This window comes from Choloepus didactylus, chromosome 2 (genome assembly GCF_015220235.1).
Source record: "Choloepus didactylus isolate mChoDid1 chromosome 2, mChoDid1.pri, whole genome shotgun sequence".
Classification (NCBI taxonomy): Eukaryota; Metazoa; Chordata; class Mammalia; order Pilosa; family Megalonychidae; genus Choloepus; species Choloepus didactylus.
In genome coordinates this window covers 214,893,245-215,037,423 of record NC_051308.1, presented here as the reverse complement: position 1 = coordinate 215,037,423, position 144,179 = coordinate 214,893,245, and the positions used below count along the sequence as shown (strand labels likewise).

General features: G+C 44.3%; 2 protein-coding genes and 1 pseudogene across 8 annotated transcripts; 1 reads left to right on the top strand and 2 right to left on the bottom strand.

Moving 5' to 3' along the window:
• Positions 1 to 37,766: 37,766 nt before the first annotated feature.
• Positions 37,767 to 41,881, bottom strand: SMIM12 (small integral membrane protein 12). 3 transcript variants are annotated; one of them, XM_037827783.1, is made up of 2 exons: positions 41,246 to 41,881; positions 37,767 to 38,355 (listed from the first exon to the last, which is right to left on the bottom strand). In XM_037827783.1, the coding sequence occupies exon 2, from the start codon at positions 38,348 to 38,350 to the stop codon at positions 38,072 to 38,074; it is 279 nt and encodes a 92-aa protein (XP_037683711.1). In that variant the 5' UTR covers positions 38,351 to 38,355; positions 41,246 to 41,881; the 3' UTR covers positions 37,767 to 38,071. The 3 variants fall into 3 exon arrangements, with proteins under 3 accessions (XP_037683711.1, XP_037683712.1, XP_037683713.1); XM_037827784.1 differs by lacking the exon at positions 41,246 to 41,881 and adding an exon at positions 41,027 to 41,236; XM_037827785.1 differs by lacking the exon at positions 41,246 to 41,881 and adding an exon at positions 38,787 to 39,150.
• A 3,707-nt stretch (positions 41,882 to 45,588) lies between these two features.
• DLGAP3 (DLG associated protein 3) lies at positions 45,589 to 103,160 on the bottom strand. Of its 5 annotated transcripts, XM_037827779.1 has the most exons (13): positions 98,775 to 98,792; positions 98,434 to 98,540; positions 81,925 to 82,007; positions 79,295 to 80,461; positions 74,827 to 75,032; positions 74,398 to 74,470; positions 63,757 to 63,970; positions 63,153 to 63,466; positions 62,661 to 62,746; positions 48,549 to 49,033; positions 47,596 to 47,687; positions 47,159 to 47,302; positions 46,233 to 46,451 (listed from the first exon to the last, which is right to left on the bottom strand). In XM_037827779.1, exons 4-13 carry the CDS (start codon positions 80,408 to 80,410, stop codon positions 46,233 to 46,235), a joined length of 2,949 nt encoding a protein of 982 aa, XP_037683707.1. In that variant the 5' UTR covers positions 80,411 to 80,461; positions 81,925 to 82,007; positions 98,434 to 98,540; positions 98,775 to 98,792. The 5 variants fall into 5 exon arrangements, with proteins under 5 accessions (XP_037683710.1, XP_037683707.1, XP_037683709.1 ...); XM_037827781.1 differs by lacking the exons at positions 98,434 to 98,540; positions 98,775 to 98,792 and adding an exon at positions 103,101 to 103,160; XM_037827780.1 differs by lacking the exons at positions 98,434 to 98,540; positions 98,775 to 98,792 and adding an exon at positions 102,488 to 102,626.
• A 32,526-nt stretch (positions 103,161 to 135,686) lies between these two features.
• LOC119520007 lies at positions 135,687 to 136,515 on the top strand (annotated as a pseudogene).
• Positions 136,516 to 144,179: the final 7,664 nt, after the last annotated feature.

Here is a 144,179-nt window from a genome sequence, read left to right as displayed (position 1 = left end):
CACCACTCGATGGGCGGGGGGACTTTGGAGCAGGTTTACAGCGCATGCGCTATGCCCGTCCCGGGAGACGGCTCTCCACACAATAGCAACCAAAACAGCAGAGGACAACTGCTTCCAAGTGTAGAGAGAATAGAACCTTCATGTGGAAATTTACAGCTAGCTAAATTGTCACTCAAGAATGAGAGTATTGGAAAACAATCTGGCAGTTACTCAAAAGGTTAAGCATAGAGTTACCATATGACCTAGCAATTCCACTCCTAGATATATACCCAAGAGAAATGAAAATGTGTCCACAAGTACTTGAATTATTCATAATAGCCAAAAAGCAAGAACTCAAATGTCCAACTAATGAATGAATAAATTATATGTGGTATATCAATGAAAATGAATAGTATTTGACAACAAAAAGGAATGAAGTACTGATACATGCTTCAACATGGATGAACCTTGAAAACATTACTGCTAAGTGAAAGAAGCCAGTTGCAAAAGACTACAAATTGCATGGTTCCATTTACATGAAATGTCCAGAATATGAAAATCTATAGCAATAGAAAGTAGTTTTCCTAAAGATGGGTGGGGAGGGGGAGAGGGAATGATTACTAATGGGTACAGGGGTTTTTTTTTGGGGGGGGGGGGCGTGATGAAAGTATTCTAAAATTGGTTGTGATGATGGTTGCACAACTCTATGAATAAACTAAGAAACCATTGACTTGTACACTTAAAACGGGTGAATTGTATGTTATGTGAATTATGACTCAATAAAGCTGTTAAAATAAAAGAATGAGGGCAAACTGCAAATGTTTTTGAGATAACTAAAAGTCAGTTACCACTAACTATCCCTCACTAAAAAAACTTCTAAAGGATATACCTCAGAAAAAAGGAAATTGACACCAGAAGTAAAGACTGGGATGCAAGATGTTATGAAGAGCAAAATAATTGATAACCATATGGGTAAATCTACATAAGTATTGACATAAAAGAAATTTTTATAATGAGGGGAAAAGGCAAGGTTGATTTAAAATGCTGGATAATAATAACATCTAAAACTGGAGAGGGGGCTAGAGTTAAAGAATTCTAATGTACCTATCTTGTTCAGGTGGGTAAATTTTGGCTAACTTTAGACTTTTTAAAATAAAGTACATATATTTAAAACTTTAAGGTGAGCTGCTAAAAGAATAGAAATAATAATAAGTAACATTAATGTAGCATTTACTATGTGCCAGGCAGTGTTCTAAGCATTTACATATATTAATTCATTTAATCTTCACAACAACCTAATGAGTTAGGTACTAATTTTATCCAGGTTTACAGATGAGGAAACTGAGGCACAGCGAGGTTAAATATCTTTCCTTAGATCATACAGCTAGTATACTAATTCGTGGAAACCAATAGACCAGCATCAGCGAACTATGACCCATTGGGCAAACACAGCTCACAGCCTGTTTTTGTACAGCAAATGAGCTAAGAATAGTTTTTACATTTTTAAAGAATTGAAAACAAACAAACAAAGAATATGCAACAGTGATTATATGTGACCTGCAAAGCCTAAAATATTTACCATCTGGCCCTTCACAAAAAAGTTTGATGTCCGTTGCAATAGATGCATGCACACACACACATACACACAAGCAAGCAAGACACTTTTAAGATTTTTCTAAAAACAAAAATAGCACATACAAGAGCTTGGTGGATTAAAGGAATTAATAGAGTGCCAGTGTGGCTGCAACCTATTGAGTGAGGGGAATAGTAGCCTGAAATGAGATTAGAGGAGCAGGCAAGAGGTAGATATACCAAGGTCTTCCAGGTCCTGGTAAGGGGTTTGATTTTGTCTTAAGCCTAATGGAAAACCATTGAAAGACTGCAAATAGGAGAATGCCTTGATAGAACTTATGTTTTAAGAAGATGTTTCTGGCTATTGTGTGAAAAATATACTAGAGGGAGACAATAATAGTAGACAGGAGACCATTAGGAGATGGTTGAATAGTTCAAGAGAAAGAAGATAATGTCCTAAACTCAAATGGTATAGTGAGGATGGTAAAAAGAGGGCAAAAATAAGGCAAACTATTGCTTTCCTTTCACATTACGTAGCATTACCTCATGACACATTTTGATAAGCCTCCCTAGGGGAGAGTGCCCCTCCACATACCCCTTTTTGCCTCTCAGCAAACATCACTGCTCCAAGTTGACATCAGCACCAATCTCATCTGAAAGTCTGCCCATGTCTCACCAGCTTGTGTGCAAAGGCTTCCTGAAAGACTGCCTGATTTCCTGCTAGAACATGATTACTCCACAAACAAAATGTCTGGCAGAACTCATTACCAGTGAACTGAACTGGCCCCTGATGATCACCTCCTCCCTTTCTAAGTCCTCACAAACCATCTTTTGATAATTTGGTCTAGACTCTAGCCCCAGGTTGACATCAAGCCCATCAAGAAATAGTTTATAGCAAACTACCCTCTTACTCTTTTAAAAAAGCAGGTCTGTATATGCTCAACTTCAGTCTCTGTGATACCTCAGATGTCACTAGCAGATATTCAGCTATCTCATCAGCAAAGGGGAAATTCTTCTGGATCTGGACACTTGACTGCATTTGGAATATTCAGGTACTCCAGTTGCCTCACCCACTTTAGCTTTTTGATTGCCCTCATGGCCATGCATTGGTTATTCTTCCCAGTCAAGCAGGGTGGTGGAGAGTATGAGCTCTGTGGGGTTGACTGTTCAAGTTCAAATCCTGGCTCTGCCACTTTTCTATCTGTGTAAACCTTGGGTATGTAAGCACCTCTGTAAGTACTGGTTTCCTCATCTGTAAAGTGAGGAGTCATTTCCATTAGTACCTACTTCACAGGGCTGCTGGGAGGATTAAATGAGATTAAATGAGATAACCTCTCTAGAGTACGTAACACAGTTATCTTGTATGTAGGAAAAGTTCAGTAATCATTAGCTGTATTTTTAACATCATTGTTATCATTTTGGTAGAGATAGCAAGGCTCACCTATATCATGTTGTTCTCTTTTTCCTGGAAATACTGTGGTACCACATTTGCCAGCCTCTTTACATCTAGGTAGGACCATACAACTAGTTCTCACCAAGAGAATGTGGGTGGAAACAATGTGTGTTACCTCTGAACAAAAACACATTGCCTTCCCCACACTCTCTTGGTTTGCTGGAGGATGCAGTGGATCCAGTGGAGGACTCTGAGACCCTAGAAGATGGAACCACACGTACAAAGAGCCTGGGTCTCTGAATAACTGTATGGGGCAGGGCTTTCTCCACTGTGACACACAAAAAATTAACCTTTAATGTGTTAAGCCATTGTTGTGGTTTGCTAATGCTGCCATTATGCAAAACACCAGAAATGGATGAGCTTTTATAAAGGGGGTTTATTTGGTTACAAAGTTATGGTCTTAAGACCATAAAGTGTCCAAGGAAAGGCATCAACAACAGGTACCTTCACTGGAGAATGGCCACTGGCATCCAGAAAACCTCTGTTAGCTTGGAAGGCACATGGCTGGCGTCTGCTTACTCCCAGGTTGCTTTTCAAAATGGCATTCTCCAAATGTTGCTCTTGGGGTATTTTGTCCTCTCTTAGCTGCAGCTCTTCCAAAATGTCACTCTCAGTTGCTCTGGGTCTGGGCCTGTGTGGCTCTTTTTAAAGTACTCCAGTGATCCAATAAAGAAACCCCTGAATGGGTGGGGCAACACCTCCATGGAAATAATCCAATGAAAAGTCTCGCCCACAGTTGACTGAGTCACATTTCCATGGAAATCCTGAACCAATAGATTTCAACCTAATCAGCACTAACACATCTGCCTCCACAAGGTTGCATTCAAAGATAATGGCGTTTTGGGGCCATAATACATCCAAACCGGCACAGCCATGGAAGGTTAGTTTTTGTCATTGTTGTTGTTCACGTTATAGGATTAGCCTACCTGATTAATCCAATACACACTCACAGACATATATATGTGTATCCGTATACAATACTGCTCTGTACCCATATATAATTTCTTACTCCGAACACAATTCCACAAAAGGGGCTCAGTTTCCCTCTCATTGATTTCCATCTCTGACTCTATACTCAAATCTCCATCTTTATGTCCTGTTACAAACCTGAGTCAAAAGTCACCAGTAGATCAAATCCCCACTGCCTGCACAATCCAAGGTTTTAAGTAGCACATCATTATCTCTAGGCAGTGAGGCACAAGAGAACGAACATAGCTTGGAGTTTCAAAGAACTGGATTCAAATCCCTTCTCTATAAATTACCAGCCATATGATCTTGGCCATGTGACTCAATCTCTCTGAGCCTCAGTGTCCCAATCTTACAGATAGTATTTGTGATGATAATAATGTCTTCTTCACTGAATTGTTGTGAAGATTAGACTAGGTTATGTATAAGGGCTCAGCATCATCTCTGACACAAACAAGCCCTTCAGTAGATCCAACAGTCTACTTTCCTCATTCCCAAGGGCTACTAAAGCCCTGGATGTGCTGACCAGGCTCCCAGGAGTCAGCCTACAATGAAGAGGGCTGTGAAAGGAGGGGGCAAGGGAGAGGCACTCCTGGCCCCAGTGGAGATGGCATCTGCTCAGTCTCTCTTCCTGTACCCGTGGAGACAAAACTACAGACGTCTTATAGGAAATATTGAGGCAACCTCTAAATCACACACTCCAATGACAATAATCATATTCTAACAGTAGTTACAATCTATTATGATTATTGTCATATACTTCCCAGGAGAAAATCAGAATGCTAGAAGTACATTTAATTTTCACAACTCTATGAATATGAGATACACATTCAATAGATGAGAAAAATAAGGTTCAGGGAGGTTAAATAACCTATTGAAAGTAACACAGCCACCAGGTAGCAGAGCTAGAAATTGAACTCATTCACATGTTCAATCTTTATTGATTTAGTCAACACATCATTTCTGCCACCTGATCTGTGCCAGCACTGTGCTAGGTCTCAAGACACAAAGATACAGAGAGACAAAGTCCATAAGAGCCCATGGGGCAAACAGACCCATGACCCAGTAGCTACAGTTCCAGGCAGAATGGGGCCTGTGCAATTCCAGTCCCTCTCCTGTCACTCCCCAAGCTCTGCTACCCTGCAGAGCTGCGGAACCCCAGCAACAGCTCAGGGCTGCTTCCTGAAGCTGCTGTTTTCCTTGGCCCCGTGGTGGGAGACAGTGTGCCCAACAAGGTGGAAAACAAGATGGGGGGTGGCACGAAGAGGGAGCATGCCAACCCTGGCTACCTGTCCCTGTCACTGGTGGGAGCAGAGAGCAGAGGGGCTGCCCTTCTACCTACCCACTCTCCTGTCCAGACCATTGTTCCCTTGTTGTGACAGGGGGTTCGGCTGGGGCCCCGTGGATCCAGGGCTTCCTCCCCAGCCCACCGTGCTTAGACAGCTGGAGGAAACAGGCGGCTGACGAGCCAGCTCTCTGCTCCAACAACAACAGGCTGCCCGCCTGCTGGCGGCCTCACAAGGGGCCGGCCCGGGAGCTGGAGAGGCCACCCCACTCGACTCAACCATCAGCAAAACATGTTTTCTTGTTTTTTGAGGGGGAGGAGGAGGTCCGTACCCATCCTGAGCAAACACAGGAGCTGATAAGCACAGACAGGTCTGGCTGCCAAGCTGCCAGCAAGGGCTGCAGAGGCAGCAGCGGGGCCAGGCCAACCCTAGAGGCCAGTCAGGCCAGCCTGCCAGGCGTAGGAGTCAGAGGACAGCAAGTTCCTTATCACTCTGGAAATAAAGCATCTACCCCCAAGTCTGCCTTCAGTGGAAAGACAAGACCCCAGGGTCTCCTAGGCCAGAGAGACGATCTCTGACCTCAGAAACACAGCAACTACCCCTTGAGAGCAGGTGCGCTCCCACCTATTGGGTGCCTGCTCCACCGCCAGTCTCTGGGCCAGTCCCTCACAAGCATCACCACTCTAAGCACTCAGTGGGACCCTGAGAAGTAAGGATTGCTGCCTGTCGCTTTTTTAAGATGTGGAAACTGAGGCTCGGAGAAGCTAAGTGATTTCCTTAGAGTCACACAGCAGTGGGTGGCACAGTTGGGATATGAATCTATATCTGCCTAACTGCAAAGTCCATGTTCTTTACATCATGCCCTGGTCACCCCCACAGCCCTTATTCTTTGGGGTCTTTAGTTTACAAAGCACTTATGATACTACTTTAATAGTTTCCTAGGGCTGCTGTAACAAGTTACCACAAACTTGGTGGCTTACAAGAACATACATTTATTTTCTCGCAGTTTAGGAGGCCAGAAAACTGAAATCAAGGTGTTGGCAGGGCTGTACTACCTTCCGGGGCTCTGGAGGAGAATCTGTTCCTTGCCTCCTCTAGCTTCTGACGGCTGTCAGCTTTCCTTGGTGTACGTTGGTCTGTGGCTGCATCACCCCGATCCCTGCCTCCATTTTCACACCATCTTCTCTCTGTGTCTCCTCTTTTTTCTGTCTATCTCTTATAAGGGCACTTGTGATTAGATTTAGGGTCCACCTGGATAATCCTGGACCATCTCCCCAGCTCAAGATTCCTAACTTAATCGTAGCTGCAAAGACCCCTGTGCCAGTTTGAATGTATTATGTCCTCCAAAATGCCAATATCTTTGATACAATCTTGTGTGGGAAGACTTGTTACTGTTGACTAGATTGTAATTCTTTGAGTGTTTCCATGGAGCTGTGACCCACCCAACTGTAGGTGATAACTCTGATTAGATAACTTCCATGGAGGCGTGGCCCCGCCCATTCAGCGTGGACCTGTATTAGTTCACTGAAGCCCTATAAAAGCCCAGACAGAAGGAGCAGGCTTGCTACAGCCAAGAGGGACACTTTGAAGAATGCACAGGAGCTGGAAGAAGGACGTCCTGGGAGAAAGCCATAAAGAAACCAGAACTCCAGAGCAGATGCTAGCCACGTGCCTTCCCAGCTAACAGGTTTTCCGGACACCATTGGCCACCCTCCAGTGAAGGTACCCGATTGTCGATGCATTACCTTGGACACTTTATGGCCTTAAGACTGTAACTGTGTAACCAAATAAACCCCCTTTTATAAAAGCCTATCAATCTCTGGTCTTTTGCATTCTGGCAGCATTAGCAAACCAGAGCAACCCCTTTTCCAAACAAGTAGAATTTGCAGATATTGGGGATTGGGACACGGACATATCTTCAGGAGCCATTATCAGCCTACCTTAGCTACCATGTTATTTTTTATCAGGAAGCTCACAACAGACCAGTAAGATTAATGTCTTAGCTTGTGTTCCTCCAAACGCAGACACTAAGGTAAGGACTTGTGTGCAAATTTTATCTGGGAGTTGATCCCAAGAGGGTCTCCCATCAGGAGACAGAGAGAAAAAGAAGGGCAGAAACCAGTACAGAGTGCATTAGCGAGCAGGGGGTGCATTAGTGAGCAGGGACTGCTTTAGGTAACTGTGTTCATTCCTGCTGGAGAGCTCTGGGAAGCAGCACGGATCAGAGTTGTCCCACCAGCAATGCAAGGAAGCTGAATATTTATTTACCCACCATTCTTGCCCATCAATGTTAGAGGGCTGCTCCTGGCAACCTCAACTCTCCCAGCTCTCAGACTATCCTGAGTGGGCTGAGCATCCTCCTGCAGTAAGAGAATCAGGCAGAGAACTGCAGGTTGACAGCATGTGCACAAATGGTCAGTGGCAAGGGGATATGAGTGGGGCACTGACAGCACCTGCTAAAATTAGTGAAACATGGAGTAGCATCCCCATTTTGTAGATTTGGCCTCATTCTCCCAGGCCAAACCATCCTCTGTGCACACTGGACTCTGGCCCCACAGGCCCCTCTTCAGCTCTAAGTAAAAGGATGACCTCTCTCCAAGGGTCACAGTCCCTGCAGCCAACCCCACAGGATCTGAACTCCACTAAGAGATTATAGGTCTTGCCATCCTCACTGATTCTGACCCTGTCTGGAGAGTCCTTGTCCTTTGATTCTTCCCCACTTCTATCTCTGTTTTCCACTCCCATCTATGACCTCCCCTTCTTAATATTACTGTCCATGAGCAATATTATCAATCCTCAAATACCCCTCACCATTTCTCCCATAGGCCCAGGGGCTTTTGTGCAAACAAGATCCCTGGTTGCTTGTCCACTCAATCCCAGAGTTCCCAATGCAGGTATAGAAACGAGCCCACACCAGGCACTTCACTGAGCAGGTGAAGAAAAACTCAAGAAGTCAAGTGATTTCTCTGGCTTTAACAGAGGAAACTATCTTATTCCAACTCTTTGGAAACGAGGGGGTGTGCATCCTGACACTGGAGGTTTATTACAGATGTTAGAAAGGGGTGCTTTGCACTCAGAGACCTGAAGTGGGAACCACCCATCCTCTCCAGGCTCCCCCCAGTACAACTGGACTAGAACACCAAGATGCACACCAAAGGATCATGAGGACACCTGTACAGGTGGCAAGCAGAGACCTCCAGGATCCACACAATGGACCTCACCTGAATACTGTTCAGGCCTCCACCATGTCTTAACTTCTACCACCAAGCCACAGTCTAGGCCAGCCCCTCAGAATTGTCTTTGCCAGATTGGACAATAGATGGTGGAGCTCCAGGTTTAGAATCTCCTCCAGCTCCCAACCTCCTGAGAAGCCTACACTTCCTGGTCAGAGTCCTCATTAATAGAGGAGTCTGAGGGACTCTGTCCCCATACCCCACTTAGTATCCTCTACAAGGGACTTCTGGTATCCTCCTCTAAGAATAGTGACTGGGAGTGAGACTCCACATGGCAGGAAAGACTCAGCCTCCCATCCCACAATAATGTGAATAGGAAGCTATGAAATTAATTTGTATTGATGTGCAGTTGATTGAATTTAGGAGACTTTGGCTAAAGGACCACCCAGGGGGTTTGCAACTTTTAAGCAGCCACTGTTGTGGAAAGAGAGATTTTATTTCCTGAAAGTATTTCAGTGGCAACTATTATGAGAAATTTTCTCTTGGCCCTTGGTTATCAATGTCATTGTAATGATGTGTTTTTAGGATTTCATTCAATGTTAAGTTTAACCATTTTTTATATGTTGTACAGGTGTTTTGACTTCTAAATATAAGCATTCATTTTAAAAATTATAAAAAAAAAAGAAAGGGGTGCTCTGGTCTGTTTTCTCCCACATTTGCTTACGTGAAGGTATGTACCAATTGGTGGGTGAAAATGGTCCACCCCAGATGTGAACAATAAGGGGGTACATTATCTGCAACAAATTTTAAAAAAGAATAATAAAACTGACTAAAATGCAGCCTATTCTTTCTTATCACCATGCACTGGCAAATCTAGAGAATGTTATCCTGATCAAATACCTCTCCCACCAAGGAGGACTGCTCTCTCCACACCCAGCCTTGGCACACTACTGAGTGTGGGCTACTCCTCTCCCATTCGGCAACCATGGCAGACATTATGAATCAATCAGTTCTCTCTGTCTCTCTCACTGAAGTGGGATGCTGCCTCAAATTCCTTCTTGCAATACAGTATACTATGCAACCACTACAAACATTTTTGAACTGGCACTTTGAGCTATCCCTGCTCCAAATTTTCCTGGAACCTAAGGGTCTTAGCCCAACCCATGGTCAAATGAAAGTGCTCCACAGGCTGTTCTCTAGCCTGAGGTTCTGGCCTGGCCCCCATTCTCTCAAACTTAACCCAATCCCCCACCCCCACCTCTGATTTCACAGTCCTCACTAAGTTTCCTCTACTGTCCTCAGCTATATTTCTGCTTTGTCCTTATCCAACTACACACCTGCTTCCTGCCCCCAGGACACCTGGGGCCCATGCCTGAGAATTCAATCCAAAAAGGCTTGGCCTCCTGCCGGCCAACCTCTAGGCCATGAACTCCCATATGAACAAGCAGCACATATCGAACCCCAGGGAGCTCGGGAGGGTGACTTCTCACCAGTGCATTGTGTCATCAGTCCAACCTTGAACTCTTTGGGAAATCCCCATAAGGGAGACCAGGCCTTTAGCCCTCACCTGCAGTTATCATGGGTTTGCTTTCTAGAGTGTGTCTCCCTCCACTGGAAAGAAAGTTTTGTGAGGAAGAAACGTGGTCCATCTTGTTCCCCACGTGTCCCCCATGACCTATAGCAGTGCTGAAACATGGTAAGCACTCAGTAACTATCAGCTGAATGAATAAGTAAATGGGATTTTCCTAAGCTAATGTTTTGGCCCCTCAGGCCCAGACCTAACTTGGGTAGCCTTAACACCCAAAATGGCTCTGCCTCCAGGATCTCAGACTCTGAGCCCCCTCTGAGCACACCTGTCCTTCACCCCTTCTGTCACCCCATCTTCTGTCCATCAGCCCCTGCTGTGCACTACTGCCTGGGTCCTGTGCTCTCACCATCCCTCTGGTTCCCTGGGATCTGTGTCTTTTCCCAGTACCCACCAAGCCAATCAGTGGCCCGGGGGATGGAAAAACAGGAGGTGGAAGGGCAGAGAATTTGAGAGCTAGGACTCTGAAATCAGACAGGCACAACCAACCATGTGACTCTGGGCTGGTCACCTGAACTCTGTAAGGTTCTGTTTCTTTTCATCAACAAAATGGCAAAGTAATAATACCCATGGCATAGGATTCTTTTAGGGATTAAGCAGGGAGCTAAAATATGCCAAATATGTTGTGAGCACTTAGGAAGTGTTTATCATTATTAATACTAAGTGAAGAGAGGCTTTTACAATAGTCCAGAGGAGAGATTCCAATCCATTCAGCCTCCTCCAAGCCCTACAGGGATCCTTGAGGAAGCTCGTCACAACTTAAGTTTCCACAGAACCCAATTTGAAAAATAGTGGTCTAAACACCCATTGTGCATTGTATTAATGATCCCCATTCTTCACCCCACCCTGTACCTGCAGCCTTTGTCATATAGCTTAGCAGTTTTCCTCACTGGAGAGGTTAAGAGTCTATTTCCCCACCTTTGAATCTGGGCTGGACTTGTGGCTGCTGTGAATAATGTGGCAGAAGTGACACGTGAGTTCTGAGCATAGGTCTCCAGAGGCCTTACACGTTTCCCTCTGCTCTCTTGCACCTCCACCACAGCTAAGAAAACATGCCTGGGCTAGCCTGCTGGAGGATGAGACATGTGGAACAGACCCAAGCCACCCCAGTTGCCCCAGCCAAGGCTGTCTACATCAGCTGACAACCAACTAACTCCCAGACATGTGAATGAGCCCAGTCAAGATTAGCAGAGCCATCCAGCCAACCCCCAGCTAACTCCAGACATATGATCAGTGCATGCTTATTGTTGAATACCACTGAAGTTTTATGGTTATTACACAGCAAAAATTGACTAGTACACTACCCAGCCAAGTATAGGACCCCTTTGTGCTTTAGCCTCTCTACCAGTGGCTGACCATCCTCTGCTCACACACCTTTAACAACAGGGATCTGATTACCTGTAGAGGCAGCCTATTCCAAAATATTTGAAGATGATAATTTTATGCTTTATTCAGTTCCTGCTATGCACCAAGCACTTTATTTCACATGATATCTCAAATCCTTGCAACAACTCTACTGAGTTTTATAGTTTCCATTATTTCAGATGTGGAAACTGAGTCTCAGAAAATTCAAGTTCTTTGCCCAAGCCATAGCTCCTAAGCGACAATATCTGGCAGTTGGACTCCAAACCTAGGCTCTTCGTGCGGCACTAAATTGCCCTTAAGGTTGTCATCTTGTCCATTCCCTGCTCAAAACTTCAATGGCTCCTCAAAGCCAAAAGAATAAAATCCAAACATTTAGCATGAACTACCAGACACACCTATCGTTGTACTCATATCAGGCTACCTCCCTTTGCTTGTGCTGCTTCCCTCCTGAGTTGCCAAAACCTACCTGAGAAGTTTTTTTCAGGGTCTCTAAGGAAAAAGAGGAACGTTTATTTCATATCTGACTTCCAACATAACAATAACTTCACATTTGAAGAATGCTTTGCACTTTACCAAATAGTTTTATTTTGAAGTATCTCAACCTATCATTTTCTTCAGCTGAAGAAAGTGAGGCTCAGAGAATTAAACCACCACCACCCCCAAGGTCACAGAGCATGTGCCGAAGGCTACAATGTCCTCCCTCATTCTGACCTATCCATTCCTCAAGATCCAACTCAGGTGCACCTTCTCCAGAAAGTCTTTTCTTCAGCTAGAAGTTCCCATAGCACTCTGTCAGTCCCTCTGGGTTGGAAAAGGTCAGTTTCTACACCAGACCTAGGAGACAAAGACTGAATCTGACCCTTCTCTAATTCTTCCGCTGCTTCCTTGGAGGGTCTGCACTTTATAGCTGCAAAACCAGACAAAATGAATCAGATTGGCTTGCTGTCAAAGTAGGAAAGTAGGCTCATCCATGAGACAGAAATTGGCTATGCAGATTCAATCAACCAGTATTGCTGAGCACCTATTATGTGCTCAGTCAGGCTTCTTGGTTGTAACCAACTCTGCTAACATAAGTGAGACAAAAAATATTGGAGGATGTGGTGGTTTGGAACTGTACATACCCCAGAAATACATGGTCTTAAACTTAATCCATTCCTGTGGGTATGAACCCATTGTAAGTAGGACCATCTGATAAGGTTAGTTCAGTTAAGGTGCAGCCCACCTCATTCAGGATGGGTCTTAATCCTACTACTGGAGTCCTTTATAAGCAGAATGAAATTCAGACAGAGAGAGAGAAAACCACAGATGGAGCAGCCAGAAACTGAACATCAATGGAATCCAGATGAGGAGAGAGACCAGGAGTCACCACCATGTGCCTTGCCATATGACAAACTAAGGACCAAGGATTTCAGGCAACCAGCCCCAGAATGCCCGTTTATGGGTAGAAAGCATTGCCTTGATGATGCCTTGATGTAGACCTTCTTTTAGCCTCAAAACTGTGAGGTAATAAACTCTCATTGTTTGAGTTGACCCATTTCATGGTATTTGCTTAATGAGCCCAGGAAACTAAAACAGAGGGATATAGAGTAGCAATGCAAAAACTCAGTGAACAACCAGAAACCAAGGGAGGCTCTGCAGGATGTGCTCCAGCTGAGGTACCAGTGCGGGCAGAGAATTTGTAAAGAATGCTGCTATAGGTGCCATGGGCACTGCCTCTCTGAATGAATACTCTGGAGCCCCTTTATCTCTGGATCACTCTCTCTGGATTCAAAGTTCTGAGTCTAAATCACATTTCCCCACCCAAGCTGCCAGAGATGGGGAAGAAAAAGTATCTTTCTCCCTTTGAACTCTGTAGTGAGAGATAAGAGTTCTGCTTCCCTCCAATACTCATATGTGATCCCCTCAAAACAAGGAGGGGGCTTAGGATGCTGGGCAGCCAGAAGTATATGACAAATATCAACAATAGTCCCTACCTCAAGGAACTTAAACCTTTTGGACTTAGAGGAGAGAGGGACCTTAGAGATCATCTATTCCAACATTTCCCAGTCTTATCAAGAAGCACCATGAAGACAGAAGTATTGAAAAGGTTCTGTGCTCAAATAGGGAGTTTGAGGAACAGTGACTAACTTGGATTTCTCTATTTCAGGACTTCTCACAGCCTTTAAAATGCCTATGTGCACTGTGAAAGTCTGGGGGTGAAGGGAAGATCATGAAGCTTTTCCCTAGCTTACCTGACCATGCAATCCTTTTCTTGGAGAGTATTCTTTAGGAATAATGTTCAGCAGACCACACTTAGGGAAAGCCTGATCTAATTCTCGCTTTCAGACACAGAAACTGAGGGACTTTTCCTGACTGTTAGCCCAGGGCTCAGAGAAAAGGCCAGCTCCCAGGAAGAGAAGGCAAAGATGGAGGTAGGGACCTGTGCTGAGTGAACTGCTCACACCCTCCCCTGCCCAGTGCTGTCTTCCCCACTGTCTGCCGACATGAGCTCACCCGCCAGGTGCAGCTGAACAATACACACTCCCAAGGCCTTCAGAACCCACTTCCACCCTCAGGAAACCCCTTCCAGGGAAGAGAGGACAACAGTCATGGGTAGCACTAGGCAACCCAGGCCCAGCAACTCAGCTGCCTCGGCAACTGGGAGCAAGGAGCAGAATGCCCAGCAATTAGTCACAGCTCCGGGCCTGGCTCTGAAGCAGGGATGCTGGAGTCCAGTCCAGGTTCTGGCACATGCTGTGTGACCTGGGGAAAGGTGGTTATTCAAGTCTCTGAGCCTCACTTTCTTCAGCTGAAGAAAATGATCAGTTGAGATCCTTCAAATAAACGTATTTGGTAAAGTGTGATGCATTCTTAAGATGTGAAGTTATTGTTATGTTATATTGGAGGTCAGTTATGAAACAAACTTTCCTCTTTTTCCTAATGAGGGACTCTGAAAAACGCTTCTTAAGTCGGTCTTGGCAACTATGAGGGGACTCCTAAAATGAGGTGTCTCTTATTTGGTTGGGCGGGGCCACAACCCGCCTAGAAAGAGAGATAGGACAATGTAACACTGAAGTATTCATTTCCAAAAAAAATTGCTTGAATGTCATTAATGTGCCGGTAACTGTGCTTATAGTCAAATATACATACACACACCATGCTGGCTTCCACCTTCATCCCTATGTCATTCCACCATCCATGCCCTGGAACACCCTTCTCCATCTTCACCTGGTGAATTTCTATTCATCCTTCAAAACTTGAATGAGATGTCACCACCTCAGGTAAGCCTTCCCAGCCTCTCCTCCCTCTAGGCTAAGTTGGGAACCTCCCACGGGCTCTAACTATGCAGAGGGTCTTGTCACTGACCCTCATGTCATAGAGTGATTCTTACCTATTTGTATACCTGTCTCCTCCAGTAGCCTGTGGATGAGCTGAGGGCAGGAACTATGAGCCTAGCCTTGCACATATAAGTTGAGGGAATAATGTGTAACCCTGCTATCCACTCTCCCTGCCTTGGGACGCCTCAAGTTTTGCCCTAAAGCAAGAATCCAGATGTCTTCACATGTCCCCAAAAGAAAATGCATTCCACAAGCATCTGTGCAATATAAGATTCAGGGACCACTGAAGATTTTGTAAGGAAGATAGAAAAGATACACACCCCACAGCAACATCCCCAAAATACTCATCAGACATGTTTATTCCCCAGTCTCCTTCCCACCATCAGTAGTCTTCCTTCTGGCCCTCATCCCATATTATGCCCAGACTGTCCTGTCTCAAGCAATTCCGCTCTGGTCCAAAACTTGCTCACCTTACTTAGCCAAACAAAAGCCCCACAGTTGACCAAACCTACCCTCTTTGATATCTCTTGGCAAGAGGGCTCACTCCTAGCAACTAACTGAAGTGCTCCTTTCCGACACATACAATATTCTTCCTGCAGGAAGTACATGTAAATCCAATTTTCTCCATCTTATTGTGAGTGAAATATAATTTAGCTAACATTTAGGAGAACTTACCATGGGCCAGGCACCATTCTGAGTACTTTACAAGTGTTAGCTTATTTAATCCTCCTAACAAGTCACTAAAGTAGACACTAGTATCCCCATTTTACAGTTGCAGGAACTAAGATACAAAGAGTTGAGTAACTTGCCCAAGGTCACACAGCTGAGATATTAATTCCAGCAGTCTGACTCCAGAATCTGGACCCTTAACTACTACAACATAATACAGTCTCAGAGTACATGAATAAATGAATGAATGAGGGATACATGGCTGCATGTGTGGTATGCCGAGGAACAAAGTCTTTAAGTCAGGTCCCTGCCCTTTATAGCTGCAAAACCAGACAAAATGAATCAGATTGGCTTGCTGTCAAAGTAGGAAAGTAGGCTCATCCATGAGACAGAAATTGGCTATGCAGATTCAATCAACCAGTATTGCTGAGCACCTATTATGTGCTCAGTCAGGCTTCTTGGTTGTAACCAACTCTGCTAACATAAGTGAGACAAAAAATATTGGAGGATGTGGTGGTTTGGAACTGTACATACCCCAGAAATACATGGTCTTAAACTTAATCCATTCCTGTGGGTATGAACCCATTGTAAGTAGGACCATCTGATAAGGTTAGTTCAATTAAGGTGCAGCCCACCTCATTCAGGATGGGTCTTAATCCTACTACTGGAGTCCTTTATAAGCAGAATGAAATTCAGACAGAGAGAGAGAAAACCACAGATGGAGCAGCCAAAAACTGAACATCAATGGAATCCAGATGAGGAGAGAGACCAGGAGTCACCACCATGTGCCTTGCCATATGACAAACTAAGGACCAAGGATTTCAGGCAACCAGCCCCAGAATGCCCGTTTATGGGTAGAAAGCATTGCCTTGATGATGCCTTGATGTAGACCTTCTTTTAGCCTCAAAACTGTGAGGTAATAAACTCTCATTGTTTGAGTTGACCCATTTCATGGTATTTGCTTAATGAGCCCAGGAAACTAAAACAGAGGGATATAGAGTAGCAATGCAAAAACTCAGTGAACAACCAGAAACCAAGGGAGGCTCTGCAGGATGTGCTCCAGCTGAGGTACCAGTGCGGGCAGAGAATTTGTAAAGAATGCTGCTATAGGTGCCATGGGCACTGCCTCTCTGAATGAATACTCTGGAGCCCCTTTATCTCTGGATCACTCTCTCTGGATTCAAAGTTCTGAGTCTAAATCACATTTCCCCACCCAAGCTGCCAGAGATGGGGAAGAAAAAGTATCTTTCTCCCTTTGAACTCTGTAGTGAGAGATAAGAGTTCTGCTTCCCTCCAATACTCATATGTGATCCCCTCAAAACAAGGAGGGGGCTTAGGATGCTGGGCAGCCAGAAGTATATGACAAATATCAACAATAGTCCCTACCTCAAGGAACTTAAACCTTTTGGACTTAGAGGAGAGAGGGACCTTAGAGATCATCTATTCCAACATTTCCCAGTCTTATCAAGAAGCACCATGAAGACAGAAGTATTGAAAAGGTTCTGTGCTCAAATAGGGAGTTTGAGGAACAGTGACTAACTTGGATTTCTCTATTTCAGGACTTCTCACAGCCTTTAAAATGCCTATGTGCACTGTGAAAGTCTGGGGGTGAAGGGAAGATCATGAAGCTTTTCCCTAGCTTACCTGACCATGCAATCCTTTTCTTGGAGAGTATTCTTTAGGAATAATGTTCAGCAGACCACACTTAGGGAAAGCCTGATCTAATTCTCGCTTTCAGACACAGAAACTGAGGGACTTTTCCTGACTGTTAGCCCAGGGCTCAGAGAAAAGGCCAGCTCCCAGGAAGAGAAGGCAAAGATGGAGGTAGGGACCTGTGCTGAGTGAACTGCTCACACCCTCCCCTGCCCAGTGCTGTCTTCCCCACTGTCTGCCGACATGAGCTCACCCGCCAGGTGCAGCTGAACAATACACACTCCCAAGGCCTTCAGAACCCACTTCCACCCTCAGGAAACCCCTTCCAGGGAAGAGAGGACAACAGTCATGGGTAGCACTAGGCAACCCAGGCCCAGCAACTCAGCTGCCTCGGCAACTGGGAGCAAGGAGCAGAATGCCCAGCAATTAGTCACAGCTCCGGGCCTGGCTCTGAAGCAGGGATGCTGGAGTCCAGTCCAGGTTCTGGCACATGCTGTGTGACCTGGGGAAAGGTGGTTATTCAAGTCTCTGAGCCTCACTTTCTTCAGCTGAAGAAAATGATCAGTTGAGATCCTTCAAATAAACGTATTTGGTAAAGTGTGATGCATTCTTAAGATGTGAAGTTATTGTTATGTTATATTGGAGGTCAGTTATGAAACAAACTTTCCTCTTTTTCCTAATGAGGGACTCTGAAAAACGCTTCTTAAGTCGGTCTTGGCAACTATGAGGGGACTCCTAAAATGAGGTGTCTCTTATTTGGTTGGGCGGGGCCACAACCCGCCTAGAAAGAGAGATAGGACAATGTAACACTGAAGTATTCATTTCCAAAAAAAAATTGCTTGAATGTCATTAATGTGCCGGTAACTGTGCTTATAGTCAAATATACATACACACACCATGCTGGCTTCCACCTTCATCCCTATGTCATTCCACCATCCATGCCCTGGAACACCCTTCTCCATCTTCACCTGGTGAATTTCTATTCATCCTTCAAAACTTGAATGAGATGTCACCACCTCAGGTAAGCCTTCCCAGCCTCTCCTCCCTCTAGGCTAAGTTGGGAACCTCCCACGGGCTCTAACTATGCAGAGGGTCTTGTCACTGACCCTCATGTCATAGAGTGATTCTTACCTATTTGTATACCTGTCTCCTCCAGTAGCCTGTGGATGAGCTGAGGGCAGGAACTATGAGCCTAGCCTTGCACATATAAGTTGAGGGAATAATGTGTAACCCTGCTATCCACTCTCCCTGCCTTGGGACGCCTCAAGTTTTGCCCTAAAGCAAGAATCCAGATGTCTTCACATGTCCCCAAAAGAAAATGCATTCCACAAGCATCTGTGCAATATAAGATTCAGGGACCACTGAAGATTTTGTAAGGAAGATAGAAAAGATACACACCCCACAGCAACATCCCCAAAATACTCATCAGACATGTTTATTCCCCAGTCTCCTTCCCACCATCAGTAGTCTTCCTTCTGGCCCTCATCCCATATTATGCCCAGACTGTCCTGTCTCAAGCAATTCCGCTCTGGTCCAAAACTTGCTCACCTTACTTAGCCAAACAAAAGCCCCACAGTTGACCAAACCTACCCTCTTTGATATCTCTTGGCAAGAGGGCTCACTCCTAGCAACTAACTGAAGTGCTCCTTTCCGACACATACAATATTCTTCCTGCAGGAAGTACATGTAAATCCAATTTTCTCCATCTTATTGTGAGTGAAATATAATTTAGCTAACATTTAGGAGAACTTACCATGGGCCAGGCACCATTCTGAGTACTTTACAAGTGTTAGCTTATTTAATCCTCCTAACAAGTCACTAAAGTAGACACTAGTATCCCCATTTTACAGTTGCAGGAACTAAGATACAAAGAGTTGAGTAACTTGCCCAAGGTCACACAGCTGAGATATTAATTCCAGCAGTCTGACTCCAGAATCTGGACCCTTAACTACTACAACATAATACAGTCTCAGAGTACATGAATAAATGAATGAATGAGGGATACATGGCTGCATGTGTGGTATGCCGAGGAACAAAGTCTTTAAGTCAGGTCCCTGCCCTCAAGTTTCTCAGAGTCCGGCTGAGGAGGCAGAGACATAACTTATCCACCTCAGTCCCATGCTCTGAGAGCATACTGAACACAAAGGGTAGGGAATTCAAATTGTGCCAGGGGGTGTAGGGGGTGGGACAGGGAAAGCTCTGGCATCTAGAAGAGGTGGCACTGAGCTTAGTGAAAACATTATGCTGAGTGAAATAAGCAAGGCCCATAAGGACATATATTATATGATGTACTTATACAAGATAACTAGAAAGAGCAAATCCACAGAGACAGAAAGTAAGATTAGAGGTTACCAGGGGGGCGTGGAAGGTAGGAAGGAAGAGTTTTTGCTTGATGGGTATACAGCATTTATAAATAAAAATTTAAAAAACAAACAACAACAATAAAAAATGACCCTGAGGCCTGAAAGAGAAATATGGAGACAGGGCAGAGACACCAAGTGACAGAGAAACATCAACTGCAAACTGCAGCAGTAGAGAAAAAGCCACAGAAAACAGGCAGAAACAGCCGACTGTGTTGTGCTCGGTTGCTCCCAGCCCAACCTCCCTCCAGTCCTGGGACAGAAAATAGCCTGACTGACCCATAGTGTGCAAAGTATTTCCTGTGTAGCTCTGGGGACCCCTGAGCTGTACTTTCTCAGGGGTGGGGCTGGTTGCAGGGAGGGGAGGTGTAAGGGTGGAAGAGGGGGTGGGGGCAAGCTGTCCTGAGCCTGGATGAATTCTCTGAAGCAAGAGTGGCTGACAATGGGAAGGAAGTGGTGTGTGCACATCAGGCTCCATATATGTATGGGTATGTGTGAGCTTGAGGGTGCTCAGTGTGCCCCTATTTGTGCTCATGTAGATGATGTGCCTCCATGTGTGCACATGGCTAATCCTGAGTTTCTGTGGGTCTGTGCATGGATAATGAAAGCTGGATGGACACAGAGCAAGTCACGGTGGCCACCTCCCTATCTTAGATCTCAGGGCAAAGGGTAGCTGTGAGCAGCCTTCTTGAGTACACAAGAGGTCTCCTCTGGGAAGCTGCCAGCTTCAATGTTCCTGGAGTCGCTTCCAGTTGACTCTTCATTCTGCCTGGTCCCCAAGGACACCACCTTGCTTGCTCCATTCACAGGTCACCGACCTGGTCTCAACTTTCCCTGGGAACTGAGTGATCCAGCCAGAACATTTTCTGAGGGCCTTTGCCCAGGGGTGGTGGTGAGGGGCAGTTAGGGTCTGGATCCTAGAACCAGCACATCTAATTGGGCTGGGGGGACATTGTCCTCTCAGGGAGCTCCCAAACATCTCCCTCGTGATTTGTGGGGGCTTCCTCCATACATTTAGCCTAGCCCCTTCCTCCACCTTTTCCCCTTCTTGAGACCCTGTCCCCACCATCATCAAGGTTGCTTTTTAGATTAACTACCTTTAAACTAGCTCTCCTCATCCTGTCCTTATGCAGTTTTGTTTTTTTGTTGTTTATTTTAATTATCTACCCCATTAGATTTTCATCATTCCAGCATATGGAGATGTCTTTGGAGCAAGTGCATAAGTTTTTCTCATTTGAAGGAGCCCCTTTCAGAAGCATTCCTGCAGAGGCTGAGTGGTCATCTGTTGGGAGGCGGCAGAAGAGACTGCTGCAGAGGGGATTCCTGCCTGGAGTGGGGGAGGTTGGGCTTTCATTTTCAGCTGGGTAGACTCACACACTGCAGGGAGTAGAGGTCAAACACACGTTTTCAGGACATTCCTTCTCTCCCCTCCAAAGTCTGAGGTCTCCTGCCCACATCTCAGGCAAAATGACCTCTCCATGACCTTTTGGCTCAAACTGTGACACATCTAACCACCAGCCAGGATCTTTGATTCTACCAGATTAAGATTCAAGGAGCTCACCCTGGAAGACCACTGAATAGCTGCTGGGTAGGAGAAACACCAGCTTCATCTGGCTGAGCCATGCCTGACTTTCCTGGCCTTTGGGGCTGCTCCCTAGGTACCCTAAGAAGCTACACAAATCAGAGGTGGTTATGGTCCCCAACTTCCCAAAAGGAGGAGACTGATGAACTTCTGGATTAAGGAACGACAACTATTATTTGTTGAGCCCCTACCATGGATCTCTTTTAATCGACACAACAACCCTTCCAAAAGGGAATTGCTATTCTGGTGAAGCAGGGTTTTCTGGATGAGCCTAAATTGGGATTCAGAGTCTGGTTGTTTTTGGTACACTGAAACGAAACTGCCTCCCTCCCCACCCCCCACCCCCATCCACTCACAAGGGGAGGTTCTGGTGTGGAAGGAGTATGCAGGAGGGCGGGTTCCTGGGGGAAAAAGAGGCCAGAGCAAGATGACCTTTCCCAAGTCCAGCTCCCTGGATTGGATCAGAACCCTGGGAAGAGAGAGGAGCTGTTTGTAGAGGCAAAGGAGCCTTCTTTCCTGGGGGATTTCATGAGACAAGGCCCTCAAGTCGTACTGCTTTGGGGCCCAGTGACACAATATGACCTGGATTTGGGGAGAGGGACCTTCTTCCCACTTCCTCATGGAATTTCAAGTGGCTCCAGTGCAATGAATGAGGACTGAGAGAAACCTAGAGCTATCTGTCACCCAGACAGTCTGCGAGGTTGAGGGCACAAGGAGTACTGGGCATGGGATGAGGGCTTTTTCAGGGGCCCTGTATACCTTCTGTGGCTCACAGGCCAGGGCCAATCATGAAAGGACAGGCTATGAACACAAGTGAGATACCCTGGGGACTGTCCAAGTAGGTAAAGTCCAAGGTCCTATCAATGGGGACTATGAGGCAGAAAAGGTGGGGCATTAGGTCAATGTGATTTTATTGGTGTCCACAGATTGGTTAAGTCAGGGAAATTCACGTGTGCACTTGTAGAGATGAGATATCGGGCTCAGAGAGAATAAGTTATTTATGGAGGTGGTGGAGCTACTGCAAAGCCTGGGTGTCTCTGGCTCCATAGCCATGCTCTTTCCAATACATGAGTCTACCTGGACCACCTTTAAGGACCATTTCAACATCAAGATCCTAGGAATCCTCTTAGCCACCCTCACTCCAGTTCCATTTCTAAGCCCAGTGCACTTCTGCTGAGAAATCATCACAGCAGAGAGGACTGAGCACCACTGCAAGGCCCCATCCTCCCCAGGAGGCATGGTCACACCTGTTCCCTCTTGTAATGCCATCGAGGAGACTGCCTCTCTGGGAACTATGGTCCCATCCCCAAGGCTACTGCTGAAGCTGTCATGTTCTTACCAGGCACTACCCCTTCCCTAGCCACTACCAGTTACTCAAGGGATGGGAACCAGGGCCCATGTGTCCCTTCTCTGGGATCTTTGGATTTTGAAACCAGGGATCAAACTCAGACCCTCTTCTGTAACAGAACCTGTAATGTAAGACTTGGGTAATATCAGTAGCCCTGTTTCCCACCACATGGAAGAAAAAGGTCTGCAGCAAGAAGATCAAGCTGCCTTAGAAAGAGGTGCAGAGGGAAGAGGGAAAGAGAGAAATAGTGACTTTCATGACAAGTCAGGTCCTCTTTTTGCATGAACAAGTACAAGTTGGATTTTGGTCACTTGCTTAAGGCCCTGTCCAGCCTCCACATGCCCTTTTCCATCCTCCCGAAGATAGGAAAAACAAAAAGCAGCAGCAACAGGGAAAAGAAAATCCTGGCGGGGGGGGGTGGGAGGGGACGGGGGTGGCGGGTAATCAGTTGGGCCGTCCCTTGGGTTCCTTCCAACAATGGCATGGGCAGCAACATTGTTTACTTCTGGGAATGAGACTCCTCCCCGGATACCCCCACCCCTCAGCTGGCAGAGGCAGGAATGGGTGGTAGTGGCAATTGCTAGTGTCTTTGGAACCTTCTGATGCTCTGGGGACCATCTCTTTGACCACAACTGACCACTTTCCCTGACCATGAGGGCAGGGAGAGAAAGATGAAGAGGTCAGATGGAGGACAGGAGTACAGCTTGAGTGGAGAAAGAAGCTGGGTGACCTCTGACCAATAGCAGCAAGATGGATGCTTGATCCCAATTCAGATCTGCAGTATGGCCCTGAGTCAGCCATTTGTCTTTTCTTAACCTCAGAGCCCCCAACTATGAAATAAGCAATGGGAACAGAACATACTTTGGTCTAGAGAACCCTGATCTCTCCCAAGTTTGGGACAACTTGGCCACATGTGTGATCCCAAACCAGCTCCAACCTTAGCACCTGCCAAGCTCCTCTTAACTCTGACTGCTATGGCTGTCTGAATACCTGCAGATATGTCAATGCCAATGGCTTCAGTTGCCAGGCATGCTGGCACTTCTCTGTGCAAAGTGATGGGAAAGGAAAGGAAGCTGAGACTTGGGCAGGGGGATGAGTTACACCAAAGGCACAATCCAGCTCAACACTTATGTCTTTAGGCCAGCTTGATGTTCGAAAGACAGATTTCAGAACAAGAGTTTCAGGGGATGGATGTGTTCAGAGCAGGACCCCAGTCCACAGCTCAGGAACACAGAAACTCCTACTCAGGAAGAGGAATACCAGACAAGCTAGTCAAGGTGCCAGACAGGAAAGCAGGGCTTATAAACCATATGAACTTGGGGAGTGCAGTCAAAGTTAGAGAGCTGAGGCTCAGAGGTGCCCAGGACTCACCACACCAGGCTGTTGGCAACAAAACTCATTCCAGAACCCAGTGGTCTGCCATAGTAAAGATAGGCTCAGGGACCAGACCAGGATAAGTGAGCTCACTGGGAGTTGGCACCTGTAGCTGAGCATGGTAAGTAAGGAAAGACTGAGAGCCATATGCAAGAACTACAATCTACACTTTAGAGATGAATTGTGCCATCAAGGTCAGGGCAAGGCCATGTGAGAGGCTATGGTTTCTACTCCAAGGATGGAGACAAAGGGGGAGGATGGGCTGGAATGGCAGCTTTTGGGATAAAGTCAAAATTCACACCTACATGGGGAACATGGAACATAAGGCAAACTGTGTTAGTCTGTAAGGCCTGGAGTTGACCAAGCCCTGGAGCATGGGCTCTACTTGGGTGGTTTTTCTCAGCCCTGGCAATTGAGTATTGGGCCAAGTGTGCTCTGGACTAACTCCACTGATGGAGGAAAAGTAGCAGCATGAAGAATCCAAACCCTACACCTACTCCAAATAGTAGACGGGCATATTTGACTCAGCTCTCAGCTATCCACAACCCTTTCTCCCTTAATTTTTTTTTCTTTTATTTCTCCCTTAATTTATTTCCTTCTGCTTTTGGGCTCTATGGTATATGATATCCTCTAGAACTTTCTGTGAAGATGGAAATGTTCTGTCTCCACTGTCTAATACAATATCACTAGCCACATATGGCTACTGAGCACTTGAAATGTGGCTAGTGGCTACCATTTGGACAGTGCAACCCTGGCCCTTCCACATCATGGGGCAGTAAAATCTTCTGAAACCCAAACACTTAACCATGTTCACAGCAGGAATGATGAGAAAGGGCTCTCTGTTCAGGGTATGGCTGAAGTGCCAGAGAGGAGAGAGAAAGGGAAGGAACAGAAGAGAAAACATATCTAGGTGATGCACATGTATGTTACCTTATTTCAGCCTCAGAGAAGCCTTCCAAAGCAAATACAATTATTCCCACCTTACAAATGAAGAGACTGAGACTCAAATAGTTAAGTAAATTGCCTAGGGTCACACAGTTAGTAAGGCCAGAGTCAAGATTTGAACTCAGGTATCTGACTACAAAGTCCACTGAATTTCCATCTCATTGTATAGCAGAGAAAGAAAGTGGACTCTGCCTGGCACTGATGGGTTACAGAGTGAGTTGAACAGGACAGAGTAAATTGAGCAGTTGAGACAGTTCTCTACTTCCCCTCTTCCTGAGCTAGGTCTGCCCTGTTACAAGTTTATTATTTGGCTTGAAATGATCTTCCAGAACTCAGACACACCCAGATTCACACATAAGGCCAAAGGCACATGGCCAAAAAAAATTATCTGCTTCTGTGCCGTCCATTAGCGCAGATAATTAGCAGTTGATTTAATATTCTTGGCATAAAGGAGGGCACAGTTAAGCTTTGTTTGGGCTGAATTAAAATAACTCTTCATAGCTCATGCACGCACTGACTCACTCACTCACTGAAGGGCCAGATAGTGGGGTCAGAAGTGAGTTGGAAGGGAAGGAGATGAGGGTAGGGAAGGAACTAACATTTCTTAGACATCAAGTACATGCCAAGTACCAAGCTAATAACTTCACACAGATTATTTCATGTATTGTTCATCCTTAGGAAGTACCTGTGGCTATCCCTATTTCACAGGAGCAAAATTGAAGTTCAGAGAGGTAAGATGACTTGTCTAAAGTCACACAGTCAACAGTGACAGAGTATCATTTCAAAATCTAGGTCTATAGGACTCCAAGCCCTTTCTGTATCACACTGTCTCTTGGCAGAGACCTAGAAAACCCATGGTTGCTAATAAAGGGCTCAAACTCTTTCCTGGGTCTAGCTGGCACCATGCCTGAAGACCAGCTCCTGCGGCAGCCCTCCCTTCTCCAAGAAGTTCAGGCTCCCATGAAGAGAAGAGGACCCCAGCCCCCTTCCCCATTGTGCAGTCAGTGACAATGAGAGGAGGCAGGCATCCTCTTCTTACCCACCACTTTCCTCCCCACCCCATGAGGTACTGCCAGTTAAGCACAATAGTACATTCTGTGTCCAAGAGCCTCTGCTGGCGGCCCCCAGTCTTCTGTAGCCCCTCTAGACAATGGCAGGGCCCAAAAGGCCTGATAGCTAGTGAAAAATGTATGTGAATGACCAGCTCACAGGAAGTGACCTTCAATAGTCCGATAACTTCCTGTATCCTGACATTGTGAAGGTCTACTTCCTGTGCCGTCTCCGAAAATACAGCAAGGCAAAGCTGGGGGCAGGGGCAGAGGCAGAGGCAGTGTTTCCCTGTCTACCCACTGGCCCAGGCTCTCCTACAAAATCCCACTCTCACACCTAAAGATGTCACCAGACCCACCCTAACTCGTGAATCAAGGGTGAATCCCTGCTGGCCTCTGATCAGTCCCAAACCCCACCCAGCCCAGTTACATCAAAACTACCTAGTTATGAAGATTTCACATTCTTCCTTAGTCTCCCCCACCCCAATTCCAGGATCTCTGCCCTTAAACAGCAGGGAAAGGTTTTCTCAAGTCTTCTTGCATACCTCTGCTGCACAATAAACACATTTCCCCTTGTCTTCTGGTCACTCTGCTCTGAATGATAACCTTTGATAGGCTGACAAATGCTTATTAAGTCACCCCTTCAACCATATCTTCCCAGAGTAGATAATCACAATTCCCTCAGCTTCCTCCATGTGGCAAAAAGCAAAGCAAAGCAGGGGAAATAGAGACTAGAGAGAGGTCTTCTTTATCTCTGGGCTCCAGACGGACTCAGGAAAAGGCTTTCCCAGGTTGTGCCTCCCCACTGTACCTGCCCTAGCTGCAGAAGCTGGTCAAGGAGATCAAGACCATCCACCCAATAGCCAGAAGATCAGGGGCAAGAGGGGTAGCTAACGTTTTGACGATCCTCTGTATAGTCAGGCACTATAATAAAAGCTTTCCCCTTAATTATCTGCTATCTCCATACCAAAGACAAGGATACAGAGACTCAGAGAAGTTAAGTCACTTGCCCAGGGTCACACAGCTAATGAAATGCAGAGCCATACTACCCTCACCCTAGTAAAACGTAGCCCACATTACCCATGCCCTAATAAGAGGTAGCCCATTCTACCCATGGCCTCGCTTGGGACTAGGGGACAGGTTTAGGTAGAGGGGGATGGGAATGATGCCATTTGCCTTCTCCTCTCACATCCCTTAGAACCTCTAATCCATATCCCAGACCTTGAAAGTCCTTCCCCAACTTCCTGGTGCTAGAGAAGCAACTCTGGAGAGGGACTGGTGGCAGTATCCAGCCAGAGAACAGCCTGCTTCCAGGGGTATTGTTCTCCACTTTCAATAAATCAGGCACTGAATCAGCCTCAGGCCATTGTGGTTGACTGGGTGGGGGTTGGTGTGGGAGAACAGAACAGGTCAAGAGGTTACAACCTATTCATTCCCTCTAAACCCCTGGAGTTGTGAGAGCTGCAGCTCAGCCAGTCGGGAGCTCCAGACCCAGTGTCCGGGAATTGGGACTAGGAAGAACAGGAGGTCTCTGGAGATGGAAGGAAAGAGGGAGGAAGCCCTCACCAACTTTCCCACCCTCCACCCTCCACTGTCAAAGGGGAAGAAAGGCAGAGGAGGTAATGAAGTCCGGAGGGATAGCAGCTTCACTGGGGATAGAAACGCATTCCAAAGCTAGCTGATCCAGCCAGCATGACCAACTTCTCGACCTGTGATTTAGACAGTTATTTAGCCTGAGACTGTATCCTTGGGTTGGTTTGAAGCATTGTGTACCCCAGAAAAGGCCATGTTCTTTTAATCCATTCCTGTAAGTGGGACCTTTTGGTTAGGTTATTTCAATTGAGATGTGACCCACCCCATTTAAGGTGGGTCTTAATCCTTTTAATGGAGTCCTTTATGAGAGGATAAAGGACAGAAAAAGCAGAGAGAGCTTAGAGAAAAAAGCCCTGGAGAAGCAAGCAAGGACCCAAAGAAGCTGAAAGCAATGAAACCCAAGAGAGAAGGACCAGCAGACGTCAGCCATGTGCCTTCCCATGTGACAGGTGTTTTAGATACCAGAAGCCTTTCTTCAGAGAAGGTATCCTCCTGTTGATGTCTTAATTTGGACATTTTCAAGGCCTCATTATTGTAACCTGTAAGTTCATAAATCCTCATTGTTAAAAGCCAGTCCATTTCTGGTAAATTGCATTCTGGCAGCTTTAGCAAACTGAAACAATCCTCATCTGTGAAAATGGAGAGAACAATCCCTGCCTTGCAGAGACCTTGAGATATCATGGAACATCCAGCCCAAGGCTTAGTTAACCTGGAGAAACTCAGTGAGCACCTGAGTTTTCCTTCTTTTCTGGGATTTGTCTGCTTCTGTATCCTGAAACTATTGAATTCCACAGGAGGAGGGTAGCTGCCCTCTAGCCCTTTTCCTAGAAGCAGGGAACCTCTGCTCTCCTGGGATTCATTGAACTAGCTGGGCAGAAAGCCAGTGTCCATCCTCCCTGTTCTTCCAATGCTGAGGCCTGGATCTCGTGGGAAACAAGAAGCCAGAAGAGATCGAGGGCTGCTGACCCAAAGAGACAGTGAAGTGGGGGTGTGGTAATACACCCTCAGAGGCCCCTGAAATGACCTTTAGCCCATCTTGTGGAGCTGGATGAAGAATGAAAGAGAGGTTGGCACCACAGGAAGGCAAGGATTTCACTTGTTGCTCTCTGCGGCCAATTCTGAATCCCAGCAAAATTCTGAGCCACTTCCCACCAGAGTAACTTATCCTGTGACTGAGCTCAGGACTAAAAGCAATGACTCAAACTCTCCAACTCAGTCTCCAAGGAAAAATAAGTTTGGTTTTAAAACAATGGAATAGAATAAAGGGGTAAAATTGCTGTAACTTTTTTTTTTAAGAAGGCATAGGTTACATAACCATAAAAATTACCCATAAGGACAAGCACTTGAAAAATATTTCAATAAATTAATAAAACATTGGAAAAATTTTTTTTCAAATTTTTCATCAAATACACAACTCAGCAGAAAAAGTCTCTACTAGAGTATCAGCTGAACCAACCCAATTTCCAGGTAAATTATCTGGAAAAAAAACAATAGAAGTGATGTTTGCATTCTCAATGCTGTTTCTACCACTCCCTACCTGGCAGGGAATAAACAATTGTACTAGCTCAGGTTATACAAAATCAGCATGGGTTATCCCCTCCAAAGCAGTGGCTTCCCACTGAGAGAGCCTGGGGTCACCACCCGGGCCTGTATGGGCCTGCTGCCTAGAGAGGAGGAAGGGCGTTCAAGCTCTGATAAGGCAGGAGGGAAGGACAGAATCCATGCAGGGCCTATGACTATTTCTTCACCCCAGAGACCACAAGGATAATCAGCTTGCAGAGCCTTCCGGCCCAAGGCATTTCACTCCCACCCTTAGGTCTCTTGGAGTAGAAAAGGAGAAGCCCACCCTAGCCTCACCCCAGGACCAAGCAAGCAGCCAGGAGACCAGCAGGCCCCTGCTCTCAGCAGGCTGGCACCCCCATGTCAAAGGCTCAGGCTACTGCCACTGTCCTGTGGAGGGGCAGCCCTTTCCAAATGGGTGCCCAAGGTATGCAGCTGCACTATCTGTTCTCTCCTCTCACCTGGGCATTCATGACAAAGGGCCTGGGGGGCCTCCCTACTCACACACTCCCAGCTGAGCCTCACAATGGTATAGTGCTCCAAGAGAGAACCCCACGATAATCTAGGCAGGGCCCCTTGAGCTCAGCCCCACCTCTCAGCTACCCAGCTTCTACCATCACCTCCAGAAATCTCCATCTGCCCGCAGGCCAATTAGTGAGCCAACCAAGGGCAGAGCTGGGGGCCCCAAGTGGGGCTTTGGGATGCTGCAAGATACCAAGGCCACACAGAAAGGGACTGGGGGAAAGGGAGGCAGTGAAGTGGGGCAAAGAAGCATCAAATAGCAGAGCCAAAGCACTTCAGGACTGAGGATCACACGGTCCTCACCATTCCCCAGCCCTCTGCCTCAGCATTACTGTAGGCCTCAGTTTCCCCTCTATACTCAGACACCCCCTCTTGAAGCCTAGAGAGAGACCAGGGTCTTGAAATGCAGCTAAATTCATAGAATGGAAAATATACTACTAACCACAATAACCAACTTCGTTAAGTGCTAATTATATATGCAGCTCTGTTCTAAATGCTTTGCTCGGGTTTTCTTTTAATTCTCACAATAACTTTTATAAGTAATACATTAGCCCCATTTGTCACATGAGATTGAAACACTAAGAAGTTAGTAACTTGCCAAAGGACACACAGCTTTATAAGCAGCAGTGCTGGGCTTTAAACAGAAGCAGTCTAACTCCACAGCTGAGTTTCTTGGAGGGGCCAGGGGTGAGATCTGAGCCCAGTGAGGTCCCAGAAGACAAGTCAGCGAGGTGAGAGCCAGCCAAGGACAGGGATCCAGGGACAACAGCAGCTGGACAATCCACCTTGCCATCAATGAACCAAATTATAAACACCAGGGACTCCCACCTGTGGGAAAGACTGTGACCTTCTACCCTCCTGCATAAGGGGAAAACAGCCTGGAGAGCATTAAAGGGACAGAGCTACCCCAAGAGTTTATCTTTGGTGTCTGCACTGGAAAATGAAACCAGAAAGTGAGCAGAAAAAGCAGGCTGCAACCTTCACCAGAGGTTAAGTCACTTGAGCCACCAGCCAGAGGTGCTGTAGCTGTGCCCCACGGGCAGCTAGCACTCAAGGCGGTTTCTCCACAACTCAACCAATCTGCAGGCCAGTGGTAGCTACAAGACCAGCTCTGCCAAGAATCCCGTTCTCTTGAGTTAGCTATTTCCAGCTCTGGGCCTAGATCCCCTCCATTAGCATGAGGAGAATCAGTGCTCTTCTCTCTATTTGACCTCTTTGGGGGTGAGGGACAAGTGAAAAAGAGGTTTCATACAAATACAATAGTTTTGAAATGGGGAAAGCAAAGCCTGCCCCATCTGTTTTCAAAGTTTCCAGACCTGATCTACCGTTCCACCCTGCCTTGCCAGGCCTCTGCCAGAAGGAAGGCGCTAGGGGGGAAATGGAGGCACAACAGAGACACTTGACAAGTAGTGGCTCCCAGAGACTGCAAAGGCATTCCCACCGCTTCCCAGGATTTTCTTATCACAAGGGGTTGGCCCAGGGGTCTGCTAACAGGCTGATCCCCAGCTCCACCTGGTAAGTACATTAAATGGTTCCCTGGGCTCAGACCCAGGGCCTTGCTGGACTCCTTGGAGTCTTCCAATCCACCCTGCTGGGCTGCTATAGAGCTTTGATCACTACTACATGAAGGGTTTCCTGAATGCTTTCCTGAGGACATTGTTCCCCACTATAGAGTCATCAGGGTCAAATTCATCATGGGCTATCCTGGTCCAGATCCTACCCAGTGGGGAAACCCAGCCCTCTGCCCAAGCCCCACTTCCCCTGGGAAAATTAAGCCAGCAGTTTCTTTTGATTTAGCTTATTACTAGCCTTGGGAAGGCAAAGCTGTAGCTGCTGTCATTAGCTCTAAGCTACCAGGCAACTCAAAGGCACAAACCAGGTAGCCCTGCTTCCATCCTTTAAAGAAGCTTGTCTCCACACCCAGCCCCAGTACCTGCTCCATCCCACAATTACACTGGGACTTCAATTCATTCAACATTTATTGATAGTGACTATGTGTCAAGCACTTTGCGAGAGGCAGAGAGGTGAGACTTGGTCCTGCCCTCAAGGAACTTACAGTCTAGCAGATACCAATACAGTGCCTTGCAGCAAACGCCACAACAGAATGAACCAAGAGCTAGAGAAGCAGAGAGGGAATGACCATCTCTGCTTAAGGAAGTCAGGAGTGGACCCACATATGCTAAATCTCAAAGTATAACTAGGACCTCACAGGTAGTCAAGAAGAGGCAGGGAAACACGATGTGTGGTGCATTTGGAGGCATCCAGCTTAGAACAAGCGTAACACACATATTCAGAGAATGGCAAAAACTAGGATCTATCATGGGGAGTGATGGAAGATTAGGTTGAGAGGAAGGTTGGGGCAAGATGGTGAAAGATCCTGCATGGTGTTCAAGGGGCTTTGGTGTTCGTCCTGTAGGTGAGAGGAGCCAGAGGTCTAGAATACTGACCTTATCAATTATGTTTTAGAAAGAAAATGCCCGCAGAAACACAGAGAGTTTGCAGGAAGAGACTAAGAGTTTAGGCAAGAGATGATAAAGGCATGAAGCAAGGGAATAAAATCAAGAACAGAGGATGAACTCCAGATATTGAAGGAGTCATCACAGGTTAGTAATGGAATCCATGAGAGGGGGTAGAAGGGGAAGAGTCAAATCTACTTGGAGATTTCCATCTTGAACACGATGGAGAAGATGGACTCTATGCCAGGCGCTATGATAAGGTGTTTTACAAACATTATCTCAGTCTTCACAACAACTCTGGGGGGTAGGGAGAATTATTCCCATTTTACAAATAATGCTTAGAGAAATGAAGTAACTCGACATACAACTAGATTACAGAGTTGAGCTTCAAACCCAGATCAACACTTTTAACCATAATACTATGTTGGATAAGTTAAATTTGAGTAGCCAATGGAAAATCTAGACAGAGATGCGTAGTAAGCTGTTTCAGAAAATGGTTGGGGGTTTAGAAGGAAATTTAGAACTGGACATGTACATTTGGCAGTCATCAGTGTAGATACATGGGGTGGCTGAAGCATGGACAAGACTAAAGAACAAGAAAAAAGAGCCAAGAATGAAACTGAAAGAACATTCACATATAGAACAGGAGACAGTGGTGGCAGGGGAGAGAACCAGAAAAGGAAACTGAGAATGTAGTGAGAGCGATGTCAAGGGACAATTCCATGGAAAGAGTGTCAAATACTGCAAAGAACTAGAGTGTAAATGGGACCAGAACAAGCATACAAGACTTGCAATTACAGTGTCTTTTAGCCAAAGTGGCTTCACCATTGCAGTGGTAGAGACCAAGAGCTTCTATTGAAGCTATGAGTATGAACTATATTTTCCAATGAAGAAAAGGTAAGTGGGACTTAAGTGGACAGCAGGGTCTAGGAAAGTTTATTCTTTTGAGTACTTTTGTGGGATGGTGGGAAGGAGCAAGATCACAGAGGAAAACTGAATAGAAATAGAGTAATTGATTGAGAGGAGGACAGCTGAAAATGGTTTTCACATTTACTATTTTTAGTTTGTTTTAAAAAAAAAATCAAGAAGAGTATGAAACAGAGACTGTATGTGGCTTGCAAAACCTAAAATATTTACGACCTGGCCCTTTACAGAAATAGTTTGCCAAGCCCTGGATGTCAAATTAGAATACTGGAGAAGTTAGAATAGTGATAACCAAAGTGTGGTTCCAGGAGACCAGCAGCATCAGGATCACTTGGGAACGGAAATTCTGGGGTTCTACCCCGGATCTCCTAAATCAAAAATTCTGGGGGTGGGAACCAGAAATCTGTTTTAACAAGTCCTCCAGGTGATTCTGATGCACACACATTTGAGAAGCACTGAGAAGGCTACAGGGGAGAGAAGTCAAGACTTCAACCATAATGGTCAGTTCATTCTCTAAAAATAGAAAACAGTGTCAGCTGCAGGAGTGCAGGATTGGAGCTGGAGGCCTTTAGGAGTTTGGTTTTAGAAAAAATCACCTTGAAGTATTTCAGGCCAGGCTGAGTCCAGAGCTCATAAACTGGAGAAAATGCCAGACAGCATGGTTGTGTTGATTTCTCCAGCTGCACTTGGTAGCTCTGGCTCAGAAATGAAGGGAAAGGATGGTGAACAGGGTTGGAAGTGAGAGAAAAGAGGCAGTGGGAAGAAGGCATAGGACACAAAGGACTTTGGGCTCTTCTAGGCAGAAGAGCAGCCTCTGCTGGGATACTAATAAAGACTTTTATAATCTCAGTAACTTAGAAGACCCATTTAGAATTTTTTAAACAAAAAACAAAGCCAGGGCTTACCTTTGCATTATGTAAAAGGGATGTGATAAAAACATAATGCTAACAAATTTAACTAAAAAAAGAATAAACCATTTTTAAGTACATCAGAAGAACCAATGGAACAGGAATAAAACCAAGACTCTTGTTTACTCTTAAAGCTGATCCCTCAAAGACTTCCATTTAGCAAACACTTTGAGACTATGTGTATATAAAAGGAATAAAAGAGCATTTATTTATATTTCATTATTCATCTGGCTGCCATCCCAATTAGATAAAATGTGAGGCTTTTCTGTGATGTAACATCTAGCACTTACATGTTTTCAAAGCATTCTCTAAACAGGTTCATCACTCTTTTCACATGATTGGCAGGGAATGCTTTATTTTCTCCATTTTGAAGTAGGGAAACCAAGGCCAGGAGAGATGGAATGGTGTGCCTCAGGTCACACAGGTCTCTTGACTCCAAGTCCAAGGCTCTTTGCTTACCCCATTCGTCTGATACCTGTCACACTTGGGCATCCTGCAATACCTTGCTCCTGCTTCTCTGTCTTGTGGACTACATACCAAGGGAACACTGCCTACTTAGTAACACAAGTCTGAAGCCTGCAAATTCCTCTGGTGAGCTTGGTTCTTAAGCCAGGCAGTCCTTTATGTAAACTATTCCTAAAGCCACCAGGCCCTGTAGGGTTCTCTATTGACACACCCTCCTAGTCAAGGCCATTCTCTCCTCTGGATCCCCACTTCATCAAGATCACAAGGATTTATGCAACTTCTGCAGAAAATGCACTTCTGCAATAAAATTGAAGTGCCTAATGCTTATTGAGCACTTACTGGTTGCCATCGACTATGCCAAGAACTTTTCATACATTACCTTACTCCATAACAACCTGGAAAAAGAGGTATTTTTAACTGCATTTTACAAATGAGGATACTTAGGCTCAGAAAGGCTAACAACTTGCCGAAGGTCATTCAGCTGAGTTGGTATTTGTAACTCGTCTATCAGACTCTAATACTCAGAAACCTACACCAAAGTGGAAAAGGAAAAGTGAAGCATGACAGGGGCTTTTTCATTTTTGCCTCCTGGCTCCCAACCAAAAGGCAGGGCTAATTCCACGGTGTTTCACTCCACCTACAGCCCACAACACAAGACCCTGGGAAGAAGATAAGAGCCAAAGGTTTCCCTGGAAGGCTTGTCTTGGCAGCTGCCCAGCTGACTTGTGCTAACACAGCAACAAGCACAGGAAAGTCTAGAGAGAATGGAAAAGCACCAGACACAGAGCCACCGAGTGGAGAGGAGTGATTCCCGTCATGCCCAGACCTGATAACCCTGACATCAAGCCAACACCATCACTTGGCCAGGAGACATGGGTGGTGGCAGGGGCATAAGCAAAAAGCTCCAAGCATATCCACTTGTCTACTTACTAATGTGTTTCACTGAATCGTGAATGTTAAGCCTGTCACAAAGAGATCACATGCCTCCAAAGTGAATCAGCAAGCATGGAAGAAAACCAGTCCATGCCCTGGTTCATCCCAACACCCTTGACCTGCCTTTGCCCACATCCACATAAATCCTGCTACTTAAAGTCAACAGAGCAGAGGCAAGAGAGCATGCACTATCTTATAGCCACTGCAGCAGCAGCAGATTTCAGTCAGCACATAGGAAAGATCTAGCTGAGAATATTAATAGACTTGCTGGAGGCAGAAATTCAGTGAGGACATGGCCTAGGAAATTTAATTATTTAAAAAGGGGCACAAAGTGAGACTGGAAGATGGGAACAACTTGGATTTCCAAAGATAGGGCTTCCTTAGCCAGGCACTGGAAGGAGGTACATCAGTGATGACAGGGTTATTCTAAAATAGCTGAAAGGCCAAAAATGTCTTAGTCTATGGGAAAATTTTTTGGTGTTGTTTCTGTAGATTCTCCTTTCTCAAGATATTTTGCTTAGGCTGATAGTAAACCACACATATGCAGGATGCCCAGAAGTGTTTTGAGAGAAACCAATCCTGGGATCTAATATTTGCCAGAAGTTGTGAGAGCATTTAAAAATGCATATCTCTCAGATTTCATTAAAAGGAGAGGGGCAATTTTAGAGGTAACAAATTGCAGCCACTGGATCAAATTAACCCCATGGGTATGTCAATTCTTAGCAAGCTAACATAATAAGAATTAGAAAGAAAAAAAAAAGAATTGTCAACATTTAAAAATCAGGAGGTTACACACACACACAAATGTGAATTTCTAGCATTTAAAAAAAAAAAAAATTGGAAAATCTATTAACACTGGGTGAGCAATACATATTAAAGGAGCCTGCCCCCTTTGGGCAGGCCTGTGCTTTCTAGTTTCCCCTAGTGCTTTCATTTAAGTCACCTGACTGACCCCTGGAGTTCTGTGGTTTTGTTACTTAGCTCCGGGAAGGAAGCCAAAGTTTGGTAATGCTCCACACTGCCACAGGGTGGGAGCACTGGTCCGCCAATGAGGCCTGCCCGTCACCCAGAGCTGGTAACAGAAGCTGAGGGGAGTAGATCCTTTCAGAACCAGAAATCTCATCCTTTACTTCAGAAACAGACAATCCTTCCCCACAGCCCCCAGCAGATTTATTCCCTGTGGAGCAACATGCGCATTAGGCCTCAGCAACAGTGAGGGGAAGCCACCAACTTGCTTTGCTCCTCTCTAGCCACTAGCTTCTATGTCCTCCCAGCTCCTTCCCTCTACAACTAGCATCATTACCTGTTCCAGGAATCCTACTCTCACCCAACTGCTAATACCATTCTCTCACCCCCGGACACCACCACCCCAGACAAATCAGGAGAGAAAGAACCTGAGATAAAAAGCAGGGTAAACACCCTCCCCACATTATAATGGCAGATTCACTCTTCATCAAACGCTCATTACTACTTCCCTTTGATCACTTAGGTTAAACATCAGTAGACTTCATGAGGCTCTAGGTAGAGGCTCTTTTCTGCCCTCTACTCTCACTCTCCTACAGCCTCACCAGCAACATCTTAAGAGGTAGCATTTAGTGTAAATTCTTACAGCCCTTTAGGAAAGACATTTGGTATTATGTGTTGCAACCCTTAAAACTGCTCATTTTTTTCCATCAAAAATGCTATCTACTGTCCCCACCATTCACTCCAAAATGCAGAAAAAGCCTTCTATAAGTAGTCATTGCAGTATTTATATTAGTGAACAATCAGAAACAACCCAGATGTCCAGCAATAGGGAAACTGTTTAACACAAACTATATTCCCACTTCATCGGCAATTATGCAACTGTGAAAAACAATTATGATTATGAAGACCATATGGTAAGATGGAAAAACAATTATGATATGAAACACTATATGAAAAAATATAAAATCAAGTACAGAAATGGTTAACTACCAAAAAAAAACTATCCAGAGAATTAGTGAATGATAAAATGTTAACAGTGACTGCATTAGACCACTGGGAGTGTGGATGACCTTTTTTTATTTTTCCCTACTAAATTTTCTTTTATGTGCATATATTACTTTTATAGGGAAAAGTACATGTGTATGTGTGTATACATGAAACCAGAAAATCTGACAGAAATTAACAAGCTCCCCTGGTCTACTCCAATTGAGACTCTGAAAGGTCTTATGTAAAAAAAGCTCTTGGGAACCTGCACCTCCAGGATTCAGCAAACTAGTAAACAAAGCTTCTAGGGCCCCAGTTAAACACCAGTGTTATCCTACCCTGAAATGTCTGCATTTGCATAACTCCTAAGAAGACCCCAAACACCACTGGGAAGTTAGGATTGGATCAATATGGTTCTCGAAGCCAGTTTAATCAAGTTTTGCCCTATAGAAAGATGGAGGAGGAAGACGGTGATTGTTTTCAAGCAAATTCACCATGCAGATGCTCCTCCCTGCCCCAAGGTAAACAGCTTGGGCTTCCAAGAACTAAACTATGCTTTCCTTCCCCAGGGAAATGGGTTCCTGAGCTGGTAGGACAAGATTTCAGGAAGAATGAGTACAGAGCAAAGGGCAAACTAGTGAAAGCAGCCAGTAGATTTTCATATTCTTCTCAACACAAACTGAAGCTGTAGGTATCAAAGGCAACACCCAAATCCCAGCCACTCCCACTTGAGACCAAACTGCCTCCCATGGAGACTGACAATGTTGGTTTCATAACAGTCACCAATGGGGCAGTGGTGGTTCCCCACCTTCTCCCAGCAACATGCCCATAAGCTCAGAAGCCTAAGAAGTTGTGGCCATTGTACAACAGATGCAGCCTTCAGGCCAGAACCTTCAAGGGCCTTTCTCTTCACTGGCCCCTCAGCAGCTGGTCTGCCTGGCCACAGGAGAAGAGCAGCCGGTATGTGTATGGGTGTGTGGTGAGGGAGGAGCCAGAGTGAGCAACAACAAAGCAAATCAGATGTGGGTTCTGGGGCTGGGTCAACATGGTCCACAGAAGGATCCATAGGGCACTGTGTCTTCCATCAATTTTTCTCCGGGCGGTTTCTGTTCAAGACAGCTTTAGGGGCAAATTCCAGCTTGTCCTTAAGGCTCACCACCTGGGTGTGGTCCTTGCCTAGCAGCTCGTCCAGTTTGCGGTCCTCCCGGCGCTCTGAGATGCTCTTCTCCTCCTCCACTGACTGGGGATCCTTTCCCCGGATGAACCATTCCAGGTGGTAGCCCACAGCCCCAACCACAAAGGCTACCGGAAATGTGACATAGGGAGCATAAGTCCGTACCACGGTCCACAGCACAGGCCACATGACATCTGCAAAAGAGCACAAGGCAGCATTAGGGAGAAACCGGCACCACCACCCTCCCACCACCACCAAATATGGACAGCCCACCAGGTATGTCCATTTACCAGACAGCCTGGCACAATTTATTGAGCATCCACCCCATACAGAGCAATTTAAGAGGGTACCTTACTCATGGAACAGTTGGGTCTCTGAAACAATTTTGAAAGATTCAGTTGTTGGGGAGGGAAGAAGAGTTTTTAAGTACTAAGCTCTGACGACTCGCATCTGGGTATGGCAATGTTTCCTACGAGACCTCTGAGCCTTACCTAACAGAGCTCTACGCCTGTAGTTCACCCTGGCCCCTCCTCCTACAATTTGCCAACATTTCAAGAAGGGAAAAGAAATCATTCTCTGCTCTATGCAATTTCTCCATGAGCACAGTCAGTCACTCTTTCCTTACCATGCACAGTCCCACGGTGAGTCTCCAAGCTTCAGAATGAGAAGTACTTTCTTTTCCTCATGTAAAGTATGAGCAGTACATTTCAATAGCCAAAACCCTAACACCTTACCCATCCACTTTGGCTTTTAGGTAGATAAAGTTTTTTTCCTATTCTGACTTTATTTTTCTAACAATGAGACAAACCTATACTTTACAAATCTGTTGGCCAAGCCACTTTCAAAATATACTCTTCAATCATATCCACAACCTCTTCACATTTGCATAATGAGCTCCTGAAAATACCACAAACCTGTTACATATACTCTCATACTATGGACATGCTAGCACTTGAAAATTCACTGTTCAAACCACTGTACAAGCCAGGGGAAGAGAAAAGAAAGAAGAAAAGGAAAAAAAAAAAGAAGTGGAATGCCTCCAGAGCCTCCTGAAATGAAGTAGGACAACACCAAAATAATGTAAAAACTTATTACCATGATTAACAATCATCAAAGATTATTCACAATTATCATAATGATAGCTACAATTTATTAAGCATGTATTATGTGCCAGGTCTTGGGCTAAGCACTTTAGGTACACTATTTAATCCTCACACTCACCCTATGAAGTAGATCACAAAATCAGAAGGTTAAGTAACTTGACCAAAAGTCTAAACTAAGAGATCATTCCATTTGTGCCCCTGAAGGTATTTCACCAACTTGGCTATATCTCCTCTAAAATGTACAATCAAAATCTCACCAAGCCTAAGACGACCCTCTCCCCCCTTCTCTCTTTGGTTCCAATTCTCTTTGGAGGAATCCCAGCTATTTAGTGAACCCAGGACTATAATGGACAATCATCAAATAAATCAACAAACCTGCAGTGCCTTCAAGATTCCCCTCATAGTGCTTCATCTTAGAACTGGGTATTATGCTGGAAAACGTATACACTCCCAATGACCTTGGGAACATTATCAACCTGTCTCAGCCTCCCTGATCCTCACAACACTTTTGTGAGGTAGGAATTATTAGCCAAGATTTTTGTTTAAAGTCACACGGTACAGACACACATGTCTCTAATGTGCCCAAGACCACTAGACCCCATGGAGCCACTGATTTTGAACCCAGCCCTCTTCAACTTCAAAACCTGTTTCCTTTCTAGTGGGAAGAATACATGACAGACACCTGTGCAGTTTCTGCTCAAATCCTGCACTTACGTAGAGCTTCCTGCAGATTTCTCCCATCAGCGTGGCATTTCATTACCTAGAACTTCCTTTTTTGTAAACTCTGAGATTATACTCAAAGATTTGTGAAATTCTAAGATTTAGAAGTTAAAAGAGGCACCCCTGAGGAATCCCACACTTCTCCATTTTCTTTTCCACATTTTCAGCAGGCATTCTCTTTATATGTAAACATTTTCCCTGGACAGCAGCTCCTCACTCAGATTTCGAATTTGTTTTCAAACATATCAAGCATGGGTTCACAATGATATTCTCTCTCCCAGTCAGCACAAGGTCTCTCTGTCCTCCTGCTCACATTCTAATCATTCCTGAATAAGTCAACTCATTCATATATTCAACACTTATAACCACGTTCTGCATCAGGCACTGTGCTTACCCCACTTGTGTGCATTTCTCAAAAGTTCTTAAGCTCCCAAAAGGCAGAGCCTTTGCCTATCTCTTCCACCACTAGGCCCTATCTATCTTCCCACTGCACCCTCAACCCTGCCTGACATAAAGTGCTCAAAAAAATTTTGTTGAATGAATGAATGAATTACAACTCACCAGTGCTAAACCACAGCAGTCCACCCACCCACCCCTCTCAAAAGATAGCAGGAACACAGCAGATGTCTTCGCTGACTACAGAAAGCTAAGACACTCTCTATCAAGTGGTTCCCAGGGTATCAAAAGGAAATAAGCAAGAATATCTCGAAAATATTGTGACGCATATTTTCGCTCGGCACGGAGGGAGCCTGCCAAAACGTCCTTTAATGTCAACGGGACTGCCGGGAAACCCGCTCTTGTGCAGGGGCCCCGAAGGCCCAAGGAGACCCGAAGCCGGAGTCCCGGACTGAGGAACTGCTAACAGGGACAGAGGCGGCCAGAGCAGGGTGGAAGAGTTAACTGTCCTTTACTCAGACCCAGTCCAGGGTCAGGAGGGTAGGTGAGGTCAGAGTCCAAGTGTCACCTTTCCCTCTCTTCACTGTGCTCTGCCCCTATCCCCTCAGGCTCATGGCCTCGTCAGCCTCCGGCCTCACCCGGGTACCTGAGGCCGAGGGTTCAGGGTCTTAGGCGGCCAGCTGGGAGCTGAAATTCGGCTTCGGAGCCCCGTGAAGAGAGGGAACAGTCAAGAAGTCCTGGCAGGGCTGAAGAGGACCCTTGCGATCATCCCTCCCAGAGGTCATAGCCTGGAGTCATCATAGCCACGGACGGCCCTGGCAGCCGCCCCCGCTTAGGGAGCTGCCGGCCGGGACCGCGTGCTCACCTGCGCCAGGGCCCGCACTACTCGCTTGGGTCCCTCTCTACGCGCGGTAGCCGGGTGCACGACAGTAGCCGTTCCCAGAGGCCCTCGGGGCCTCGCCTCGTGACCCCGCCCACTGGCCGCTAGCGCTCTCTCGCAGCTCAGGGATTGAAGCTAGGCGTCGGCAACAGAGCCCGGCTCTGCAGAGATGGAGACAGCGCCTCTTGGTGGTCAGGAGGTTTCCCAGTGACATTGCCACGTGCTTTTCGAAAGGCGATCCATAAAGTTATTCAATTGACGTTTATTAGGCGTCTTCTAAGAGTCCGGTTTGGGCACACAAAAATAAAAAAAACATGGTCTCTGACCTCAAGAAGCTCTCCTTAGCAGAATATAGTCTAGTGCTTAAGAGCTCTTCCGATCCAGGCTAGCATTCTAGCTGTGTGACCTTGGGAACATTATCAAACTGCCTCACCCTCCCTTCCCTCTTCTATATAATGGTAATAACACCATCTCACAGAGTTGTTGTGAGGGTTAAATAAGAAATGTATGTAAATTGCTGTGTCAGGCACAAAGGAAGCAGGGAAATAAGCAGTAACTATTGTTACTCTACAAATAATTGAAAAATAGTAAAACCTAAGTCTTACCTGATCCCTCAGGTACATGTATATACTCCCTCCTTTGTGCGCCCACTGTGCTCTACACTGACATCTATTTTATCACCTATAGGGATAAAGCCCCCGAAATCAAGCTTCTTAGCACATCTCGCCAGTCCCTTAATGCACCTACCTGGCCCTTCTTTGCATCCTCAACCCGAGGATCTCAGCTTGGCATATTCATTTACTTTTAGTAACGCAGTACTAAACCGTTCATATTCTCCCATGCAGACCAAACTGTTTCATACCCCTTTGCCTTTACCTATGCTTTTTCATCTACCTGGACTGCCCTCCCCACCTGTCTTTCCCAAAGTAGCTCTGTCTCAAGCTTAAGGATCCCCTCCGCAGGAAGCCTTCTAGACTGCATTATCAAGTTAGGTACCCTTCCTCTCTGACCACAAAGAGCCCAATGCTAAGTTCTGGTAGTGGAGAGGGAAAGAAAGAAACAGTGTCAAGAAGTATTTAGGAGACAGTTAATAGCAGAACTTGTTCACTACTTGGATATGTAGGGAGGAGAAAGGAACAGAATTGCCTAGAATGACTAGCATTCAGTCAGCCAATCAACATGCGCTAGGCATGACTGATGGGGAAAGTGGACGGGGTCCACAAAATGTCAATAGAATGTGAGAGATGCCACGGGAAAGTTATGCACAGGTAGCACAGAGGAGGAACCCCAGGCAAACCAGGAAGAACTGTCTTGACTGATGCTAGCAGTTCCATCAGGCTGAAATGAGTAGGGCTCAAGAGCACAGACCTAGGAATCAGATAGACATGGTCAAATTCTGGCTTTGCTGCATGCTCACCTTAGAAAAACTATTTACACTCTTTATTAAAAAAAAAAAAAGACGATAATAGTAACCACCCCTTCTCCCCCCAGGGATGTGTTAGATTACCAAATGAGTGTAATACTTGGCATAGTACTTGGCACCTCCTAAGGACTCAGTAAGTGGTACTGATGTCTTGAGTATTCCCCACATTTGTTCCTCATTCTGTAATATCCTATGTTCATTTATGGCATTACTGATTCACTAAGCCAAAAACCTGAGTGACATCTTCAAGGCCTCCCTATCTTCATATTATTTCCCAGATCCAGCTCATTGTCAGCTTATGGCACTTAGGCCTCCTAAATGCCTCTCAAATTCATCATCATCTCTTACCTGGCCCACAATAGTGGCAAACTCAATGGCATCCTTTCCTATCTCCTGTCCACTCCAGTCCATTCCCATTCTGTTTGCAGAGGGATCTTTCAAAAACTTAAAAAAAAAAAAAATGATATTCCAGTTTAAATCCCCCAAGGATCCCTTCTGGTTGCATCTCCTCAGTGCCTTCCATGCCCCTGGCCTGGCCTGTCACCCCTCTCCAACTCCAGCCCCTGCTCTTCCCAGATTTCCCCACACACATGCCATTGCCCAAGTTGGTCCCTCAGCTTGAAATGGATGTCCTCCCCTCTTTCTTGACTGCAAAACTCTAATTCATCCTGTAAAACCTAGTTGAAAATGCCCCTCTTGCAGGAAGCTTTCCCAGGCCCCTTGACTGCCAGAGGCCCCTCCTCTGGTCTCCACATCTCCTCTGGAAAAGCAGGCCTCCCCTTGTAGTAACTTTGTTTATGTGCCTGCCTATAGCCAGACTGAGGGCAACTGGAGCACAGGAACTGGATGTAATCCTTTACTTATCCTTGGGGCCCAGTGCAACTACCCAGGATGTAACATCCAAAGGAGACTCCCTCACATCACCCCCTCTGGGGAGATCTTAAACATCACGTCCACAGCAGGATGACCACATGTTCCTCCGTGCCACTCTCACCTACCTCAAGATCCCAGAAAATGTAGTCCGGTTTCTGAGAAAAGACATAGACACCATAAAAAACTGTATAATGTAGAGGGCTAAACTCAGGCTCAGCCTCTTCCCAGCATTATGATCTGGGGTAAGTTGTTTAACCTCCCCAAGCCTCAGTTTTCTCATCTGCAAAGTGGGGGTGGTAACAATACCTGCTTCTTAGGGCTGTTTTGAGTATTGTCATGTTCTAACCTCACCCATGTCTCAATTTTACAGATGAGAAAACTGAATCTCAGACAGGTCAAGTGGCCTAGTCAAGGGCTCACTTGGCAAGGCTACAGGAAATAGACAAATGAACATTTCTAGTGGAAATCTTTAGACTATTATCCAGTTTAGGTGTTCCCAAACCTGGCTGCCCAACAGAATCAACTGGAGCACTTGTTAACTCATTTGAAAATAGAGTCTATTCACCGTGTCTTCACTGGGGCCCAGGAATCTGTATGGGATCAGCTCAAAGCTGATTGGTTTTTGGGAATTTGGATCACATGGGAGTCTTCTCCACCTTCTACTGGTGTCATAGAAGTGTGTGTGTGTATGACCTCTTGCTTTTCAGAAGTGGACTCCCAAAGCAGCCTATAAAAAATCTATTCATGCCACTCTCCTGCTCAAAACCTTTCCATGGCTCCCCATGGTGCACAGGACCAAGTCCCACTTTCTTTAACATGCCCCCAAATCCCTGGATGATCAAGGCCCTGCACTCCCAATGCCTCTTTCTCCTCCAGGCCTTTGCATAAGCTGTTCCCTGATCTTGGAACATTCTTCCAAGCCCCAGCTCTCCTAGTCATCTTTTCTGTACTCCCCCCTGTAATTTAACTGCTTATTGTCTTGTCTGTTTTTCCCATAAGACCATAAGCTTCTTAAAGGTAGAGAGTCTATCTTGCTCAGGGCCATCTCCCTGGTGCTTGATCAATGTTCACTGAAGAGATGAATGAGAAGAATTGGCTTGTCTGGCGTGGCCCAGAAGGGCAGCCAACTTCCTGGAAGGCTTTTCTTCTTACCTCCTGGACTCAGAATGATGCATCAACCCCAGAGAAGAGGTGGAAGGGACTGGAAAGGGGGCTTCCCAGGTCGGGGGCTGGAGTCAGGCTTGGTTCAGCAGCCCTCTCTGGGCTGGGAAGGCTTCAGAGCTGAAAAGCTCATGATTTAGCATTAGACAGACCTAGGTCCACTATTTTATGACTGTGACTTTGGATAGGTCACTTAACCTCTCCTGAATGTCAGCTTGTAAGGATGACCTGAACTAATTCATATAAATTACTCATCCCCTTGCCTGACATGCAGTAAGGATTCAATAAATGTTAGCCACCACTACTGGATTTTGGTTGTCGTTCTTCTTCCCAGGAAAGTTCTGCACTCTGTCTCCACCCACCTCTTCCACCATAAGAGGTATCTGGAAATGTGACAGCACTAAATAGAATAGCTTTTCTGCTGCCCATCAGGAATGGCTGGAGCAGAGGGAATGAAGCTGGGCCCTTAGGAAAGGGAAACCAGTATCTGTTGAGCACTTAATAATAATAGTGGTGGCCACTCTGTTTCTTGAGCACTTGCTCTTTGCCAGGCACTGAGCTCCATGCTCCCTCTTTGGCAGAATGAGGAGAGCAGCCAGACCAAGACCAACCTGGGAGGAGAATCAAAGACTGAGAGGGGAGAAGGAAATGCACTGAACCCCCTGGCCCATCCATGAGGGTCCAGATCCTTATTACGGCCACCAGGGGGCTGAATCCTCTTATCCCTAGCTGGTCAATCCAGGAAGGAGCTCAGGCAACCCTTGCTCTCCCCATATCAAGAGCATGGGCTCCCCATCCCTCCCTCCCTCCATCCCTCCTCCCCAAACATGGGGCAAAGGTGGTCTCTTCTGGAGAGAGCAGCTAGCTCGAGTGCAGTTCTGCCGTTTTATTTTTCCTGGGATACTCAAGGGGATGTGGGAACAGCCACAGGTGTGGAGAAGGGAAGACCCATCTCCCCTCCCCAGCATCTGGGAAAGGGGAAAGGCCCAGGCGCCCCGGTCCTGGGTTGGTCCAGCCACTGTGGTCCCTGGGCCCGGCAGGCTGAGGGCTGAGGGTGGAGCCCCTGGGGGGATGGGGCTGGCTCCTAGGCGGGGTTCGGGATTTTTCATAAAAAGCCACGAAGCTTGATCCCCACGAAGCCCAGCCCCGCGGGGTGGGAGAGGACGCAGAGCCCAGATGGGGGACCCGGCCCGGCCTGGCCCGTGGGGGGAAAATAATGGCAGAGATGGTGCCCATGGGGAAAAGGTGGGGACAAAGCGTCGGACCAGGAGGGAGGGTGTTCCAGGTGGGAGGTGCAGGGCGGAGAGGCGCGGCCCCCAGCCCAGCCCCGGAGCCTTCGCGTGGGGTCAGGAAGGTAAAAAACCCACGAGAGTGTGATGGGCAGCTGGGGCCGGGGCGTGCGGAGCCGGCGGGCGGGCGCACGGGGCTGCCCGTGTTCACAGTGACCTCGACGCTGGGTGTACAGTACGGGTAGAAAACCGCGGGCCCAGGCCCGGGGTGGGCGGGCCGGGCGGGTCACAGCCTGGTCTGGGCCTCGGGGATGTAGATCTCGATGCTGTCGGCGCTCTCGGTGGCTGAGCTGTGGCGGAAGGAGGCGGCGCGCTTGGCCGCCAGGAGCCGCTTGCGCGCTTCCTGCCGCTGCCGGTCCACGGAGTCCAGCGAGCGCTCCTTCACCGGCACGCCCCGTCCCCGCGAGGGCTTCTTTGGTATCGGCGGAGGGACCTTCTTCTCCTCCTGCCGGGAAAGAGAACGGCAGTTTATTTGGACGTGAGAACTTCGTTTCGGAGGGGGGTGGCGTTAAAATCATATGGATCTGACATGTGATAGCGTCTAGAATCGGCCACACACGCCATGACCCGAAGGCCCAGGTGTAGTTGTTCTGACAAGGTCAGAGCCCTACATTTTGCATCAAAAATTGATGGGTTCGCGCGCCCCCTGGTGGAGCCGTTCTCACCTGCACCAGGTTCGCTCCCCTCTGAAGTGTTGTTTTCACTCCAATTCTGCAGAGCGCAGCCCCTACCCCAGGCCAGGTAATGGGGATTCACACACCAGGCCTCTACGCCCCATCCCAGACAAACTAATTGAGCAGCTGCGGAGCTGAGGGCTGAGGGGACCCTCAAGACCCTGCCTCCATGTGCCCGGACGTGAGCATCTGCCCCTCTGGAAGCTCTAGCTTTGCTCCCTCAAATCACAGCTGACCCAAGGTAGCTGCAGCAGCCTCTGGGTTCTGGAAGCTCAAGCAGTGATGAGCACTGGGCCAAGCAGTTGACAGTGACCAGGAGTGTGGTCACTGTGGAAGATGATCACCCTCACTTGGCAAGGGCTGCATGTGCTGCACACTGATCTCTCCTCCTGCCTCCCTCCCCACCCCCCAAACCTCTCTGGGGAAGGGCATTTTCCAAGGTCTGGCCTCTTGGCCTGAAGGGAACCCTCTCCTCTACCTTAGGCTCCAGGAGTTTCCAGCTGTTGGCCTTAAGTTGCTGTAGCTCCAGGAACTTGAGGGTCACATCCTCGATGGAGAGCTGTAGGAGGTCCCAGAAACCCGCCAGGTCCTGGAAGGTGGGCACGGGGAATGCAGTGGGGTCCTGCAGCAGAGGGAGACAGAGGGGAGGCAGCAGGTCAGGGAGGTCTGAGCCCCAGCTCAGACAAAGGAAACCCCACCCACCCTCATCATCAGGAAGCTCAACCTGGGGAAGTGGGTGGGGACTGGGAGAAGTGACAAGAAAGAGCCCAGGTCTCTCCCTCTTGGGCACAAACACCTGATCCCACCTCCAAGCATGATACTCAGAGTCCCCTACAGGCACCTAGTCCTGGTCTCACCTCCAGGCATACAAATTCTCTGGGTTAACTGGCAAGCTCTACTCCCAGGGGGACTCACCATGCTTTGCTGACACAGCCGGAAGAACTGCTGAACCTTCTGGGACAGGAGAAGTTGTGTGCTGCCCACAGCACTGCGGATCTTCTCCAGGACTGGAGAGCAGAAGGAGATTCAGGGAGGGGAATGATGTACTTCCTTCCCCACCCTCCAAGAAGTCTACCATGAATGGCTGACCCCTCAGTAATTTGGAGCTGAGTCTATCCTCTGTCTCCTCTAGCCCCTTCCCATCCCACCCTCAACTTCCCAACAAGCAGTTCTATCCTACTTCATCAAGAAGGCTGTATCCTCAGACACTGATTTTCCTTCCGTCATACAACGGACATTTATTAAGCCCTCATCCTCCTGTATCCTTCTTCCCTCCCATATCAGAGAAGAGAAGGAATCCAGTCCCAGCCCCAGCCTTGGCCAGGGCACCAGCTGCATAACCACACATTGGCTGAACTCTGTTAACCATCAGTGTGTGACTACTTGGGTCATTAAGAATTACTACATAATTTCATATATATGACACCACTGGGTATATGATCTGACATTGTAAACTGCCTCCCCCCTGCCTTGAAGCCCTACTGCTGGTCCCACCACCTGGATCAGACTGGATCCCCACACTAGCCCAGATCTCAAGTTTTCCTTGCCCCCCATGGACTTGGTGACTTGGACTGGCAGCTGTCACCCAGAAGGCCCATCCCTTTTGCCTGTTCAGCTTCCTCAATCCTAGCCCTGGGCTCTGAGGCTGCTCCTTGCTTCCTCCCAAGAACTCCCAGTATGCCTTGCTGCCAATGGTGAGCAAACAAGCTCTGGTGCTAGAGAACCCAATAGTGAGGGCAAACTCATACCGAACCAACGGGATCTCCCATTATGCTGCTGCCCGCCCCCAGCTCTCAGTGGACACTGACCCAGCCATGGTCCCTCCTGGTACACAAGAGGCCAGTGGCATGTGGAGCCCCCTCACTCACTCTCCTCGGGCAGCTCATAGTCCTCCGCCTCACGCTCCATCTGCTGGCACCAGCGCTCCAGCTTCTCCACCTCTGCCCGCAGCATCTTGATGAACCACTCGCCATCCCGGGGACAGGGGGATGTGCGGCCTGAGTCAGGGAGGCTACGTGAACCACGCTCCATCCAGGAGTCACGGCGGCCGGACCCAGGGCCCGGGGTGGGGGCGGGGGCAGGGCCGGGCGACCCATCGGTGGCCGGCGGCTCATACGGCAGTGGGTAGCCCTCGCGGTAGGCCCACTGGCCCTGCGTGTGGACTGTGCGGAAGACTGAGTAGGTGGGGGCCCGGGGCCCGGGCTGGGGCTCAGAGGCGTGCCTCTGGAAGGAGCGTCCAAACTGCAGGGCCTTGTCTTCTGTGGCCACGGTGGCCAGGCCTGCCAGGCCCTCCAGCTCCAGGTCTGCCTGCACGCCGGCCGTCACACTGTTGGAGCGCTTGAACCTCGCCCGCCTGATGAGAGAGGTGGCTGTCATCTCTGTCCAGCCCAGTCTCATCCCAGCCCTTGTCCCACCCCAGACCAAAAGGGAAAGGAAAGAGAAAGGGAAACTACAACGTGACAGACATTAATCCATGCACCATAAACATAGCAATCCTTGTAACAGGACTGCCCATTCCTGAACTCTGCCCATTACTTAGTCTTAATCCCATTACTGGAGTCCTTCATAAGCAGAATGAAATTCAGACAGAGAGAGAAAGAAAGCCACAGAGGGAGCAGCCGGATGCTGAACATCCACGGAACCCAAAAGAGAAAGCAGAGACCAGGGGCGCTGCCATGTGCCTTGCCTTGGAACAAGCTAAGGACAAAGGGTCACCAGCAGCCAGCCCCACAATGCCACAGTCTTTGAGGAGAAAGCATCGCCCTGATGATGCCTCGATTTGTACTTCTACCTTAGCCTCAAAACCATGAGGTTATAAATTCTCATTGTTTAACCCAATGAGAATTTGGTTGACCAGCCCAGGAAACTGAAACAATAATATACCTGCCTGTTGCACCATCTCTAGACAGGATGATCTTCAAAATATTTAACAAACAGCAGTACAGGGGCAGAACAGAAGCTGGCATGCTCCCATCAGAACAGACAAGACCACAGTGGCAGAACAGGACTGTGCTCTGCTGTTGAAGCTGGAGTGTGGGGCAGACCAGAGTCCCCAGGGAGGGTCCAGGGAGGTGGCTATTTACCGAAGAATACGGAAGTATTTCAATATTTTAACAAATGGTGTGGCTTTGCTAGTTTATACCAGCTGTACTAGCATGTCCTCAGCTGTGCCGAGAGGTGAGTTGACTAAGGCCTAGAAATGCCCACAGTCAGCCAGATACAAAGTAGCACAGCCAGGATTTGGACTCCACAGTCCCAACATTTCCTACTGCACCAACTGCTAGAAACATCAAAGGATGCCTTGGGGCAGCTGGGGGTGGGGAGGCCTGTGGCTGGATGGGCTTCTCCTCTAGGGACCAACACGGCTCAGCCCATAGCCTGGCCAGACACAGCCAGCCAGTGCCAGCGGAGCCGAATTAAGTTGTTGGCAGGAATGACACAGGGCCTGGAAATTTCCTGTCTTTGACTTAATAATATGCAAATCATATGCAAAACTGAAAGTCAATTGGCCTTGTTCTTCTCCCCCTCCCCCAAGTTCAGAGTGAGGGCACTTTTCTAGAAGTAAGTGGTCCCAGAGGTCCCTGAAGCTAGGACAGATAATACTTTAAGAAATGGGAGTCAGGAGAAGAGGTAGGGGGTGGCAAACAGAAGTCTGAGGTCTGGAAATTCAAGAATCAAAAAAGAAAGGCCCATGTCTCCTGAGCTACCTCTACCTTCATATGGACCAATGTCAGAAGGGAGAGGGACTTAGAGGGTCAGCTTCCCAGGAGACTCCCCCACCGCCCCCAACTTCAGCTTTCCTTTTCCTGCCCAGGCCTTCTCTCCCTGCCTGCCTGCCTGCTTCCCTCCAGCTGGTGGGCTGCCTGCTGGGAGCCTGTTGCCATAGTAACCAGGCCCAGAAGGATGCTGCAGGACCCAGGAAAGAGATGCACTCATGTGCAGTCTCCAACGAACCCTATGTCCCAACCCCCACCCAGAGAGAGAGAGACAGAGAGAGAGAGAGAAAGAGAGCGAGAGAGAGAGGAAATATATACGCATTGCCTCCCACATGGCTTTTACCTTGGTGTCTGCCCTATCCTACCTTGGTCAGGATCCACATCTGCCTTGACTACTGGATCAGCCTCCTTTGCAAAACCTCTGTCTCTACTCAGTACAGTTGAAGGAAGAGCACTAGATTAAGAGTCAAACCTGAGTTCTGCTGCTGGCTTAGAAGTCTAATACTGGCTTTGGGAAGTCATTTGCCCTCCATCTAGGCCATCTGTTATACAGAGAGATTATATAAAACTATTATATATATATATATAATTATATTATATATATAAATTATAAGAACGGACCTGTAATTGACAAGGTACCTTCTTTCTCTATAATTATACCTTGCATTTTTAAAGATCTGGGGCCCCATAATTCCTCATCAACCCCCAAACCCCAAGATCAAAGTAGTCTTCCTAAAGCTGAGCTCTGCCCAAGCCATAGCTCCCTATTGCCAATAAGATAATTCAAACTTCCTAGCTTCCTCTCCAATCTCATCTCCCCTGCATTCTCCTTGTTCCTCAAGTAGACATACTTTGTCCTGACTCTAAACCTCTGCACATACCATTCCCCTGCCTGAAATGGCCTCCATCTTCCTCACTCCCTGCTCTAGTCCCCTCTTCCTCTGTGAACTTTCCTGGCTGTTCCCAAGATCACTCCTAAGTGCTGCACCTCCCTCAGCAATCTTCTCGCACTTGGAGACGGCGCCACCATTTGCTTATACTATTCTGTGTCTGATGAAAGTCACGTGTGTCTACTGAACTGTCAGAATGCACCCTGGCTCACTTTGAATATTTCTGTGCCTTTGAGCTCCAGTTAGCCTTTGGCTCCTTTGGTGCCCCAGCAGTTGCCAAATCGCACAGATAAAGGAGGGGTTTGCCCCAGTAAATTCATGATTGAAGATCTGCCATCCCTGCTTGCTTTCCTGCTACCCCCACTAAACATGGATCTGTCCTTTGGCACCACTGGGTTTGCTGTCTTTCATCCTGTCCTTCAGGAGGTCTTGAAAGAATCACATTCTACCTAATGGAAACAGGCCACACAGTCTGGAATAGAAGCACAAGTGCCCCAGGGGTTTCATGGTTCTCAAGTCTGTGCCCCATTGAGCTCACTCACTGTGTCTGCTTCAAGGAGGTCCAAAGAAGTTGAGGAGCTTATGGGATTACTGGAAGCACAGTCCTCACCAACACTCTCAACCAGGGACCAGAAATTTCCACAGCACAAATAGGAGGCAGTCATCTTTATTCAAGTGGTATTTAAAACCAGCAGCGCTGGACAATATCATCAAGAAAAGAATAAAAAGCAACATTGGTGAGAAAAGAAACAGATCAAAGATTCAAAGATCCAAAACCCTGGGGAACATGGACATTTCAGGGGCAAGCAGAAATGGTGTAGCCCACAGAGGGGTGTCAGCCAGAGAGGAAGAGGAAGAAAACCAGTAGAAAGTGACCTAAAGCAGACCGGGGAGAGGAGGGTCTCAAGAAGGAATGAACAGCCAATATGGGAAACGCGCTGTTTAAGACTGGATGGTTGACCACTGATTTGGCAATAGGGAAGCCACTGGTGATAGGGCAAGAGGAGCTTTGGTGGACTGGTGGGGGCATGTGCCCCCTTACATTTTCCATTGTAAGGAAATAGATAAATCTGGGGAAGAGAACTCTTTCAAGGAGTTTGGTTGAGAAGGGAAGAAGAAAGGAATGCACCATTCAGGGAGGGAAATTTAGTTTAGGATGGTTCTTGCATGCCATACCCTGAGGTGAGAGGGGGTAGGCAGAATAACAGCTCCCCGAAGATTTCCATATCCTAATTCCTGGAACCTATGAATATGGCTACCTTACATGGAAAAGGGACTTTGCAGATGTGATTAAATTAAGGATCTTGAGATGGGGAAATTATCCTGGAATTTTCCAATTGGGCCCAAAGTAACCACAGGGGTCTTTATAAGTGAAAGAGGAAGGCAGGAGAGTCAGAGTCAGAGAAGGAGATGTGATGACAAAAGCAAGGTTGGAGTCATGCAACGTGAGGGCTCCACCTGCCCCTGCTAGCTCTGAAGACGGAAGGGGGCCACATGCCAGGGACTGCTGGCAGCCTCTAGAAGCTGGAAAAGGGGAGGAAACAGGTTCTCCCGTAGGACCTAGAGTTATCAAGTTAGTGCAGTCTGGATGCAGAGATCAGCTCTTAAACTATTACACTCCACTACCTCCCTAAATGAGCAAGAGTGGCAGCTTTCATTGGGAAGACAGTTGCCTCCAACCTCTGAGAGGGGCTGGTAGAAGAGGCAAGGGAAGAAATGCAAATAAATTGGGAGATGGTCTGGAAAAAGTTCCCACCAGATGCCCTCAATCGTCACAATAAAGCAACTAGGGAGATTACCTGCTGGAGGTTTGGGGGGGGGGGGGGTGGAGCAGCCATAGGGGAGGCTGCATAGCATAGTAGTTACAAACACATGTAATCTGGAGTCAGACTGTCTGGGTCCAAAACCCATCCCTATGGCTTGTGCCTCAGTTTCCTCATCTCTACGCCCCCGTGTTCTCATCTGGAAATGAGAATGAAAATCATATCTGCTCATAGGATTATTGTGAGACAATCTATATAAAGAACTTGGGTCAGCACCTGGCCTGCCATTGTAAGTGTCAGCAGTTACAGAGAGGTAGGAAGTTTTGGAGCTCTCACCAAAAAGAGAGGAAGCTAGACAAAGAAAATGATCAGAATGTAGCACTGAGGACCCAGTTCGGGCATTGTAGCTATTTATTACTATGATTGCTGTTGATCACTTCCATCTGTTCAGCACTCTGAACAAAACCTCTTTTATACTCCACATCACACTGTATTATAGTTATTTGAGTATCTGTTCCCTTGCTAAACAGGGCAGTTCCTCACACATAAATATTGGTTGGTTTGATGGAAGGAAGGAAGGATAGTAGAGACCACTAGTTTTCCCCCAACATCCATTGTCCCTTTCTTCCTTAGTAATAGAATCCCATAGTTTTTAGCTAGAGGCATGGCCACATGGAATAAAGATTATTTTACCACTCTTCCTTGCAGCTGGTTATAGCCATGTGTTTATGTTCTAGCCAATAAGATATAAGCAGAAGTGATATGCGAAACTTACAGGCAGTGTTCTTAAAAGAAGGGGGCATGCCCTTCTTGGTCCTTTCCTCCTTTCTGCTGACTAGAATACAAGACATAATGGCTGGAACTCAAGCAGCCATCTTGAAGCATGAGGCAAAGCCAAGATGGTGGAGCAATAAAACGGAAGGAGCCTGGGTTCTGTCACTGTGAGCATCTACTGGTCCTCAAATTGGCTCCCTCTGGACTTCTTCTAAGCAAGAGAGAAATAAATTTTGGCCATGTTTTAAGTTACTGGGGGTTTTTGATAACTCACAGCCAAACCTAATCCTAACTATAATAGATGAATTTTCAGAGGAGTGACGTTCAGGGCTTATGTCCATATTTAGTTCTAGATTTTGCAGTATTTGCTGTGGTCTTCACCAAAAGCTGTAAGCACAGGATGGGAACTGGCTTCAGTTGTGAATTCTTGCTAATTCAAAACAATGCAGGTCACAATATTTTCTCTCAAAGCCCTGGAACAGGGCTGAGGAAACCTCCCCGCTTCGAGTTCTTCAGGGTGACAGTGACCACATTCCTGATTATTCTGGCAGTTATTATGGTTACTTCAGGGAGAAGTTTCTGCTGTGATTTCCAGGGGATAACACAAAAACCATCAGGAAGAAACTGGATGATCCCATGAGACACAATGTCCAAGGAACACTCAACATCCAGACGTTGTTAAAAGGTTCTGCTAGGAGTATTTGGCCACAGGCGGCAGGGGTGGGAGGGGGAGTGGGCAGTGACATTTCAGGAAAGCACAGGCATTGTACCAGTTTCTGCAGAAGCCCCTTCTTTGAGAAAGCACCTAAGTGCTTGAATATATAACCAAGCAGGGGTCCCAGAGTCCATCACCCCAGCCTGGGAGCTATGACGGTGATGCTGAGGAGAGACTGAGTAGGAAATTTAGGAGGAGTCACAAAGGTCAAGAACTGCCGTCGAGTTGAGTGGTGAGGCAGGGAGGCAGTGTCCACAGCCAAGGCAGTCAGCTCCTCAGTGCCTCTGCAGGGCTTTCTTGACCTTTTATGAGAATGAAACCTTCCTTTCCAGGGAGCAAGGGGCTCTGTTCTTTCAGTACATGCCCTTCCCAAGGTCCCAAAGCTGAAAAATGACCATGCTGTGGGGTGAGGGTGGGGGTAAGGGGACAGGCCTTCCTACACAGGGTATTTCAGGTTGCCCTGGATGGGTATATTAGGGTATGGGTAGGGTTGTCAAAGACAATATAGGATTTTTAATTTGAATTTCAGATAAAGAACCAATTTTTTAGTATAAGTATGTCTCAAATATTGCATGGAACATACTTATACTAAAAAGTTATTCGTTGCTTATCTGATAATCAAATTTAGCCGGGCACCCTGGTATTTTGCTTTGCTTCACTAAATCTGGATCTATAACATCTTAGTGGGAGGGATCTGGTAGCGGAAAACACAGGTGAATCCCCATGGTCAGAGAAAGTTGGAGACAAAAATCACATGGTTTTCTGACCTCAAAGGGCTGCAGGAGCAGTCTTCCAATTTTCAGCAAGAGCATTTGATGCCTTTTTTTTTTAATCATGGCCCAGAATGTGCTGGGTCTAGGAAGACAGGTGAGGTAGGACACCTTGAGACAAGGCTGTAACTGTTTAAGTATGTTTCCTCCTACCACAGGGCCTTAGCGCATCCTGTTCCTTCTGCCTAGAACACTAATTTCACTTTTTCACCTAGTTACTTCCTGTTTATCTTTTAGATCTCTGCCCATGTGTCACTTCCTCAGGGAAGCCAGACTAACCCCTCTGACTGGTCAAAGCCCCCTATTATATACTCTCACGGTACACATTTCTCTCCCTTGTAGCACCTGTCACAGCTGTAATTCTACATTATTTATGAGGTTCTTAGATTAACATGGCAGTGAGTTTCAAGAGGGCAGGGACTGTGTCTGGTTCTACTCACCATTGTATCCTCAATGCTCAGTATAGTACTGGGCAAATAATAGGGATCCAAGAAATATCTGTGGACAAATGAATCTTGGGTGGGGGCTGAGTGGAGGTGGAACTGATGGGGCACCCCTGTATAATTCTAGGTCAAGTCACCACTGACAATAACATCTGGAAGGACCCACAGACAGCTCCCCGCATAAGGGGAGATAGTCCAAATTCCTCACAGAATAGGTTAGCAGAGAATACCCTGAAAGACAGAAAAGGAGTGACTTTTCCTTCCCAGCAATTTTTGGAACAAAAGAATAGAGAGAGGCAGACATTGGGACCATCCAGACAGAAGTAAAGACAACAAAGTCTAGGAAAATGGGGCAGCAATGGGTTGGGGACTAGTCCTGGATGTTTGCCTGGAAAGGCTGCTGGCATGCATGGCTCGCTGTTATGTACCAGTTGGGGCATGGTGTGTGGTGAGTCAGACTTAAAGTGCCAGGGACATAAGGGACAGAAAGGTTGGTGCTTGTGCATACCTAAGGATGCCTTCAGCAGACAAGCAAGGGAGCCTGGCCAGAGGGACGTGCCAGGTTTCTCTTCTTCCCACCTGTCAGTCCCTCTGAATTCCCAGTGTGATAACCTGTCCCAGGCAATTCAGTTCTTTGGACATTTATTGAACACCGTCTCCCTACCACCCCACCCCACCAAGACTTCACCAAGCACTTACATGAGAGCAAGGAAGATTGCATCCTCTCCCTGCTCCTGCCCTTCCCTGACTATCACTCTAAAACGCTTCTCAAATTGGTCCACTACTCTTTGTATCTGTTGCTATCAGCCTAGTCCAGACAATCGATAGATATAGTGGACTGACCCAACTTAGGAACCTCCCCCTCCCACTCTAAACACACAGAAATGCTGTATAAACTACAATCAAAACAGTGTTTTGACTACAACACCAAACTTGAAAGTAGGAAAGAGAAATCTTCACCAACCAGATACAAAAAGGAAATTCTAAGCCAGAGTAGTGAGGACTCTAAGCCAAATGATCCACAGGAATACAGGGCCAGACATATGCTAGAAGCTAGATGGTAATGCCGAGGAAGGATGAGAGGACAGACCCAAACCTGTATGTCACAAGGAGCTCGAAAGAGACCCCTGCAGAAAGCCAGCAGCCAAGAAAGGCCGCTTTTACAAACTTGGACTAGAAAAACCCATACCACTGATTCAGGAAAGTGGGTGCTGAGAAATCAGAATATCAAGGCTGCTGTGTATGGGGGGTGCGGTTCAAATGAGTACTACCCGTAAAATACAGAAACCTCAAGCTGAGATTGATATCAGGGACCGCTTTAAAACTGGTCCTGCAGTGTGATTGTGAAAACCTTGTGGATCACACTCCCTTTATCCAATGTATGGATGGATGAGTAGAAAAATGGGGACAAAAACTAAGTGAAAAATAGGGTGGGATGAGGGGATGATTTGGATGTTGTTGTTTTTTTTATTTTTACTTTTTATTCCTATTTTTATTCTTTCTGGTGTAAGGAAAATGTTCAAAAATAGATTGGGGTGATGAATGCACAACTATACGATGGTACTGTGAACAGTTGATTGTACACCTTGGATGACTGTATGGTATGTGACTATATCTCAATAAAACTGAATTAAAAAAAAAAAAAAACCTGGTCCCGAGCTCAAGCTGTACTTCAGCAAGAAGGAAATTGAACTCAGGAAGAAAGTGTAGGCAGAAACAAGCAATAGTGAACACATAAATTGTTAAAACTGAACTATTAAACCATAAACGATGTAACAATTATATTGTTTAGCAGAGTTTTAACAATTTAGCAGAGCTTTTTAAAGGGGTGGAATCCAAACACTAGATAAATATAACACGGAAGATGGGAGAAGGGAGTTAAGAAGAAAATTAAAGTGTTCCTAGGACCTTAGAAGAATGTTTTGTTCCTGAGAAGAATGGAAGTACTGATTAATTTTAGACTTTATTAGAAAAATATGAAATGAAGTATATTAGTTTTAAAGTTCAGGGAGATCATTACTAAAATGTAAACTACCAAATCAGTGAAGGGAAAAGAGAAATAAAGTAAACTTGATTGATTCCACAGAAGGCCAAAAAAAAAAAGTAGAGGAGAAGGAAAGCAAAGAAAAATCATGCCAAATAGAAAATTTTAGAAGCAATGGTACAAATAAGTCCAAATAATCGGTAATTAAAAAATATATAAGGGGATTAAATCTGTCTATTAATATACAGAGATCCTCAAAATTTTTTTAACTCTAGCTACATACTGCTTACAAGCAACATATTTAACATATAAGGATATAGAAAGGTTGAAAATAAAGAGATAGAAAAAGATATAATTAGGTAATTAATCGAAAGAGAACAGCTATAACAATAAACTCAGACAAAATAGACTTTAAGGCAAAAGTCATTACTAAGGATGAAGAAGAGCCTATTTAATGATAAAAGGGCCAACTCACCGAAAAGATATAACAATCATAAATCTGAATGCTTCTAAACAGCACACTCTCAAACAAAAGTAAAAGTTAATAACATTACCAAGGAAAATGACTCATCCACAATCACAGTGGGACATTTTTAACAAACTTCTCTCAGAACTGGTGTTCAAACACCCAAAAAATGATCAAAGATAAACACTTGAAAAAGATAATTTTTAAGTTTGATCATATTTATGACATAGAGGAAACCCCTCAAATTCTAAGGAATAAATATCACCATGTCTACAATGCAGGAAATTTTGAAATTAGTAATTAAAAGGTAGCCCTGTCTCAAAAAAAAAAAAAAAAGAAACCTGGAATCTCTAAAAAAAAAAAAATTCTTCTAAATAATTCATGAGTTAAAAAGGAAATTATGATTAAAGTTACAAGCTATCTAGAACTGAGCAATTAAATGACTACATCTCAAAACTTACAGATACAGCTACATCATATAGTTACAAGGGAATTTGTAGCCTTAGAAGAACATGTTAGAAAATAAGAAATATTGAAAGTTAATGCCCAACTCAAGAAGCTTGAAAAAAAGACAAATATAGTAAAAGGAAGTAAATAATAAACATAAAAGTAGCAAAAGAAAGGAAATATTAAAAATAAAAGAAACAATAGAGATGTTCACCAAAACCAAAAGCTAGTTTTAAAAAGTCTAATAAAAATGTATTTACAATTTTACAATTTTTGTAATTTATAAAATATATTAAAATGATAAAATATACAAATCTCAGGCAAGGTTGATCATGAAAGAGAGGGAAGGAACAAACAGATGGTATTAGGAATGAAAGGAAGGGTAAAATTTATAAAATTATAATATGATGAGAAAGAATAGCTTGTGCCAACAATTTTGAAACCTTGTCAATTTTTTTAAATGGTCAGTTTTTAGAAAAATGTAAATCACCAAAATTGACTCAAGATGAAAAAGGAAACTAGAATAGAAAAATAACCACTAAAGAAACTGACATTTTAATTCAAAAAGTTTCTCCTATCCCAAAAAGGCATTAGGCCTAGATAGCTTTATGGACAACCTTTACCAAACCATTAAGGAATGAATGAATAATTCCTATTTTACACAAATTGTTCTAAAGAACAGAAACCCAGAGAAAACTACCCACCTCTTTTTAGGAGCCTAGCATAAACTTAATGCCTGAACGAATGACAACAATAAGGACTAAATTATATACCAGTATGACTTATAAACACAGAAAAAAAAATTCTTAAAGTAGCAGCTATTCAAATCCAGCAATGTATATAAACATAATAAAGCAAGTCTGCATCAAAAACTGCTAGTTTCCCCATATCCATTCTTTTCTTTGTCCTTCACCCTAAGGGTCCTGGTTTTGAGCTACATACTTCACACATAGCACATTACTTTCTGGCTAAAAGATGATAGTCTACTGCCTCCCTTGCAGCTAGGTGCAGCCATGTGATGAACTTCTGGTCAAGGTGATGTAAGTGAAAGTGTTGTGGATGACTTTCAGGAAGTCATTCCAAAAAGGAAGGACTGCTCCCCCTTCCTCCCTTTCTCCTTCCCACTGCTTGGAATGCAGACATGAAGACTGGAGCTTGAAGTTTAGCTTCTTAGATATGAGGTAATACACAAAGGGTGGGGGAAGATAAATATGGAAAGAGCCCGGAGAACAGATATTTTTCTTGTTTAGGATACTGCTGAGGGTTTGTTACAGCCAAACACAATCCAAACTGATAATGGGATCAAGCAGGGTATAGCCCAGGAATAAAATAATGGGTCTACATGGAAAATCTATTCGTATAATACTCCACATTACAGGTCAAAGGAGAAAATCGATGACCATCTGAGTAGATTCTGCAAAAGCATTCAATAAAATTTCACTCTTATTTCCCTTTAAAAAACAACAAAACAAAACAAAACAAAAAACCTCTTAGCCAATTAGGAATAGAATGAAATTTCCTTAACCTGATAAATGGTATCCATCAAAATCTGTAGCAAGCATCATATTTATGAGTGGGACTTGAGAAGCATATCCATTGAAGTTAGGAATGGGATAAAGCTGCTACTACTCAACAATGAACTGGAAGTCCTATTAAATGCATTATTATGAGAAAAAGAAATTAAAAGGATAGAGATTGAAAATAATTATCATCATTTGTAGAAAATATAACTGACCATATAGAAAATCCATCACGAACTTCATATAAACTATGAGAATCAATAAGAGAGAGCGGCAAGGTTGCTGAATACAAAATCAACATACAAAACTAAATAGTGTCTCCCAATTATAAACCACAATAGAAAAAAAAGATCCCCATCACAGCATTCACTCTAGTCCAAAACACCATCACCTTTCTTCTGGGTTATGAAAAACCCTCCTTACGAGTCTCCACTTGTCCACTCTTACTTCCCTCAAATCCATTCTCCACTCAGCAGCTGGTGATCTTTTACAAACATAAATTAAAGCACATCATACTCCTTCTTCAATCTTTAATGGCTACTCATTACTTATAGAAAAATTACAGTTCTTTATCATGCCCATGCTCTACATGATCTGGCTCCTGCCTATTCTCCAGTCCACCTTTACCACTGCTCCATCCCCCTGCTCACTCCACACCAGCCACACAAACCTTCTTTCTGTTCCTGATGTATGTTAAACTCTTTCCTGCCCCATGGCCTTCACATATGCTATTCCCTCTTCCTGAACACTTTTCCCCCCAATCATCACCTGAGTGTTCCTAGACATCCTTCAAGCCTCAGCTTAAATGTCACTTGCTCAATCTAAATAAGATCTCTACCCTCTTAGCTCTTCCTTTTTCCTTTTATATTCTCACCACAATGTGTAGTAATATTCTACTACATATTATACCATAACATGTAATAATGTTTTATTTATAGATTATTTATTCATTGGCTTGATTTCCCTCTAGGCCAAAAGCTTTATGTGGGCAAGAGTCAGGTCTGTGATGTACCCCCAAGCATTTAACACAGTGCACAGGAGCTGTCATTTAGTAAATGCTTAATAAGTATTTTTCATCAATGAATGAATTACAGAGTTTGTTGATTTAGTAGAAGTCTCAGCTAGACTGCCTACTGCACTTCTCCTGGAATTCAGGTTTCTCGGGAGGAATGGGGGAAACTCCAAGGATCTGTCTGGATGAGGGACAAAGAACCCTGCTGAAGCAAGTAGGGGCACATGGGTTTGGTTTATATCTGCAGGGTAACACTAGAGTTGGGGGCAAGATTCTAAACACAGAGCTGCATCCATCTATGGTTCCCACTCTATCTCAAGAACTCAAGTCATGGATTTTTGGAATTGGGTTTGCCATCAAGTGCCACTTTTCTGTGATCTGTATGACCCATTAGGAGTTTGGAGGACAGAAGCTTAGGGCAACAAGGGCAGCTTTTTGGCACCCTTGAGGGAGGCATTTACAGCCTCAGAAGCAGATGCAACTGCAGGAAACCCAAGAAGGAGTGGCAAAAAAATGGTAAATCCCACAGGAATCACAAGAAGACTTGATCAGGAGCATAAGCAAGGCACCCCCAAGGGTTCCCAGAAACAGTTGAGGGAATTTGGGGGCCTTCTGGAGGTCCCACAATAACAACTGAGAACAGTTGCATGGGACTGCTACTATAGCTTTAGTTTTATTCCTCCAATGGGTATGGCCTGGGAAACAGATTACCATGAAACCCTTATGGCCAGCCCCAGGCAGGTTCCCAAATATACTTGGGGCCACAGGTGGCATTGCAGCCAGGAGAGCAGATGAGCCACTGTGGCACTGTCACATGGTCAGTAGAAAAACTACCTTCCCACAAGAGCCCAACAACAGAGGAACTCTTCCCAGTGTTCCTTCTAGAGCTTGCAGCACTCATTTTTCAGCTAGAAATTAGGGAAGCAATGTTTCTGAAGCAACCTAATGCCAGAATAGTGGTTGCTGGTAATTCTACTATCTCTGCTATGCCACAGACTCGGGCATATAATAAGTACCCCCGACTGGTTAAATGCTTGTGTGAGCCAAGTGAAGAGGAGTATTATAACTGCCAGGGACCCCTGAGAGGCAATCTTGGTGTTTATTTGTTTCTTTTTGAGCTCACATACTTGTACACCACAGGATGTAACAAGGGACAAGCAGAATCCTGTTTTGCCCTCTAAGGGACAATTGTGGGAGCCTGCTCAGCACCTCCTTGTTACGTCTGCCCCAGCCCACCCCCACACACTTACATCTCTTGTCTGCCTCAGGGCACCAAAAGCAGGCATGGGTACAAAGAAGACTTGCTTTAGATTTGACCGACTGTCCCGGTGAAACCTCTGTGGATAACCTCTGCAGATGCTCTGACTTCCCCCTTCCCTCCCTTCTAGGGCTCAGTTCCAAGAGTGAGCAGTGGGGCCCTCATGCAGCCTCTCACCTCTTCTCCCCCAAGGAAGCCTGAAACACCCCCACTCTGACCTACCTCTTGTCGTCTTCCACCTGAACACCTATCGAATGGAACTCTCTTCGGCTTCTGTTCTCTGTGTCTGAGTCTGAGATAGTCTCCACCTGGTGGCAAGGTGGGGTTGTCAGTGGCTGACAGTAGCTGACGGGACCTTCTGCCCGGTAAGCCCTTCCCAGGGACAAGGGCCAGCAGGGGCTGAGCCCTAAACCAGCCGGCAGATCCTACAAGGATAATCTCCCTGAACAAGATGAAACACCCAGCAGATAGGAGGCATCAGGGTGAGAACCACTGGACACGCTTTCCAATTGTCAGTAGGGATGATGATGCCAGGAAAGGGTCAAGGGAGTGGGCTGGAACTGGTTAGAGCCGCCAGGTCAGGACCAGACAAAGGGTGGACTTGAAGCTCAGAGCAAGCCAAGGAAAAAGTCCACGTAGCCAGAAAGTCCCCTAACCCACCTCAAGCCATCCCCAGCCGGCCAGGGCCAGATGTTGGCGCCCCTCCTTCCATACCTGCACCCCAATGGACGGCCGCCACTTCCGCTGCCGCGCCAGACTCCGCAGCTCCTCCCTGCCAGGGATGGTCTTGATGATGAGTGTGGGGGGCTTGGGGCTGGCCCGGGGTGGGACCGGCGCCAACTCCAGGGTGCGCGCGCCCATGGCGGGGCCGTCCAGCCCGTCGGCGGAGCTGCAGCGCCGGGCGGGGCCCTCCGCCGCGGTGAAGCTCTCATGGGCGGAGTCGGTGCTGCTCTGGGCGGTGATGGAGATGCGGGGCGGGGCCTGGCTTCCCGGTGGGGTGGGGGGCGGGGCCTTTCTGAAGTTGAAGGCTGTGCCCAGGGAAGGCAGAGACGCAGCGGGTGAGAAACGCATTACGGCAGCGGTCGGTAGCAGACCACCCTACCCACCCACCCACGAGGTTCCACAGGACTCAGCAGCCACACATACTCCTTGTGCTGCTACGTACACAGCCAAAGATTGTTTTCCCCATCATCAGGCCCAGAGAGGCAAGCGGTCTGCCCAATGTCACACAGCTCAGTTGGGCGGAGTGGGGGAACCAGAACCAGAACCCAAGGTGCTCTCCAACCTAGGGCGAGGCGCAAAGAGGGGGGGTACTCACAAGAGCCGGGCCTCCCTGAGACAGAGGCAGGGGCAGCAAGGAGGGGCAGGCAGTCGTCGTCTTGAGAGCAGCCGGCCTGGATGGCCCGGAGGTAGCTGTGGCTCCGCATGCGGAAACAGCCCGGCAGATCCAGGGCGTCCACGGCCTGGGACTCGAGCTCCCCAAACACGGACCCGCACACGGCCTCCAGCTGCTGGCTCAGCTCGTCGCTGAGCTGGGGGAAGGAGGCAGGGAGGACAGTTACTGGGGTGCTGGGGTGGATTCGGGGGTGGAGGGTGGGGCTCTGCGCTGCTTCGCCTTAGGAACATATGTCGATCTGCAGAGACTGTACCTCTTCTGCATTTGGACTAAAAACAACCCAGCTCTCTGCAAAGAAAGATGGGGGCACCTCAGCCCTGTGCTGCCACCTGGGTCTGCCTTGGAGCCGTCTTTCCTCTAAATATCCCACCCCACTTGTGAGTCTTCCAGATGTGTGTAGCCCAGGCTCCAGACCACCCTATCTTCCTGTCTCCAGTCAGTCCCAGCCCCACAGGATTAGGGACCTGACATCCACCATCTGTCAGATATGAGGGTGGGGGGGCTGCAGGGGAAGTCACTTTTATTTTATTATTTATAACCCATTACATTAAAAAATTGAAAGCAACCTATAGAGATATTTACCATGTGGCAGGACAGAAATTAATGGATAAGTGACATAGCAAAAATTATTAACCTGCAAGTGTTCAAGCCTTCCCCCAACCTCTGCCCACTAACGAGGGTTCTGGCTTGGCTGCTACTTCCTTTCCTGTGCATACCCTCTGAGGAAAGCTCAGCCTTTGTTTTCGTTTTTAACATTTTGTGGCAGAGAATCCATGATGTTAAAAGAAATTAAAGAAAGAAGCAAAACAAAAATTTTGTTCATGGAACTGTGTCTCAGAACATTGCATTAAGACTAAATCTACCACAAAAGTGGCAGCTTCATTTGCATTACATGAGAAAACTGGCTCAAAGGAAAAACAAAGGTAGGAAAAGAAAGCAGTGCCATAGGTAAGCTCTGTATCCAGAAACACAGGTGCCGAAGTTCTGTACATTGCTCAAAATGGGTGCACATTTTGACCCTGAGCTTTGAAGCAGCCAAAGCAGGGAGGAATATAGCCTGATGGTTGCTTGCACAGGCTATGGAGACCCACGTGGATTCCAGTGCTGGCTCTAACACTTAGCAGTGTGGCCTTAGGAAAATTACTTGAAGTTTTCAGGCCTTGGATTTACTTGCCTGTCAAACAGGAGTGATAATGGTACCATCATCACAGGGATACTGAGAGGTCTCAAAGAATAACAGGTGAAGCACTGGAGTGCAATTACTGGCACATGGCAAGCCTCAGTTGACAAATGTGAAGGTCTCAGGGCCTTGAAAACCCAGGCCAGCTGCTTATGAGAACCACAGCTATTTCTGTCCCTAAGCCCAAGAGAAATCCCTCCTATGGATGATTACGTAGGGAGCACTGGATGACATAATGAACAAGATCCTCAGTAGCATCTCCACAATGAATGTGGACAGCAGGTGTTCCATGGTTGCATCTTATGACATCCCCCAGGAAAGATTCATGGCATCATATTTATGTGCAGTAAACAGATGCCAAGGGATTGGCCTGATCCATGTGTAAAATACAGCTCAAAGTTTCCATAACTCAGCCCCTGAAGGATAACATGATTTTGCTAGCTCCCACCTGAGATACAGTAGAAATTTCCATTCCATTCTACTGATGGGAAAACTGAAGCTCAGAGAAGGTAAATGAATTGTCCAAGGATACCCAACTGGTAAGCAGTAAAATCAAAATTAAATGCCAGGTTTTCTGGCTCCCAAGCCAGGGTGATTGAGCATTGGTATCTTTGAGGGAGCTTGTTAAACCTACATTAACTCAGGACCCACCCCTAGAATCTGAAACCAGGGCTCTCTAACCATTTACCTCCCTTTGCTTTGGCTGCTTGGAAGCTCATAACCAAATTTACTAGAAATTCAGATTTAGTGGTTCCAAACTGTGGGCCCAGTAATTAAAAAGAAGGACTGTCTAGACTTCTTTCTGCAGCTTTTTCTAAAGGAACATCATTATAAGAGTACAGAAAATACAAGCCATGGAAAAAACAATCTGGGATCCTGTAGTAGCTAAAATTCTCTCATATTTGATTGGCACAAGCCACACTCCTGAAGCAACTGTGGCTTTCACCATGATTCCTTGTGAGTCTTCCTCTCAGTCTTCCTATCTCTGGACCCCTGGGGCACCAGGAGCCAGCATTTCCCTGGGCGTTTACTGCAGCTCAGGAGCTGATCTAATTCCTGCTCCTTCTGGATCAGGCTCAGGATACTCTCCAATTAGAACCAATCCAGTTTGAGGGTCCCTCCTGGAGTACAGGGAAGCTGATCTAACCCCAACAGAAAGCATTCTGGTCTCAAGTTTGGATACCAGGGATGGAAGGAATCTCCACTCTGCAGCATGTCTCCATAATCCCCAACCTCTTCTGTGTGTAAAGAACTAGGCATGATCTCTGGCATATAGTAGATGCTCAATAAACATTAGCTACTATTAGTAGTAGCAAGAGTTTCTTAAATGACAGAGATAAAACCTCTCAGAATGAGAAGACAGCTCTTGTCTTTCCTGGGGGTTCTAAAGCTCTTGGAATCCCACCCATAAGCTACACCATGACCAGATCTATCCAAGGCAGATGGAGGGTGGGCAATATCCTGGTGCCATGCAACTCTACCATGCCACACACCTCCCATCTCACTTGGTCAAGAGGAGTTTCAGGGTTCCAACAAGAGACCATGACCCAAGAGAAATCCAGACTCACAGAGACTCTCAGAGGAATATTGCACATGAGTTGATCTTTACTGTATTATGATTATGAATTCATAACATTGTGATGTGAATTCTATTATCTCCCATTACCTTCCACCTTGCTCCCCTCAGGCCCCTCTACTGGGAGGGTACAAGTTAAAGAACACTTTTGGGGAATGAGAACCTTAGCCTTTCTCCAAACTAGAACTCAGCATCAGCAGTCATTTCCAATGGTGCAGGATATTTAGAAGAAAATACTTTGGGTTTAATTGAAAAGTGTCCATGCTAGAGTTGGTGAGTCCAACTGGGGGCCAGGTAACATTTTGTACACTTTACATATGCAATTTAGTTTAGATAACCTTTTGAAATCCCTCCCATCTCAAAACACTTTAAAACACTGGATAAAATATAACAAACATTGTTTGATATGCAAGGCTGAGCTCTCAAGAAAGCGAGAGAAATCCCCAGGGAACAAAAGCAAAGAGGAGATTGAAAATCAGAATATTAACTGTGTGAGCCAATGATGCAGACAGCCCAGTGGAGGTGGGAAGTGGGGGTGGGGGTTGCAGGCCTCAGTAACCAAAGGGCTTGGGTTTTAAAACCCACTCAGGTGCTGGAGTAAGGCTTTGGGCCCACATGAAGCAGGGAATTGGAAATGAAAATCTGCATAAAGCCAGGAAAGGGGAAACTTTTGATGAAAAGGTAGTCTGGAAAAAAAAAATCAATCATCAGCACAGGTTGATGACAAAGAAGCTCGTCTGTAGCACAGGTACTGGTTGGAGGGAAGGCAAATCTTCTAAAAATCTGCACCCACAGGCTGGCCCTCATGCAGACACAGGAGTCAATGCATACAATCTGCTTGGGCCAGATACCCATAATTAAAAACTAACATAAAATGTTCCCATACTAGGGATGCCTGGGGTGTCTGACAGAGGGTCCTGAGGGACCGACTCCTAAATCAGGCTGCCCAGGATTCTCACCGATAGAGCCCACCTGAAGATGAGCTAATATTGGACTATATGGTAAATAAATGTCCCCTGATGATTTTCACCTCTTGGCATTCACACCTGTGTAATCCCCTCCTCTTGAGTGTGGACTGGACTTACTGGCCCACTTATAATAAATAAAATACGGCAGATGCAATGGGACATCACTTGTGAGATTAGGTTACAAAAACAAAAAACTGTGGCTTCCATCTTGGACAGCCCTCTTACTATCTCTTTTAGAGCCATCACTCTGGGGGAAGAAAACTGCTATGTTGTGAGAAGCCCTCAGTGAGCCCCAGGTGTCAAAGAACTGATGTTTCTGGCCAACGGCCAGCAAGGATCCAAGGCCTGCCAACAGTTACATGAGTGAGCTTAGAAGCAGATCTTCCCCAATCAAGCCTTAAAATGACTGCAACCTTGGCCAACACCTTGATTGCAACTTCATGAGACATCTGAGCCAGGTAGCACCCAGCTATGCTACACTCAGCTTCCTGACTCACAGAAACTATGAGATAATAAATATTTGTTGTTTTAAGACACTACATTTTGGGGTAATTTATTATGTAGCATTAGATAACTAATGCAGATATAAGCAAGAAAAACTTTTATTGAGTTAAACCACTGAGAAATCAGGGTTTATCTGTTATAGCAACTGGTATTACCTTAGCTAAAACATAATAGTTGTTAAACTATCTTTAAAATGTCTAAGACCTAAAGAATAAAACTGAAAACATAAGAAGAGAATACAACTTTGAAAAAAGACTGGAAAATGTGGTAAGGAACTAAATCATATTTCTAGAAGATAAAAGTTAATAAAATTAAAAACACAATTAATGAGTTAAACAGCATATGAGATGCAGCTGAAGAAAAAGCTAGTGAACTGGAAAATAGATCTGAGAAAATTACCCAGAAGGCAGCACAGAGAGGCAAAGAGATGGAAAATATGAAAGAGCAGTAAAAATGTGTGGAGGAAAGAATAAGTAGATCCCTATACAACTAACAAGCGTACCAGATGGAGACACTAGATAGAATGTGGAAGAGACAATATTTGAAGAGATAATGACAATAGCTGAAAATTTTCCAGACTTATGACTTCTAGCATGACAGAGTGAGGAGAAGACAAAATCCTATACCCCAAGACAACTATAAAGCTGGACAAAACTGTCAAAAACAACCACTTCATCACCTGAAAATTAATCAAAGGCATAAAATAACAAAGGACATTTACTCATGAAAATTACTGAACTTCAGACAAGACTAGTATGATTCTATGATGTCCTTGCCTGGAGCTTCTCCATTCCCAAACTCCCCAGCTGTATCAGTGCAATAGTTCAACCAGGGTGGGGCAAGCAATGAAACTCAGCTGCTTTAATGCCACTGCCAGATGGGGGCTCACTTGATTTAGAACATTGTCAGTTACAGTGTCAAGAACAAGGAGCCATCAGCTCTGTTAGCCTGAGGCTGAAGTACTATTTGGGGCAAGCAAAAGACAAGCAGGCTAGCTGGAGATTTAATGATGATCTCCAGGAGGTAAGACAGCCATAAGGGGGTTGATTAACTCTTCATATGTTCCAGGTTAGCTAGACATTGCATGCATGAACATCTGGGACCAGAGAGACCCTGAGCCACCCACACATACCTGGCTAATAGAGCCTGTGTGCACATGCAGGAGTAAAAAGTAAAAGGTAAAAGCCACAGGAGTGAAAACAGCCTGAAATGCGTACTCCCAGCCCACACATAGAGTCATAAGCAGAGAGAGGAAGTTTTACTCTACAAAGTTGACCCCTAGAAAGCCAGAATTAAACACAAAAACAAGGGAAAAAACTGAGCAGAGACATCAGAGGCTGCATGCTGTCAGGAAAACAGACTTCACAGATTTAATTCATGCAAGTTGCTAAACAAACAAAACAACACCAACAATCTTCAGGGGGGAAGAGTCAGAATTTAGAATTACTACAATATATTATCTAAAATGTTCAGTATTCAATAAAAAAATTACACGACATGCAAATAAACAAGATAGTGTGAATATTTCCAAATGTTGGATTTATCAGACAAAGACTACAAAGCAGCTATTATAAATATGTTCAAAGAACTAAAGAAAATCATGTTTAAAGATGTCAAGGAAACCATAACTGTGACCTCATGAATAGAAAATCTCAACAAAAAGATAGAAATTATACAAAAGAACCAAATGGAAATTCTGGAGTTGAAAAGTATCTTAATAAAATGAAAAATCCACAAACGGAGCTCAGAAGAAAAAATAATCAGTAAACTTAAAGATATCAGTAGAAATTATCCAATATGAAGAATGGGGAGAAAAAAATTGAAGAATGTGGGATGATGGAAAAGTTTTGGTACCAGATTGTGGTGATGGTAGCACTACATGATGAATATAATTAACAGCACTGAATTATATATTTGACTATAGCTAAAGGGGGAAATTAGGTTGTATATATGTTACTAGAATTAAAAAAATTAAAAAATACATGAAACTGCACAACACAAACAGTGAACCCTTAAGGTAAACCATGGACTATAGGGAATAGCATAATTGTAAAAATGTGCTTTCATCAATTGTAACAAATGTACCACACACAATGTGAGGTCTTAATAATAGGGTTGTATATGGGAATCCTGTATTTTATGTACATTTTTTCTGTAAGCCCACAACTCCTCTAAAAGAAAAAAATGAATAGAGTCTCAGAGGCCTGCAGGACAGCATCAAGCTACCAGCATACATGGAAAGGAAGTTTCAGAAGAAGAGAAGAAAGTGGCAGAAAAAAACATTTGAAGAAATAATGGTCAAAAACTTTCTAAATCTGATGAAAAACATTAATCTACAGATCAGAAAAGGTCAGTGAATCCAAAGTAGGTAACAGAAAGTGATCCACACCCAGACACATTATAGTCAACATGTTCAAAGGCAGAGAAAATAGTAAAAGTAGCAAGAGAAAACCAATTCATCACCTACAATATGATCAAAGGCTGGCTTCTCATCAGAAATAATGAAGGCCAGACAGCAGTGAATTGGTATATTCAAAGTGCTAAAAGAAAAAACTCAATCAAGAATTCTACATCCAGCAAAACTATCCTTCAAAAATGAAGTCAAAATAAAGACATTTCCAGATAAATGTGACAAATTGATTTTCTCTTGCTATGAATGGATAAAACACCCTCTTTCAAAAGGCAGAGATTGTCAGACTGGATAAAAAAAGCACATCCTAACTATATACTGTCTACAAGAGACAAATCATAGATGCAAAACACAAATAGGTTGAAAGTAAAAATATGGAAAAAAGATATACTATTCAAACAGTGACCATGAGAGAACGTCCCAAAATTGATGAAAAACTTGAATCCTCAGATTCAGGGAGAGCACGCACGCACGCGCACACGTACACACACATCATAGTGATACTGAAGTACATCAAAAACAAAGATAAGATCTTAACAGAAACTATGGAGAAATGAATATCACCTACACAGCAAGATAACCAGACTGATAAGACTTCTCAGCAGCAACTGCAGAAAATATGACAAAAGAATATCTTCAGAACACTGAAAGAAAATAAATGTTGGCCTAGAATTCTATAATAAGCTAAACTATATTAAATAGTGAGGGTAAAATAAAGACAGTTTTTGTTAAAAACAGAGTTTGCTACTAACAGACATTCACAGAAAAAAACATACTAAGAAAAGGTATAGTGAGGGGAAAAAAGGTAAATATGTGAGTATATATAATCAAGTACTAATAGCATAAAAATTAGCAACAATAATAAAGACTAATTTGGAGGGGCAAAATGAAGGTAGAATTAAATAGTGGGCAATAAATACATGTAAGAAGGGAAGAGTTTATCAACATTAAAATGAAAGGTAACCACAAATGAAAACAGACTATATAAGTGCCAAACCAGTGCCAGGTTTGGCAGGGAGAAGAACAATAAGGAAAGCTCCATCAATCCAAAAGAAAACAGCAAAAGAGTAGAAAGATCTCACCAAAAAGTCAAGATAAATAAAAGGTACAAAATAAGATGACAGAAATAAATTCAAACATATCAGTTACACAATAAATATAAATGTATGAAACTCTAAAGCAATTGTCAGAATGGATATAAAATAAAATCTAAATACAAACTATTTACAAAAGACACAATTGAAACATAAAGACAAAAAGCTTTAAAAATAAAAGACAGAAAAAGATGTTCTAGGCAAATACTAAACAAAAAAATAGATTTATGAGAAATAAAACATCATTAGAGGTAACAGAGTGACATCTCTAGTGCACTAAACATATTTCCTCTTCTGTAAAGCATGGATAATGGGCTGTATCTCCCAGGGAGGAAATATGTAAAGGAGACATGAAGTTAGATAGTGTAAAAGAAAAAGGAAGAAGAAGAAAAACAAACAAACAAACAAACAAACAAACAAAAAAACAGGAATAGGAAGCATTGCAGGACAAGGTTAAACTTGTAGCACATTTGAGAAAGGCCTGGAAGACATTAGGAAGTGACCCATGTATAGGAGAGATCCAGGCAGAGATCCAGCAAATGCAAAGACCTCAGGTTGGATCATACCTGGTTGTTTGAGGAGCAGCAAGAGGCCATTGTGGCTGGAGTGGGTGGAGGGAGAGGAACAGTGTTAGGAGAGGAACTCAGAGAGGTAGCTGGGGCCAAATCATGCAGGGCCTTGTAAGTCATAGTGAAGTCCTTGACTTTTACTCTGAGTTAGGTGAGGGATTTGAATAGAAGAGTGAGATGAATGTAATTGTACTTTTAAATGATTACTCTGGCTCTGTGGTGGGTTGAATAATGTACCCCAACAAACACATGTTCTTAATCTTAAGACTTCATTCCTGTGGGTTCACAGGACCTCTTGAAGATGTTATGTTTTGAAAAGGTGTGTCCCAACTGAAGGAGGGTGGATCTTAATCTGGATTAATGGAGGCCTTAAACAGAGAACCTGGAAGTCACAGAAACCAGAAAGGAAAGGACATTGCAATGAGAAAGCCAACACTAGATTGTCAGCACTAGAACACTAATCTTTGGGGAGAAAACAAGCCTTGCCAATATCTTCACTTTGGACTTCTTCTAGCCTCAAAACAGTGAGCCAATAAATTCCCATTGGTAAGCCACCCCTTGTGTGGTATTTGTGATAGCGGTTCTGGCAAACTAGGAAAGGCTATCCTAAGAGAGAATTAAGTGAAGCAAAGACAAAAGTAGGAGACCAACTAGAAGTTGGTGCAATCATCCAGACAAAAGACAATGATGACTCAGACCTCGGTGGTGGCAGAGGAGGTGGCCACTGGATGTATTTTAAAGATGGGACCAACAGGATTTACTGAAGAGTTAGATGTGGGGTGTGAGAAGGAGAGAGAAGTCAAAACTGACTTCAAGCTTTTTGACCTGAGCTTTTGAAAAGATAAAGTTGGCATTCTCTGAAAAGCAGAAGGCAGTGTGCAGGATGCGGATTTTTTTTGGGGGGTGGGGGGGTGGGGGGGTGGTATCAGCAGTTTAGTTTTGAGATGTGTATTAGACATCCAAGTGAGTTAGATATACATGCCTGGTGTTTATGGGAGGCTCTGGGCTGAAGACATACATGTGGAAGTCATCAGGCTCTAGATAGTATTCAAAGCCATGAAACTGGATGAAATCAACTGAGGAGTGTAAAGAGAAATCCAATGACCAAGCCCTGGAAAACTCCAATGTTTACAGCCTGAAGTGTTGAGGGACCGCCAGTGATTGAGACTGAGAATGAGCAGCCAGGGAGACAACCTAGCAGAATCTAGAGCTTGTGGTTTCCTAGAAGCCAAGTGAGTAAAGAGAAGAATCATCAGCAATGTTAGATGTTGCTGCTGGCCAAGTAAGATGAGGACTGAGCTTTAACTAGTGGGTTTAGCATAGGCTGGTCTGATGTGAAGAAAGAGCTGTGCCAATAAGATTCCCTGGTTGAGGAAATATAAAAAAGGCCTACCCAGAGACTGCAGCAAGCGAGCAATAGGTGCCAATATGGACAGTCTTTGCATTGCTTTTTTGCATTGCCTTTTTCCCCCTCAGCAAACAGTAAAAATAGCTAACCTTTACTGAGTGCTGGCTGTGTGCCAAGATCATCATCATGGTACCTATTTTTAAAAAAGTGAAGAGACTTGCCCCAGGTCACTCAGCTGGTAAGTAGCTGAGCTGGAATTCAAGCCAATCTCCTATATTCAATTACTAAACTGCAGTTGCCTCAGTTTAGTTAAGAGGAAAAGGGTTTTCTATCTATCTTAGATATGGAACCCACATTTATAAAACACCAATTTGGGCCAGGCACCTTGTGTTTCCATACATCTTCTCAGTGAGCCCTCAAAAAATTCTGATGAGATAAATATCACTACTATTGTGCTTTTAGAGATGGGAAAGTAGAAGTGTTATGAGGTAAGATGTCTTGCTGGTGGTCAAACAGGGTGGAGGTGGTGGGGGCAGAATTCAAGCCTAGATCACTCAGATCCTGAGACTTCAGCTTGGCATAACCCTTGTCTGTACAGATCAGTCCCACCTTTTGCATGGGGGTGGGCTGGGAGCAATAAGGCCAGGATAGGGATGGGGAACCTCAGAGAACTGGTGTTGCCCTTACAAGCTCATCACTTTGAGGACACTTGGTAAGTTTTAAGGATGAGATTCTCTGAGATTTCCATCCCCAGAGTCTGCTCCAGGAATCCTAGGGCAGCCTTCCCAGTTTCCCTGGAACCAGACTTGAGCTTTCTCCAAGGGCAGACCCTCTGATTTTTAAAGCCTGGGCCAAACATGGGACTGAATCTCCCTTCCTACCTTTTCCTTCAGGTATCCTGGGCCTCTCCCTACCTGTCCAGTGGTGAGAGAACGGGTATAGCCAGGGATGGAGCTCCGGGGGTGGATCCGGGGTGGGACACAGCAGCTGGGAAAGGTCAAGATTCCAGAGTCAGAACAGAGCTCAGCTAGGAGGTGGGGGTGGGGGTGGGGTGAAGAATAATAGCATTGGAGCCATGAACAGGTTCTATTCCCCAAAAGTCCCCAGGTAGAGATCCCCCCAGGAGCCTCCTGGTAAAGATACCCAAAGAGGCACTCAGAAACAGACTATCACCAGGGACTCTCCCTTTACCTGGGGCAGAGCAGACACCCCAGTGGAACCCTAAACAGCACTGGGTACCCACTGATATCCACTCTACACACATCTCCTACAAGGACCCAGTGTCAGCTTCCCAGGCCTCCACCACCACCTCCCACCCTGGCCCCAGCCCTCTCTGTGCTTACTTGATCCGGGCCTGGTCCACGCTGGAGGAGCGGCGGGTGGTGAAGCGCCGGGCGACTGCCTTGGGAGATGTCTTGGGGCTGCCGTCTGAGTCTCCGCTCTCCTCATCCCCCATGGCTTTGATGTAGCTGCCGCTCCGCATCCTGCGGCAGGGGATCTCCCCATCCTTGCCTCCAGTCGGGTAACCCCCCCAGTCATCTTGTGGCACCTGCAGGGACAGGGGCCTCTGTCTCTCAAACTCATGCCTACCAAATCCGGAGGTCAGGACCCTCTTTCCCTCCGGCCAGCAGGATACTCTCTGCCCTGGCTCGAGCAGGCCACACCCCAGAGCATGCAGAGACAGAGCAGGAGGTGAGGTCTTGGCCATAACCCTCCCTCACCTGGACGTTCTCCATGGACCTCTTGTCACTCAGTCGAGGGTTCCCTAGAGTCTGGAAAGCCAAGCAGGCCAGGTGCCAAGAGGTTGAAAATCAGAGGCCACGGTGGCCTGTGTCCATCCGATCCCCAGCAATGACACATCACCTGACCTCAGTCTCCTTTTGCCCCTCCTTCTCCTTCATCCTCTCAACCTGCTTACATTCCAAATCCTCAACTCAGCCCTCCCTTCTGCGAAGAGGTGCAGAGGATTTTAAGCAGGGGAGTGACATCAGATTTGTGTTTCAGAACAAGCATGCAGAAGTCCAAGCAGTGGATGGATTGCAGAGGACCAGGAGCTGGACAAGGGCTCAAGTGGTGGCGAGGAGAGCAATTAGGAGGTCGATGCTGTTATCCAGGCAAGAGATGATGAGGCCTAAATTAAGACAATGACAATGAGGGGGAAGTGGAGGAGATGGAAATGAGAGATGTTCAGGAGCATCAGTGAGCCTGATTAGACGTGGGGGGTGAGGGGGTGGAGAGTCAAGGATGATTGGGAAGTTTCTGGCTGAGGACCTGGGGGATGGTGCCGTAGCTCACTGAGCCACAGAATCCCAAAGAAGCTGGTTTGGAGAAGAGGTGATGGATTCAGGGTTGAGCATCTTGAGTTTGGCATAGAACTCCTGAGCAGATGGCTGGATATTTGGTTCTGGAGCTCAGTGAGGAGATGTGCACTGGAGGCAGAGGTGTGGGAGTTATGGGTGGCCACTGAATCCATAGGAGGGAATGAGATGGCCTGGAGAGAGGAGAAAAGAGGTGGGGAGGGATCCACTGACATTTAAAAAGGGACTGCCAAAGAAAGGAAGAGGAGCCTGTGAAGTCACCTGGGAAGGAGTGGGCAGGGGGGTAGGAGGGAAGTCAGGAGAATGCCATGTCATAGAAACAGGAGACATTTCAAGAATAAAGGAGTCAATAATGTCAAATGCCACAGTGCATTCAGAGGTTAATAACTCAGGATTGGGAGTTAGACAGATACATGTTCAAATTCTGGCCCCATCTCTTGAGCAAAACTTCAGCAAAACTAATTACTCTCTTAGCCTCAGTTTCCTTGTTTGTGAATTGGTAATGATAATTATGCCTACATCACAAGGTTAGTGAGAGAGATAAATAAGCCAATACAGGTATCCAGTACATAGTAAGTGGTCAATAATGTTTATTATTATTAGCATTGAAAGGCACCTTTGGAGGCTCTGAAGAGCCCTTTGGTGACCACAGCCAGGGCATTTCAGAGAAGGGGTATGGAAACTAGACTGCAGTGAGGGAGAGAATGAAGGGAAGTAAAGTCTCTGGAGATGAAAGAGACTTGGGGTTTAGGATGGGAGAAGCTTGAGCATGTTTTCAGGATAAGGAAAAGAGCCACTAAAGATAAAGGTATCTTTCGACATGGGGGGGGTGGGTGCTGCAGGGAGAAGACAGGTCAGGGATGGAGGGGGACCTAAAGAGATGGACTCAAGACCTCTGTCTTTTCCTCTGAGCCAGGAGGGAAGGGGAGAGGGTGGCTGGGGATCTAGATGAGGCTGCAGGCGAGCTGACAGGAAGCCAAGGGATCACTGGCCTACACTGCTAAGAGTGAGGTTTAAGTTAAGGCTTGGGTGAGAGGGCTGAGGATGGCGGCAAAGTTTTCAGTACACCTGTGGATGGGGCTAGGTAAGGGACAGAGATCAGTGTGTGAACAAGGGCTCAGGGATGAATGGGTCCCTGTCCCCTCACTATGGGGTCCCTTTATAAAAGCTCATCCTATCTGGATCCCCATTCTCATAATGATCTCTGTCCCATCACCTAGCCCCATCCCCAGAGCCTCCACCCCTCCCTAAACCTTTATGCCCACCCTCAGCCCTGATCCCCTGAGAGATCCCATCCTTACCCCATGTATCCTTACCCCATGTACCCTGTTCTTTACAAGTGTATTTTGTAAAGGAACCCAGAGTGAGGGACAAGACTCAGCCAGAAGACAAAAGCCCAGGGAGACGACAAGGACATGGAAAGAGGAACAGGGCTCCATGAAGGAACAAAGGCTGGAGGTGGAAATGAGGATTCTGGAAGAGGGTTGAGGGCTGAACTGCAGTGAGTGAAGCAGAGTCTCAACAAAAGGGTTGGGAATCCAACAAGGAGGGCTAGTCTTACAGAACCAGTTCCCCCTGCTGCAGGGAGCAGGAGGCTGTCTGGCGGGTTCCTGCAGTCCCTTGCCTCCCCAATATAGGCCCAGATCTCCCAGTCCTGAAATGCACTGGAACCCCAGACCCTGGATGGATCATTCCCCATCCCTGTACTCTACAGAGAGGAGTCACAAAGCAGATGGAGAGGCATGGCCAGCAGATGGGACAGCTGGGGCATGCTCTGCCACACTGCAGGATCCCCACTCCACAGCCACTGCAGAGCTCCTGCTCCTCTGCAGGACACTGTGAGGTGCATGTTGAAAAGGAAGCCCCCAGGGAGGTCAGGGCTGCCCTGGAGAAGCAGCCGGGAGCAGCAGAGTGGCAGCAAGGCTCCAGGATGGAAAGGGCTCAGTTATGGGGGTAGAGGAGTGGGTGGTCCATCCCCTGGCCCTTTCAGATGGACCTTTCAATTCCCAGCCACGGAGTGACAATCCAAGGCCAACCCAACATCCTGAATCCCAAAAGTCTCCATCCTCCCTTCTGTCTGCCACCCCCTCCCATTTTTCACTGTGGCCCTATTTGCTCCCTTGGGCTTTCATGAGTTACCCACAGGAGAGCCCTAGCATGAGAACAACTTACCAACAAGGCCAGTGACACCCAAAAGAGAGCAACAGGCACATGCAATCTTGATTCACCATAGCTTTGAACATGCTGTCTTCTCTTCTCAGAACATCCTTAATCCACTTCTGCACTGACTAACTCCAACTCCTCCACTGAGATTCAGCTCAGGGGACAGCCCTCCTAGAAGCCATTCCTAACCCACCACTCCCCCATTGGCCACCTTCACCCCAGGTGGGTGCTGTGCCTCCTCTGTGCTCCCACACTGACCAAGGGATCTCTCCTGTTGCAGCCTCATGCTGTATTCTGTTTACTTGACTATCTGCCTCTAAATGCCACACGAGCAGCATCTTTGTTTTCGTTTTTGTATCCACAGCACCCAGGAAATGCACACTGAATGCATGAATGTGGATTAACTACATGGAATGTGGATTTTAGTGATATCCCTAGGTCTTCTGAACCTCCAGAACTTGTATTGACTTTCCTCCTAAAACTATGGGAGGGCACAAGAAAACATGCCAGGGAACATGAGTGGCCTGAGGCAGAGAGGAAGAAAACTGATGGTAAGAAGAGCCCCTGACCCAACCTCAATAAGAAGATGGAGAGGGGACAGTTGGGATGGATGAGTTGGGATGAAAGCTCCATAAGAAAAAGGGGTCTGAGCTCCTAACCTCACCTACAGACACAACAGAGGTAGTGGGACAAGATAGGGACAGCATTCCATCCATCCCTAGGAGGTCTTACCCAGGCACTATATTTGGGGCTGAGGTTTCAGTGTGTCCCCAAGCCCAAGAAGATCCACAGGACAGGTCTCTCAGATCTCCCCTACAGCCTCATGGGCTGTTCCAACATAGGTACTCCAGGATGACAAACTCCAACAGAGGCACCTTCTGGAAATAACTGACCCTCATATTCAAACAACATCTGAACCTCCCAGATTTGAGCAAAAAGAGCCCTAGAGAAGGGCTTGGGGCAGGAGAACTGCTTTCTAATTGCCAACCTCCAGTCTCAAGGGAAGCTGTCCTGTCTACTTACTGGTTACCCTCAACCTCATTCTCCCTCCATCCCCATAAGACAGACCAGCACAGACTGTCCAAACAGTGAGTCAAAGGGAAGTCTTCCTGGCACTGACCAATGTCAGAAGAGGAGGCCTCCTCCATTGCATAAATGAGGAAACTGAGGTCCCAAAAGAGGAAGAACTTTTCTCAGGGTGTCACAGTGAAGCAATGCAGAGCCTTCCTATATCCAGGGCCTCCTCCCACCCAACCCTTCCCACTGCTCCCTGGTGACAAGGACAGTGAGGGCCAAGGACCCTGTTCCCCCAGCCCCACCAAAGCCTCACCTGCAGATAGTGATAAGTCCTGGCTTTGGCCTTGGTCTCTGGACCCAGGAGCCCCTTGCCTGGCCCAGCCCCTGGGTATCCATCCCGGCCCTGGCTGACCATCATGGTATGCCAGGCACTTCGCTTGACCGATTGTCCATCCAGTGACATGGACATGCCAGTGCAGGCAAGACAGCGGCCTTCTGACCCGCCTGAGCGCCCTTTGAAGCTCAAGTCTCGGTAGGACCCATCTGGACCCTCCAGGCAGAAGGGACCACCAGGCTCCCCAGGAGGCCGTCCACTCGCCAGGAAGCCGCTATCACTGTCCAAGTTGTCATCGGAGCTCCACCAACCTGCGGCCTTGGCCTGGTGCCGCCCGTCCCCCTTGCGGTCCTTGCTCTTGCTCCTCTTGCCGTGCCGGGACTGGTGGTGGTGGTGATGATGGTGGTGGTGATGGTGGTGGTGGGAGGTATGGGGGCCTCCAGAGCCTGGGCCAGGGTAGATGTCTCCCCCAGAGCCACCTCTTCCTTCAGCCTTGGGCCCATTATAGTCCCGCTTCCCTGGTGCCTCCAAAGAGTGGGACTTGGCAAAAAGCTTCTGCACAGAGTGAACCAGGTGCCGGATGCGGCTGGGGCTCTCGCTGCGGGGCTCTGGGGCAGTGCCAGACCCTGGCGCTGGCGCTGGCCCAGGCCCAGCCCCTGCTGGACCTCGCTGGTACGGTAGGGTGTGGAAGCCATCTTGTTGAACTGGCAATTGCTTTTCAAACTGGTCCAGGAGTGTGGGAGGCAGGCGGGGGGCACCCTTACCCTGTGGGTGGCCTATACAGTCTTCACAGGTGTCAAAGGGGCCCTGGCCAGGGTACATCCTGGGGAAGGTGCTGCTACCCCCCCCAACCCCAGGCCCCCCTGGCCCTCCCTCAGGGCCAACTGATGGCCCCTCACTCAGGCTCAGGGGCCCTTCAGGAGAAAGGTGTCCCGGGCCAGCTCTCGGGGCACAGAAGCGGGGCTCGGTGGAGAAGGCCTCCCCGGAGCCCAGCAGGTACGGGGCCCTGACAGCTGGGCCCACGTCCATATGCTGCTGGTCAGCAAAGCGGGCTGGGCGGGGATGGCTGCCTCTGTTGCCATGGTAACCCCTCATGGCCTCAGCAAAGGCTCTTCATAATGTTGGGGGCCAGGCCCCAGAAACCTCCTGGGAAAACAGGGAGAAAAGGGATTTGGACTGAGCAACAGACCACTTCATCTAGAAACATCTTTTATAAGGCATTATTGTATACCTTTAGGTAATGCATGTCAATTTATTGCGATTAATTGTTATCATCTTTCCACAAATGGACCAAGAAGTCCTTAAAATTGTCATAACAGAAAGAGAGACTCACAGAGGCACAAAATAATTCCATCATTCATCAAATGCTGCAAATTTGGTGAATAGTTATTCACAAGAGGAAATGCCCTCCACCAAATGGGTTTTTAACAATTCTTAGATTACCAAAATTGAAGTGATACCCAAACAGATACAAAAATATTCAAAGAAACTAGTCATTAGGTGAATTAGCTTTCTGTCCATTCCCTACCCCACCTCTCCTGCCATTCGCACTGCTGCAAAGAGCCAGAACTTGGGGTCACAGCTCCCACAAGCCATCCATGACCAAAGAGAACACTGGACCTAAATCCGCATATCCAGGACTATTCAGCAGGAAAATCCCTGTCCTTCCTTCCACACCCTGTTCCTTCCTTCTGGCTGCAGGCTCACTCTTCCTTCTTCCAGTACTGAACTAGGAAGAAAAGCCTGAAATAACTCCTCCTCTGGGTTCCAAACATTCCCCCAATGAAACTTGCCCTTTTACCTTTCACCTCCACCCACCCCCACCCCAACGCTGCCTTGGAAAAATTCACTTCTCCCTGGAGGGAAGTCGTGGAGGGAGGAAAAACCATAAAGCAGGAGAAAGCTGGCTATATGAGGCAGCATTAGAATCCTAATCTGGGATTAGAAGCAGGAATCCCCATCTCCCAGGAATAGTGAGGTGGAAGGGCAAGGAGGTAATGGAGAGAGAGCTTTGAAATCAGTACTCTGGTCCCCATTCCAGGCTTGCCAAGGCTACAGGACAGAGAGGTCAGCTCTCAGCAAGAGCTGCCACCAATCAGGGCTCCATGAGCTGCCAGGACAGGAGCTACAGCAGGAGGGGGTGTCAGCAGGAAGGACAGGGACTGAGGAGCTGGCAGACAGCTCCCTCCCTCATCTCCGACCAGGTTCCTGGGCCATCTGCTGATTAGGAGGGGATGGCAGCCTCAAAGTCTCCAGACAACAGCACCTCTGAGACTCGACTCATCCTCCCATCCTCCCTTCCTCCCCACCACCACCTCCCCATACCCGCCCTGTTTCAGGCATCTTCCAGATCCTGCTCAACTCTTAATATTTCCCGAGCACTTGCTATGTACTCGGTACTATGCATACCTAATATTCTCTAACCCCTCCAAAATCATGGAATATAAGTATTATCCACTTTTTACCCATGAGAAAATTAAGGCTTAAAATGGTAAGGTCACAAAGCCCATAAGTGAGTGAGTCACTTTGAATTGAGATTCAAATACTGAGTTGTTTTTACTTGAGACCCTGAATCTAATCCCCATCTCCCAGACTTTCCTACCACTCACCATCCGGGGTGTCCCATCCTTAGTATCAGGGTCCCCACCACCAGGCAGAATCCTAATTTCAGAAGGCTCAGGACCACTGGCTCCTGACAGAAAAGAAAAGGATGGTAAGCAAAGGTTCTTCCACAGTCCTCAGAGAACGAATCTTGGGCCCTTCCCAGCCCCCCAAACCAGGACTGATTGGATCCCTCTTGATGCAGAGCCTTTGGACCCCCAGGGAAATGAAGTTGGCTTCATTATGCAAATACATGCAAATGAGCCTACAGGTTGGACTACCTCCAACTGCAGGTGTCTGTGTGATCTGTCCATGGTGCTGAGCCATTGCATTTTCATCACCCTCAAATATCATTCCATTCCACAAACATTTTTTGAGCAGCTATCATAAACAAGGCTTTGAGTGAGTAGTGTATAGAGGTGATTTAAGTGTGACTTCTGTCTTCAAGGGACTTATAGTCTAATGGGAACAACCTCTTACATGACAGAGTTGTTTTAGGCCCCTGTATTTTTGCACAGCTGTTCCTTTCTCCTAGAATCTCCTTTCACCCACCCCCATACCTTTCCCTTGGTTAACACTTACTCATATTAAGCTTCACCTTCCCTCAAATACTTTCTGGACTCTTACTCTAGGTTATGCCTCTCTGTTGGGCTTCCATAACACCCTGCGTTCTCTCCCACCGCACACCACACCCCAATGAAAGCAGCTATCACACTGCATTGAAGTGGTCTGTTTCAGTTTCCATTTCAGCATTGAAATGGTCTGTTTCAGAGTCCTTCCCTGGATCTTCAGCACCTCATTCAGGCCTTTGTCCAGAGAAGATCCTTAATAAATGTTTACTAAGTAGAAGAAATAATGACCATGCTTGAAAGAGGTACCAAAGTACTATGCTAGTTCAAATGTACACAAGATCATATTCAATAAAGAGAAATCAAGGAATGCTTCCTGGAGGAGAGGATATTTGAGATGGAGTGATAAATGATAGTGTGTTCTGCACATAAAGGTAGCAGGGGGAGGGGACAATTCCCAGTGGAGGAAACAGCAGGCACAAAGAGGTGCTAAGAAATTCTGAGGGGTGGGCTGGGAGAGTTTCAGCAGTTAGAATTTGGCAAATACTGGGAAGAGGAGGCAGGGAAAAAGTTAGAAAGGAAGACAACTCTGAAGGTTTCAACAACCATGACTGGAAGATTAATGATACCATTATTAGACACAGGATGTCAGGAAGAACCAGCTTTGCAGGTATGATAAATAGTAGTGGGAGAGAGGCAGTCAGAAAGCAGAAAGAACTTCCTGACCCTGAGAGATGTGAGATAATGAAGATTGTGGAGTCTCTTGGTAATCTGCATAGCGGTGAGGGTTAGACATGCCCACCCTGTGACCTGCACCAGAGAAGCTGCTAGTTATCTTGCCTGAAGGGACACTGGGTTCACCTCACAGATTCCAACTGCCTGGCTTTAGGTGACAATTCTCCTCCAGTGCCCTTGCCTGGGGAATCAGAGGTGACTTCAGACCAAGGTGGCCTCTCCAGCAGCCACTGGAAAAGCACCTGGCAGCATACCCTTGCCTTGGGAAGAAGCTTTGCTACCCTGGTCCTTCCTCCTTGGCTTGCTCTTCCTCCTCCTGTCCCAGGCAGGACTGGTTCTGGGACTCACCACAAATAAGGGCCACTTTGGCAGAAGCCCAGACCAGCCCACTTGCTTTGTTTGAGGACACATCAAGCTGGAGCCTCACAGTGAGCTCTCCAATGATGGGCAGTCCAGTATCCCCCACCTTGTCCCAACTTCTGCACAGGTGCTGCTGCCAAGCTGCTGAGCTTTCAAGATCTTATCACACTTCCTTCTCCTTAGCATTAATCCATGTTCTTCCAGCTCTAGTCTTAGTGGATCTGGGTCCATGGAATTGCCCCTCTCCAGGCAAACCACCCTCAGAATCCCTTACCGTGGGACCCCACGTCTATAAGACAGCATTATCTACTGGAGAAAGCAAAAGTCTCAGATCAGAAGGTGTAACACTGGACAAGGAGCTAACTTCTCTAATGATACCAGCTCACCTAGCTCCCAGGATTCTAATGACTATCGAATGATACAACGCATATGAAATCACTTTATAAACACTAAAGATTACACAAGGTAATGCTCCACATGAAGCCTTTATTTTGGATTTCCAAAATCCACAATGTCCAAATAGTAGACAATACAATCAAATCCAAATTACTGAGGGAAGTGGATATCCAATTTATGGATTTCCTACAGAAAAGATTTAATCAATGCCTGGATTTCTCCTATATATTATGTTTTAGGATCACCTTCCTTCACACACACATACCCTGCCCCTACTAAAAATAATCAATGGGAGGGAAAAGCAAGTGAGGAGGGCTAATAATTCAATCCATCACCAAGTCCTAAAGAGCTTGCCCCCTAAAAATATCTCAGACGGCCCATTTATTTCCATATGTACCAAATCACAGTTGGATGACTAGCTAAAACACATTCCCAACCTCCTTTTCCCTTTCCCAGCCTTGCCTGTAGCTAGAAGCCACATGATTCCATTTTGGCTAATAAGATATACATAAAAGTCTGATTAGGGTGTTTGGGAAATATTTTGCCTTCGTGATAAAAGGGGTGGAGGTTGCAAATGCCATCCCTCCTCTCTTTCTTCTTGACTTGAATACAATCATGATAACTGGAACTATGGCAGCTCTCTTGCCATCATTAGAGAAAGGCCTAGAGAACTGCAGAGATGCTAGTCCTGGCATTGTATGGCCATGGAACCAACACAAGCATTTGCCTTCCTCCAGGCCTGTATGTGATAAGGAATAAACTCCTCTTTATTGAAACCACTGTCAGCCAGATTTCTGTATTTCCAACAAAAATCCTTGCTAACTAATCCAACCACCTCAGAGTACCTATCATATGTGACCTCAACTTCTGCAAGAGCCTCCTAACTGGTCTCTTTGCTTCCATCCTTACCCTGCTCTAATCCAAATGATCATTTGGAAACACAAATACGATCATGTCACTTCTCTGCTTAAAACTCTTCATTGACTTATTGATGTTCTTAGGATAAAACACCTTAACCTGTTCCACAAGGCCTGAGAGGTCTGGCTCTTCCACTTTTCCAACAGCCTCTCCCAACAGGCTCCCCTTGCTCTCTCTGCTTCAGCCAGGCCAGTCTTTTTCCAGTCCCCTGCTCCCTTACATCATGGGACCTATTTTGCCTGTCCAGAACGCCTTTCCCGCCCACTTCTGCCTAGTTAACTCCCACACGCCCTTCAGATCTCAGCCCAGTTGTCACTTTCTCCGGGAAACTTTCTCTGACCTCCCTGACTAGGTCAGATCCCCCTGCTATTTGCTCTCGAGGCACCATGTACCTGTATAGCTCTTATTACTGTTACCATTTTAAATCTGGGCAATTCTGAGGTTGTCCGTCTTTCTCACTGGAATGTAAGCTCCATGCAAAAGCAGGGATTTTATTCGTCTTCTTCACTGCATTATCTCTAAACCCTGGAGCAAGGTTTAGCATACAGCAGGTGTTTGGTGAGTGAATGTGAACCTACAAAGAACAAGATGCTTCTGTTTATGGTATATTATTTGATTTCCACAACTACGTCAAAGGATGTATTATCTTCCCCACCCAACTTACAGATGAAGAAACCAAGGCTTAGAGAAGTAATCAACTTGCCCAAGAGCTGGTGGCAAAGACAGGATTCAAACTCAGTGCTGCCTCACCAAGGCCTCAGCTTTTCTCCTACCTGTGCTCTTAGCTCAGAGAAATCAAACTTATTTAACACCATTCTGAGATAAACATGGCTGTGAAAATGAATCTGTTAAAAAAAAAAAAGTAAACAAAAAAGGCCTCTCAGATACCACACACTCCAGAGCTAACCAGAGAGTGGTTTAGCCTTTTCCGATAGGTATTGGGCACCGAGTTTATTTCAAGGTCAAGGTCAGATAAGTACAAAATAAAGGAAGCTTCTTGAAGTCATATGGCAACTCAATTTTGGGTGCTGGGTGTTATTTTCCCTACTTTTCTGCTTCAAGTCACCCATCTACTGTCTCAGGACACAGAGAGGGATGCCTATGTGAACCTCTAGACGAGGGAAGCAGTGGCTTTAGCAATCGCCTGTGGCTGGCTGGAAAGTGGGGAGCAAAGGAGTCTGGGAAGGTGCCATGGATGACAAATTCTTCTCTGATGTAGCTTGAATCTATCTGGGAATGGAAGAAGTGGCACACATACCGTCACCAAGAAATTACCCAATTTAGCACCAACGACACAATCCAGCAATTAGTTTCTTAAACCGGAACTTGCTCGGGGCTGCCAGGCTGGCAGAGTTGTTGTTACAAATCTCACTGGGAAACCAGCTGTGTAATTCGCCAGGAGGTTGTCACTGCCCCAAGCAATTACCTTCCAGAAAAAGAATGGAAAATGAGGGAAGGAAGAGGACTGCAGGAGTGTTTTCTCTTCCTTTCCCCCAGCGCCCAACCAAATCAGTTGATTTTCCTTCCTAAGACCTGGGTAACTTGCAAACTCTCTGGATCAGAGCAGTTATCAGTGTGGATTCTGTTGTCAGGCTATCCCTCTTCACTCAGTTATTAGCTGTGTATACTTGGGCAGGTGATTCGCCTCTCTTACCCTACTTTCTTACTGTAAAATGGGAATAATATTAGAGTCACAATAAAGGCATTAATGATGTGATGGTTAACAAGGTAAAGCATAAAAATCCCTTACCACCATACTTGACAAATGCTAAATACTCATTAAAGTTAGCTATTTTTATTTGTACTTTTTATTTCTTCCTCCATCAGTTTACAGTGTGACCTAGTGTAGGTCACTCAATCTCTCTGGGCCAGTCGTAGAAGACCAAAGGTTCTCTGCTGGGGAAATCTCTTACTCAAGACTGTCTGCATCTGGGTAGCCAAGGATGCAGGTGTGTTTGACAAAGGCCAGTATCTCAGAGGTTGATAAGAAGTGATGCAAAGATAAAGATTTCCAAAATCAAATGTCTGATTCACTCCTCCCTCAGGAAGCTACCTGGGAAGTCTACAAGCTGGACTTGATGGTCTAGATAGCAGTGAAGGGGTACAGTTGCTTTCTTGCTGGGAGTCAGCTCTATCCCATCTCCTCACATTGAGCTCCTGAGGTCATCCCCACACCAGTTCTGACAATGCACAACATACAGCAAGTGAGGTCTAGAATTCATTCTGCTGCTGTAGGCTGGGTTCCACCACGCTTATGGGGGAGCCATGTGTGCCCCTGGGATCCCAAAATTTCAGGCTTCATCTACGCATTCCCTTGCACTGTGCTGAACTAACCAGTATGGCCAGGATTCTGCCTGTTTGCCTGCTGAGCTCTCCACCATACCCTGTTCAACAGCAGCTTGGGGATGGGGCTGTATGTCCACAGTGAAAGGACTGACCACTGGACACCCTAATGCAGAGCCTCTGACCTGCAGTCCACACTCACACTCCTGGTTGTATACCTATGCCCATATGTAAGCACTCCCTGCCCCCACCCTCTCTAGCCTCCTCCTGCATCCAGGATACTGCAGCCTAGTGCTTGCCCTCTTGGAGGTGGCTTTGCCCAGCTATGCTTGGCAAGACCCCTGCAGCTTGGCCTCCCTGGCCTCCCTCAACCCCACTATCGAGCCTTATTGCTGGACTTAACATGCCCTGTTCCCATCCCCAGTCCTTAGGACCACAGAAAAAAACCTGCTTCTCCTACTCTGTCTCCCCCAGAGAACAGAAAAGGAAGGAGGACCAGAATGGAAGCATGGAGGTTGGGGTCTCATTCATTCACCTTTATTGCTTTATTTTATGTAATTAACTCCTCCTAGGGACTTAGGGCAGAAATTTTACCAAAAAGCGGATTTACTGTCCCCAAACACTCAAGACATTTAGGCAGTTCCAAGTCTAAATCCATCTTCTGACCCATAGCATGGTGCTCAGTCTGTGAATAACCCATATTGACTATAATCTCTTTGAAAATCCCACCTCAGGGGGCTTTGCACTTGATGTTCTGTCTGCTAGAACGCTCTGCCCCAGATATTCCGTGGCTTTTTCCTTCTCATCTTTTGGGTCTCAGCTCAGAGAGGCCTTCCCTGACCACTCACTCTAACCAAAGTCAAGCCCATCCCCCAGGTATGCTACACAACAGCCTGTTTCATTGTCCTCATAGCACTTATTGCTCTTTGAAATTATTTTGTCTGTTACATGTTTATAGTATGTCTCCCCAAAGTAGAATACAAGCTCCAAGAGGGCAAGCACTAGGCTGCAGTATCCTGAGTGTCTAGAACAATGCCTAGCATGTAACAGGTACTCAAAATATGCTTATTATTTACTTGCCACCCACATATACTTTACTGCTGGCACAACAGCCCACAGAAAGGACCTCCACTCCTTTCCCTCTAACAGCTTTGGAGAGCATCCCAAGGATTTGGTATAGGAAGCCCAGCCTCTAAACCTAACCCTGCTCATTTTGTTTATCTAGCCCCTCTCAATTGGCAGGTGTGCCCCTTTGCAAGCCAGTGGGGTCGGGAGAAGCTTGATTGGCAGACCCCCATGTAGCTGAGCTTCAGGAGTAGGGTGCAGGGTCCACCACCCAGCCCCCCAGCAGATCCCTTCAGACTTGCTGGGCCCCAGCTCCTCTCTCAGCTGGGGCCATGTGGCTAAGATACATCAGAAGTAAAGTCTGGGCTTCCTCCTCCTTCTCCAGGTCTGCCAAAGGCAACTTAAGACACAATTCAGATGGCACCCCATGCTGATCAGGCCTCACCCCATCATGCCCCCTAATTGCAGCCTTGGCAAACTGCTTCTGCCCATTCTCAGCTACCTCCTCCTTTCTGACAACCAAACCGATTCTCAGGCCATGTCCACATTTCCCCTTGTGATGGTCTCCAGGGGCCTCTTTGAGGGTATCATTCCTGCCCCCTGCTAAGAGGAAAGACTCCCAAGACCAGAACCCCTCCTATAGGACCCTGGTCATGGGCAGCTGCTGAGAGAAACTATGGATTTAGGACCTCAAGCTAAACTGTTCATTTGTGTTCAAATCCCAGGTCCACCAGTTACTAGACATGTGACCCTGGGCAAGTTCCTTCAGCTTTCTCAAGTTCACTTTCCTCATCTTTTGAAAGAGGGTAAGAGGAGTCCCAGTCTCATTGTGATGTCATGAGGATTAATAAGATAATGCATGTAAAATGTCCAGCACAATGCCAAGGTTAGATAACTAGAGAGAAATCACTAAAATGCATCAGATCTGAAAACGGTCTCGGAGAGGCGACTCAGACAGCCTTGGGCAGAGGCTGTAGTCCTATCGGGGTCAGGTTTGGATCAGAAATGGGTACTCTGAAACTCATTTGTTTCATGCATCTAGAAATTTGTTTGCCTGGGCTCCTTTTGAAGACTGCCCACACCCTGAGCATGTGAAGGACAGCAGAGCAGTCCTGATGGTCAAAGATGGTGGCATCTGAGAGAAATAGAGATGCTTGATTGGCAGACCCCCATGTAGCCAGGGCTGGTATTCTCTCTTCTGGAATCTAGAAGGGAAAGTCCAGGGAAACCATTGCTGGGTGTTGGAGAGACAGTCATCTGCCACAAACCACTACATCACAGCCTACCTGCATGAACATGAGCAATTTGTTTAATCTGTTTGAGCCTCAATTTTCTCATCTGCAAAATAGGGGTAATAATGCCTACCTCCTAAATTTGAGTAAATAAGCTGATCTACCAAGACAATATGCATATATGTCTCCACAGGTTGGTTTCTCCCAGCTTTTGCACCCTAGAGCCTTCTTTCATTTGTGTGTGTTTGCTGAGATTTGAGCCGGTGCTTCTCTGGCCTCAAGGATGCTGCAAGACCCAAGCATGCCTGGGTCACCAGAGGAAAACAGGGCCCAAGCCCATGGGGCTAGAGCCTCTCAGCCATGCCAGGCCCAGGGGTCAGGCCCCAACCAGGGCCAGGGTTTAGCACTACCTCCTGGACTGGCACACTATCCCATAAGCTCCCTTGTGGGCTGGAATAGGGGCTGCCAATACCAGAGCCCATATCCTTCTGGGCCTCTCCCACAGGGGAGTCAAGCACAGGGCTGGGTACACCCAGGACCCCACAAAGCCTCATCAGTTGGCTGACACCCTGCTTCACGTGGTGATACCTCCCGCCCTTCAGCTCCAGCTGAAATTCTGCCTAGCTCTGCCCAAGCCTCAGGGGTGTCTGAGCCCTGCTCTCCTCTCTGGATTTCTGGCTTTGCAGGAGCTAGGGCCACAGTAGGGAAAGTGTGGGGAGAGGAAGCAGCACAGACTATGAGATTCATCTGTGTGGAGGGCCTGTCCCGACTTTGTCCTCTTTCAACACTCAGGCATCCTCACTTCCAAGAACCCTTTCCTAAGAGTGCTCTTACCATCAATCCCTGGGCACAGCAGTTGTTCCCTCCTCTTGGGTCCCCTACTTCTACCCAACAAATTGGGTAAATATTTGTTTGCAGGCTGTGAGCGCTGTAAAGTCTGGGATTCATCTGATCTATATGGATAGGTCTGTATGGATAAGACCTGGCCTACAGTAGGTGCTCCATAAGTTCAGAAGCAGTGAGTGAGCTATTTAGAAGGGCTGAAGCATACGGAGAGGGGAAGAAATGGAGTAAGACAGAAGGGAAGTAATTTCCTGCAGCTAAACCAGACCTCCTCAGCAGGCAGAGCTGGTCCAGGGTGATGTGGGTTTCCTGAAGAGCCGTGAGGGTCCTGTCCAGGAAGCATGCAAGCAAAAACGGTAGGGGGACCACTTCAGAGGATGGTCTAGAAAGCATTCAAGTGCAGAACACATTTCAGACCAGATGATCTTTGCTGCCTTTCAACTCTGAAGTCTAAGGTTTAGCTCCTTGAATGCCTGTGTTAAGTTCTTTAGATGCATTTTCTCACTTAGTCCTTAAACTATCCTATGCAGGAGGTACCATTGTACAGATGAGGAAACTGAGGCTTAGGAATATAAAGAAATTGCCCACACAGGTGGGGAAGAGGGACTTGAATCCGGGTCTGAGGCCACGCCCAATACTCTCAACCACTAGAAGCATGTCTCTCCGACCACAATGGTATGATGAGGCCACCAGGAGGACCCCATTGTGCCCTGACCCCGTGCTCAGTCTCAGGAAAACTCCATCCCTGCCATCCCTCCCACACACATGGGTTTTCATGCTCCCCAAACTGCTCGTTCCCAGTTTATAGATACATATTCTTCTGGAGGCAAATTACATAGCTTACCCATGCACAACTTTACATGATATTTGTCCCCACATACGTAGTCATTGTCACATAATGTATACAGATACATACATACTTGTTCCCCCAGGGTTCATACACATGTGCTTCTTCACCAAATGGACATTGATGCTTATGTGCACAGACCTGTTTATTCACACCAAGCTTGCACAGATACAAAACCTCACATACATGTTCACATGTTTATCCCCATATGACAGGTACATATGCTCATTTCATAACACTTAGGCACCCATATCTGCTCAATGATACATATCCAAACCCTCCTCCAGGGAGAACCCCATCCATTGTTCTCAGATCCAATACTATGCCCAGCTGAGCAATGAAGCTCCCTCCCTCTGGGGTTGGCCAGGCAGCCCTGAGAGGGGAAGAAGGCTCGGCCTGCCTGTGATGGATGGAATTAATCTACTGAGCTGGAGAAACTAAATAATTAAATCCCTAATCACCCCCCATACCAGCCCAGGCCAATATAGCTATGGGAGGGAGGGGGCTCTGAGGCCCAGACTAATATCCTAGAGAGGAGGAAGGGCTGGGGAAGAAAGGTACAGACAGAACCCTCTAGTCCTGGGAGGATCTCTGGCTGGCAAGCAGCAGGCAGAAGACAGACAAATAATCTTGGTTCTCCAGTGGTTTCCACATGGAAATGGGACAGCTTGGGAAAACAACCCACCACCACCCACTAAAACAGAGTGTGAGGGAGGACCAGCAGCACAGCTCCCCTCTCCCACCCTACCCAGAACCCTTCTTGCCCGTCTTCAGAATGCATCCTGGAAGTGTATGGGGATGGCAGATAGGATACTTAGGGTGCCCAGGACTATAGCACCCAAGAGAAGCAGTGTCTGCCCAAAGGGATGCTGAGGTGGGGTTAGTCGGGCCTTGGTGCACCCCTGCCCCACCCAGGACAGGCCCCTCCCCCCAGCCTGGCACAGAATGGCAGAGAAAGACCCCTTCACCTGTGCACCTACTTCCCTCAGGAAGTGGGTCCTGCACGTGGCTAAGGCTGAGGCCTGGGTAGGGGGGCTCAGGGAATCAGCCTCGGAACAGGCTCCAGTCCGATTGGCTGAAAAGTGGGTCATTTTCCTTTTGAAAAATAGTGAGAAAATGGAGAAGTAGGTCGGGCTCTCATCCCCTCAGCCCCAGGCACCATCCTGACTCGTGGGCTCAGGAGAGAGGGAGGCCTGCCCCTGCCAAAGCCTCATCTCCCCGGGACCCCTGTGGGGCAGTCTTCCCACAGCAGGGAGGCTGAGGACATCCAAGGGCAGGCACCCTCCTGAGGCCAGGACTGGAATACCAGCCTCACCCCACCCTGAGGGCTCCAGGGCCGAGAAGCCAGGGCAGGGGCCTAGCTGGAAGGGGCAGAGGGTCCGGCCCACAGGGCCCTGAGGAGCCCCCTCCTATCCTCATGGTCGTGATGCCTCCTCTCCACTCTTCTCCTCCCTTTCCTCATCGTCCACGTGGGCAGAGTCGTTGCCATGACACCGCGGGCAGGTGGGCGGCTCTGGCGGCTGTCTCGGCCCAACCCCCATGCTCAGAGCCCAGGTGGGAGGGGAGCGGCTGCAGGGCCCCTGTCCCTAGCCCCAGAAACAGAAAGAGAGAGGCAGAAGGTCCCCATACAGCCCGGAATCTGAAAGGGGCTCTAGCACTGGGCTCTTGGGGATGAGGCACCCCAGCCCCAGGAGAGCTGAACTCTCAAAGAGGATCCTTAGGCCTTTGACGTCCCTTCCCACCAGAGGTCAGGAAGTGGCATGGGGCAAGGCTGACCCTCAACTCCCACTTCTTCCTCCTTTTCTCACCAGATATCCTCACAGCTTTTCCCTCATACTTATGTTTTAGTCCTTTCCCACTAGCAGCTGATTGGTCCTGCCAGTGGTCTAACCTCAGTTTCTCATTCTGCAAGAGAAGCTCAATTCTCTGTGCTCTCTTGGGAGAGAAGGAAACAAAGTTGAGGCTCTCAGAGAAATTCTCCCCCTATCACCACACCTCAGCCTGTCCTCTTAAGATCTAGTCCCCTTTTCCTGGTTCTCCCTACATTCCTGAATCCACATCACAGCCTCGGGGGGCCACTTACTCCTGAGCCCAAACTTGGCCAAGGTACCCACAGAGAGTGCAAGGCCACACTCCCTCAGAAGAGGGGACTAGGAGTGGAACAGGGAGAGGAAGAGGGGAGGGAGGAGGCAGGGGCTGGAGAGTGACGCTGCCTAAGGACACTGTCCTGCCTCCCACCACATCTGGCTTGAGGAAGGTTAGGCCATACCTGAGCTCCAGCTCAGAACTCCCCATCGTCAGCCCCCTTCTCCTCTCAGGATCCACATGCTGTTTATGGCTCTGACCTCCGATGGCCCCTCACATTACAGCCCGGAATCTGGAAGGGGCTCTAGCACTGGCCTCTTGGGGATGAGGACATCATTTCTGTCTCTGGGGCTAGGGACGGGGGCCCTGCAGCTGCTCCCCTCCCACCTGGGCTCTGATCAGCAGGGCCCTGATCCCCACCCCTGCTCTGTAAGGCAGGAGCCCTGTATCACTGAGGGAATGGAACCAGAGGGTCCCCCGCATGGCAGCCCTGGCTGGTGGGTGCTGGTGACACGACTCAAAAGGAAGGGAGAATGGCAGCCAGGGTTACTCAACAAATATGTACTGACTGCCATTCCAAGCCGAGCACTCTTCTGGATGCAGTGAGCAAAACAGATGAAGCTCCTATGCTATGAAGTTTATATTCTAGTGGAAAAAAGAAGAGGATAAACAAATACATGAAATAATGGTGGGGGTAAGCACTGTAATAAAAAAAAATAATAAAGTGGAGTGAGGGGATGGAATGACCAGGGTCTATTTGAGATAAACTGTTAGGGGAGGGCCTCTCCAAAAAGGCGACTTTTGAGCAAAAGTGAGGGAGTGAATCACGTAGATATCTGGGGGAAGAGCATCACAAGCTATGGAGCAGCAAGTGCCATGTCCTTGAGGTGGGACTGTGCTCAGCACCTTCGTGGAGCAGAAAGGAAGCTGGTGTAGAAGCTGAGTGAGGGAGAAGAGAGGCCTATCAGATCAGGGAAGTAATGGGGGGCTCTTATATAAATGGCATTTATGTTGCTCAGGCCTCACTAAGCACTTTGGATTTCACTCCAAGTGAGATGGAAAGCCATTGGAAAGGTGTGACCTCATATTACTCTGACTGCTTTTGGGGAAGAGTCAATAGAGATGGGGCTGGCAAAGGTGGAAGTAGGGAGACCAGTTGGGACAATTCCTCTCCCTGAAATACCCTTTTCCACAGTTGCCCACCTGGGCAAAATGTGAGCATCTGTTAATCCTTGACTCAAAAGCCTCCTGCTCTACGGTAGTATCTATGGATACTTTACCAAAGCCTTTCCCTCCCCACCCCAGGTTTTACCAGTCTCTCTTTACATCCCTGCTGCCCGCCAGGAACACTTATATTCTCCTACCTTAACATTCTGTTTACTTAGTTCCAGGTCTTTTACCCTCTCTAAACCTCAAGCCACCCAAGGTCAAGGACCATCCCCAGAGTCTACCACAGTACATGGCCCATAACAGGCAAAAATGTTGGTTGAATGAATGGATGTATTGGGTGAGGCACGTGTGATGGGGAAGGGAGGGTCTTCAGGCCCTTGTTAACCTGGGTGAGTGAGGTGCACACGTATCGGTGCAGCATTAGCATATGCCCACATATTTCTGTACACTCTGTTCAGGTGCATATGTGTGTAAGTATGTGCAGGTTGAAAAATCCCTGTGTTGGTATATAAGTAGATTTTTTCATGTATGAACATATTAGAATGTGCACTTATGGTGAGACATGCAAATAATGGCATAGACAAGTAATATCAAAGTAATATATACATATACATGTATACACATATTGCCATGTACCCTGTATGTGAGAGGCTTATCTATTCCCTAATGTCCCTTGCCCCTTTAATCTACGAAGGTCAACCTGTTCTGTTTGATTCTTTAAACCTCTGTACTAAGGTTAAAATTTCATCTCCCAAACTCTTTCCGCGCATACAATCCTGAGCACTACAGTGTGTGAACAGCCTTGGGCTGGGCTCCCTTACTCTGTCCCCAAGGCATTTCCAGGTTTTTCCTTTGCAAACTCCATTCATATGAACAGTAGTAGAGAAGTGTTGGCTCTCCAGGACATGAAAATTTGTGCCTCAAGGAGCTTGCTTTCTGGAGAAGAGCCACAGGCACCAGGGTGTGGATCAAGTTCAAGCTTTTGGGAAAATAACTTTTGGAGAAACCCAATTCTCAATCTCCAGTCTCTCTGTCTCTCTGTCTCTCCCCCCTACACACACTCACATTTTTTCATGTATTATGCCTCCACCAATACACACATATTCATGTGCTGTTAATTCATACATGTATATATATATGCACCCACACACATATCTATACCCACACTTAAACTCACATATACGCATCACTGGGTGAGCACACCACATTCACACATATGCCAATTTAAGTAATTGCCTTCACAGCCACATATACATGTATGCATACATAAATTCATACATATTCTGTATATACACGTTTGCATGTGTTTACACTTATACACATAAACTCATAAATGTGTACACATAGACACAGCATACTCACACATACTTATGTGTACCTACACAGTCATAAGCCCACTCACAGGCAGAAATACACATGCATGTGCACTGAAATCACAGGTCCCGCAGAAATACCCAGACCTCCTGACTTCTACCCCATGCACAAAGCCAGGAGGCTGTATTTTCTCTCAGTAACATTACAAGTTTGCATTTGCTCTCTCCTTTTTGTAGAGTCTCCCACTTATCCATATGGAAAGTTGTGCCTATTATCAATAGGACATGCCCCACTCCTGGACATACCCCACTCCCACCCATTCTCAGAAAGAAAAAAAAAAAAACATTTTAAAGGAGGGCTTTGTTTTCCCCTTGTTTCATTCCTGGAGAAGCCATTATTTCCAAATACAACATGGGTGGGGGTTACTATTGGAATAGGTGCACTTTGGAGTCCACCCAAGTGGCAGGCCCTCCCCCATATACATAACCTTTTAATTCCAAAGGGGAAGTGAAGGGAAAATGTCAAGGCTAGAGTTTTTCCTTTCAGTATCTCTGGGTATGGTCCACTTCTCCCAAATTCCAAAAAAGTTATTGGGCAGAGGAAGGAACCATGAGGAAATTATCTCTGGTCCCTAAAATCTAGGATGCCCCTCTCCTTCCATAACATTACTTCATAATGTTTAGGGAGCCCCTCCTAGCCCAGCCTGGGGGTCCCGCTCAAGGAAAGGCTAAACTTGGAGGCTTAAAAATGTAGATAGGTGACCTGGGCTCAAGGTAACAAAAGAACCAAGTATTTCAAAGCAGAAGCTGGGTAGGGATCAAGGAAGCAAGCCACAGACATCTCTTGGCAGGGAAGCGGCTGCTGGAACACTGTATCATGAATAGCGGGACTCTCCAAGGGGCCAGGGAGAAGGGGGTGGACATCCAGCATCTATGTGGGGGTGGAGGGGTGACTGCTTCAGGCAGTAGCAGCAGCTCCAAAGTAAAGTCTTATCAAAGGTGTTATGTAACCAAGGGAGCTGAGTGAAGCACAAACACCTCCCCTCCCCAAACAGGCACCCACACCCACACCCACCATCTCCCAGCACCCACTGCATAGGAAAACTCAGCTCCTCCCAAGCAGCTAGAGAAGGGGAGAAATCATCTTAATGGGTTACATCAAAAACATGAGGGTGAAGGGCTCCTTTATTAACCAGAAGTCACATCTGGGAAGGGATGAACTGATTCAGTTTGGGGCCCCTAGATATTTCCCCCCTTTTCTTGAACTCCCTGCAATACCAAATTTTTGTCCAGCATCATATGGAAACCCTCGTCTTACTCTCCCCCCAGGAAGGATCCCATTTGAATATTTGATTGTGCTCTTAGGGATGGGAGGTGAAGCTGCCATCAACCCCTCTTGCCTGTTGTCCCCCCACAGTCTCATCTGCATGTCCTGACATTTGGCTCTCATTCCCCTGGGATGACAAGGGAAAGAACCTGGAGAAATAACTCCTTGCTCTTTTCCCTTCAGGTTACAAAACAGGGGAATAAGAAGCCAGATAATTGAGGTGATCCTGACCCTAGGTCGTGGGAAAAAGATTTCCAGAGGAACTGAGGACTGAAACCCAGACTCTATCTCCCAACTTGAATATTTTTACTCCCCCAGATTTTCCTCTTTTCCCACTGCCCTTTCTACAGTAGCCTCCTCCTTCTCTGCTCTGAGGTACTGAACAACCCCACCCACTCCCTGAATCCTTTGCTTGGAAATCTTCCTCCCCAACAGAAGTCTGAGCTATGGTTGAAATGACCTGAGCACGAGACAGGCTAACAGAATATCTCAGTGCCCCATGTCCTGAATTACAGAGAAATATCAAATGGTCAGTCAAATTATCCTAAAATCCTGATCTCTATCCACCCCAGCCTAATCAGGCAGTCTCAAGCTCTCCTAATTCAAAACTGCCGTGAGCCTGAACTCATGGGACTCACTAGGGAAAGACTGGTGCCAGTACCCCTAAGATTGTTCCACTCAAACGATCCCAGGAGAAGAGGGCTCACAGTCACAATATTATCCTCCATACCTACCCCCTCACCAACAACCAGGGTGTTTTGTAAAAGGGGGTGGGGGGATGTTAAACAGGGAAAGGTGAGTTCCTTTCCCATATACCACTAACTGTGAGGCCCAGAGCCAGAAGGAGGACCCCAGAGTCTACTTTCTATCCAGGGGTTCTGCCCATGGAAAGTGGGTCATCTGGAGAATTTTTTTAGTGAGCCCTCAGCATTGCCCATCAGCCTTCCCATCATCAGACCAGAACACGAACGCAGCTCCGTTCAGCACTCGGACAGCGCCAACGAAGCAAATCCCTGCTGAGTCCCGTTCAGCACTCGGGACAGCTCCCAGGGACTCTCCGGACCCGTTGCCAGAAACCCAGGATGCCAGGAAGGAGCTGGCTTACCCCATCAAACACTCTCTTCAGAACAGAAACCCCCCTCCCTCTGCACCTCTCGCATTTGCTCCCACCCACCGGGGGCACCTGATTCCTCTCCTTTCCCTCTACGTCCAGAGAGAAAAAAATAAACCCAGACACGGAGCTTGCCTGAGGAGCCTAGAGAGAGGACCCCACCCACCTCCTTCCAGCCCTGAGCCTCTCAACGCCACTCACAGCTGGTTCTAAAAACCACTTTTCTTCTTAAACACCACCCCAAAAATAAAAGAAATACTCACGTGGGGGTCCCCAGCCCAGTAGGCAGATGTGATGGTGGGGGGAGACAGAGAGAGGTAGCTCACCACACCCTGTTCTGAGCCCCCTATCTGAAGAAGCCAGCTCCCATCTGGACTGGGGGGAGGAGAGACATGTGGAAGCACTGAGTGAGGGGAGGGGAGAAGGAAGGAGGAAGGAGCGGAGGACTGCGGGGCGGGGGTGTCAGGATGGGGGCGAGGGAATCCTTTTTAATTTCATTCTCTCCCCATGTCTACATCAGCCCTGCATGCTCAGCTCTTTAATATTTACACACAGGAGGAGGAGAGGATGGGAAAGAACAGAAGGTGAGGGGGACAGAGACTACCTGAGCTCAAAGGGCATAGAGGTAAGGGCCTGCAGGAGCTGGGAGCTTGGGCCCTCCATACCATCCCCAGCCCTCTCCCACTCTGAGTTCTTGACTGGAAAGAAATAGAAAGAATCCTGGGACCATTCTGTCCCTTTGTTAACAAGACACTTTGAAGCTGCAACAGAAAAAGATCAGATCCCCACCCACATACCTGGACACCCCCACAATCCCAGATTTCTTGGGTGCCTTATGTGCAGATGGAGAGGCAGTATTCATATACAAGTATGTTCTGATGCTTGGAAGCATGTTTGCATGTGAGTTGGTGTATAAAAGCACACAAGCATGTCAGCTAGCATATGCAGGTCCACACAAGCATGTCCTGTATGAATTCACATTAACAGCCCATGCAATCATGTGCAAACCTATGTAACCACAAGTATGAACAAGCCTCCAAGCAACCTGCCCCCAGCCCTCCAACTATGACCCCAAGGACAAAGCCACCCACCTTCCCAGGCTCCCTTATTCACAGGCCTGTCCCTCACAGCCTCACTTTTTCTGTCTATGACATGGGAAGAAGGGCCGGTGGGAAGGGATGCTGCAATGAGTCCAGGGGCCTGACAAATTATTAGCAATGATGAGCTGGCAGCTCGTTACCATAACGATGGTGTCACTGCCTCACTCCAGCTCAAACCCAGACTCCCCAGACAGCAGGAGGCCTGCTGAGCCAGCAGGCTTCAGATGGGGGGGGGGGGGTAGCAGGGGGAGATAAAGAGTGAATCCAGACACGATGCTTGCAACAGTGGAGGGTACGCAGCTGGTCTTTCAACTCCCACTGGGAGACAAAGCTTTATCTCCACCAAGGGGGAATGAATTCAGACTCTGGGAAGGTTTCTTGGCCATGAGGATGGTAAGACACTAGACATAGGGTTTGGAAGTCGCTCTAGACAAAACCTCTATTGTCATTTGTTCTCTTCATCCCCTCACTCTAGGAACCTCTTCTACTAATCTTAGTGGAGTAGGTTAAGAGAAAAACCAAACAAATTGGAGGCTTTTCTCTGAACCTCAGGCTCCCCACCTGTAAAATGGGGACAATCATTTTTCCATTCACCCTAGGCTCCAGGAGGATTTAATTAGAAAAGGTATGGAGTAACTATAGACCCTTCCAAAATCAGACAAGCCCCAGCAGTTTCTCTACCCATGAGGAACCCAAGAATTGTCAGTCTGGCTATAGCAAAAGGCATCAGAAACTGGATGGGATGAAGGAAAATGGAGCTTAGCCAGCTTAAGCCCCAACATCAGCCAGAGAGAGATGATGTGAGGTGCCAAACAGCAGCTGAAAGCAGGCACTGCCACAGAAGAAATTCTGCGCAGAAATCAAGACAAGCCCATGGATTAACTTGGTGGTGGGTATAGCTAGAAATCCCCATCCCCAGAAGCATCTGTACCCACTCACCCTCCATCCACCAACCCCCACCCCAGAAAGCCATAGGTTGAAGAGCCTACAGCCCTAGGTTTATCAAGTCTTCATTTCTTTTCCCCAAATCCCCTCTTCTCAGCTCTGGTTGTGGGAGGTGTTGGTGGTTCCTGGAGTGGAAGGCAACATGGAGGGGTGGAAAGTTCCTGGGCTGAGACTAGCCTGGGAACCCACAAGTTTGTTGTGTGACCTTGGGCAACTGCCCTACTTTCCCCAGGCTTCAATTTCCCCACTTTGTAATTAAGAGGTTAAACCAAGTCAATTCTATGGTTCCTCCCCTGACCATCATCCTATAACTACATAGATGCTCACTTCTTGGACATGAGCCCCCTGGCAGAAAATGCAATGGGCCATGCCTGCCAGATCAGTGGGGCAGTGTGGGGTGGGAGAAGTGGGGGTTTATTTGAGGCTGTTCATCCTATGTTCATGTTCCTTTTAGAAACACCTGCCACCCTAGCCCTCTCAGCTCCCTTTTTAGGCCCTGATTCACTGCCAACTCACGAAGCCTCCCCCTCCCCTCCCTTCTCTCCTCTCCCTCTCTCCTCTCTTTCCCTCTTAGGCTTTGACAGCTGGGTGTAGAAGTAGCCCCAGCATTCAGGAAATGCTGGGAGGAGGTGGAGGGCAGCACCCACAGTCAGAGAAAGCACACTTGGGAGTACCACTCTCCAATCTTAGCCCAGCCTAGGCTGGATTGGAGTCTTCCTGTACCACTGACAAGCAGTGTGTTATTGTGAGAAATGCAATTCACCTCTTGAGCCTCAACATCCTCATCTGTAAATTGACATATTAGGTTGAATCGCATGAAATTGCTGTTCAGTCAGTTAAAAAGAAAAACAAAAAGAGTTGAATGTTGGCAATTTAATATGACTTAACCTGATACATGCCTGCCTGCCTCTCAAGGCTATTGGAGAGTTAAGAAAAAAGAATTGTGAGGGGAGCATTTTTTAGAAGGCATGGACTGCTATGAAGGCATTATTTATTATTATTATTACTTCAAAGAGTTTTAGCACAGACCTACCAGGAAACAGTGGGCTGAACCAATGACCTAGAATTTGGGAGATTTGGGGCCTGGAAGTCTGGGACAGAGCCACCTGCGCTGATAACTAAGAATAGGGTGGAAGCTTCCACCTGACTTCCTCAGCTCCTGGCCCTGAAGAGCCTTCAGTGAAACATTCCTGGGATAACACAAGTTCCCAAGCCCAAAGAAGAAGCACACTCCAGCTCATCCCAGGCCCTACCTCCCTGAGAGGCCCCCACATGCAGAAAGGACACAACCAGTAGCATCACAGAGGATACTCCCTGGGGGAGAGAAAAAGGAATGAGAGTGTGTGTGGGGGGGTGGGGGGCTGCTATGTAGTTCTTGTACGAGTCAGGGGTGAGGAATACCTGGGGTGGGGGGATGATCTGACCTCTGAAAAGTCTTAGTTTCCCTGGCAGATGCACCACCACCACCAGGAATCCCCTGGGAGAGGGGGTACAAAGCCCAGGTTTTGGTGATTTGGAGTGAACCCTGTTCAAATACATTCACACACACACATATTCAATAACACAGGCCAGAGACATCCAGAGCCACTCACAGAGACACAGTCACACCTGCACACATCCATTCACATACACACTCGTAGGTAGAGACATACGGGGACACATGCAGTGCCAAGACACACTCATTCACACACATGTCCACAGACACACAGTCACACATTCACAGTACATACACTCACTGACACTCGTATGCTTACCCACAGTGGCACACACGCTCACATTGCATATACTCACTGGTACACACAATCACCCACAGACCCAACAGTGACACACACACTCATCACAGACACACGGAGACACGCACTCACACTCACACACCTGCAGAGGAAACTTCTCTCCGGATCTCCCAACATCACCACTCCCCCACCCTCCCAACCCCTCTCACACCAGCTGACTACCCCCTCACACCCATGCCCCTAGCCCGCTAAGGGCTGGGCCGGGCCGGGGCTGGCCTGCCCGCGGCCCTTCGGGGGAGAGCCGGTCCTCCGCGTGGTCCCCCCTCCCGCCCCGCGGGTCAGGTCTGCGGACCGCCAGGCCAGGGCGGGGGCGGGGGCGGTGGAGGAGGCCCAGCCCCTCCCCCCTCCCGGGGCCGGGAGTCTAGGCCGCCGGAGCCCCGGGCGTGGGCGGCGCCGGGGCCGCAGCCAGGCCGAGGGTGGGGGGCGCTGCAGAGGGCGCGGCGAGCGCGGGCCCATCCCCACCCCTCCCCGCGGCTTACCTGGCCCGGCTCGGGCTCCGACCCGGTTACATGGTGCCGGCGGCCCGGGCGGGGGTCGCTGCGGTGGCGGGCGGGCGAGCAGGGCCCGGGGCCCGGCACTGCGGAGCCCCCAGCGAAGGGGCCGCGCCGGCTGCGGAGCCCGGAGCGAGTGCCTAGCAGCAGCGGGCGCGGGAGCGGGAGGCGGCCAAGCCACGGAGGCTGGATTTCCCGGGGACCAGGAAGGGGAGGCGGGGGGATCCCGCCCGCGCGCTCCGCCCCCGCCCCCGCCCCCGCGCAGGGCCGCCGAGACCGGAGCCGGGGAAAGGGAGGGGGACCGAGCTCCCCGCCCCCGCACAGGACCCTGGAGGGCCGAGGTCGCAGCCGCCGGGCGGCTGCCGGGGCCCCTGAGGAGCGCCCGCTTCGCGGACAGCGCTGGGAAGGCCCAGCCTGGGGCTGCGAATGAGATCCCCCCTCCCCAGGGGCCAGCGGGTCAGTGTCCGCCGGGACCCAGGAACTGGCACACAGTGTCGTGGCCACGCACAGCTGACCTAGGCACAGAGACCCAAGACCAGAAGAGAGACAGCCACACAGCTTCACAGACACCGTCTAACGCCCCACCAAGGCACAGTCATACCCTCTATGTCACACACAGACCCCCAGGCACATCCCCTTAGAAGACTCTCCTTCGGTATTCCCAGTCTGCTCTCGGACGTCAGCTCCTGGCCTCGATTCTAGGAGCAGCCCTCCTCTGCCCCTGCCTGGGTGGGGCGCTGTGCCGTGTCTTAGAGCCACTGGCAGGCGTCCCCCCAACCCCCGTTGGCCGACCCGAGGCATCCCCAGTGTGGAAGGAGAACCCCGCTATACCTGCCGTCTTTGCTGGGGCCCCCACACGTGCCCACTGTGCTCGCCCATCTCTGGGCCCTGGGCCAGGGGCTGTGCCATGGTGGGGGCCTGGGGAGAGGAGGGAGGGGAACTGTCCGAAGCACAGCCAGAGGCTGCAGAGCCAGGACACAGGCTGCAGGGACCGGGAGAGGAGGAGGAGAGCTGACTGCAGCAGTCCTTGGCTTGAATCCGTCTTGGCACCCAGAGCGGTGCTGTAATGGGGGGGAGGGGGCCGTGTCGGGGAAGCCACAAAGAGAGGGGCTGAATACGGGGGAGGGGGGCTGGTTCTCAGTTCTGACTTCCGGGTGTGAGGAAACATTGCCTCAGGCGCTGAAAGTTGGGTGTAGGGTAATAGTCAACCTTAAAATCCTTCCCTCCTCCCCTTTTCTGGTCTTGAAAGCTTTGGGGTCCAGAGATGTGGGAAACCCATACCCCAGGCTTGGGAGACCCCCCTGTCCATCTCTCTAGGAACAGACCTGACAACTGTTCTCACTCAGCACCCAACCAACAACTCCCTTCTTCCTGTACCTCCTTGGGGCCTCCCTGTATGAAGGAGGAAACTGAGGCACAGAGAGGGGCCGGCTAGAACTGGGAGGCAACTCCTCTTCTCTTGCCCCAGAAGATGTTTAAAGATGCCACATTATATAAATGATCCAAAAGGGCTTGGAAAGCCCTTCCCCAGGGGAAGGCAAGTGGTATGGTGGGAGATAGGCAGGCTGAACACCTGTCCTGCTGCCTACAAGACCAGTTTGTTGTCCCGTCAATCATGAGCTAAGATTGCAGATGATCCCCAGCTCAGGTTTCAGACAAAAGCAGATGTCAGAGAAAATAAGATAGAAAGTGGGTCCAAGGAACCCACCTTAAAAGTGTGAGAAGTTTCTCATTTTCCATGGTGCATGAGAACAGCCATAATGTAGGATGTTAAAAGGCACTGTTTTCTCATTCCTAATATCTATAACTTTATAAATTGTTCTGATATTGAAAATTATCTTACAATGGAAGGAGATATTTGATACGATTTTTTTAGTTTTCTCCTAAGAGTTCTCAAAGAGTTGGCATGCTTTAGAACCGAGAACATCCTGTAGTTTTCATTTGTTAATTTAACAATCATTTACTGATTGTACCTGGTATCTTGCTAACCTCTTGGGGCATAAAGATCAATTAGGCAGGCTTACCTTAGACAATGTTCTCTCACACCCACCCAGTGATGTATGAGGAAGATAGAGACATAAACCAATAATTACTATCAGAGTCAGCGTCATGGGATTGTGACCTGTGCAGTCACACAGGGCCCCATACTTACAAGGGTTCTGCTCTGGTTTATTGCTCGTTTGTCACTGTCCTGAAATTCTTGATAATTTTTGAACAAGGGACACTGAATTTTCATTTTTCATTGGACTCCACAAATTATATAGCTAATCTTGATTACTACATAAGGAATTCTTTCACTTAGTCGAGGTGGGCACAGAGTGCTTTTGTTGTCTAGAGGGAATAGTCAGCACTGCCTGGGTGGAAAGGGACATTTGATCAGAGTATCAAAGATTGTGAAAGAAAATTGTAGGTAGAGAGCCACATGTGCAAAACCAGTCACCAAAGCATCAATCAAACAGCATGGCAGACTAGGTGCCTTTGTTGATCCTTCCCCTGAAAACTAATAAAAATGATGGAAAAAATTTTTTTAAATCATCTTAAAAGCATCAATGAGCTGGCAAGACAGTAAGAATCACTCCAGCCCAAACTAAGTGAATTCAGAATCAGAGAAGTAAGCCCAGCTCTGAAACCAGCTTTACCTTGGGGGCTGTGGTGGATTGATTGCAAAAATGGCAGCAATCCTCCACCTCTCCCTAAATCCATGCCCTTTGTCATGTGGCTTTGCAGTTTCCTGCATCAAGAGGTGAGGTCTATTTTCAGTTCTTGAATCTGGGCTGAACTTATAACTCACTTTGATCAACAGAATGTGGGAGAAGTTACAATGTGTTAGTTCTAAGCCTAGGCCAAAAGAGGTTTGCATATTTCTATTCCCTTTCTTGGTCTCTGCCTCCACTATGAGAACAAGACTGGGGTAGCCTTCTGGAAGATGAGAGACACAGCGAAAGAGAGCCATGCCTTCCCTGCTATCCTATCCAAGGCCATTGTAGATCAGCCTATAGCCAGCTGGCTTCCAAACATGGAAAAGGGTCCATCCAAGACCAGCAGAGAAGCCTATCTGACCACAGCTGACTGCATAAGTGAACCCAGTTGAATGAGAAGAACCGTCAAACCAAGTTGCAGACTCGAAAAATAATAAATGTTTATTAATTTAAGTCACCAAGTTTTGGAATGGTTGTTATGGCACAATATTGTGGCAATAAGTAACTGATTCAGGGGCATTTGCTGACAGATAAACTTGAACTTCAATTTTCATGATCTTTCAGGGCATGAGGAAAAGAAGATAAAGTTCAGTGTCTGTCCAAGGTGGGCAAATACCACCCTACATAATCTTAGGACCCTCAAAGGGGAGTCTTCTCAGTGTACAGGTGAATTAGAAAAAAACTCACCCCATCCCACACCTAGGAAACTGTAAGGGAAAAAAAATGCCTGTTTTAAACTGTGGCAATGACAATGAATGTACAGGGGAATCACCCTCAAGAATTCATAACTACAAGCTAGACCTCACACCAGTTTGCAATCAAACTCACTTTACCTGGGTGATCTGAAAAAACGCAAGCCAAGAATTTAGATTAAGCTAGTCCTGGCACTGGTAGTGCCCCCAGATTCCTGGCAGAAGCAAATGTAAACCTTTTTTAGAGGAACTCACCTTCATCTCAGGCCTCAAATGATTTCCACAAATAAAAGTCCAAAGAAAATCAACAGCTGACTGTCAAATATTACTAAAACACAAGGAAACACGGCACCATGAATAAGAACCAGCAAAAACAACAAATAGCAGAAACACACCTGTAAAGAACTCAACTAATAGAATTATCAGACACAGAATAAAATAACAACATTTAACATATTTAGAAAAATAAAATAATCTTGTTACCTTTGGTTTCTTTTTCTAGCTTTATTGTGCTGGCTAGAGCACATTGTTGGATAGAAATGATGATAGTGGGTATGTTTCCTTGTTCACAATTTTTAGGCTTCTGATATTTCTTCTTTAGGATTATATTTATTATAAGATTTTTGGAGACCCTTCTTGATCAGGTAAAGTAACTTCCATTTGATTTCTAATTTACTAAGAGTTTTTATTATAAATGTATGTTGAGTTTTATCAGGGACTTTTTCTGCATCTTTTGATATGATCATCAGGTTTTTCTCCTTTAACTGTTGATGTAATAAATATTTGGAGATTTTCCTAATATTAAATTTTGCTTTTCTGGGATAAACCCAACTTACTCATGGAATATTATGGTTTCTTTTATTTACATCACTGGTCTTACTCTGCTAATATATATATATTGGATTTTTGTCTCTGTATTAATGAATAAAATGGGCCTGTTTTGTTATTTATGATTTGGAATCTAGGTTATTTTCATCTCATAGAATGAGTTTGTGGAGTATTACCTCTTTTTCTTTTCTCTGAAAAAGTTTGTATAAGATTGGAATGATGTGGTATTTGTAAATTTGGTGGAACACATCTGTAAAATCATCAGGAACTGGTGTTTTCTTTGTGGAATGATTTTTTTTTTTTTTTTTTTTTTTTTTTTTTTTTTTTTTTTTTGCTATTGCCTCTACTTCCTTATAAGGACTATTTAAAGGACTAGTTCAGGCATTCTAGTTCTTTTTTAGTCAATTTGGCTAAGTTGTATTTTTCTAGATATATGTCTGTTTTGTGTAAGTTTTCAAATGTGTTGCCATAAAGTTGTCAATAAAAGTTTCTTGTCATTTTCATCTCTGCCTCATCTGTAGTTGTGTCCCTCTTTTCATATATGATATGCAATTGTAGCCTTCTCTCTTTTTTCTTAATTCACAGTGTCAGAGGTTTGTCCATGTTTTAATCATTCCAAAAAATCAACTTCTTAGCTTTTTTTATCTCTATTTTATCTTTTCTACTTTATTGATTTCTGCTGCTATTTATATTATCTACTTCCTTCTACTTTCTTTGTATTTGCAGTTCTTCAAATTATTGCTTAAGTTGGAAAATTAGATCCTTAATTTTCAGTTCTTCCTTTTTAATATAAATATTTAAGGCTACAAATTATCTTTGAAGAACTGCATCTCATCTGTTTTCATAACCACTTGGTTATAAGTATTAAAAATTTTTCATTATAATTTTTTCCTTGACCCATGAGTTATTTGTGTGTTTTTAAATTTCCAAATAGCAATATCTAGTTTATATTTTTGTTATTAATTTCAAACCTAAATGCATTGTGATAAAAGAATCTGGCCTTTACTATACTTATTCTTTGGAATTTATTGAAACAAGCTCTGTGACCATTGCATAGTCAATGTTTGTATATGTCTCATGTCTGCTTGTGGTAGCCAGTCTCCAAGGTGGCCCCCAATTATCCTCACCTCCAGGTATTTATGTCCTTGGGTAGGCCCCTCCCATATAGAATAATAGGGCTGATATGTACAACCAGTAGGACTTTGCAGAAATGATAGTGTTTGACCATTTATGCTACGTCATAAAACACATTGCATTTTCCACCTTGCTCTCTTAGATGGCTCACTCTGGGAGAAGCCAGCTGCCATGTCAAGCACCATGTGGAGAGACCTACATGGGGAGGAATTGACGCTTCCTTCCTATCACCAGTATAAATTGCTAATCAGGTGCCTCAGCCAGTTTGAAAGCAGACCCTCCAGCTCCAATCGAGCCATCAGATGACTGCAACTCCTGACATCTCTCCGAATATCATGAGAAACCTTGAGCCAAAATCACCTTGTCAAGCCGCTCCTGTGACCCACAGAAACTGAGAAATAATAAATATTTATTGTTATGCCCCTGAGTTTGTGCAACAGTAGTTAACTAAGACAGTTCTGAAGAAGATATTGTGCTCTCCAATTGTAGGAAGCAGAATTACATGTAAGACAGACTTCTGTTGTTCAATATTATTATTAATATCTTCAATATATTTGCTGTATTTTGTTTGCTTGACCTATCAACAATGGAAGAATGTAAGGAAATGTGTTGAAACCTCCCACTGTGACAGTGAGTTTGTCTTTTTCTCCCTCTAGTTCTATTGAATTTGATGTATGTATTTTAAACCTACTTTGCTAGATGCATACATGTTAAGATTAAAAATGAAAAAATAAAATTATCCTTATTTTAAGATGATGTAATCATTTGATTAGAAAATAGAAAAGAATCTAAAGAAATTATTAGAAGTAATAGAATTTAGGAAGGTATCTGGGTGGAAGATCTATTTACAAAAGTCATTTTGGTATGTGTATATATATGTGTATGTTTGTAATTAGCACAATAATAACATACAATTTTAAAGTACATTTATAATAGCTATAAAAATGCTACACACTTAATAACAAATCTTATAAAAGATGCAGAAAAATAAAAATATTTGCTGAAAATCATTAAAGAAGACCTAATCAATGGAGATGTATTTCACATTCACAGATAGGAAATCTTAATTTTGTGATGGTGTCGGTTCTTCCCATATTGATCCCTGGATTCAATGCAATTTAAATCAAATATCATGTAATTTGATAAGTTGATAACTAGAATTCATGTGGAAAAGTAAAGAGCCAAGAATGACTATGACCCATTTTTTTAAAACTTTTATCATGGAAAATTTTAAACATATCAAATACAGAGAGAATAGCATAACAAGCCCCCATGCATCTATTATCCAACTTCAATGATTATAAACTCATGGCCAATTTTACTTCATCTATACCCTCCACTCCACCTCTCTTTGTATTATTTTGAAGCAAGTCCTAGACATAATATCATTTATTAATAAATATTTTAGCATATATGTCTAAAATACAAGAACTTTTTTGTTAAACATAATCACAATACTTTTTCATATCTAAAAAATTAACAATAATTCCTCGATATCAAATATTCAGTAAACTATCCAATCAAGTTTCCCTGAGTCCTCTCATATATTGCAATTAATTGATATCATGCAAGTCTTTTTTCAGTCTATAGATTCCCTCTCAGTCCTTCCCTCTCTCTTTTCAGAAAATTTGTTAAAGAAACCAAGTTGTTTATCCTGACAGTTCCCCACCATTTGGATTTTACCTGTGGAGTCATTTATGATATTTCTCTATCACCTATATTTCCTATAAATTGGTAATTAGGTCTAGAGGTGTGATCAGATTGAGTCTCAGTTTTGTTTGTTTGTTTGTTTGTTTTTGTTTTTTGGCAAGAAATCTTCATTAGATGGTATTGCATATTTCCATCAGTTTATATTTCATACTGTTTGTCTCTCTTTTTATGATGCCTCTCTTTTATGCATTAGAGATTATAAAATGGTGATGTACCAATTACATAATTCCTTCATCATTTATTAGCTGGAAAGTTCTATAAAGAGAAAATTCCCTCATCAATTATTTGATTACTGTCAGGTACAGTTCATACATACAAGAAAAGAAGAAAAAACATGTGATTTGTTCCATTTTTTCTTTTTAAAAACAATGAATTGAAGGGAAAGAATGAACCTTGATTTCAGAAAATGAAAAAAATAAACTTCAACCACAAGTAAGCAACTAAAATGGATCACAGACCTAAATGTGAAAGGTAAGACATTAAAGTATCCAGAAGAAAATATAGGAGAATACTGCTACGACCTTGGAGTGGACATATATTTCTTAAACAGAATGCAAAAAGTGCTAACCATACAAGAAAATGCTGACAAATTGGACTTTATTAAAATTTAAAAGTTAGGTTCATAAAAAACACCCTTAAGAGAATGAAAAGGCAGATAACAAATTTGGAGAAGATGTTTTCAATACATACATCCATAAAAACTCATATCCAGAATATATAAAGATTCCTATAATTTAATAATAACCAAATAAACCAAAAATTTTAATGGGCAATAAAACTTGAATAAACACTCCTCAAAAGCAGATCGCCACACCTCAGGGCTCCATCCCCCCACAGAAACTTTGACCAACTAGCAAGAACTAGCAGAAACATCTTTCTCAAAGCTCCAGAAGACAGTTAAAGAATTGCAGTAACAGGGTAACTGCCAAATCAAGGAAAAGGCTACTTAAAGCAGTAGGATCTCATAGTGTTCTAGCTGACCCCTACCCCACCCCTCACCAGTTCTGTGTGGAACCAGCCCATGCTTCCAGTGTGGATACCTGGTCCTGGTTCCAGAGGGAGAAGAGTAATCCTTGTGCACATACAGGGAGCATGTACACCTGGTCCAATCTTTCTGATGGTGGCCTGAGGGACTGAACCAGGATATTTGTTATATATTCATCACCCCAGAACTTGCCTTGTATGTAGAAGACTGCCTGACACAAGGGTTTGCTGGATGTAGGACATAAATGCAGTGCTCAGGACCATGAGAAAATTGTCTCCTAGGGAAGAGGGGACATTTATATCCATGAAAACAGAATTCCCAGGGCCACAAGCACATGCCCAAGACAAGCTGCATGCACAGAAAGGATAAAGGTCAGCCTCTACTTTTTGGCCTTGAGCTATTCTCTAAACTCATGGTATGAATATGCTCTAAAGAGCCAAATTTGCACAGGTCAATCTGCACAGACTGGGGAAGGTGTTTTCTTTTTCTCTGTTAGCTATTGGCATTCAAGGAAAAGCTCTGTCATAACACTAGCTGGATACAAGCTTAAGGAACAGACTCCTTAGAGTCTAAATTCCACCAACAATACATAAAATATCAAAATGTACGGATTTCAACAAAAGATTACAAAGCATACAAAGAAACAAGAAACAATGGCCCACGCAAAGGAGAAGATTAAAGCATTAGAAACCATCAGTGAGGGATATACCAGATAAAGACTTTTTAAAAATGGTCCTAAACATGCTTAAAGAGCTAAAAAGAAATCAGGAAAATGATAGACGAACACAAAGAAACTATCAATATAGAGATGGAAATTATATGAAAAGGAACCCAAAGAGCTGAAGACTGCAGTAACAGAAATTAAAAATTCCCTGGATGAAACTTGAAGATATAATTCAGAGTGAAATAACTCAGATGCAAAAGGAGAGATATTATATGCTATCACTTCCATGAACTATCTGAACAATGTAAAATCAGTGTCTTATAATGTAAGAATATTGGGGACCTAGTGATAGACAGTAGCTAGTGAAGGGGAATGATAATCCAATATATTCATATATGTTAATGATGGCAAATTCAAAGGTGTGGTAATGGATAGGGGTGATGATTGTTTGTTAATGGGATTATAGTATCAGAGCTGTATTGAAGGCAAAGAGGAACGAAAGGGGTTGCTTAAAGGCATGTTTCCCATAGATCAGCACCACAAATATAGATAGGTGCTTGCTTGATATACTTCTAAGGTATGACACTGGCACAGAGAGTTGACAACAGAAGGGTACATGGGAAAAATCTATACATTGCCTACTAGGGACTATAATTAATAGGAATACCATACTCTATAAAAAGTTTCACTCACTGTGTTTATTAGTCAGAAACTTAAATCCTTCAGACTGCCCTATACCAGCTAAGTCCTGAAACCCAGAGGCAATAGCCTCTTCAAGAACATGAACTAGGTGTGTTCCCTTTGCTCATAAAGTTGACACCCCTTTTCAACATGAACAGGTTAGGGTGGTCACTGCCTAGACATCTGTGAAGATTGGGAAAGTGATTAAACTAGAGGAAGGGGTAGCAACCAACAAGATGGAATTTAACAAAGGACTATGAATACTGAATCTTTATATAATTTTCTTTTTCGTAGTTACTAGGGTATTAGAATAGTTAGAAGGAAAGAATTGAAATGATGGAACTGTAACCCATTGCATCCTTTGAAATTTGTTCTACATCTACTTGCTAAATTATAATTTGAAAGCTATACCTTTATGTATATATGTTAGATTTACAATAAGAAAATGACTGAAGCTATAGTACTATAACTCATAATAACTTTGGAAATTTCCTATATATCTACTAGTTAAATCATACTTTGAAAGATATTACCTTTTTGTGTATATGTTATATTTCAAAATAAGGAAATAACTGAAACTGTGGAATTGTAGCCTATAATATTCTTTGAAATTTGCTAATTACTTGTTAAGTTGCCCTTGGAAAGTTATTACTTTTTTGTATATATGTTATATTCTACAATAAAAAAATATGATAAAAAAAATTCCCTAGAGGGGTTCAACAGCAGGGTGGAGCTGGCAGAAGAAATAATCAATTAACTTGAAGATAAGACTATTGAAATCACCCAGTCTGAGACGCAGAAAAAAGAAATAATGAAGAAAAGTGAACATAGCCTGAGGAATCTGTGGGACACCATCAGAAGTACTAATACATGTGTTGTGGGTGTCTCAGAAGAAGAAGGAGAGAAAGGGGCAGAGAGCATATTCAAAGAAATAATGGTTGTGGTGGTTAAAAATAAAATTAGAGCCAATGTATGTGAACCAAAGAAATAATGGCTGAAAACTTCTTCCCCAATATAGTAAAAGATATGAATATACACATCCAAGAAGCTCAACAAACTCCAAATGGAATAAACCCAAATAGACCCAGACCACAACATATTATCATCAAACTGTCAAATGCCACATATAAAGAATTCTGAAAGCCACAAGAGAGAAGCAATGGGTCACATACATGGGAGCCTCAATAAGATTAAGTCCCTATTTCTCATCCGAAATCCATGGAGGCAAGATGGCAATAGGATGGCATATTTATAGTGCTGAAAACAAAAAACTGTCATCCAAGAAGTCTAAATCCAGCAAAATTGTCTTTCAAAAATGAGGGAGAGCTTCCCATCTCCATTCCTGGCCCACCTCCAGCCTCCCACTTTCTGCTTAGTTCGGTTTTGTGTAACCATCATGTCAAAAAGAAACTTCAGAAGTCTTCTGGGAAGATAGCAGAATAAAGACAGGCAGAACTCACTCTTCCACCAAAAACAACTAGAAAACAGGCAGAAACTGTCCAAAGCTGCAGTTCTGGGGCTCAAGAGAGCAGAGAAGGAACAGTGCAACATATGAGGAAGAGCTGGATGAAAAGGCAGAGAAACTATCACTGAGAAATAGGAGTGAGTGAACTCAAACACACCCATCACCAAGGCTGGCAGTTGTGCATCGGCCTGGGTCTTGCCAGCTGGCAAAATGTGGCACACTCCTCATTCAGCTGCTGGCCGGTGAGGCTAACTATCTCAGTCCTGCAGCCTAGGGTCTTTCCAAGCAGGAGCCCAGGGCCAGCAGGTCCATTCTATCCATATACAGAAACCTCACCATGGTTCCTGGTGACCACCCGCATCCTTGAGGATGACAACATCAGGTACTTGGATCTGGGGGACACAGGGAGGCCCTCCCCTCAGGAGGAGAGGGGGAGGCAGGAAGTACTGGCCAGCAAGGGAGACACCCTGAGTTCCACAGCCTTGATCCTTTCTGTGCAAAAGACCAGGGCACTCACAGCTTGGCTGCTTCCATGGAGAGGCAGGGACAAGGGAGGGAACTCCACTGTGACACCAGGCACCCTTCCCCCAACCCCAAGGCAGGCAGCTGTGAATAGGCCTGGATCTTGCTGGCCAGTGAAAGACAGTGCAATCCTGGTTTGGCTGCTGGCCGATGAAGTGAACCCTCTCAGTCCTGCAGCCTACAGGATCCACACAGGATTCTGGAAACCACCAGCTCCATTTTAACCACAAGCAAAGTCCTCACTGCAGTACCCAATGCCGCTCTCCCACCCCCAAGGCCAGCAGCTTCAGGCATGCCTGGACCTGGGAGACACAGGGAGGCACTCTCCTGGGGAGAAGAGGGAGACACAGAACAGTCTTGATCTAACAGCTGGCCAGAGAGGGTGACCATCTGGGTCCTGCAACCTTGAACTGGACCTTAACCCAGTCTGGACCCTGCCCAGCTGGCTGTTACCGTCTGGGAGAGGTGGGATTGTGGGGAATAGGTGACCCAAGAGCACCATCTGCTGGCAAGTCTGGGAAAGTGCAGTCTGGCAAGCTGCTTTTCAGCCCATTCTCTAAGAGCCTTCCAAAAGAAGTTGCACAAACTGTGTGAGATCCTGGCTCTGGTTTGGCTGGCAAATACAAACAAACCAAGTGCCAAAAGATGCCTTCAATGCAAACTCAAGCAACAAAAAAATCTTAGACAAGAGAGGGAAACCAACTTTCAAAATAATCTTATCAAGATAATCAGATGCCCAGAAACCAGGAAAAGTCACAAGGCACATCAAGAAACAAGAAGATATGGTCAAACCAATCAAATTTAAAAAGTCAGAGGAGACACAGAATTTGGAACAACTAATCAAAGATGTTCAAACAAATCTCCTAAATAACTTCAATGAGATGGTTAAAGAAATAAAGGATATCAAGAAGACACTAGAACAGGATAAAGAAGAATTTGAAAGAATAAATAAAAAAAATAAGAGATATTACAGAAACGAAAGATACTGTAGATGAAATTAAAAATATATTAGAGACAAACTTCAGCAGATTTGATGAGGCAGAGGAAAGGATCAGTTAAGTAGAGAACAGAGCAACCAAATTCAAATGCACCAAAGAACAAATGGAGAAAAAAATGGAAAAATTTGAACTGGATCACAGGGAAATGACTGACAACATGAAATGCACAAATGTATGAATCATAGGTATCCCAGAAGAAGAGAAGAGTAAAGGGCCAGGAAGAATATTCAAGGAGATAATCAAAGGAAATTTCCCAACCCTAACAAAGGACATAAATATCCAAATCAAAGAAGCGCAACATACTCCAAATAGAACAAATCCAAATATACCAAATCTAAGACACATACTAATCAGACTGTCAAATGCAAAGAGAAGGAGAGAATTCTGAAAGCAGCAAGAGAAAAGCAATTCACCACATACAAGGGAAGCCACATAAGACTAAGCACTGACTGCTCATCAGGCACCATGATAAGGCAGTGGTAAAATATATTTAAGATCCTGAAAGAGAAAAATTGCCAACAAAAGAGAGTTATAGATTTAGGATGTTAAATTTAAGCCCGATGATAACTACATAGAAAATATTGGAGAATACGCAAACACAGAAACAGAAAGTAGAGTAGAGTTTTCCAGGGGTCAGGGGCAGCAGGAATGTGGAGTTAATGCATGATGGCTGTAGGGATTCTGTTGGGAGAGGTAGGAAAGTTTTAGTAATGGAAGGTGGTGATGGTACTCCAACATTGTAAATGTGAGTAATCCCAATGAATGATATGTTTGGGAGAGGTTGCGATGGGAAAGTTTATGTTGGTTATATGTTTGCACAATTTTAAAAAAAGAATTTGCAATTAAAGAGATAATTACAATTAAATGCAATAGGTGGTCCTAGAATGGATCTATCAAGGGAGGAGAAAAGGTTCAAAAGGACATTACTGGGACATATGAAAAAATATGAAGACTGTAAGCTTTATATCAATGTTAAGTTGCTTGAACTTGATAACTGTAAGGTGGTTATGTAAGTGAATATCCTTGTTCTTAGAAAATTAACATGGAAGTATTAGGTGGTCAGGGATCATGGTGTATACAACTGTGCTGGTTTGAATGTATTGTGTCCCACAAACGCCATTATCTTTGATGTAGTCTTGTGGGGCAGATGTTTTGGTGCTGATTAGATTTGCTTGGAATGTGCCCCACCCAACTGTGGGTGATGACTCTGATGAGATATTCCCATGGAGGCATGGCCCCACCCATTCAGGGTGGGACTTGATCAGCGGAGCCATATAAATGAGCTGACTCAAAGAGAAGGAACTCAGTGCAGCTGTGAGTGACATTTTGAAGAAGAGCAAGCTTGCTAGAGAGGAACGTCCTGGGAGAAAGCCATTTTGAAACCAGAACTTTGGAGCAGACACCAGCCACGTGCCTTCCCAGCTAACAGAGGTTTTCCGGACGTCATTGGCCATCCTCCAGTGAAAGTACCCGATTACTGATATGTTACCTTGGACACTTTATGGCCTTAAGACTGTAACTGTGTAGCCAAATAAACCCCCTTTTTATAAAAGCCAATCCATCTCTGGTGTTTTGCATTCCGTAGCATTAGCAAACTAGAACAACAACCTATACTCAGGTGTTCATAAATGGATTGATAAGCAGATAGGCAAATAGAGAGATAGATGGAGAGATGGGTGGATGGATAGATAGATAGATAGATAGATAGATAGATGGGTTGATACATTGATGGATAGATAAAATGATAAGGAAAATGTGGCAAAAGTGTTGAAATTGGTGAATCTGGGTATTGTAGGGAATAGGGAGTTCTCTGCATGGGGTTTGTATTATTTCTGTAACTGTCTTGTAAGTTTGAAAGTATTTCAAAATAAAAAATTTAAAATTAAAAAAAATCAATCTCCCCCCCAAAAAAGAAAATTTCCAACTGCCAATAAGCAAATGAAAAGGTAATCTACATCCTTACTTATGAAGGAATTGAAATCTCAATGTAATATCACTACATACCAAGCAGAAAGACTACAATTAAAAAAAAAACTAACATTACCAAGTATTGATGAAGTTATGGAGTAGCTAGGACTCTCATATATTGCAAGTAAGAGTGCAATAGTATAACCATTTTGGAAAACTGTTTGGCAATGTCAACGGAAGGTAAACATATGCCTACCCTATAATCCAGCAATGCCACTCCTAGATAAATACTCCCCAAAATTAGTGCATATGTCCACCAAAAGACATGTTCAAGAATGCTCATAGCAACTTTGCTCATAATGTCCCAAAAGTGGAAACAACAAAAAATGTCCATCAATGGGAAGATAAATAAACTGTGAAATATTCATACAATGGATAACCATGCAGCAGTAAAAAAAAGCAAACTACTGCTATATGCTATAACAGGGAAGGATTTCACAGAAATAATGAGTGAAAAAAGTCAGACACAAAAGAGCACGTATTATGTAATTCAACTTACATGAAGTTCAAAATCAGGCAAAACTAATCTATTGCAATAGAAGTCAAAACAGTGGTTATCTCTGGGGTAAGTATTGACTGAGAAGGGGCATGAGAAGCGTTCTTGGATTTGGGGAAATTTTATATCATTGCTATTCAAAGTATGGTCCACTTGTTAGAAATGCAGAATCTGAGGTCCCACCATAGATCTACTGAATCAGAATCTGCATCTAGGCAAGCTCACCAGTGATTCATATGCATATGAGAATTGCTTTTTATATCTTGTTTTGAGTGATAATTCCACAGATGTATATAAATGTAATTGTTCATCAATCTATACATTTAAGATTTGTATACTTTATGTACTTTACTATGTATCTTTTTATCTCAATTAAAATTAAAATAACAAAAAAGTAATGATTTGGTTCCCTTGCATAGTCTAAAGGTGACCAATGATATTTTTTGGTATCATTATAAACTCATAAATTTAAGCATATTTGATATATTTTAATCCACTGAAGTTATTATTCTTACTTATTCTCCATTTCTTCCCATCTGTGGTCAAGGGGAGCATCTTCAACTTGGCTGCTGGGTCCTCAGAAATATGTTGTAATTTCCTTGCTTTCATCTAAATTTTTCCCTTTATAAGAAATTCTTCGAGTTCATATAGCACATTTTCTGTCCCAGACCCCAAAACAGCCATTTTTCCAAGGATTTTAGTGTTCTTTTAAGTCGAGATGGTATTTAAAGTCCCAAACTGGATGACAGAACATCTCATTAATTATTCTATTCTGATGAAGAAGAACAAAGAGGTGTGATTTGCCATATAGATATCAGGACTTATTAAGAAGCTACAGCATTAAGATCATGTGATGCTGGCTCAGAGAGATAAAATGACCAGTACAATAGATTTGAGAGCTCAGAAACAGATCTCTATATGGAACTTGGGTGTCTAAAAGAGGCGGCATGACAGACAAGTGGACAAGTGCAGAGTAATGATTATCCATTTAGAAAAAATTCTTTGAATCCCTACTTCAAACAATCATAAAATTCAACTCCAGTTAGGTTAAGGACTTAAACATCAAATGCAACACTCTTAGTAAAAGTATAGGTAAACATTTTTATAACCTTGGATTGAGAAGAATTTCTTAAACAATACACACAAAAAAACATTAACCATGAAAGAAAAGATTGATACATTTGACTATATTAAAGTTAAGAACTTCCACTCATAAATTACCTTACAAACAATGAAAATAGCTATTAAAGGGGAGAAGATATTTGTGACATATATAACTGTTTAAGAATTGGTATCGAGAATTTCTAAAGTGTCTTCATACAATCAACTTTTCAAATCAATAAGAAAAAGACAACAATCAAATAGAAACATTGGCATATTACATGAGCAGAGAATTCACAGAAGAGGAAGCAGGTATGCCAAGATGCTTGAAGAGATGCTCAAACTTATTAGTAACCCAGGGAAATGCAAATCACAACCAGAATGAGATATTATATAAATCAATTTGATTGTCAAAAATCAGTAAATTTGAAAACCTGAGGCATTAGAGAGAATGTGGTTCAACAGGATCTCTTATGCATTTCTGATGGGTATAAATTAACCCTTTAAAAATAATTGAGCATTAGTTTGCAAAGTTTGACATTCATGTACCCTCAAGTATAACATTCAAAATATTAACAACCAATGCCACATGGGCACTGGCCAATCAGAACAGATACCTCACCAATCACCCTGGATGCTAGCCAGTAGGTACATATTTGCTGACTACTAATCCTACATACTCTACAACTCAGCGTTCTACCCCTAGTTATATACCCAATGGAAACTTTTGTTCATGTTTATCAAGAGAAAGATACAAGAATATACACAGCAGGGTTGTTTGCAACAAAAAAACAACAAAACTAAAAAGCAACCAAAATGCCCATTAATGGAATAATGGATAAAATCATTGTGGAATAGTCACACAATGGAATATTATATACAGCATGCAAAAATATGAATAAATCTTAGTTAATATAATGTTGAGTTTAAGAAAAAGTCCCAGAAGATTATATACATCCTAATATCCTCTTCATAAAGTTCAAAAACCACTAAAACTGAATAATATATTATTTAGACCACATCTGTATTTTATAAAACTAAAAAAACAAAAAATATATAGGCAAGGGAATGAAAATCACAAATTTGGGTTGGGGAATTACAGGTTTTAGGATAAGGGAGGAGCAGATAGGTAGTAGCTCTTCTAGCTCTTGGGTTGAGTGATGGGACTATAGATATCCATTACATTCTTTTATAAATAAGTGAATAAACAAATAAGTAAACAAAATTTAAAAAGTCCATTTCCAATGATGACAGTGAACCATGAACCAAGAGTTATGGTTTATCCAATTCTATGTATCTTGAGTCCATTCAAAAATAAAAGACAAACTTGAAATAGGAGGAGAGAACAAGAAGTTGTAAATAATGACTAAGAGATAAGAAAAGGAACTAAATATTAATTATAGAAATTAAAAATATAATATCTGAAACTAGAAACTCAATAAATGTTTTTAACAGCTGACTGGACACAGGTGATAATGGTATCAGTGAACAGGAAGATAGAGCTAAAAAATGTACCCAGAAAGCATCATAGAGAAACAAAGCTCTGAGAGAGGGGTTAAGAAATATGAAAGCTAACAAGAGACAGTCTATCAGTCATTTAAACAGAATTGAAAAGGAGAGGGGAGAATGGGGCAGAGACAATATTTGTAGAGATAATGATTGATGATTTTCCAGAATTGATGACAATACACAGAGCCCAAGAAACTTCAAACAGAATAAATAAAAAGAAATCTACATATAAAATATCATATTAAAACTGTGAAACTAAAGAAAAAAAGAAGAATTTAAAAGCAGCTGGAGAGAAAAGTCAATTTTTTGACAGTTTTATTCACATACCATACAATCCATTCAAAATGTACAACCAATGGCTCTTTGTATAATCATGTAGTTATCTGTTAGAAATGTGTAAGAGATCCCCACTACAATAAATATGAGAACATTCTCATTACTCAGAAAAAAAAATTTTAACCCCATACTCCTTACATGCCCCTTTTTTTGATGCTAACTTTGGTATAGTGCCTTTGTTACAATTGATGAAAGAATATTACAATGTTACTGCTAATTACAGTCCTTAGTTTGCATTAATTGTATTTTTCCCATATACCACCCTATTATTAACATCTTGTAATAGTGACATACATTTGTTCTAGTTCATGTAAGAACTTTCTTATATTTGTACAATTAGCCACAGTCATGGTCCACTATAGGTTTCACTATGTTATAAAGTCCCATGTTTTATCCTCTAGCTTTCCTTCTAGTGACATTAAACGACCTTAGCCTTTCCCCTTTCAACCATACTCACACTCAGCATTGTCAACTACACTTACAGTATTGTGCTACCATCACCTCTATCCATTTCTGAACATTTACAATTAACCTTATTAATCATTCTGTATACCTTAAGAATTGTCTGCCCCTTCTCTAACCTCTTTTTATCTCCTGGTAACCTATACTCTAGATTTTAACTCCCAGAGTTTGCTCATTATAATTAGTTCATATTAGTGAGACCATTCAATACCTGTCCTTTTGTGTCTGGCTTATTTCACTCAACATCATATCCTCAAGGTTCATGCACATTGTTGTATGCATCAGTACTTCATTACTTCTTACGGCTGCATAATATTCCATTGTAGTTATAGAGCACCATTTGTTTATCCACTCCTCACTTGATAGACACAAGCTGTTTCCATCTATTGGCAATAGTAAATAATGCTGCTATAAATCTCAGTGTACAAATGTCTAGTCACATTCCTACTTTCAGTTCTTCCAAGTGTATACCTAGTAACAGGTTTGCCAGATCATATGGCAGTTCTATACTGCGCTTCCTGAGGAACCACCAAACTGCCTTCCAGAGCAGCTGCAGCATTCTACATTCCCACCAGCAGTGAATATGTTCCTATTTATCTACATCCTCTCCAGGACTTGTGGTTTTCTGATTTTTTGATAATGGCCATTATACTAGGTGTGAAATTATATCTCATTGTGGTTTTGATTTGCATTTTCCTAATACCTAGTGATGTTGAGTATCTTTTCATGTGCTATTTAGCCATTTGTGTTTCCTCTTTGGAAAAGCATCTGTACATGTCTTTAGCTCATTTTCAAATTGGGTTGTTTGTCTTTTTATTTTTGAGTTATAGGATTTCTTTATAAGATAATTGTTTTTAAAGGAGCAACAGATAAACTGAAAACTGACTTCACAAAGCAACGGTGGACAGGGAAATGGTATGTTCCACGTGCCAACAGAACAAAATGGTCAATCTAGAAATCTATGCCCTATTAAAAAGTCCTTTCATAGATTATAGCAAAATAAAGACTTCAATTGGTCTACAAACCCTAAAAGAACCCTATCAAGTTCAGCAAATGCCAAGAGGCCAAAAACAACAGAAAATTATAAAGCATATGAAAAAACCAGACGATATGGATAACCCAAGCCCAAGCACCCAAATCAAAAGACCAGAAGAGACACAGCACCTAGAGCAGCTACTCAAAGAACTAAAGATGAACAATGAGACCATAGTACAGGATACAAAGGATATCAAGAAGACCCTAGAAGAGCATAAAGAAGACATTGCAAGACTAAATAAAAAAATAGAAGATCTTATGGAAATTAAAGAAACTGTGGACCAAATTAAAAAGAGTCTGGACACTCATAGTACAAGACTAGAGGAAGCTGAACAATGAATCAGTGACCTGGAAGATGACAGAATGGAAAATGAAAGCATAAAAGAAAGGATGGGGGAAAAAAATTGAAAAAATCAAAACGGACCTCAGGGATATGATAGATAATATAAAACGTCCGAATATAAGACTCATCGGTGTTCCAGAAGGGGAAGAAAAGGGTAAAGGTCTAGGAAGAGTATTCAAAGAAATTGTTGGGGAAAACTTCCCAAATCTTCTAAACAACATAAATACACAAATCATAAATGCTCAGCGAACTCCAAATAGAATAAATCCAAATAAACCCACTCTGAGACATATTCTGATCACACTGTCAAACACAGAAGAGAAGGAGCAAGTTCTGAAAGCAGCAAGAGAAAAGCAATTCACCACATACAAAGGAAACAGCCTAAGACTAAGTAGTGACTACTCAGCAGCCACCATGGAGGCGAGAAGGCAGTGGCACGATAAATTTAAAATTCTGAGAGAGAAAAATTTCCAACCAAGAATACTTTATCCAACAAAGCTCTCCTTCAAATTTGAGGGAGAGCTTAAATTTTTCACAGACAAACAAATGCTGAGAGAATTTGCTAACAAGAGACCTGCCCTACTGGAGATACTAAAGGGAGCCCTACAGACAGAGAAACAAAGAAAGGACAGAGAGACTTGGAGAAAGGTTCAGTACTAAAGAGATTCGGTAGGCGTACAATAAAGGATATTAATAGAGAGAGGGGAAAAATATATATGACAAACATAAACCAAAGGATAAGATGGCTGATTCAAGAAATGCCTTCATGGTTATAACGTTGAATGTAAATGGATTAAACTCCCCAATTAAAAGACATAGATTCGCAGAATGGATAAAAAAAATGAACCATCAATATGTTGCATACAAGAGACTCATCTTACACACAGGGACACAAAGAAATTGAAAGTGAAAAGATGGAAAAAATATTTCATGCAAGCTACAGCCAAAAGAAAGCAGGTGTAGCAATATTAATCTCAGATAAAATAGACTTTAAATGCAGGGATGTTTTGAGAGACAAAGAAGGCCACTACATACTAATAAAAGGGGCAATTCAACAAGAAGAAATAACAATCATAAATGTCTATGCACCCAATCAAGGTGCCACAAAATACATGAGAGAAACACTGGCAAAACTAAAGGAAGCAGTTGATGTTTCCACAATAATTGGGGGAGACTTCAACACATCACTCTCTCCTATAGATAGATCAACCAGACAGAAGACCAATAAGGAAACTGAAAACCTAAACAATCTGATAAATAAATTAGATGTAACAGACATATACAGAACATTACATCCCAAATCACCAGGATACACATACTTTTCTAGTGCTCACGGAACTTTCTCCAGAACAGATCATATGCTGGGACATAAAACAAGCCTCAATAAATTTAAAAAGATTGAAATTATTCAAAGCACATTCTCTGACCACAATAGAATACAATTAGAAGTCAATAACCATCAGAGACTTAGAAAATTCACAAATACCTGGAGGTTAAACAACACACTCCTAAACAATCAGTGGGTTAAAGAAGAAATAGCAAGAGAAATTGCTAAATATATAGAGATGAATGAAAATGAGAACACAACATACCAAAACCTATGGGATGCAGCAAAAACAGTACTGAGGGGGAAATTTATAGCACTAAACACATATATTAACAAGGAAGAAAGAGCCAAAATCAAAGAACTAATGGATCAACTGAAGAAGCTAGAAATGAACAGCAAACCAATCCTAAACCAAGTAGAAGAAAAGAAATAACAAGGATTAAAGCAGAAATAAATGACATAGAGAACAAAAAAACAATAGAGAGGATAAATATCACCAAAAGTTGGTTCTTTGAGAAGATCAACAAGATTGACAAACCCCTAGCTAGACTGACAAAATCAAAAAGAGAGAAGACCCATATAAACAAAATAATGAATGAAAAAGGTGACATAACTGCAGATCCTGAAGAAATTAAAAAAATTGTAAGAGGATACTATGAACAACTGTATGGCAACAAACTGGATAATGTAGAAGAAATGGACAATTTCCTGGAAACATATGAACAATCTAGACTGACCAGAGAGGAAATAGAAGACCTCAACCAACCCATCACAAGCAAAGAGATCCAATCAGTCATCAAAAATCTTCCCACAAATAAATGCCCAGGGCCAGATGGCTTCACAGGGGAATTCTACCAAACTTTCCAGAAAGAACTGACACCAACCTTACTCAAACTCTTTCAAAACATTGAAGAAAATGGAACACTACCTAACTCATTTTATGAAGCTAACATCAATCTAATACCAAAACCAGGCAAAGATGCTACAAAAAAGGAAAACTACCGGCCAATCTCCCTAATGAATATAGATGCAAAAATCCTCAACAAAATACTTGCAAATCGAATCCAAAGACACGTTAAAAAAATCATACACCATGACCAAGTGGGGTTCATTCCAGGCATGCAAGGATGGTTCAACATAAGAAAAACAATCAATGTATTACAACACATTAACAAGTCAAAAGGGAAAAATCAATTGATCATCTCAATAGATGCTGAAAAAGCATTTGACAAAATCCAACATCCCTTTTTGATAAAAACACTTCAAAAGGTAGGAATTGAAGGAAACTTCCTCAACATGATAAAGAGCATATATGAAAAACCCACAGCCAGCATAGTACTCAATGGTGAGAGACTGAAAGCCTTCCCTCTAAGATCAGGAACAAGACAAGGATGCCCGCTGTCACCACTGTTATTCAACATTGTGCTGGAAGTGCCAGCCAGGGCAATCCAGCAAGACAAAGAAATAAAAGGCATCCAAATTGGAAAAGAAGAAGTAAAACTGTCATTGTTTGCAGATGATATGATCTTATATCTAGAAAACCCTGAGAAATCGACGATACAGCTACTAGAGCTAATAAACAAATTTAACAAAGTAGCGGGATACAAGATTAATGCACATAAGTCAGTAATGTTTCTATATACTAGAAATTAACAAACTGAAGAGACACTCAAGAAAAAGATACCATTTTCAATAGCAACTAAAAAAATCAAGTACCTAGGAATAAACTTAACCAAAGATGTAAAAGACCTATACAAAGAAAACTACACAACTCTACTAAAAGAAATAGAAGGGGACCTTAAAAGATGGAAAAATATTCCATGTTCATGGATAGGAAGGCTAAATGTCATTAAGATGTCAAGTCTACCCAAACTCATCTGCAGATTCAATGCAATCCCAATCAAAATTCCAACAACCTACTTTGCAGACTTGGAAAAGCTAGTTATCAAATTTATTTGGAAAGGGAAGATGCCTCGAATTGCTAAAGACACTCTAAAAAAGAAAAACGAAGGGGAGGACTTACACTCCCTGACTTTGAAGCTTATTATAAAGCCACAGTTGCCAAAACAGCCTGGTACTGGCACAAAGATAGACATATAGATCAATGGAATTGAATTGAGAATTCAGAGATAGACCCTCAGATTTATGGCCGACTGATCTTTGATAAGGCCCCCAAAGTCACTGAACTGAGTCATAATGGTCTTTTCAACAAATGGGGCTGGGAGAGTTGGATATCCATATCCAAAAGAATGAAAGAGGACCCCTACCTCACACCCTACACAAAAATTAACTCAAAATGGACCAAAGATCTCAATATAAAAGAAAGTACCATAAAACTCCTAGAAGATAATGTAGGAAAACATCTTCAAGACCTTGTATTAGGCGGCCACTTCCTAGACTTTACACCCAAAGCACAAGCAACAAAAGAAAAAATAGATAAATGGGAACTCCTCAAGCTTAGAAGTTTCTGCACCTCAAAGGAATTTCTCAAAAAGGTAAAGAGGCAGCCAACTCAATGGGAAAAAATTTTTGGAAACCATGTATCTGACAAAAGACTGCTATCTTGCATATATAAAGAAATCCTACAACTCAATGACAATAGTACAGACAGCCCAATTATAAAATGGGCAAAAGATATGAAAAGACAGTTCTCTGAAGAGGAAATACAAATGACCAAGAAACACATGAAAAAATGTTCAGCTTCACTAGCTATTAGAGAGATGCAAATTAAGACCACAATGAGATACCATCTAACACCGGTTAGAATGGCTGCCATTAAACAAACAGGAAACTACAAATGCTGGAGGGGATGTGGAGAAATTGGAACTCTTATTCATTGTTGGTGGGACTGTATAATGGTTCAGCCACTCTGGAAGTCAGTCTGGCAGTTCCTTGGAAAACTAGATATAGAGTTACCATTCGATCCAGCGATTGCGCTTCTCGCTATATACCCGGAAGGTCGGAAAGCAGTGACACGAACAGATATCTGCATGCCAATATTCATAGCAGCATTATTCACAATTGCCAAGAGATGGAAACAACCCAGATGTCCTTCAACAGATGAGTGGATAAAGAAAATGTGGTATATACACACGATGGAATACTACGCGGCAGTAAGAAGGAACGATCTCGTGAAACATATGACAACATGGATGAACCTTGAAGACATAATGCTGAGCGAAATAAGCCAGGCACAAAAAGAGAAATATTATATGTTACCACTAATGTGAACTTTGAAAAATGTAAAACAAATGGTTTATAATGTAGAATGTAGGGTAACTAGCAATAGAGAGCAATTAAGGAAGGGGGAACAATAATCCAAGAACAGATAAGCTATTTAACGTTCTGGGGATGCCCAGGAATGACTACGGTCTGTTAATTTCTGATGGATATAGTAGGAACAAGTTCACAGAAATGTTGCTATATTATGTAACTTTCTTGGGGTAAAGTAGGAACATGTTGGAAGTTAAGCAGTTATCTTAGGTTAGTTGTCTTTTTCTTACTCCCTTGTTATGGTCTCTTTGAAATGTTCTTTTATTGTATGTTTGTTTTCTTTTTAACTTTTTTTCATACAGTTGATTTAAAAAAGAAGGGAAAGTTAAAAAAAAAAAAAAAAGAAAAACAAGGAAAAAAAAAGATGTAGTGCCCCCTTGAGGACCCTGTGGAGAATGCAGGGGTATTCGCCTACCCCACCTCCATGGTTGCTAACATGACCACAGACATAGGGGACTGGTAGTTTGATGGGTTGAGCCCTCTACCATAAGTTTTACCCTTGGGAAGATGGTTGCTGCAAAGGAGAGGCTAGGCCTCCCTATGGTTGTGCCTAAGAGCCTCCTCCCGAATGCCTCTTTGTTGCTCAGATGTGGCCCTCTCTCTCTGGCTAAGCCAACTTGAAAGGTGAAATCACTGCCCTCCCCCCTATGTGGGATCAGACACCCAGGGGAGTGAATCTCCCTGGCAACGTGGAATATGACTCCCAGGGAGGAATGTAGACCCGACATCGTGGGACGGAGAACATCTTCTTGACCAAAAGGGGGATGTGAAAGGAAATGAAATAAGCTTCAGTGGCAGAGAGATTCCAAAAGGAGCTGAGAGGTCACTCTGGTGGGCACTCTTACGCACACTTTAGACAACCCTTTTTAGGTTCCAAAGAATTGGGGTAGCTGGTCGTGGATACCTGAAACTATCAAACTACAACCCAGAACCCATGAATCTCGAAGACAGTTGTATAAAAATGTAGCTTATGAGGGGTGACAATGGAATTGGGAAAGCCATAAGGACCACACTCCACTTTGTCTAGTTTATGGATGGATGAGTAGAAAAATAGGGGAAGGAAACAAACAGAAAAAGGTACCCAGTGTTCTTTTTTACTTCAATTGCTCTTTTTCACTCTAATTATTATTCTTGTTATTTTTGTGTGTGTGCTAATGAAGGTGTCAGGGATTGATTTAGGTGATGAATGTACAACTATGTAATGGTACTGTAAACAATCGAAAGTAGATTTGTTTTGTATGACTGCGTGGTATGTGAATATATCTCAATAAAATGAAGATAAAAAAATAAATAAATAAATAAATAAAAATGAATACTACCAACAACAACAACAAAAAAAAAAAAAAAAAAAAAAAAAAAAGACAATCTACCGAATGGGAGAAAATATTTGGAAACCAGACATTCAATAAGGGTTTGATATCTAGAATATACAAAAAATCCTACAAACCAACAAGAAAAAGACAAACAACCCAATTAAAAAATGGGCAAAATAATTGAATAGACCACTCTCCAAAGAAGATATATGAATGTCCAAAAAGGACATGAAAATGCAAATCAAAACCACATTGAGATGGGGGCAAGATGGCAGAGTGGTGAGGTGTGTAATCTAGTTATTCCTCTAGGGCAGCTGGTAAACAGCCAGGAACTGTATGGAACAGCCACGTCAGGGACTTCTGTGACTGGTTACACATCATACACCAATGTAGGATGGGTAGAAGAGCTAAGATCACAGCAAAAAACTGTAAGTTTCCCTGGCCAAGGGGGTTGGTTCCCCTGCCTTCCAGGCATGGCAGACTGTCTTGGAGCTGGTGCCCCAAGGGAAAAAGAAACAATCTGTGCTGGGAGCAAGGAGTGGGGCTCAACCCAACACCAACTGCTGAATTAATTTACAAATTTGAGCTTCTGAATAAAAGCTCAAAACACAGATAAACCAGGAGCAATCACCAAAGGATCCAGGAGGAATCCATCCAGCAGAGAGGAGTCAGGGCTGACAACAACAATGAGAGAGAGGGAGGGAGGGAGGGAGGGAGGGAGAGAGAGAGAGAGAGAGAGAGAGAGAGAGAGAGAGGGAGGAAGGCTTTTGGAGTTGGGGGTTCTGAATACTGGAAAAGGGCTGGGATCCAAGAAAAAGGGGCACATAGAAATGGTTACCAAATTGGGCTCTGGCTTCCAAATCTGGGGAGGTGGGGTCTGTCTCTGAAAAGGATTTTTTTCTTTCTTGCTTGCTGTCCAACTCTTTATCTTTTTACTTTTCAATAGCCCATCAGAGCTCCTGCTTCAGCACTGCCCCAGGCAAGGGCAGAATTAAGAATTAAAGTTGTCTAAGAGTAACTATTTAGTTGAAAGAGATAAGAGCCTGAAGGGCTTATCTTTAAATAGTCCATACCAGGACAGATAAAACTTGAGGGCTGGGGAAATACCTTGAAAAGGGTTTCCTCCCTCCCTTCCTTCCTTCCTTCCTTCCTTTCTTCTTTCTTTCTTTCAAAATAACTATTCTTAGTAGTCATTACAGAAAGCCTCAGATATTTGTAATTGGCCCCTGGATCCAGGCAAGGGAGGAGCTAAGATAGGTCTGAGAGACAAAGCAATGAGTCTAGTGGGAGAGGCAATTTCCTAAAGGTCATAACTTCTGCAAGAAAAGGGAGGTGGGGCCCAGCTCAAGTAGCAGCAGCCCCCCCCCCCCCCCCCCCGAGAGAACTCAGACCCCAGGATCTGGAAAACAGAAACCAGTTTGAGTCAGCCATACCCCTCGAAGGGACAGGGGCTGCAGAGGATTAAAGGCACCTGTGGCACTTCTTTACACTGGTGAGAAATTGCAGGCTGACAAGCGCTGCCACCTGCTGGACAGGATAGGAAAAGCACAGAGTCTAGAGGCTTCACAGGAGGATCTCATTTTCAGGGAAACTTCATACCCTCTCCCTGAGACCTGGGCCTCTCTGGACTGGAGATATCTGATTGGGGTTGATCATATCTGGGGAGACCCTCTCACAAAAGGGTTACATAAAGGCATGGCAAGAACCAGAAAAACAAGAGGTGAAAAATTCTGATCAACTAGACAGAAGCTAGGTTAGAGATCTAGAATAAGTTGAACTGCACACCAAAGAATAGATAGAGAACAAAACCAACCAACAAGAAAACCATAGGTAAAAGAGGGAAAACGAACTCCAGAATAAACTAATCAAGAAAACCAGATGCCTAGACAGCTAAAAATAATGAGCCATACTAGGAAACACAAAAATATGGACCAGCCTAAGGCACAAACTAACACTTCAACTGAGATATAGGGATTGAACAACTAATTAATAATCAAACAAATCTCCCAAATCAATTCAAAACTCAAATCAGTGAGCTGAGAAGGTTGGCAAAAGAGATGAAGGATATGTACCAGTTTGTATATTTATGTCCCCCAGGAAAAGCCATATTCTTTAATGCATTCTTGTGAAGGTAGACATATTAGTGTGGATTGGGTTGGAACCTATCTGTTCAGTGTTCATTGAGATGTGACCCACCTAACTGTAGGTGATAACTCTGATTGGATAATTTCCATGGAGGCATGGCCCCGCCCATTCAGCTTGGGCCTTGTTTAGTTTACTGGAGCACTATATAAGCCCAGACAGAAGGCGCTCATAGCTGGCTGGAGCTGAGAGAGACATTTTTTTTTTTAATATATTTTTTTTTCTTTTTTCTTTTTTTTAAATTAAATTCAGTTTTATTGAAATACATTCACACACCATACAATCATCCATGGTATACAATCCACTGTCCACAGTATGATAACAGTTATGTGTTCATCACCACAATCTATCTCTGAACATTTTCCTTACATCAGAAAGAACCAGAACAAGAATAAAAAATAAAAGTGAAAAAAGAACACCCAAATCATCCCCCCATCCCACCCCATTTGTCCTTTAGTTTTTATCCCCATTTTTCTACTCATCCATACTCTAGATAAAGGGGGTGTGATCCACAAGGTCTTCACAATCACACTGTCACCCCTTGTAATCTACATTATTATATAATTGTCTTCAGGAGTCCAGACTGCTGGGTTAGAGTTTGGTAGTTTCAGGTATTTACTTCTAGCTATTCCAATACATTAAAACCTAAGAGGTGTTATCTATATAGTGCATAAGAATGTCCACCAGAGTGACCCTTGACTCCATTTGAAATCTCTCAGCCACTGAAACTATTTCGTCTCATTTTGCATCCTCCTTTTGGTCAAGAAGATACTCTCAGTCCCACGATGCCTGGTCCACATTCATCCCCGGGAGTCATATTCTGCGTTGCCAGGGAGATTTACAACCCTGGGAGTCAGGTCCCACGTAGGGGGGAGGGCAGCGAGTTCACCTGTTGAGATGGCTCAGTTAGAGAGAGAGAGGGCCACATCTGAGCAACAAAGAGGTACTCAGGGGGAGACTCTTAGGCACAATTATATGCAAGTTTAGACTGAGACAGACATTTTGAAGATGGCCATTGGAAGCTGATGCAGACATTTTGGAGAATGCCGTTTTGAAACACAACCAGGACCCTGGAGCAGATGCCTGCCATGTGCCTTCCCAGCTAACAGAGGTTTTCTGAATGCCAACAGCCTTTCTCCAGTGAAGGAACCCTTTGTTAATGGACACTTTATGGCCTTAAGACTGTAACCTTGTAACAAATAAACCCCCTTTTATAAAAGCCAATTCATTTCTGGTGTTTTGCATTCTGGCAGCATTAATAAACTAGAAAAGGATATAAAGAAGAAATTTGGTGAACATAAGGAGGAACTCAAAAGCTTGAAAAAAAACAAATGTCAGAACTTATGGGAATGAAAGGCACAAGAGAAGAGACAAAAAACAAAATGGAGACTTACAACACCAGTTTGAAGAGGCAGAGTAAGGATAAATGAACTAGAAGACAGGACATCTGAAATCCTACACACAAAGGAACAGTTAGGGAAAAGAACGGAGAAATATGAGCACATGAATATACATGTTATGGGTGTGCAAGAAGGAGAAGAGAAGGGAAAAGTGGCAGAAAGAATAATAGAAGAAATAATCACTGAAAATTTCCCAACTCTTATGAAAGACATAAAATTACAGATTCAAGAAGTGCAGCATACCCCAAAAAGAATAGATCCCAATAGACCTACTTTAAGACACTTACTGATCAGAATGTCCAATGTCAAAGGCAAAGAGAGAATCCTGAAAGCAGCAAGAGAAAAACAATCCATCACATACGAGAGAAGCTCAATAAAACTATGTACACATTTCTCCACAGAAACCATGGAGATGAGAAGGTAGTGGTATGATATATTTGAGATAGTGAAGGAGAAAAACTGCCAACCAAGAATTCTATATCTGGCAAAACCGTCTTTCAAAAATGAGGGAGAGATTAAAATGTTTTCAGACAAACAGACACTGAGAGAGTTTGTGAATAAGAGCCCTGTGCTTCAAGAAATACTAAAGGGAGTGCTACAAGCTGATAGGAAAGACAGGACAGAGAGTTTTGGAGAAGAGTGTAGAAATGAAAACTATCAGGAAGGGTAAAAGGAGAGAGATAAAAAATGAGCTATGACATATAAAAACCAGAAGACAAAATGGTAGAAGAAAATACTGCCCTTAGAGTAATAACACTAAATGTTAATGGATTAAACTCCTCAATAAAAAGACACAGACTGGCAGAATGGATTAAAAAATAAGACCTCTATATGCTGTCTACAAGAAACTCACTTTAGACACAAGGACAAAAATAGGCTGAAAGTGAAAGGTAGGAAAAAGATATTTCACACAAACAACAACCAGAAAAAAAGTGGGAGTAGCTATATTAATAGCAGACAAATTAGACTTCAAATGTAAATCTATTAACAAAGACAAAGAGACACTATACATTAATAAAAGGTGCAATTTATCAAGAAAACATAACAATCATAAATATTTATGCACTGAGTCAGAGTGCCCCAAAATACATGAGGCAAACACTGACAACACCAAAGGGAAAAGCAGATACCTCTACAATAATAGTTGGAGACTTCAATACACCACTCTCATCAATGGATAGAACATCTAGACAGAGGATCAATAAGGAAATAGAGATGTTGAATTGTAGGATAAATGAACTAGACTTGACAAACATTTATAGAACACTACACCCCACAACAGCAGGATACACATTCTTCTGAAGTGCTCATGGATCATTCTCTAGGATGGATCACGCTTTGGGTCACAAAGTAAGTCTCAACAAATTTTTAAAAATTAATATTATACAAAACACCTTCTTGGATCATAATGGAATGAAGTTGGAAATAAATAACAGGCAGAAGGTCAGAAAATTCACAAATATATGGAGGCTAAATAACACACTCTTAGACAACCAGTGGGTAAAGGAAGAAATTACAAGTGAAATTAGTAAATACATAGAGGCAAATGAAAATGAAAACACAACATATCAAAACTTACGGGATGCAGCAAAGGCAGTGCTGAGAGGAAAACTTATTGCCCTAAATGCCTATATTAAAAGAGAAGAAAGACAAAAAATTGAGGAATTAACTGTTCATCTGGAGGAACTAGAGAAAGAACAGCAAATTAAGCCCAAAGCAAACAGAAGGAAGGAAATAACAAAGATTAGAGCAGAAATAAATGAAATTGAGAAGAAGAAAACAATAGAGAGAATAAACAAAAATATAAGTTGGTTCTTGGAGAAAATCAATAAAATTGATGGACCCTTCACTAGGCTAACAGAGAGAGAGAGAGAGAGAGAGAGAGAGAGAGAGAGAGAGAGAGAAAGAGAGAGAGAGAGGAGTAAATAAACAAAACCAGAAATGGGAAAGGGAACATAATTACTGGTCCTGCAGAAATAAAGAAGATAATGAGAGGATACTACAAGCAACTATATGCTAATAAATTAGACAACTTAGATGAAATGGACAACTTCCTAGAAATCATGAACAACCAATGCTGACTTGAGAAGAAATAGATAACCTCAACAAACCAATCACAAGTAAAGGGATTGAGTCAGTCATCAAAAAGCTCCCAAAAAAGAAAAGCCTAGGGCCAGATAGCTTCACATGTGAATTCTACTAAGCATTCAAGGAAGAATTAGTACCAACCCTGCTCAAACTCTTCAATTGTAGGGAAAGCTACATAACTCATTCTATGAAGCCAACATCACCCTAATACCAAAGTCAGAAAAAGATACTACAAAAAAAGGAAAATTATAGACCAATCTCCTTAATGAATATATATGCAAAAATCCTCAACAAAATACTTTTAAATAGAATCCAGCTGCACGTTAAAAGAATTATACACCATGACCAAGTGGGATCTATTCCAGGTATGGGAGGCTGGTTCAATACAAGAAAATCAATTAATTATTAATTAATTAATGTAATACACCACATCAATAAATCAAAGCAGAAGAACCAGATGCATCTCAATCAATGCAGAAAAGGCATGTAAAAAAACTCAACATCCTTTCTTGATGAAAACACTTCAAAGGATAGAAATAGAAGGGAACTTTCTCAATATGATAACAGCAATATACGAAAACCCACAGCTAATATCATGCTCAATGGGGAAAGATTGAAAGCTTTCCCTTTAAGATCAGGAACAAGACAGGGATGCCCACTGTCACCACTGTTATTCAACATTGTGCTAGAAGTTCTAGCTAGAGCAATTAGGCAAGAAAAAGAAATAAAAGACATCCAAATTGGAGAGGAAGAAGTAAAACTTTCACTGTTTGCAAATGACATGATCCTTTATGTAGAAAATCCAGAAAAACCTATAGCAAAGCTACTAGAGCTAATCAATGAATACAGCAAAGTGGCAGGGTACAAGAGCAATATGCAAAAATCAGTAGTGGTCCTATACATAAGTAATGAGCAACAGGAAGAGGAAATCAAGAAAAAAAAATGCACTTACAGTAGCAACCAAAAGAATCAAGTATTTAGGAATAAACTTAACCAAGGCCACAAAAGACCTATGCAGAGAAAGCTTCAAGAAACTGCTAAAAGGAATCGAACAGGACCTTTAAAATGGAAGAACATACTGTGTTCATGCATTGGAAGACTAAATATAGTTAAGATGTCAATTCTACCTAAACTGATTTATATATTCAATGCAATACCAATTAAAATCCCAACAACTTACTTTGCAGAAATAGAAAAACCAATAACCGAATTTATTTGGAAGGGCAAGGTGCCCCGAACAGCCAAACATATCTTGAGAAAGAGGAATGAAGTGGGAGGTCTCACACTACCTGACTTTAAAGCGTACTACAAAGCTACAGTGGCCAAAACAGCATGGTACTGGCATAAAGATAGATACACTGACCAATGGAATCAAATTGAGTGTTCAGAAACAGGCCCTCTCATCTATGGACAATTGATCTTTGATAAGGCAGTTAAGCCAAAGCAACTGGAACAGAGCAGTCTCTTCAATAAATGGCGCATGGAGAACTGGATATCCATATCCAAGAAAATGAAAGAGGACTCTTATCTCACACCTTATACAAAAATTAACTCAAAATGCATCAAAGACCTAAACATTAGTGCTAAGACCATAAGACTTTTAGAAGAAAATGTAGGGAAATATATTAAAGATCTTGTGATAGGAGGTGGTTTCCTAGACCTTACCACCCAAAGCATGAGCAATGAAAAAAAAAAAAATAGATAAATGGGATCTCCTCAAAATTAAACACTTTTGTACATCAGAGGACTTTGTTAGAAAGGTAAAAAGGCAGCCTATGCAATGGTAGACAATATTTGGCAACTACGTATCAGATAAGGGTTTAATATCCAGAATACATAAAGAAATCCTACAACTCAACAGAAAGACAAATAACCCAATTTAAAAATAGGCAAAAGACATGGACAGACACTTTTCTGAAGGGGAAATACAAATGGCTCAAAAACATATGAAAAGATGCTCAACTTCACTGGCTATTAAGGAAATGCAAATCAAAACCACAATGAGAAACTGGAAAAATGGCGGGGAATTCTAAACCGCTGGTCCTCGTCCCTCCGCTGAACAAGGAGATAGTGGCGGGTGGAGATGACCTGGCCTCGGTCCCCAGTGTGCCCGGAGAGGACTTCAGTGTGCGCTGCACCTCTAAGCGGGCTGTGCGGTCGCTTCATGCAAAGGCTCTGGGATGCGTTAGCAGCGGAGATTCGGGAACCTGCGCGGCGAGATGCGCAGTGGACTTCTGAATCAGCTATGCACGAGAATATGATCAGCGTTAATGGGCAACCATGGCAGGAAGCTTCAGATAATGGTTTTATGGATTCTGACATCAAAGTACTTGAAGATCAGTTTGATGAAATCATAGTAGATGTAGCCATGAAACGTAAGCAGTATCCCAGAAAGATCCTTGAATGTGTCATCAAAACCATAAAGGCAAAACAAGAAATTCTGAAGCAGTACCAACCTGTTGTACATCCATTGGACCTAAAATTTAACCCTGATCCATCCTCTCATATGGAAAATTTGAAATGCAGAGAGGAAACAATAGCTAAGGAGATCAGTGGAGCCATGAAGTCCTTGTCTGTGTTAATTGAACAAGCAGACGGATTTCCCCAAGTTTTAAAGATGCAGCCTACTATCCAGCTCGGAAGAGTCCGTCAAGAAGTCTTTTCCAGTTGTTACAAGAAACCGGATGTTAAACCTGAGAACTTTATAACACAACTAGAAACCACACCAACAGAGATTGCTGCCACGAAAACCGCTGACATAGTATTGAAAAGAAAGAGAACTAAAGATTGCCCCCAGAGAAAATGGTATCCATTGCGGCCGAAGAGAATTGATCTTGATATATAAGCTCCTTTTATTTATCTTGGGAGTTAAAAATAGTTGCTATCAATATTTAGATTACAGTCTAATGCCTAGAAAGGACTTCATTTAAAATAACAATTCTTTACTGATTCATTTGCCTTAAATGCCATCAACTCTTGACTGCCTTTCAGGTTTTATGGAATTTCACAAATGGTGTATTCTGTTAGGTTTCCCTGATATACATCTTTATCTTAAAAAAAAAAAAAAGCCATGTAACAATTGTATTTATTTAACTGCTGAAAAGTAATCATCAGTTCTGCACAGCTGCTGTTTTTGTTTTATTGTTTTTGTTTGTTTGTTTTTTGTCTTTTTGGGTTCATTTTGATTTATCAAATTAATGTTCAAATGACAAGACTGGACTTGACTTTGTTACTCTCAGGTCAGCTAATTTGGATTTGTAGCTTAATTTTAGGATTTTTTTTGTTTTCATTTCTCTTTTGTAAGACTTAGAGAAGAATAATGCTGTTTGTGGGAGAGTTACTTTAACAAATAAAAACTGACATGTAGTCAATATTTCCTGCCCACACTTTTGTTTTCCATAGACCTTTTAACTTTTAAACATAATTTGACTTGGGACTTAGTTTCTTTTCAGTGTTTATCATTTTTTATAGATAATTTCAGTTCAACAAATATATATCAGATTAATTCATGGGCAAATGGTCATTGTGGAAAAAATGTACATGTAATCATACTGAAATATTTTACATTTAAGGAAGTTTATATGTCAAGTATATAATCATTGATAATAGTCTAAGAAAGCTATGCCTCTAATATTTAACTACAGTTTCTCAGTAGCTCTTATGGTGTCACTTACATTGTGCAACATGGGTGGGACCATCTAACTTGCCAATTGTTTTTCCTCTTGATGACTGTAATGCCTTCATCCATTATCAAAGGAATTTACTAATCACGAGGTTGGAAAATCTGTATTTCTCTTGCTCATTATGTCTAAATAATCATAAATATCTACATCTGACAGGTCTGTCTCAGTGAAGAAAACTTATAAGTCTACTTTATTGCATTCTGTGTTTTTATGCTACATTTGAGAGTTGTATATTTGTACACAACGTGTTTTTTATTAAAATACTGTAAAGAAAAAAAAACCACAATGAGATACCTCACACCTACTAGAATGGCCATTATCAATGAAACAGAAAATTATGAGTGCTGGAGAAGATGTGGAGAAAGAGGAACACTTATTCACTGTTGGTGGGAATGTAGAATGGTGCAGCCACTCTGGAAGGCAGGGTGGCAGTTCCTCAGGAAGCTAAGTATAGAATTGCTATATGATTCAGCAATTCCATTGCTAGGTATATGCCCAGAGTAACTGAAAGTTAAGATATGAATGGACATTTGTAAACCGATGTTTATAGCAGCATTATTCATAATTGCCAAGAGATGGAAACAGCCCAAATGTCCGTCAACAGACGATTGGATAAAAAAACTGTGTTATATGCTCACAATGGAATATTGTACAGCTGCAAGACAGAACAAAGTCATGGAACATATAATAACCTGGAGGAACCTTGAGGATGTAATGTTGAGCAAAGTTAGCCAGAAACAAAAGGAAAAATACTGTATGGTCTCACTGAAGTAACATTAATGAGCAAACTTTGAGAGAAAAAAGGCTGAGAACACAGGTTATCCCAGATAGAAAGAGGGTAAGATCAGGCATTTAATGCTGAAGGAGTATAGAATGTTCAACAGGATTGATTTTATAGATCCAGAAATGGATAACACAGTATTGTGTGATGGTAGCACAATATTGTAAGTACACTGAACAAACATGTCTGTGAGTAAAGCAGAAAGAGGAGTGCTAGGGACAAATACGACACCAGAAGGAAAGATAGATGGTAAAGACGGGGGACTGTATAACTTAGTGAAACCTAGAATGGTCAGTGATGGTGACTAAATGTACAAATATAAAAATGTTGTTACATATGGGAGAACAAATGAATGTCAACCTTGCAAGGTGTTGAAAAAGGGATGGTATTGGGGAAAAATATAATCAAAGCAAACTGGAGTCTATGGTTAACAGCAACATTGTAATATGTTTCCATTAAAAGTAACAAAGGCAATACCAAAGCTAAATGTCTATGAGTGGGAGATATAAAGGAGGGGTATGGGATTTTTGGCAGTGGTGTTGTTGTCTGACCTTGTTATTATATTGTTTTGTAAAGTATCTTGATTTTCTAATCTTTTTATTATTCTTAAAAAAATTTTTTTTTAAGTAATGAATATGTTCAAGCGCTAACTGTGGTGATGAAAGCACAACTATATAAAGATACTCTGAACAATTGATTGCACACTGTGGATGATTGTATGGTATGTGAATATATCTCTGTAAAATTGCAGGGAAAATATAAACAGATGTATCCCCCTCTCATAGACATTTAGCTTTGGTATATTGTCTTTGTTACATTTAATGGAAGTATATTACAATGTTACTGTTAACCATAAACTCCAGAGGGATACAAGTGCTGGAGAAAACATAGAGAGAGGGATGTACCTATTTACTGTTGGTGGGGAAGTAGAATGGAGTAGCCTATCTGGAGGACAGTGTGGTAGTTCCGCAAGAAGCTAAGTATGTAGGTGCCATAAGGTCCTGCAACGTCAGTAAGGGGTATATACTTGGAAGATCTGAGAGCAGGCACACTAGTGTACATTTGCACACAGGTGTTTATGGCAACAGTATTCACAATTTTATAATGGATGGAGGTGGCCTAAGGGTAAATCTACTGATGAACAGAATGTTGAGCTGTGGTGTAGGCATGCAATAGAATATTGAGCAGCTGCAAGAAGGAATGAAGCTGTGAGACACACAACTAGGTGAATGGATCTTGAGGACAGCATTTTGAGTGAAGTACACCAGAAATGAAAAGACAAACATTATAATGCCTCACTAATATGGACTAACTAGAGCACAGCTTATCAGGGGAATGCTTATTGTCCACAGATTGTACTTGAAAGAACTGAGAGCAGGGACATAAGTGGACATTGAACACTGATGTTTATGGCAGCCATATTCACAATTCACAATGGATGGAGGTGGCCTAAAGGTACACCGACTGATAAACGGAATGGTGAACTGTGGTGTCTGTATACAATGGAATACCGAGAGGCAGCAAGAAGAAATAAAGTTGTAAGGTATACACCCAGGCGAATGGACTTTGAGGACAGTAGGTTGAGTGAAATAAGCAAGAATTGAAAAGACAAACATTATAATGCCTCGCTAATATGGTCTATAATGTGCAAACTCTGAGAATTGAATCTGAGAATATGTTATCAGGGGAATGCTTACAGTAAAGTTTCCCAGATTGTAAGCTCTTACAGCAGTCACATCTATTCCTGAGTTGTAAAGGTTATCTCTAAATTCTGAGATGCTGAGCTCCTTATGTATAACCAGGTCAGTTTCTGGAACTTTGGGTATCTGTGTGACATCTGAAACTCAGAGCTAGAGCTTGGCAGCTATGAATGTCAGTATATTAGTGCATACAGCAACTGTTTAAAAAAAGCTGAAAAAGAGTTCAGACCTCAATTAGAGATATGAATGAAGTGGATCTGGTTAGGACTAAGGCAAATAAGGCCAACGGGTAAAGGGTGACATTGACTGTGCTTTAAAAGTTCAACTTCTGTGTGAGACCAAGGGAAGAGATGTTTATTTGGTGCAGGATCTGTATTTTCTGCAACACACTAAATAATTTAACTTGTACAGTCACTTTATTCAAACACCATAATTACATGGAACTTTGAATAGGAAGTGAGATCTGGTAGGTTTGTTCCGAAACATCCCAAAGTAATTTTGGCAGAAAATGAGGATATATTTGCAGGGCCCCACTGGGGAACTGGGGAAGAATGCAGAAATGTTGGACTTCCCCACCTGGGTTGTTACTGGTGTTCTAGCAAATGTTGAAGACTGACAGTTTGGTAGGATGAGCCCTTGATCTTGGGGCATGCCCTTGTGAAGCTTGTTGCTGCAAAGGAGAGGCTAAGCCTACTTTTAATTGTGCCTAAGAGTCTCCCCCAGAAAACCTCTTTGTTGCTCAGATGTGGCCCTCTCTCCCTTTCTAAGCCCATGTGGCAGATGAACTCACTGCCCTCCCCACTGTGTGGGACATGACTCCAGGGGTATAAATCTCCCTGACAGCGTGGGACATGACTCCCAGGGATGAGCCTGGACCTGGCATCATGGGGTTGAGAAAATCTTCTTGGCCAAAAAGGAGAAGCAAAATGAAACAGAATAAAGTTTCAGTGGCTGAGAGATTTCAAATGGAGTTGAGAGGTCACTCTGGAGGGCATTCTTATGCACTATATAGATATCCCTTTTTAGTTTTTAGTACATTGAAATAGCTAGAAGGAAATGCCTGAAACTGTGAAACTGCAACCGAGTTGCCTTGAATCTTGAAGATGATTGCATAATTATGTAGCTTACATGGTGTGACTGTGTGATTGTGAAAATCTTGTGGCTCACACTCCCTTTGTCCAGTGTATGGACAGAGGAATAGAAAAATGGGAACAAAAACTAAATGAAAAGTAGTGTAGAATGGAGGGGGATGAATTGTTTGGGGTGTTCTTTTTTTGCTTTTATTTTTATTTTTATTTTTGGAGTAATGAAAATGTTCAAAAGTTGATTCTGGTGGTGAATGCACAACTATATGATGGTACTGTGAATAGCTGTACACTGTGGATGACTGTAGGGTATGTGACTACATCTGTAATAAAACTATATTTAAAAAAGAAAAAACCACATTGAGATACAATTTCACACCCACTGGAATGGCTACTATAAAAAGAAATGGAAAACAAGTGTTGGAGAGGATAGGGAGAAATAGCGGCACTCACTCATTATTGTTCGGAATGTAAAATGGTGCAGCTGCAGTGGAAAACAGTTTGGTGGTTCCTCAAAAGTTAAGTATAGAATTACCATATGACCCAGCAATCCCATTTCTAGGTATATACCCAAAAGACTTGAAAGCAGGGCCTCAAACAGATGTTGGTACACCCGTGTTCATAGTGACATTATCCACATTTGCCAAAAGATGGAAGCAACCCAAATGTCCATCAACATATGAATTGTTAAACAAAATTTGGTATATATGTACTATGAAGTATCATTAAGCCATAAAAAGGAATGAAGTTCTGATACATGCTACAACATGGATGAACCCTGAAGACACCATATTAAGTGAAATAAGTCAGACAGAAAAGGGCAAATATTGTGTGATCTCACGGATATGAAATAATTAGAACAAGCAAATTCATAGAGTCAAACTATAGAGTACAGATTACCAGGGTCTGGGATGGGTATAGGGAACAGGGAATTAATGCTTAATTGGTGCAGAGTTTCTTTTTGTTGTGATGGGAAAGTTTTGGTAATGGATAGTGGTGATGGTAGTACAGCTTTGTGAATTTAATTAACACCACCGTGTTATATATTTAAATGTGGTTAAAAGGGGAAATTTTAGGTTGTGTATATGTTAGGAGAATAAAAAATTTTAAACCAATAGGACCATACAACACAAACAGAGAACCCTAAAGTAAATCATGGATTATAGTTAGTAGTACAATTATAAAAATGTTCTTTCATCAGTTATTACACATGTACCACACTAATGCAAGGTGTTAATAATAGAGTGGTGTAAGAGAACTCTGTTTTATGCATGATTTTTCTGTAAATCTACAACTTCTCTAATTTTAAAAAAAGTCGATAGGCCTGGAAACAAAAAAAGACCACATTGGCAATTCTAGGTACTTTATATTTCTATATAAGCATCAGAATTAGCTTGCCAATTCCTGCAAAAAAAATAATCCTGCTTGTAATTATTGAGATTGCATTAAATCTCAAGATCAGTCTGAGGAGAATTGACATTTTAACAACATTGAGACTTCTAATCCATGAACATGGTATATCCCTTCTTTTATTTAGAACTTTTTTAAAGAATATCTTTAATGTCAGTTTAGAGGTCTCCTACATATTTCATTGGCTTTTTCACAGGTGTGTGTGGGCTATGTGCATGTGCATGCATGAGCCTGTATGACCACTATGGTAAATGGTATTCTTAGGTTTTTTATCTTTAATTATTTGTTGATGTTATATAAATATGCCATTGTTTTTGCATATTGATCTTATATCTAGAAACCTTGGTAAATTTACTTTTTAATTCTAATAGTTTGTTAAGTCTTTAGATTGTCCATATACACAATCAGTTATAAATATTGACAGTTTTACTTCTTCCTTTCCAATCTTTTTAACATTTCTTTCTTTTTCTTTCTTCATTGCACTGGCTAGAACCTCCAGTAAAATATTGACCAATGTGAAGAAAGTGAACATCCTTATCTTGTTTCTGACCTCAGGGGTAAAGGGTTCAATATTTAATGATTAAGAAAATGTTAGTTGCAAAGGTTTTTTTTGATAAATAGATTGTATCAGAATAAGGAAGTCCCCTTTCATTCCTTATTTGCTGAGACTTTTTTTTTTAAAATCATGAATGGGTGTTTAATTTTAAATGCTTTTTCTGTATTTATTGAGATAATCACGTTTCTCTTTATTCTAATATTGTAAATTATACTGATTGATTTTGAATGTTAAAGCACACCTTGCATTGCTGGAATAAATAAATCCTTCTTTTGTTGTGATGTATAATCCTTTTTACATATCATAGAAATCAATTTGCCAGACTCTTGTTTAAGATTTTGGCTTTCATGTACAAGGGAAACATTGCCCTGTAATTTTCCTTTCTTAGAATGTCCTTATTGGGTATCATTACTGTGCTCTGCTCAGGAAATGAGTTGTGAAGCATATGCTATTTTTCTATTCCCTGGAAGAGTTTGTGACTTTTGGTATTATTTCTTCCTTAAATATTGGAGATATTCACCAATGAATCCATCTGGGCTTGGAGTTTTCTTTGTGAGAAGGTTTTAGTTATGCATCCATATTATTTCATATAAGATAATGATCTCAATTTTTTATTTTTCTCATGTCAGCACAGGTAGGTTATGTCTTTAAAAGAACGTGCCATCTCAGTGTAATGTTTGAAGTAGTAATTTCCCTCTTGTATCACTTATATGGGCAATTTTGTTTTTCTCTTATTTTTCTTCATCAGTTTTCCTAGCCATTTTTACATTTTATCATTGTTTCAAAGAACCAACTTTTGTCTTTGTTGATTTTCTCTTTAGTATCTTCTTTCCATTTCAGCGATTTCTTCTCTTATCCTTTGTTTTCTTTCTTCTACTTTCTTCAAGCTTACTTTGTGCTTTTTTTTCTAGGTTGTTTGTTTTTTGTTTTTTGCTTTTTTTTTTTGAAATAGGGTCTTAAATCATTGATTTTAAACCTTTTCTCTTGTCATAGTCTGGTAGGGCTGCTAGGACAAATATCACAGACTGGTTGGCTTAAACAACAGGAATTTATTGGCTCACAGAATGAAGGCTGAAAGTCCAAAATCAAGGTATCAGCAGGCCATGCCTTCTCCGGAAACTTGAGCACTGTGGTGGCTTGCCAGTAATCAATCTCTGTCTCCATCCCACATGGCAATCTGTCTCTTTCTGTCTCCTCCTACAGCTTCTACTGATTTCTGTGTCCAAATTTCCTTGCTCGTAAGGACTCCAGTCATATTGGATTAAGGCCCACCTGATTCAATTTGACCTCATCT

Excerpts from the sequence above, each read along its gene's own strand:
- DLGAP3 (XM_037827781.1), bottom strand. The coding sequence starts at position 80,410 with ATGAGGGGTTACCATGGCAACAGAGGCAGCCATCCCCGCCCAGCCCGC. Across the intron at positions 63,467-63,756 it reads CTCAGGGAGGCCCGGCTCTT|CCTTCAACTTCAGAAAGGCC; the intron begins GTGAGTACCCCC and ends CCCTGGGCACAG. Across the intron at positions 47,688-48,548 it reads CTATGAGCTGCCCGAGGAGA|TCCTGGAGAAGATCCGCAGT; the intron begins GTGAGTGAGGGG and ends TCTGCTCTCCAG.
- SMIM12 (XM_037827783.1), bottom strand. The coding sequence starts at position 38,350 with ATGTGGCCTGTGCTGTGGACCGTGGTACGGACTTATGCTCCCTATGTC.